The sequence below is a fragment of the Bidens hawaiensis genome, unplaced genomic scaffold, assembly GCF_021521415.1.
Source record: "Bidens hawaiensis isolate Kalapana, Puna unplaced genomic scaffold, B.hawaiensis_p1.1 tig00008996_1, whole genome shotgun sequence".
NCBI lineage: Eukaryota > Viridiplantae > Streptophyta > Magnoliopsida > Asterales > Asteraceae > Bidens > Bidens hawaiensis.
Genome location: NW_027504982.1, coordinates 600 through 144,778, shown reverse-complemented (window position 1 = coordinate 144,778; position 144,179 = coordinate 600). Strand labels below are relative to the sequence as shown.

The window sequence follows — 144,179 nt, the reverse complement described above, 5'->3', positions numbered from 1 at the left end:
GTTAGCGTGGCAGCTGTGAGACATTGAATTCAAGAATTACCGAGGGTAATATTCGCGGAAGATTGAAGGAGTGGTGGGTTAGCCGCTGGTACACCCTATATATAAACCCCTTCAATCCGAAATGAATATGTCTGATGTAAAGCTTGAGGATGATGCCTTGTAGTGGAAAATAGTGTGTCGTCCTGTGTGTCATTGATCTAATAGGAGTCGAAGGAAACACCCAAGTAAGGTTGAAGGAGTGGTGGGTTAGCCGCTGGTACACCCTATATATAAGCCCCTTCGGCTTGATTTGGGTGGTGCCTGAGACGAATATTAGAAGTGGTGGCGCATAGTGGTCATCATGGGATCATGTAATCTTAATCATCGATGCATCAAGTATACTAAAAAGCTAAATTTCGGGACGAAATTCCCCTAAGTTGGGGAGGATGTAACGCCCTGGAATTTGACTGGTAGACAAAAATCAAGGAATCATCGGAAACTATACACTTTGGGGTTCTGGACGATAAGTTCGGAACCCATATCATTGGAGAAATCTGCTTTTATCATTTGAAATGTTTATTTTATAAAACGACATTTACGCCTGGAAAATATTAATTTTTATGCTTTTGAAAAATAAAATGTTCTTATTTAAAAAAAAAAAAAAAAAAAAAAAAAAAAAAAAAAAAAAAGATTTTAAATAATTATTCGGAAAATGGTTTATAAAAGTTTTGCTGAAAAAGTTTTAGTTTGTTTAAAAACTTATGAACTCGACTAGTCTTGACCCGTCGGTAGCCTAAACCCGAACCCGAGTCACCCGAGTATTTAAGCGGAAAATCAAGTATTCTTACACCATCTCTTTCATTTCCACCAACACTTCCCACCCAAACACTCCCACTTCTAGAGAGAGAGTAGTGAGAGAAAGTCATCCAATCTAAGATTCGAGTCCACCAATCTGTTTATCGTTGTTGTCGGTAAGATCTTCTTGAAAATCATACGTTTTTACAACCAAAACCCGCCCCGAATCGAGCAAAAACTCCGACTTTTGTGTCAAGTGTGTTCTTGGTCAAAAACCGTCATTTTTGGTGTCAAAATGCAAGCTTTTGTGTTTAAAAGTACTAGGAATCGATACCCCTTTCAATCCCGAGCATTTCCATGTCAAAAACTTCGATTTTGGGTCAAAAATCTGGAAAATCTGGAAAACCCGTGGGTATCTCCGTCGCCCAGCTTGAAGGAGTCGAATCAGACTCATTCGATCGAACCAGTCGATCGAATCAGTCCAGTCGATCGAACCAGTCGATCGAATCAGTTCATTCGATCGAATGTGTCGATCGAACCAGTCCAGTCGACCGAATAGGAAAGCAACCGAATGGTCTCCAACTCATTCGACCGAATGAGCTTCGTATTCGATCGAACGTCTGTCTATTCGATCGAATGAGTGTCTATTCGATCGAATGTGTTTCTATTCGATCGAATGTGTGTCTATTCGATCGAATGTGTGTCTATTCGATCGAATGTGTTTCGATTCGATCGAATGTGTTCCTATTCGATCGAATCAGGTCAGAACCAAGCTGTTTCGTCTTTAAAACCTAGTTTTTGCTCGAGATCGTGTAAGGCTTACACTCTTAGACTTAAACTGCGTTGTTAACTTATTATGTCCTTGTCTAGACTTAGAGGATCGACGTTTGACAGCACCCGACCGCCCTAGCAACCACACCTAGTCAACAAGGTGAGTTCATAGCCCCCATTTTTCTTTTAAAGCCTTTCAAATCATTGGGGGTGAAAACATGGTAAATGTACACGTTTTGACAAAACACATTTATTCAAACATTACTTATCATAAACACTTGACAAATCTTTTGCAAACAATGAACATTGGGAAAACAAGTAATCATGGCAGGTTACGCGTACCTTAACTTTCTCGGAAGTTGTGTATGCATAATCAAATATTCAGGAGTAAATATGGGAATCACTCAGCGTTTAGGGAACATTGGACGTTTGGAAATCAAAGTCATGTACCCGTTATACTTTATCATGAAAACACATTATTCATTGGTCAGTCTTGTGATCGTGTGAACAGTGGCAATATAGGTCACAATAGTGCATAGGTTTGATCTCCAAGTGGTCGATTGGTAGACAGGCCGTCACTAGATGTGGGATTCTAAAGTGATCGATTTAGAATACACGTGACCTATGGGGTTCTTAAGTGTTCGATTAAGAATCCGAAGGATCTCTTAAGTGTTCGATTAAGGATCCGAAGGATCTCCTAAGTGATCGATTAGGAAATCCAAGAGATACTAAAGTACGCTTTAGAATTCTCTCATGGTACCCAAAGTGATCGATTTGGGTTACCATCAAGGAAATCAAGTAGCATAGCGTGGTCTTGTGTGGGGTCGATGTCAGGTCTTGTGTGATCATTATGCATCATTATCATTTTTCATCATGGCATGGTTACATATGATTCTTGGGTATCTTATACATATATCCTTGATACCGTTCCTCCTGCATGCATGGAAACAATAATTGGAATCTTTATACGAAACTCTTGCAGATTCAGTTGAGATGATAAGCATACCAAGCATAGTAGGATAAGTTGTAGGAGTGGTGGGTTAGCCGATGGTACACCCTATATATAAACCCCTACAACTTAGCCTAGTATGCTTGTGTAGGGCTTATCACTACAGTATTAGTTAACCTATGAATTCACTCATCTACTTTTTGTAGTTGACGTTTTATTACATGTTTTCAGGAAATGAAGCAGGAAGTAGCTAATAGCTGATAGAGGCCTTAGAGAGATGAAGGCTAGGCTAGGAGTTGTTTGGAAACTTGATATTTTGTATTAAAACAATTTGTTTCATGTTACCTGGATGATGTAATATTTGACAGTTTGGTTATGTTTATGCATTTAGACTTTTATACTATTGTGCTCAATCAATCACGACCTAGTCGCCACGCCTCGGTTTTCCGCCATTACGACCGGGGTGTGACACATGGGCAAACTTTTGCCACATCATCGATTCTTTATTTATTTTATTAGATTCACTAAATTTTCTATTATAAACTATATGAGTTCCGTTAATATTTTCATTGCATATGTGCAACAAGTGAAGATGCTATTTTGAATGTTTGGTAATTCACCTTTTGAGTTTCGTGCCGGTACTTATATATATAATTGTTATTTGTACTGTATTGGTTCTTTTTAACATATTAAGTTTTTTATTATAAGCTATGTGAGTGCCCATCACTGTTTTCTGTATTGACATATCAACATTTTTTAAAAATTTTTGTGTCAGTATCTTAACGAAGTTAACCGTAACTATGGGTGATCATCGGATCGGATAACGGGTTATTCGGTACGGACTGTTCGGATTTGAAAATTTACCTATTTTCAAAATATCAAATAGACGAATAAGAATCTTGAGAAAAATTTTCATTTGTCTATCATTATAGACAATCCCATCTATATTATCTATGGAATTAGAACCTTAACTCTATTTACGATTCAGTATTTCTATATCATCGGCTCTTCTTATTTCTATTGATTTACGTCTGTGCTAGAACTTTAGCTCGTAAGCATAAAAGTACTGTACGTGCTTTTTTGAAAAGATTCGGTTCGCAATTATTGGAAGAATTCTTTACAGAAGAAGAACAAGTTTTTTCCTTGACCTTTTCAAGAGTTTCTTATATTTCGCGAAGGTTATCTAGAAGGCGGATTTGGTATTTGGATATTGTTCGTATCAATGATCTGGCCAATCATGCGTTATGAAACATTGTAAATAAAAATTTGATCACTAAATATTCTAATACTAATAAATAATTCAACAATGAAATGAAAATATAAAAAAAGGGATTTATTCTATTCTTATAACCCTATCCGAAATTCGATCCGATCCGAATTAGGGACATTCCTATCCGATCCGAACTGAATTCGGATGGATTCAGATCGGATTCGAATAACCCGAAATAATTCGTATAACAAATATACAAACTTAAGTTTTACTAAATAAACATACAAAACTAGAAAATAAAATTAAAACACTACAAGAACAAGGAAGTTAAGTAGTGTTAGAGAGTATAACGACGACATTTTTGCCTATGGAATGCTAGGTTGATTGAACGAATAATGAAGTTATGGTTGTAACTTGTAAGGCTATTGTAAATGTTAATGGACGTGGCCATATACACTAATAACATGCTATATATTCGGATTATTCGGATATCCGAATAATCCGAACTAACCAGCATTTTTTGAAATCTATAGCCAAATCCGAATTAGTTATTCGGATTTTGATTTTAGTTTGGATTTCGTTTTTTAGATTTCGGATTTCTTGAACAGCCCTACCCAACCGAATTACTGAATACATGTTAATGCCCCGGCCGCAACCCGACCAAGAGGCGGGCACCCAAATACTTTAGCGCCAAACCCAAAATAATCAAACGCTGCTCATTTGAAACTTTGCATAATAATAATAATAATAATAATAACACCCCCAAATATCAACCGTACACGAGACGAAGAAGATTCACACACCGATCACATCGAATTCGATTCTCTTCCAATCGCATTCCACTTTTAGCTTTCAAATCACTCATCCTTCATCTCATCTCTTCAGGTAAATAAAATCAAATTCTCCTTCAATTTCAATTTTCATCATATAATTAAGCTTCAACTCCGTACGTTCATGTCAAAACCTAGAAAACTATCGTTCTCTGGCGATTTCCGTGTTATCAGTACGTTCCGTTCAATCCGATTGATTATGTAGTGTTTGTTACGTGCATATATGAACGATATTTGATCGAATTTTATATTATTCATGTTAAAACCTAGCTAATTATTAAGCTCTGTTCAATCCGATTGATAACGATTATTTATTGAATTTTATATTATTTATGTCAAAACCTAGCTAATTATTAAGCTCTGTTCAATCCGATTGATAATGATAATTAATTGAAATTATTCATGTAAAAACCTAGCTAATTATTAACGATAATTAATTGAATATTATATTATTCATGTCAAAACCTAGCTAATTATTAAGCTCTGTTCAATCCGATTGATAACGATTATTAATTGAATTTATATTATTTATGTCAAAACCTAGCTAATTATTAAGCTCTGTTCAATTCAATTGATAACGATAATTAATTGAATTTTTATTATTCATGTCAAAACCTAGGCTAATTATTAAGCTCTGTTCAATCCGATTGATTATGTAGTGTTTGTTACGTGCATATATGAACGATAATTAATTGATTTTTATTATATTCATGTTAAAACCTAGCTAATTATCGTTCGCTGTACGCTCTGTTCAATCCGATTGATTATGTATTGTTTGTTACGTGCATATATGAACGATATTTGATTGAATTTTATTATATTCATGTCAAAAGCTAGCTAATTATCGTTCCGATCTGTGCGAGAGATTACGTATTGTTTGTTACGTGATTTATATCTCTTAGATCAGCATATATGAACGATTTTGTTTGAATTTTATTATATCATGTTAAAACCTAGCTAATAATCGTTAGCTGTATGCTCTGTTCAATCCGATTGATTATGTATTGTTTGTTACGTGCATATATGAACGATATTTGATTGAATTTTATTATATTCATGCCAAAACCTAGCTAATTATCGTTAGCTGTACGCTCTGTTCAGTCTGATATAGCGAGTGATTACATATTGTTTGTTACGTGATTTATATCTCTTTGATCAGCTTATATGAGTGATTTTTGTTTGAAATTGTTTATATTCATGCCAAAACCTAGCTAATTATCGTTTGCTGTACGCTCTGCTCAGTCTGATACATGCGAGTGATTACGTATTGTTTGCTATGTGATTTATACTTGTTCGAGCAACATAGATAAACGATTTGTGTTTGAAATTGTTTTATAAACACGCATATGCATGTCAAAACCTAGAAAATTATTGTTAATTGGCAATTTCCGTGTGATTAGTATGTTCTGTTGTATCCGATCTGTGGGACTGATTATGTATTGCTTGTTATGTGGTTTATGCTTCTTCGAGTAGCATAGATGAACGATTTTTGTTTGAAATTGTTTTATGAATAGGCATAACTGGAGATGGAAGATGCTTGTTTCGATCTGTTGTACACGGTGCCTGTTTGAGAGCAGGAAGGCCAGTTCCAACGGAGAATGTTACTAAGGAACTTGCTGATGATCTTAGAACCAAGGTATTAAACAATCAAAACTGATTTTATGTTAGTTTGTTGTAATAAGTAACAAGATCGTATGGCATCGTGCTATATGTTTATGCGAATTGTAAATTGTAGCTGATTAGATTATATTTTGTGATTTTTTAAGGGAAAATCCAACCTAGACCTTTTTCAGATTTAACCTGGTGATCAGTTTGGAACTGTTGGCTTTAATTGTGTGATCAAGTTTGATAAAATGTTGCGGGGTAATTTTGTAATTAGTAAAAAGTAAGGTTTAGGGTGCTTTATGCAACATTTGTAGTTAGGGGGTCTTGATGTAAATATTAAGCGGTTATAAAGTTAGTTATATAACTACTAGGTAGTTATGTAACCGCCGTGGTAGTTAACCGCAAGAGGTGGTTAATTAACCGCCATGATGATGCCTATAAATAGATGTTCGATGTAAGTGTCTTATAACAACGCTCTTCATATATCGTGTCTTGTTCGATCAATAAAGTTTGTGTTTCGAGTTAATCACTTGTTATTCTTCTTTGTTATGTTCTTGATTGTTGGTTGAATCGTGATCTCCTGGGTCCTACAGGAACACTATTTAACATGTAGAGATTGAAGCGAGTCTAAATGATTCTCAGAGTTAAAACTGTAGCTCTTAATCTATGTTAAGTTGCTAACCTTTTTTTTCCCCCATAAACTGTAGCTCTTAATTTATGTTAACCTTGCTCTTTTTTTCCCATTTGATTGACTTCACTCTATATGTACTTTATATGTGCTTTTGTAGTTCATGTGATGATACATACAATCTTTTTGGATAGTGATCAGTGTTTTCATTTGATAGGTTGTGAAAGAGTTGATTAAGAGACGGTCCGAAACCGAATGGTAAGACAATTTTTTGGATAGTGATTAGTGTTTTAATCCAAACTTTATTACATATGTTTATAATCTCTTTTAGATTAAAACCTGATTCGTTTGACCCAAAACAACTGCAATTTGTGATAAGACACTTAGTTCAACATAAGTGTATGATTACTAATCATATATGTTTATATACAAAACTTCTGTTGTTAATGACGAATCTTGTGGACCAAATGCAGCGGCATGAACGTTTTTAAACGCGCATTAGTGGATACATCGGTAACTTTGTGATTGTTTTTTAGGTTTCTTGAAGGTGAATTTGAGACTTATGTGTCACATATGCAACGATCACATGTTTGGGGCGGTGAACCAGAGCTGCTGATGTCATCACATGTCCTTAAGTATGCATTCTGAATTATTTTCTCTGAAATACTTATAAATCACCATGTGTAATGTACTAATCTCTTAACATGCTTAAAGAATTTAATTTGATGCAACTCTACATGTTACTTGCCATGTTTAAATCACAACTAGAAAAGGTATTTAGTTATTTACAAAGCATGTATTCCCATAATGTCAAAACCTTAATGCACTTCAAAATTACTCTAATTTGACTTACGAGAGCTAGAGCTCGGCTCGTTTCGAGTTCTTCTTCTCAAGCTCGAGCTTGGTCCGTGAGTTGTTTTTTCAAGCTCAGGCTCGGCTTGTTGATTATGTATTATTTAGTTTGTATTTGTTTTTAATTATTTTTATATATTTTGAGAAAAACCTTTAAACGAGACATAACTCAGCTCAAGCTTGGCTGTGCAGTGCAAAACTTATACATAGAAGTCCAAAATATATTTGTATTTGTTTTTAGTTATTTTTATATATTTTGAGAAAAACTTAAACGACATAGCTCAGCTCAAGCTTGACTGTCCTGTGCAAAACTTATACATTGAAGTCCAAAATAGGCAAAACTTATAAATACACAAGGCTTGAGCTCGGACTCGATAACTAAACGACCTTTATTTGTGGCTCAGGCTCCCCTTGCACTCAAAAAAACTTGGCTCATTTCGAACTTTTTATTGATTCGAGCTCAGGCAGCTCGTTGGTGGGTCGGACAACTCGGCTCATTTGCACCCCTTATGTTAAAGCACAAGTAAAATGATTTTGATATGTTTGTTTTTTTAATGTGTGTACAGGGTGCCTATAACTGTTTATATGCGAGATAAAAGGACAAATTCGTTTAAAGTTATAGCGGAATATGGACAAGAATACGGGAAGGAGAATCCAGTCAGTGTTCTTTATCATGCTTATGGACACTATGACCTCTTAAAGAGTCCTCTAAGCTGAATGTTACAACTAAGGTGTGTTCTTGCAGTTTCAAGGGTATTTTCGTCATTCAACATGTTTTTTCGTTAATGTTCATATTAAATGAAACACGATCCATAGGGCGACCTAATGAAAATATATGAATATTTGGGTGGCCTCCGGTTCGTCATCCATTCTTTCGAAAATGTATATCAAAACCATAATATTACACCTAATAGGCTAATATGAATGACTATTAATAGAGGCCTTTTGGGATTAATAACTAGGAATTATTTCGTTAAAAGTGAACTGCGGTTTTAGTCAAATAGTTTCAAATTTGCGATTTTCGTCCTTGTGGTTTCATTTCACTTGTTAGTTAAACCTGAATTCACTAATCCCGTTAAGTTTGGTCGTTAAACCAATTAGCGTGTCCTTCACGTGAGGGGCAGTTTTGCCCTTTTTTTCCCAAAATACGCCCCGGCCCCTCACGTGAGAGGGCTTGTGAATTAGGACTGGGGTTTATTTGGGGAGAAAAATGACAAAACTGCCCCTCACATGAAGGACAAGTTAATGGGTTTAACAACCAGACTTAACGGCATTAGTGAATTGGGTTTAATTGCAAGTAAAATGAAACCACATGGAGGAAAATCACAAATTTGAAACTATTGGACTAAAACTGTAGATTTAGACAAACCACATAGACGAAAACCGCAGTTTACTCCTTCGTTAACTATTTTTGTTTCTTGAAAACTGTAAAACTTCTATTTTTAAAATGTTTTCTAAGTGATTATTTTCCATCGTTATTTAGAAGACTTGACTATTTTGATTCAAGACCATACGATTCAGTATTCACTTATCATTTCCATCCGTTTATCGAACGTGTTACATAAAAACACCTTATAAAACTATTTGAATGATCGAACACAACAAGTTTTACCCTTATGTTAATGTTTCAAGCTTTTTAGGTAAAAGATAACGCAAGCGTTGCTTGAAAATCCCGATGAGTGGTTGGAGTTCAGCAAAACATTTGACAAAAGGTATGTAACCATTTCTGGCTGGATCATTCCCATTGAAGTTGTTGGTATATTTGTAATATATATTTATTATATTTTCCAATTATTTTAAATATGTATTTTTCTAATTACACCTGCATTTTGTGTCCCACCAGCATAGTAAGGTACGGTAGGGTTTTACTGTATAACTAAGGGTGGCAAATCAAACCCAAATGGGTTGTTTTGGGTCAATTTGGATAACTTTTAAAATTGAGATGGGTCAGGATGGATCAAACGAATTTTGCAAGAGGGTCAAGATGGGTTGGGAAAATACTAGTGACTTTTGGTTATAGGTTAGAATGGGTTTGCGTATGGGTTAGAATGGACTAAAACAAGCTTTATCCAATTTTATTTCAAACAAAACCCACGGAACCGAATAGAAACCGAGAAATCGAACCGAACATATACCGAAACCGACCGAAATGAAAAAAAAGCAAAACAGAAGCGAAAAAAACTGAAAAAACCGAACCTGAACTGAGAAAAAACCGAGTTTTTTTTATTTTTTATTTTTTTTATGAACGAGGAAGACCGGGGAAATGTTTTAGTTATTTTACTTTTTGCGTTTTCGATTTATATTTTGAGTTATTATTTTTTTATTAATTTTTTTGAATATTGTTTGAGGGGTTTTTGAAACCCTTTATATTTTAACCTTTACTTGGTTCAAGATGGGTTAACTTTATCCATCTTGACCCATACCCATCCTAAACCGAATAAAACCGAGAAATCGAAACTGAACAAAAACTGAAAACATTGAAACCGAAACGAAAAAAAAGAAAAAATGAACAAAAAAAACCGAACCTGAACCGACACGAAACTGAGTTTTATTTTAATGAACGAGGACGACGTGAGAGACATTTTTGTTATTTTAGTTTTTGCGTTTTTTATTTATATTTTGAGTTATTATTTTTTTATTAAAATTTTTGAATATCTTTTTGAGGGGTTTTTAAAACTCTTTGCATTTTAACCTTTACTTGGGTCAAGATGGATTAACTTTACCCATCTTGACCCATACCCATCCTAACCATCTATTTTAAAAATCCATCTTGACCCATACCCATCCTGACCCAAACCTATCTTAACCCATCACCCAAATCCAACCCAACCCACTCATATTGCCACCTCTATGTATAACATAATATTGTACACTATGTTATACAGTATAACCCGAATCAACCGTGCTATGAAACCTTTAAAACGACCAAAAACTTTTGATGATATTCGAGTTTATGTAGCTTTTGATAGGCATTGAATCTCTAACCTGGAGATAGATATAAATTGTATCGACCAAATAAATTGTCGAAAACCGGTTTGGATTGAGATTGCATGATCCTACTAAAATATAGTCTAATTTCATAGGTATTATTAATGTACTACAGTTCATTTCTCTAAAACACTATAGTCTAATTTCCTAGGTGTTATAAACTATTTTAACTTATTTATAACTAATTATAAATGTTATTAACTATAAAAAATTGTGGATAAAAATGGTTATTAGAGCTAATCATAATATTCAATATGTCATAATAATACCATGCTAATAATATGCTATACTCGAATAAAATAGACACTTTACCATCAAGATGTCCCTTGAGAACCTGTTTATCCATGTGTAATGTATAACTATGCTTACAGCATAGCTTAAAAGTTAAAACCAAAAAACTATAAGCATGTAGCAAATACATAAGCTTGACTATATACTCATTTACCAAGAACTATCAAGAATGATGATACCTATACCCGGTTTTCTTTCTCATACCCGTCAACCGAACACCAATTAAAGCCTAGAATTGACAGCCATCTTGATCAACTCCTTCCTCAGTACCTTTCCGGGTTTGGAATTGAATCTACAAAAGAAACCCTTCTTAGTTTCTTGTATGGTGCTACCTAGTTCAATTGTTCAACTGATATTAGTTTAGCAGTTAAATTAGGGAATGTAATCAAGTTTCATAATTGCTACACTTAGGTTATTTATTTTAAACAATTATCAAGAGTTTCATTAACAGTGAACCAAAGTGCATGCGGCTTAGCAGTATCAAGGTGTGTTGGAAATACGTCTTTGACATGTGTTTGAAGGTTCAGTGGATCCAACGGACAAAAGTGCAGATTTCGTAGTAAGATTAGAGCATGTGTTAATCGTAAAAAATGTAAGGAAAAAAAAATACGAGTGATTTCACGTGAGGGGTAGTTTTGTCCTTTTTTACCCCAAATACACCCCAGCCTCTCACGTGAGGGGCTTGCGCATTAGAACTGGGGTTTATTTGGGGAGAAAAAGGACAAAACTGCCCCTCACGTGAGGGGCTTGCGCATTAGGACTAGGGTTTATTTGGGGAGAAAAAGGACAAAACTGCCCCTCACGTGAGGGGCACGCTGATGGGTTTAACAACCAGACTTAACGGGGTTAATGAATTCGGGTTTAATTGCAAGTGAAAGGAAACCACAAGAACGAAAATTGCAAATTTGAAATTATTGGACTAAAACCACATATTTGGACAAACCACATGGACGAAATCACGAAAACCACAGTTTACTCTTAGGAGAATAAAGAAATTTGATTGATATTTGGTGATTTTATCCCGTTAATTCAAAACAAAATTTAATAAACTATTAAAAATCCAACCTGTTTAGCCACAAAATCTTTCACTTGTGTTTCATTAATGTTGCTTCCTCTTCTTTTAACCACAAACCCCATGGGGACTTGCCCTGCTGCTTCATCTGGATACCTGCAAAATCACACATCATATTATCATATTATTATTTTTTTTAATTATATGTGGACATTAAGATTAAGTAGTGAAATGAAATGCTTACGGAATAACAGCCGCTTCAGTAATGTCAGGGCGTGAATGCAAAATTTGTTCCAATTCGGCTGGCGGTACTTGCATTCACATAACCCCGTCAATATCATGCCCATTGGCGGATCTTTGTGTGGGCTAGGCCGGGCCTTGGTCCACCCATTTTTTTTCTTAGTAGTGTAAGTTTTCCGAAAAAGTCAAAAAATGTTTATATGTGTTGCGTCTTGCCCATCCAAATTATTGTTCAAGATCCTCCGTCCCACCCATATAATGTGTACAAGATCCGCCACTGAATTCATGCTAAAGTGGGATAAGGTAAGAATCACTGGAAGCTAAATTCAAACCTGGTAATTTTTCATAGATTGTTTATTTGTACGTTTTATCATCTTTATGGGTGTGTTTTTACTACTTGTCGGGAAACCAAAATCCTAGGTGTGTATATATGGGAACTTTACATTTTGCCACCTCTACATGTCGTATAAAGATTATATACAGGCGGCAAAATGTACCTGATAACCTTTATACTTGATCAACTCTTTTAGCCGGTCCACAACAAATAAGAATCCTTCATTGTTGAAGAAACAAAGATCCCCGGTTCTCAACCATCCCTCCGAGTCCACCATTGTATTAACACCTTGTTTATCATCAACATACCCTGATCACTCAAATTAAAACTGACTTTTAGAGCATGTTTGGGATTGAGTTTGTAAAATACTTATTGGCTTATCGGTGTTTTCAAAAAGCCAATAAGTTAAAAAAGTGTTTGGCAATCACAATTTTTTTTTTATTTTAGTTTTTTAAAATGGTTAAAAAGCATTTTTCCAAAAGCCTCAAATCCTAGCTTTTTAAAAAGCCAATAAGCATTTTTCAAACTCAATCCCAAACATGCTCTTAGATAGAAGTTTACCAAAAAGTTGTAATTTTACTATTAAATGAGTTAACAAACAAGGGTAGTGTATTTCAAAGGCATTCAAATAGTATATGTGTGCGTTCATTTATAAAAAGATTTCGTAAGAGAAACGGGCCGGCCTTTGATCTAGTGGTATCAATATATATACCGATATTAAATAGTTGAACAATTTGATATCATTTATACACACTTTCCTATATCTTTTACATTTCATAATGGATGGACCTCTAACCCATAGTTCACCATGGTTCATTGGAGGCAAACTAACCCCGGTGTTGGGATCAACTATCTTTGCTTCACAATGAGCTATGAGACGGCCAACCGAGCCTACTATGGTGCTCTTGTATGGACTAGTAGCTCGTGAGATTGCAGCTGTGGTTTCGGTCAATCCGTATGTCTAATGAACATCAAGTAACCATAAAGCAATCACATTAGACATAAGTGCACTTGTGAATGCTGAGGATTACATTTTCACTTGTGATGATTTATTACTTAGTTTATAATTGAGGGTGTCATTTACTTGTTGTAGATAAACTAGTAAACGTTCTCGCACGTTAGGGCTGAGTTTACATCAACTGAAAACCATATAAATGAAAACTAATACTGGCCTTGATAATACCAACACTAGTACATATATTGTTAAGGACCATCAACACATGTTTTATATCAATAGAAAACAACAAAAATAAATACCGACACCGGCCCTAATAACACCAACAGTGATACCTATTTTGCTCAACTGGTATCGGTTTAGTTCATCACGTATAGCTGACCAAGAAAGTCATTTTGACCCAAATTTTGCCAAGTTAAGTAAACTCTATTTTTTAAAATTTCAAAAAGAAAACAAAAATGTGTTTTGTTAATATATTTTAACAATTTCTCTAAAGAAATATATATTCTAAGGAAATCATGTAATATACATTGAGGTTCCATGGTGAACAAATTTGGTAATTGAGATTCATTTAAGACCAAATGAGAAAGTATAATATACATTGATACAAGTCAGGAAGTGCGGAGTACACATTTGATTAAGTCCGTTCTATTTTTTAATGGTAATGCCCCTCGGTGTGGGCTAAGGACAATGAACAACGAGGGCCTGGAAGTATTGCCCCAAATAGTAGGGTTAAAGGGCAGCAACCTATATTTTGTTATGCATTGGAAGTTGTTTTAGAATCACAAAGTTGCTTGAAATTAGTGGTCATAATTAACTTAACCATTTATATCAAATTTGGTCTTTAGTATCAAAACTAAAACCAAAGTGTTTGATCGGAACCAACTTTGTCCTTCGATACTAAAAATGTTATATGTCCCAACTTTGTTCTTCGGCACCAAAACAGTTAGTCAATATCAACTGAAGCAGCCGTAGCAAAACTTATGTAACTATAGTGTTTATGGCAGTTATTAATACAAACTGTAATGATGCTCCGTGAAAAGTTGTGATGGCTTATTTCATCGGTTAAATGCCTACATTAATGAATCATTTGGTATGATTTCAAAGTTGTAAAATAAAAAATAGTTTATAAAAATAAAATGGTCTAACCACATATACGTTGGACTAACTCATTCTCAATTCATCCTTGTAATTTAACTAAAACAAACATTTAACACAAAAAAGTAGTTAATCAGTTAAAAGCTCATTGTATTTCATTATTCATTTCTATCTCTATCTAGTTAATTAATTTATGTTTATTAATTTTTATTACATTTTTTCTATTTCTTGCACTCACAAATTTCATCATGGAGTGTTAATTAAGATCAAAATCTTGAATTTTTTACTTATATTTTAAGGTTTTGATTGATAAAAAGAATGGGCATGAATGCTTTAACATGTCCGATTGGTCAACCGAGTCTAGGCCAATTCAACTCGAAGACCTTGAAGACATGAACTATAAATGACCGGCCCTATATCGGTTCAGCTAAACCTTCAGTCTTCACTATTTATTAAATCCTATTATTGTCTGTTAGATTCATTATACACTTGGTTCAGTCTTATCCGGTTGATAACTTTTAACTACCCCTAACTACTATTGCCAAAGTCCCATGTCTAAAAATATTCTAAAAGTAGCGTAGAGGGAGACTTCAATTCTTTTATCATTATACTAACCGACCATAAAACATTTCTACCTTTATTTTACCTCATTTTAAAAAAAAAATCAATATAGAGAGAGGTGCACTTATTTCACAGCCAATAAATAATATGTTGAGAACTTTGTAACCGTATAATATGCTTGTATGCATTGCTTTAAGTGTGATACACAACATACTTAGGTAACCATCTCACTTTTTCTCTCACGTAACTTTAATTATTTTCCATTTACTATATATTAGTGACATATGAGATTCTCACAATTTTCAACATATTACTTAGAGGTAAAATTTTAGACTAAATGAATGTGTCTTTACTCGAGGTAAAATTTTAGACTAAATAAACATCACTTGGTTAGTATTTATATAATCATCACTTGGTTATCAAGCAATTATAAAATTTTTTACACAATATTAACAAGAAAATGCTTTAAGCACAAAATAATTTTAACTAGAAAAATATAGGATTTACATAATCATTCATATGTATTGCAATCAATGATGGACACAAGGTTTTTCTTGACAGCGTCATTGTTTTTCGGTGTTTAGATTTCTAATAACCCGACGTCTAAACTTTTGGGTTAGATCGGTTGTGGTCATGTCAACCGACATCGGAATTGTCTAGGTTCTCTTCCGTTTTCCAACCTCTACATGTTATTCATTCCTTTAAGGTTATAAGAGTTGTCAATCCTTGATATTTACATACATGTTTAAGTAAATTTTATTACTAACTTGAGATGGAAACTCAAGGTTCAATACAGCACTAACATGGAAATTAAGCCACAAAGGTCTTATTTTTTAATTTTGATTTAAAAAAAAACTAAATACGCAAGTATGCTTTTTTTTTTCTCTACATTACGATATAAATTTGTGATGAACCTAGCTAATACCAACAAGGTACCAGTATTCATTTTTATAGTTTTCGACCAATATAAAACAAGTGTCAATATCCTTTTGGTGTATCATGACTTTATTCGTTTCCAAGGTTATCAATCGATGTAAAACGCGTACCGATATTCTTTAGGTTGCGATATTAAGAGCAAGTACCTTAACGAACCGGTAACGACCTAAGTTGAATTCCCACCACATCGTACGGGAAATTTTAGTAGTTAATATTAGTTATCAATTTATTGTTTCATTAAATAATAAGATATATATTTAAGAATTAAATAACTTTAAAAACATGATGACAGATGACTTTTTTACCAGATTTTTTGAGATATTTATTTCTTTCATTATTCTTTTTTTTTCACGGCCAACAAACAGAAAATTGCTTAGAATGCGGTGACTCAATGGCAAAAGGGCACCGCCAGCTAGCCCAACCTAGCCGTGCGGAGCCCTTAGTCACCTCCAAGTTGTCCCTAGTTCCGAGGAAAACCCACCCGCCCAAAAACCCACTGGTGGTAAAACTCGGACGCTCTCAAGATCGAACTGGAGATCACAAAAATTTCAGTCTTCCTTTATTGAGCACCCAGACATCCATGCCCCCTCTAAAGTGTTGTAAGTGGGGTTTGAATTTGGGTCTCCATTAAAAAAAACTCAAGCTTTCTACCACTACAATATATTAGAAAGGACCATTATTTTTTTTAATAACTAAATATATACAATCATTTAAAAAATTGATTATTTATTATTTTTGGCAATATAAACATTTGTAAAATATAATTATAGTAACAATATCTACCAAGTAACATCATTCTCAGCAGATCGGGCCTCTATATTATTTTGAATATGTTCTCTATATTATATAGAGTAGAGTGGTTGTAAGTTATTGTGACTGAAGGAGATAAAAAACTTTTGTTGATCAGCAAATTTGGAGAAACACTATTTGCTATTTACAGTTTCTTAATGTTTTTTTTTAAAGTGGTAAAAGTATAAAAAATATTATTTAATTGAAAATAGAGAGAAAATTTAGTGTTTTTAATGTAATTAAAGAGAAAGGAGATGCTGCTCTGAATGCTCTGAGATATCATTCGAAGTACCAACCTGCACCAACGCCACATCCGAAAACCTTTGTTTAAACTTCCGAATAATCGCCACCCTCAACGGCGCTCCACCGCTAAACACAGTCTCCAACGATCTCGACCAGCTTCCACTCACCACCTCCTCATTACTCCCATCCACCAATGCCACCACCACCGGCGGCGCCACTGCCAAATAGCAAACATTAAACGCCTCAACTGACGTCACCACCATCCGTAAATCAAACCTAGCAACCGACACCAAACTCTCACCACTTGCTACTGTCCTAATACACAACGTGAATCCGTAAACATGAAAATACGGCACAGTACATAAACACACTGCCGGATAAACTCTAGATTTCCGTCCGGTTATCGCTCCAGCGACTGATGACATCAGATTCCGATGCGTTAACCTCACTCCCTTCGTGCTCCCCGTCGTACCTGAGATTTTTTTTTTGTTGCTAAATTAGGTGGTTTTACAAAAATAAAAACGGTTTTAGGTAGCTGACTAAATTTTAAGTGATTTTAGGCAATTTGCTATCTCAGATAACGGATTATGAGAACGCATCAGCTAACTTTCCAAGTAGCAATCCATGACTTGGACTTCCCCTTGAAAAAGTTAGCTGATGTGTCATCATAATCCGTAATCTGAGGTAGCAAATTCCTAAAAGCACCTAAAATTTAGACAGTCGCATAAAACCACTTTTATTTTTGTAAAACCACCTAATCTAGTACCTGACGAGTACAAAACCGCTGCGGTTTCCGTTTGCGAAACGTTGACGCTAATGTCATCACGTACCGATCATGACGTCATCATCGATTCGAACTTGTCCGACTCGATTACAACTATCGGAATGTTAAATCCGGTTTCCAATACCTTCCGAACCTTCGATAAGGCGTCCGCGGCGGCGAACACAACCGCCGGTTTACAAACCTGGATCTGCCATGAGATCTCGTGAACCGAACCGGCAGGATTCGCCGAAGACACGACGACACCGATTGAAAACAATGATAGATACAAAATCGGAACGTATGAACAGTTATGAGAGAGAATGAAAGCGGATGTACCTACAATTCATGTATTTCATGCGTCATATTTATACATTTTTTTGAAGTCATTTAATCATTAAAAAAACAACCAAACGATTTACAATGAAGTGGCAAGTAAGCGGGCAACAAGTTGCGCCGCAACCATCTTTTGGATAACAAATCCAATTATACTAAAAACAAAGTTTTGGCTCTTATGGGCCGATAAATTACTATGCTCGACTTTCTGAACTCTGTTCAGAAGGTCCACAGCATCCGGAGCTAAGAAACCAAATGTGTCAAAGGCGATGGGGATAAACACGTGTTGATTCACCAAACAAGCTTTCTCGTGTTTAACAATCTTGCCCGATGCCGCCTTCAATGCTACCTGGCCTGCTACAAAACCATTTTCCCTAAGACCAACAAGAGGGGACACTCCTGTGAGATCCACACAAGCGTGTTTACCCCCTACCCACCCAAAAACAAAAATATCGGCCGGTCGTAAAGTAGATCTTCCTTCAAGAGGATCCGTAAGAAAGTTTACGGGGGCCTCCTTTTTAACCGAAATTTCGGCCCGTTTAAAAACATCGCACAGAACATCCCTCACCAAATCATGTCTGTACTTAAACCCAGGATGTTATTTTAACGGGGGCCTCCTTTTTATACCTTTGTATGTTCAAAATGGATGTTATATTAACCACCATCCCCGTGGTGTCTTTACAGTTGTATACAGCTCGTATACGGGCTATACGACTCGTATAGGCCTCATATGACTGAGAGGGAAGATGATGATGCAGTCAATACAGGTCGTATAACCCCTATACGAGTCGTATAGGCTTCTTGGCTCGTATAGGCAGATTTTTTTTACTTAAGAAAAATACAAAATATAAAAAATAACAGCTGTCATGGTTACAAAATAACAAAAATGTAATTTAAAAATACATTTTGCTCTATATTAATTAAACAACTTACATACAACAGGAGTATCTCGAGGTATCGGCGTTTCAAGAGACATGTATGGAGATAAAGTCGGTACCCCGAAATGGTCATGCTGTTCGTAGGCGTTTAATTAGTATGGAGCAAAATATGTAATTTTAAATTACATGCTTTTATTTTATAACCAACTTAAAAGCCTTTACGAGTCATATAGCGGCTTGTATAGGGCCTATACGATACGAGAAAATATAAACTGACACACTCCGACACAAAATGACAAAACTCTGTATCTTAGAGATAATCGTTATGTTCACAGGTTATGAAACGGGTCGGCCGCAACCCTTGGTATTTTACTACTGTTAAAGCTTTTAACCTAGGGTAATTTTGTAATAGGTAAGCTAAACAATTTGTGTGTCAAGTTGTTATATTAGATAAGTTAAAATAATGAAGGATAGCATATCTAGGAAGATAAGGTTGTAGCTAGCAACTAGTTGTGCAAGTTGTTTAAGATAATGCAGATTTTATGTTGTATGTTTTAGTATAAATAGGTGGTTTAAGTGTCTTTGTAAGATGTGGTGGTTTGATCCTTTCTTTAATACAAAACAATTTTGTGTCTTTTGATTACCAACAATTGGTATCAGAGCTGCAAGATCGAAGGGCTGTTCGAGAAGAAAAAAAAAGAGGGCGACTACCACCCAACCCAGAACTTGTGACTGGTTCAGGGGTTGTTGAAGAAGCGATCTGTGATTGATCGTTTGTAACCTAGAACCTGTGACTAGTTCAGGGGCTCTTGAAGAAGCGATCTGTGACAGATCGTTTGTGAAAAAGATTGTCATCAGAAAACCTTGTTGTGGTCGATTGAGGCTGCTGAAGTCGATCTGTGACAGATCGAACTGTGAAAGCTGCTGGAAAAATCGGAGGGGCTGTGAACAGCTTCCAGAAGGTGTGCGTGAGACAGTTTAGTCGTGTGAAACAACTGAGTCGGACTGGTTGTGTGGAACAACTGTCGAAGGAGAAGGCCTAAGTCAAGTTGTAGTTTCTGTTCAGCGAGTGATCAGAATCTGAGTGAGGTTGTAGTCGAGAGAAAGTAGACAACAACCAACAATCTGCATGGAGCAGGTTTGTGACCGGAGGTTTGTGAGGATAAAGCGGAGCAAGTAGGATCAGTGAAAGATCCAGTGGATTGGTCAAAGCAGTGAGAAAGAGGATGTTGGAGTGGAACATGGTTGAATAGAAGGATTAGGGACGCCAAGAAAAAAAATATATAAAGGTATCTTTGACCCGATTTCTTCTTCGCCAAGGACAAGAACAGCAGGTGACTGGTTCTTTTGGCAGAAGTGTTCCAACTAGATAGTGCAGGAAAAATGTATCAGCGGGGTTGCTTTCGTTTAGCGGCATGGAAGACAGAAAAGCGGGTGGCTTGTCTTCTGGTTGGTGGTTGATAGCGTGTGGCTTACAACTCAGGAAGAAGCTAGCGTACTGGGGTAGCGAAGGTCAAATCAAGAAGAGTCAAGTGAAGACTTTGGATGTGACCAGAGTAAAGGTTGGAGTCCGGGATAAAGTCTAGTTGGCTCGGGAAGACGATGATTCGACATTGTTGTGAAGGGCAGTGTGAACATTAAACGATTAGAGGGGTGATTGTTAGACATCATCGTTATGTTCACAGGTTATGAAACGGGTCAGCCTCAACCCTTGGTATTTTACTACTGTTAAAGCTTTTAACCTAGGGTAATTTTGTAATAGGTAAGGTAAACAATTTGTGTGTCAAGTTGTTATATTAGATAAGTTAAAATAATGAAGGTTAGCATATCTAGGAAGATAAGGTTGTAGCTTGCAACTAGTTGTACAAGTTAGTTTAAGATAATGCAGATTTTATGTTGTATGTTTTAGTATAAATAGGTGGTTTAAGTATCTTTGTAAGATGTGATGGTTTGATCCTTTCTTTAATACAAAAACAGTTTTGTGCCTTTGATGACCAACACTATACCTATACTGCTGGTATAACCCCTATACAAGCCGTATAATCGTCTCGTGGTATATACCGGACTGTAACGCGTCGATGCTGACGTCATCACCGATCCGAACTCATCCGATCCGATAATCAACACCGATTGAAACACAGCGATAGATACAAAATCGTCGTAAGCTATATACGAACAGTTACGGGAGATAATATAATTAAAGCAGATTACCTTTAACGAGAGACAACGGCGGTTGACGGAGTGACGTGGCGAGGTTCCGTACGAAGAGCTTCACGTCGGAGTAGCTGATTCTCCGGCCAGTTGTGGCGTCGATGAACGATGCGGTTGCGGTTGCGGTGGTGGTGAGTATGGAGAAGATGAAGTCAGTTACTGATGAGTGAGTTGAATGTGAAGGTAGAAGTAATGGTGGTTTGAGGCTGTGGAATGTAACGGTTTCTGTACAGTTATTATTATTATTATTATTATTATTATTATTATTATTATTATTATTATTATTATTATTATTATTGTTAGAGGTGTGTTGGCCACAAAAATATGTGTATGTTGAATACATCGATGGATAGTAGATGATGAGTAGGGCGGTAAGCGAACTGGACGTTTGTTTGGTTGTTTGTATGGTGGGAAATTTGTTTATGTTCGTTCGTTTATAAACGAACCGGACACAGGCAGAAAAACTTTGTTCGGTTAGCTTAACGGACGAACAGGGATGGAGGTCGCGCTCGTTCAATAGTGTTTGTGAACGTCTGGTAGCGTCCATTTAATAGTGTTGTCTGTGTTGAAATTTATTAAAGAATAAAGAATTTGAAGCTTGTTTCTCGTGAAACACTAGAAGTTTCGAAACATTATTATTATTATTATTAATGATGATGATAATAATTAGAGATGTGTTGGCTACAAAAATATGTGCATGTATAAGTATGGAAATATATTGATAATTGATATATGAAGAATTTGAACTCATGTTGAATATGGTGGATTGCAGATGACAAGGGATATGTTACACGTATTGGATGTATCTGTTTGTGATCCAATACGTCTCATTCGTGTTGTCAAAGATGGTGAACGACATCACATTAGCATATTTTTTGTGGATAAAGTATCGGAGCAAAATAACAAATTTAAAGTGGGAGGACTGGTGCAGATTCAGTTTCATCAATATTCCAATTTAAATGTCGAATGGTAGGATAATGTATCTTTTACTTTATTTGTTAGTTGGGCTCCTTGTGTCTTGTAAGTAGTCCCTTTTTTCGGTTTCATAGCATTTGGTCTTTCAAAAAAAAAATCCTGTTAACTTACGCGATTAATAAATGGGTGTTGCGGTAGGGACGTGATGAGAGCTCAGATAGTATCGGTTCGGGTCGTTATGGTATGAATGATATGAGTTTGCACCATATTAAAAACTTTTTGGGTTATTTGAGTAATTTAATGGAACATCAAGGAAGGTTGCCGTATTAAAAAGTTAGGGATTAATTGGTATATTTAATGGAAGTTGAAGGTTACCATGCTAATAAGTTTCGAGGTTAATGATTTAACTAAATAAAAGTTATGGGTTACAATATGTTAACATTTCTTTGGTTTAAGACCAGGGATGAGCAGAAAACCGAATTAACCGAACCGAGACATTAACTGACGGCTATTTTTTTTGTATTTTTGAAAAAATGAATTTTCGGTTTCAGTTCGGTTTTCCATTTTTAAAAAAACAAAAAAAAACCAAACCGAACGGATTAATGGTGATGAAGATTATGAAGACTGAGACTAAACATTAAAGATGAACAAAATGATGAATATAGATTATGACTAAACTTTTATTGATTTTTGTATTAAAAACTTTGTTGAATTTTAAATTTTACTACTCTAACAATTTTTTATTCGTATGATTCCATGTAACGTATGTCAATTTTTGTTTTTTGTATTTAATATATTTGTGGTACTCAAATACATTATTACAAGCTTAAACTCATCATCTTCATTTTTAAAATTTTTTGCAATGTCTACACATAATTGGAAAAGAAAAACCGACTATAACCGAACTAAAACCGAAAACCGAAAAACTAAAACCGAACGGTTTGCATATTAAAAAACCAAGGACTTCGGTTTCGGTTTTACCTAAAAACCGAACCGAACCGTGCTCAGCCCTATTTAACTATTTAAGACCGTTCTCATTCACAAACCAACTCAACCAATGTTTATTATAAATATACATAAACAATAATAAAATAAATATTACTTTCATTATATTAGTTAAATAGCAAAATAAATAAGAGTACATATTGTGAGTTTGTGGTCCTCGGTCTATTGGTAGCTTGCTAATACTCGGTACCCATGAGAACATAGCATTTGTTGCTAGTATGTTCTTTCAACGTCACATTGTACGCATCCTAATTCGATTGACCGCTTCACCGGCTCATAAAAATTGTTGTATATCCGTTAATTTCATGTTCATGTCCACCCATTTTGAGCTTACTTGATGGGCATTGCTTCCCGACCTGAGAGTCGATCATTTGAAATGTTTGAACAGCACCCAAAAATGATGAAGGTCGATGTTCCCCGAGTACCAGGACTTCCAATGTATTGACCTGAGCCTTGGCTAACACCACTTCTTCCTCGCACCATTTTCACTTTTCACTCGATATTTATAACATCACAACTAAAATATGTTTTGGTTCATATTTTCACCCAAGTTAAGAACATGTTTTGGTTTATATTTTCACCAAAATTAAGAACATGTTTTCGTTTATATTTTCACCTAAATCAAGATCAATATATAATGAACTTTCAGAAAGCTTCAAAACTAGTTTTAAAGTAATAATATTCATTCTCCATCATTGGCGCATACTAGACGCAAGTATAAAAAAGATGCAAGATACACCATCATTCACGCACGAGTTCATCCAAATATCCACAAGCCAGCTCGGCTCAACTCAATCTACTCCATTACAAATTTTGAGCTCAGCCTCGACTCGTATAATACTTGAGCATGCTCGTGGCTCAACAAGATAACTCGCCCTCAAAGATGGTTGCAGAGTGACGCAAGTAGTGGCACACCACCACATCAAAAGTCCGACACTGGTTTGGAGCGAGTGGTGGCGGAGGATAATCAACGCACACGTGGATACTGTCATAACTCATAACCCCCTAAGAATACAGACATACGAACTATATACAAGCCTATAGAGGACGATTACGTATATACATCAGCATTCATAGAGCAATATGACATAAAGAATGTAATTACACATCTATTTTTTGGAGCGGTGGCGGTGGATAAGTAATGCGCCACATATATATTGTCATAACACATACCCCCCTAAGAGTACATACGTATAGATACAACATACATGCCTATAGAGGACGATTACGTATATACATGAGCATTTAGAGAGCAGTAACGTACAGACTGTAATTACACATTTACACATCTATGTTTAGAGCAAGTGGTGGCAGTGGATAACTAATGTAGCACATATATACTATCATAAGACTCATAACTCATACCCTCTAAGAACACAGACGTATATATACAGCATACAAGCCTATAGAGGATGATACATATATGCATGAGCATAGAGAGCGGGATAACGTACAGAATGTGATTACACATCTATGGACACAGGTTACGTGCACGTATAGAGGTGAAGGGGGTATATTTAGTGAAACAAAGGTGGGCACGATCAAGTCTAGCTTTTATTATAAACCGTCTAAACAATCACGAAGACAACAGTTCCTGAAGAGACATTCTTAGTTATTGTTAACTATCACTAATATTAATTTTAATCCACTAGTCTTAAAGATGTCATTTTCAATATCTTCGCCTACATATAACCAAAAACTAAGCACGTTTATCGTCCTTCCTAAAACCAAAACAAAAATGCAAATTATACCCATATTTAACTCCAAAATGTTTTTGACAGCGGTTTTCAGTTTATATCCGCGTTGTAAAAATCACGATTAGGCGCTGATTAACCGGAAATTGGAGGCCTACCAATTCGACTTCACCTAAGGTCAGTACCAATAAAAAATGGTTTAAGTTAATCAAATTTTGATTGAAAAAAAGGGTCAAATTTGGTCAAAACCTTCAAAGTTTTTGAATAATTTGGTCAACTACGAGTTCTACAACACTAGTTCATATACAGAAGTCAAAACAGGCTGGTTTAAAAGTTGGTCAAACAGGTTCGGGCAGAATGAAAAGTTGATAAAGAGGCAAGGCATATCAAGCACCTGTTTTCTTACAAGTAGAGGTTTCAACTTCTAACATTTACTGTTACAACTTGGGTCGTACCATAACGAGTAAAACAGTTGGATTCATAAGATTGGTTATAACGGAAACAAGATGGGTCACGAGGGTTGGAAATAACCCAAAAAAAAAGTATCACCTGCTACCCATCCTGCATGTCTGGTTTTGACGCGCTCTATTAACCGCTTTAATATGGTAGAAACTTAACCTTTAGGTACAGAGATGTTAAGTTATAAAAAGTACCTGAATAACGGACAAAATACATGAAAACTATAAAACTTCCGGGCTGCACAGGTTGACCTCCACAACCTACTTGCTTTTCATACTGCAGTGACAGTTGATATATATGTCATAAAATTTCCAGATAATAAACCTTGCATTTTTGCAGACCATTATGTTATACAGATAAATTAGTTCTTTCATACATTGGCAATCAGGCGGAATAAACACTATCTACGACCAGATTTAACTATCAAGAATGGGTCATCTCAAATCAAATATATCCCTTGCTTCCACATCAGGTTGTTAAAAACTTATCAACTTATATTACAAATAATCACCAAAAGTCACAGCCTAAGTTTCTCACTATGACTAATACGAATTTCAATGGACATAATATCCCAACATCCCCCGAGCATAATATCCCACCATAACCTTAGAGGGATCCGTTGCTAATTACACGTCTGGTTGGTTTCGTTGCAGAAACAAGCTTAAAATAAGAAATACCCAGCTATACTTCTAGCAATTTTACAATTTATACAAGTAAACGAGTTCTTATCATCAAAATATAACTTATACTTTTTTTAATATTATACATAATGTAAAACATCCTGTTTAGATAAGGCCATAAGGGTAAACGAGTTTAGATAAGGGTAAACAATGTTGGGTTCGTAGGCCTTGTTGGCCCGGTTTATTATATGAAGTCAAAAGAGGAGACGGGTGTGGGCGGTCGGGCCCAAGCCCGGCCCGGTTTAGATTTCTTGCATAATAATTTACTAACCCTAGTTCAGTCTCTATATAAACAACATTATGTACTTGTAATATTTGGTCACTAAATAAAGATATACCTAGTTGCCACCCGTGGACGTAGGTCAGTTTAGACCGAACCACGTTAAATCCTCGTGTTCGTTTACTGCTTTCGTGTGTGTGTTCAGTTTCGTGTGCGCGTTTAATCCTAACAAGTGGTATCTAGAGCTTAGGTTCAGATCACGCGAAGAACACGTTGAACCAGCCGAGTCGCCGCCAAACCATCCAGCCGCCGCCGCTGCTACAGTACCGCTGCCGCCGCTACAGTACCGCGCCGCCGCTACAGTACCGCCGCCGCTGATTAGGGTTCCGCAGCTGCTGGTTCGTTTTTTCTGATCAGTTTCGGTTTAGCAAAGTACGAGCTAAGAACAGTTGAATCGATTCCTATTTTCATTGAAGAACAGTTTTAAGTCAGAAGAAGCGTTAAAGAAACGGAGAACCAGTGCCAACCGCGTTTGTCAGGTTTTATCGTTTCGGTTAAAGTTTCTGTTTTCTGATTTACAGTTCGTTATTCCGCTGCACGTTTAAAATAGGTTGATTGTTTAACAGAGTTCAGTTGAACAATCGTTAAGTTCAGGCTCGTGTTGCTGTGTCTGTCTCTGTTTTTTTATCCAGTTTTTCGTTTTAGTCATTGTTATGGCAGAAGACGGAAAGGTTTCGATACAGAAGTTTGACGGACAGAAGTTTGGTTGGTGGAAGATGCAGATTGAGGCACTACTTTGTCAGAAAGACTTGGATGTAGTGTTTGAGGATGAAAAACCAGAAAAGATGTCAGAAGCAGATTGGAAGAAGTTAGACAAGAAAGCTAGGGCTTGTATTACATTGTCGTTGTCGGAAGATGTGGCGTTTAACATCATGAAAGAAACCACAGCACGTGGTATGATGGAGGCGCTATCCAACATGTATGAAAAGCCTTCGGCAGCGAATAAAGTCTATCTTATCCGAGAGCTAGTGACAACACGAATGAAAGAGGGTGGGTCAGTTACAACTCATATCAATAATCTTAATTCGATCTTGTCCCGCTTAGTGTCAGTTGACATTAAGTTTGATGATGAAGTTCAAGGCCTCTTGTTATTATCCTCTTTGCCCGACAGTTGGTCGCAAACAGTGACTGCAGTTTGTAGTTCGTCTACAAATATTACTTTCGATGGGATTCGAGATCTGATTCTGGGAGAAGATTCAAGACGCAGAAGTTCAGGTGAATCATCAGGCAATATGCTAGTCACAGAAGGTAGAGGTAGGGGAAAACAGCGAGGCAGTGGGAGCAGGAAGAGGAGTCAGTCTAAGACTCGTAAGGATATTGAATGTTGGGGTTGTAAAGAGAAAGGACACTTCAGGAATCAGTGTCCGAATGGTAAGAAAGAGGTGAACGTTACAGAAGACGACACAGATGACGGGGTCAGTAGTGATGAGGCTTTGGTTTGTAGTGTTGAGAGTAGCGTTGATGCTTGGGTGATGGATTCTGGTGCATCGTTTCATGCCACTCACTGTAGTGAAACGATGAAGAATCTTAAATTTGAGAATTTTGGAAAGGTTCGACTAGCGAATGATGATATTTTAGAGGTTACGGGTATGGGAGACGTTGATTTGATAACTTCAGCCGGTACTTCTTGGACTTTGAAAGACGTGAGGGTTATTCCAAGTTTGAAGAAACGTTTGATTTCAGTTGGGCAGTTGGATGACCAGGGGCACGATGTTAAGTTCGGGAATGGGCAGTGGAAAGTAGTCAAAGGGAATCTCGTGGTTGCTCGTGGCAAGAAAATGGGTTCGTTGTATATGGTCGATATGTCACCGAAAGGAGTGGATCCAGTTTTGGTGAAAGACAAAGTCCGGTTCACAGAATCTCGTGGGCAGAAGAAGGTTCGTTTTGCAAGTAACAAACCCAGAGCCAAAGTGAAGATTCAGGATGAACGAGCTAGGAAGGTTAAATCAGTTGGGGGACATCGTGACAGTGGGAGCACAGGTCGTGTTTCAGTTACAGTTCCAGGTCGACAGTGGATTAAGAAAACCAGTATTCCAGCTGTAAAAGTCTCTCCAATGAATTACTTGCTGAATATGGAGAGTGTTTGTTCTCAGGTTATCTCAAAATCCGGTAGTTCGTTACAGTGGGAGCCGGTAGGGACAGAGAACGGGTCAGGGGCAGTTTCAGCCATGACTGACGTGTTGGAGCTCCGGGGAGCTTCAACGGGCCTTCAGGTTAATTGATGAGAAGGCGGTGGCAACTAGAAGAAGTTTAATGTTCAGATTACAGAAGTACAATCAGGAGTGCAGACGAGAGTACTCAAGGCCTCCGAGTGGGAGATTGTTGGGTTCGTAGGCCTTGTTGGCCCGGTTTATTATATGAAGTCAAAAGAGGAGACGGGTGTGGGCGGTCGGGCCCAAGCCCGGCCCGGTTTAGATTTCTTGCATAATAATTTACTAACCCTAGTTCAGTCTCTATATAAACAACATTATGTACTTGTAATATTTGGTCACTCAATAAAGATATACCTAGTTGCCACCCGTGGACGTAGGTCAGTTTAGACCGAACCACGTTAAATCCTCGTGTTCGTTTACTGCTTTCGTGTGTGTGTTCAGTTTCGTGTGTGCGTTTAATCCTAACAAACAAGTATGGGTCGAGCGCACCAGCCTACAAATTCGAAGTAGAACGGACCTGGTTACGCCATTAACTACCTCGACCGTTCTGAAGTTACGATTCTTTTTGGGTTTTTCTACCATCCCTGATGCCTAAATTGTTAGGGTTGGAGACTCGAACAAAGGGTATTAGGGCAGCCGGCCCTAATTAGGGTTAGCCGGCCCTAATGGGTCCCATCTTATTTGTTTGGGCCTAACTTGGAGAACAAGTTAGGAACCCTAGATTTAGTCTATATATACCCTAGTTGTAATTGTAATCTTGTGTGCCTTGAGCTTAATAAGAAAACCTAGTTGCAGCCCGTGGACGTAGGTCCCCTCGCGGGGACCGAACCACGTAAAATTCTTGTGTCGTTTATTTTTCTATACCGCGTGTTTATATCGTTTGTGTGTGTGTGTGTGTTGATTCCGCTGCGCCGCTTTGTTCCTAACAAGTGGTATCAGAGCATTGGCTCGTTGTTGCACACGGTATTGCACGGAAGAACGATTCGTAAAGGAGAAACCCTAGGTTGCGCAAAAAGGGAAAGAAAACAGGGCTGTTCGGGGCTGATTTGGAGTGAATTTGCAATTAGAGTTCCGGTTTTGGATCTCTTGAAGTTGCTGGTCTCACTCGGGTTTGCAGGTGAAGGTCGGGTCAGGTGTTTCGGGTTATGACATCGCGGGTATAAATGGTTTTGTTTATAGTACCAGGTTAATCTCTTTGAAGCCGCCGATTAGGGTTTGGTTATAAAACTCTTGGATTCGTCGAATAAAGGTTAGAGATTTAGTTAGTTTCTGTTGACTGTTTATTATCAACTGTTTGAGAACCGAGTTACGTGAAAATCAATATTTGGGTTTAGATTTGTCTGCGAAGTTTATTGTAGGAGCAAATCGGTCAGTTGACAATGTTCGGTAGAGAACATCCGTCAAGTTCTGGCTCGTACCATTGATGTGTTCACTGTTTCGATTTGTTTCCTGATTGCTATTGTTATAGCTGTAGACGGGATGGGTATGATCGAAGGTTTGACCGGTTTGGATTTCGGTTGGTTGGTTTTGTCAAAGGAACTTGGATGTGGTACTGTGGGATAAAACAGGTGAAAATGGAACTAGCAGGTTGGAATGCTTTGGGTTTTAAGTATTCTGATTCTGGTGTGCTGGTGACGACATAAGTGAAAAAAAGGGAAGTCAGGTTGAAAGGTTTATTCGGTTAGGATTAGCTGATCGGGTGTACAATCGCGGAATCCTTGGTACCGTTTTGCTTTCGGTAAAGCTCTACTGCTGTTAGTTATAACCGTTTGCCGGTTAGCTGGTCTGGAACTATGAAATTATTTCTTGTTCGGTGGTGATCAGCAGTTCGACATTTGAGGGGATCCGGGATCTTGTGCTGGGTGAACACGTTTACCGGGAAAAGTACGATCGGGGATAATCTCATGGAATGTTGGTTTTGGTAATGGGTTGGGATAACAGGGACAGTGGGAGCTGGGCATAGTTGACTTCGTGGAGCTGCATGGAGGTTCGTGACATTCTTTAGAGTCAATGTCAAAAGATAATGAATTCTGCTTCTGAGAATGTGTCTGGGTTGATGCATTGGGACTCAGTGAAGGCAGTGAGACTCTTGGGTTCGAGATTCTGGTATACTTCATTTCATGTTACCCACTGTAGTGAAGTATTGGTGAATCTTATTGAAGACTTTGGGAAGGTACAAGTTTATGTATCGCTGGAAGAAGGGAACCAACTTCCGAGTATTAAAGTCTTGGCTCGCTGCATCGGGTAGAGCTAAGTGGATTCATTTTGCAAGTGTGAATCCTGGAGCCACCGGGATGTAGCTGAGTGCATTCGGAGGTTTAAACTAGGTCAGGGGTTTTGGAACAGTGGGAGCACGAACCGTGTTCTAGGTACAGTTCAAAACACCGTTGGGTTTTGAATACCGGAATTCCGAATGGGAAAATCTCTCCTGGGTACTTGCAGGTTTTGGAGAGTGGTGTTTTCTCTGGGAGTCTCTGGAGCCGGTAGTTCGAATCAGTGGGAGCCGGTTGAGATTGAGGATGAGTCAATGGCGGGTTTTGCCATGGCTGGGTCATTGATGACTGTTGGGTTGGAGCTCAATGGAGCTTCAACTGGCTCTTCAGGTAATTGAGGAGCGGGCCGCTGCAACTAGGAGGATTAGATTGAAGTCTTAGCTTGTTTATGGGAACTGAGGCTTGGAGGACTTCTTTTATTTGAAATCATAGCTTGTTCTTGGGAGCTGGAGGCTTGGAGAACTTCTGACCGTGAAGTTTTAGCTTGTTCTTGGAACTGGAGGCTTGGAAGATTTCTGTTTTTAAGATTACTGGAGTTACAGGTATAGGGTTTGCTTGGATGGTGGATTGAGGATTGCTCGAGCCTCCAAGTGGGAGATTGTTAGGGTTGGAGACTCGAACAAAGGGTATTAGGGCAGCCGGCCCTAATTAGGGTTAGCCGGCCCTAATGGGTCCCATCTTATTTGTTTGGGCCTAACTTGGAGAACAAGTTAGGAACCCTAGATTTAGTCTATATATACCCTAGTTGTAATTGTAATCTTGTGTGCCTTGAGCTTAATGAAATAACCTGGTTGCAGCCCGTGGACGTAGGTCCCCCACTGGGACCGAACCACGTAAAATTCTTGTGTCGTTTATTTTTCTATACCGCGTGTTTATATCGTTTGTGTGTGTGTGTGTGTTGATTCCGCTGCGCCGCTTTGTTCCTAACATAAATCTCAACCCCCGACCTCTATTTTTAATAACCTATAATTAGTTCAGCAAGTAAAATGATAACCACAGAAACAGATTTAAAAAGCATTTAAGCAAGCTAACAATTCCTCATTACTAACAAAAAATACTCTCAAGTCTTAACCCCTTGCTAACTCTAATAATTACACCCACTTGTATCACCTTGCGTGATGATCAGCACCACTTTAGTTTTGCAACTTATGAGCTTACATTTATTTGATATGTGAACCAAACCAAAAATTATTTAACAAGAACAAAAAACCTAAGGATAGCAGAAAATAGTTCCTACAATTTAACATGTAGGTTCTCCAGAAGTAAACTCCACCTAAACCTCAATCCCTAATCTCCATTTATAATTATGATAACTACTCACTAACTTGTTAACAGAAAAAAAACTGAGAAACACGGATGCTAAGAAGAAGAAAACCAACTTATCACTTAATAAAAACATATAATGACTTTTAACACCTAACCAAATTTAGTAACTACATGTATCAAACCACATAGGTGTGTTAAGGTTAGAATAAGATCCCACTTGGCTTCTAGACATAAACAACAAAATGCCAACTAGTTCCAAAAGAAAAAGTGATAAAATTTGGTCATTAATCCTTAAGGAATTCATGTTATTATGACATTACCTTGAAATAGAACAATTTCTGATAACATACTCCGTCAGAGAAAGCTAAGAACGCCACTCCATGCTACACCGACAATTTCTTGCAAACACAATACGAAGATTAAAAACCCCGATAAAGCACAATACAGAAAGTAAAAACTTATATGGGAGAAACAAAAAATCCAACTCCATAAAATATTGTTATACAGTAACCAACTAAAATATGTTACATACACAAGTTCCAAAGAAACAAATGGTAAAAAGTTAACATCGTGCACAAAAAAGTCAACCTGCTATGTATCAAGTTGAGAGTAAAAGCAGAAGTCAACTCCAAGACGATGAAGAGTGCCTGCTGGAAGCAGCATTGATGGTAGTCACCCCTAACCAATGTTGCCAATGCCACCTCAGCACATGGACTCTCACCTCAACAATGTCAAGTTTTTAGTACATCATAAATTTGAAACCAGACACAAACTCTATATCCTATCCAAATAAGCCACCTGTCCCAAATTCAGCTTGTTGCAGCTCCTTCCTACGTTGCTCCTCTAAAGGATCAGGACTTTTCATTACCCGCCGTGTACGCCTGAAGTAGCCAAATAAATAAAAACTTACAACTCCAAAACATTAAGATTCATTTATGAGCTGATTGCATAAAAAAGTTAACCAATTTTCCTCAAAATTCTATCATGGGTAATAGTTTCACATTTTCCTGAAAACAAAACATAGATGTAAAAATAGCCTTTTCAGAAAACACCCACCAATCCAGAAAAAAAAATGAAATTCTGTTGGCTTGAAAATAACTATGAATTTGGCTACCCAAAGTAGAAATAATTTGAAGTCTCTTCCCTTATCTATTAAAAAAAGAACACTTTTTGACCCAGAGTCGAAATTTGTTATGCAATTCCATTAATTTGTACACCAACTTCTAAAATCTACAGTTAATACATACCTGTCTTGAGCATGCTGAGCTGGAAAAGTAGGCATAAAATCTTTGGACTTTGGTAGAGGAACTTCACGGAACCACTCATGGTTTAGAGCTTCCGCAGCTGTTATCCTCTGGGAGTATTACAGATAATTAAAAAATATACGTGATACATGTCAAATTGGTATAAAAACAAAACAAAACTACATAAGCATATAAAATTGTCCAAGAACAAAGCAATACCTTCTCAGGATCATATGTTAGAAGTTTATTCAGCAGATCAAATCCGGCATCGGAGAGTACGGGAGATCCAGTAAAAGATGTAGCCGGGAATTTTCTCCGCAACAAATTATACCTACAAAAGATGCAAAATAGTAAATAAAACAAAGAGAATTTAAAATGTACTTAATGTTGTCACCAACAGAAGCTAGAAAGCCAGACCAGAAAATCACCCAAAGCTGGAAGCCTGGGAAAACATTAGCAAAACATGAAAATGTGAACTTTTTATTTGCATTGAGGAATAAATTCAGGAAAGTTGGAACTTACTGGTGCTTGACAACGTTCACCTTGACTCCAGGAAGCTTGGAGTATCCAGGCCAAATAGTCTCATTTGGTGTGCCAAGTGTTTTGAATATCTGCCATTATGAGAGTCCAAAGTGAACAAGTGTTGATCATAGTACAGTAAAATACAACTCGCTGGTCAACTTACCTTGTCAAGCTGGTCAAACTCTGTTTTCCCATTAAATAATGGTTGCTTAGACAACAGTTCAGCCATGATACAACCCAATGACCACATGTCAATTGCAGTAGAATACAGTTTTGTTCCAAGCAGAAGCTCCGGTGCCCTAATAAAGGATTAAATCACCACATAAGACTAATGAAAAACATATCATTCACTATAATAGCAGAATATACATCGGTCATCTTGCCATAAAAGCATAATAATGAGATAAAGTACACAAATGGTACTAAAGTTTAATAAAAGAAATATTGCACAAATGCTGGATTCTCACCTGTACCAAAGAGTAACCACCAAATGAGTATATGGTTTTAGAGGACTTCCATACTGACGAGACAATCCAAAGTCGCAGATCTTCAGTTCACCTTGATTGTTCAAAAGTAAATTTGAGGTTTTTAAATCACGGTGAAGTACCCAATTGTCATGAAGGTATTTTGTTCCCTCGAATAGCTGGAGCATAAGGCATTTAACTTCACTCTGGCTAAACGGCTGTTTCATTGTCTCCATTAATGCTTTAAGATCATGTTCCATGTATTCCATTACCATAAAAATACTATCAAGATTGCTCCCAACTACCACTTCCTTCACATCGACAATAGATGGATGATGGAATGAAAGTAGAATATTTATTTCCCTTAAAGAGGTAAGAGGAAACCCCTCTCTTTCTTTCTCCATTTTTACCTTTTTCAGAGCAACAATTTCTCCTGTTTTCTTATCTTTGGCCCTATAAACAACCCCATAAGTACCTTCATCTATCTTGTTCAATCTCTCAAACTCATCAACACTTCTACAACCCTGCAGCATATTCACACTTCTTACAGAGGGGCCACCAGCATCTGGTGCACCTTGAGCTCCATCACCATTTTCTGAATCAGACTCTGATAAACTCAAATCAGTACCATCTTTCTTGTCTTCGTCGTCTATATCCATAAAATCCTTCCTTTCCAAATCATTGTCAGACAAATCATTCATTCCTGCTTCAACAGACTCAGAAGATCGCCCTCTAATTCGTTCAGAGCTTTCTCTATAACGCTCCCCAACCTCAGGACTTGATGACTGCTTTCTTAATCTAATTTCAGCAGATCCTTTCCTCTGTTGCATCTTGTTATCATCAGAAAGTTCACCTTCATCAGATGGAGAATTGGCATCACTGGCCCACCGAGAAGATCTTATAGTCCGTGTGGGCATGTAATCTTCTTCTAGTGGAACTACATCCTGATTGTACCCAAGATCCTCTTCCTGTGCAAGAGAAGATAAACCAACATGGGATTCAAATCCGGGAGAATCACCATGCTTCACAATATCAGGTTCAAATACAGGAGAATCACGCTTGCCAGTATCAACTGGAGTATTACCTGAAAACAAAATCTTATTACTTTCTACAGGGGAATTTTGAACTACAGCTGCAGGGACATTAGGCGATCGACGATAGGATTTAGGCAACGGAGGCGGAGGAGGCAGAACAACATTTGCTGGCGAAGATCTAACCATCGACGAATTACTAGCTTCCTTATCATCTCTGTCCCAAACAATCGGCGAAAACTTCCTCTTTTTACCACTATCAGACTGAGAACTATTTTCCATCTTTACACCCTCATTATTCTTCCCATTTATTTCCGATTCCACACCTTCATCCGACCCACTCTCACTAGACAACTCACCAGGCTCTCTATCCCCTACCCTGGCACGCTGATCACCACGCCTCAAACCACCACCATCACCACCCGAAAAACTCCTAGAACCCGAACGATAACCCCCACTGACACCATTAACCACCTCTCTATCTTTATTATCTCTCATCCTAACCCTACCCCGAACCTGATTCTTTCCCCTATCATACCCCTGGTTACCACCATTCTTCACACGATCATATTCCCCTTCCCGCTCCCTAAACTCACTATCACGGTATCCTCCATGTCTTCCCGCCGCCATATACTTGCTCATGTATATAACCAAACAACAATCCACCCCTCTAAAACCCTAACCCCAAAATTTTAGACGTTTTCGATCCTCTACGCGTAATTCTACAATTACCGACACGTAAATCAATCACGAGGTTACAAAATCACCGTACAATCAACGCAATCGCCTCAATTTCACCAAATCCGTAACAATTACAAAACCACAAAACCCTAGAAATCAAACCGTACGAGATATACCAATACGTATACGGTAATATCAACCACGAGGATACAAAATCACCGTGCAATTAACCCAGGCACTTCAATTTCACCCAATTCGGATCTTACAAAACCCTAGAAACCAAACCGAACGATAAAAAAGAGGAAAAACGAGATATCACAATACGTATACGGTAATATCAACCACGAGGATACATAATGAATGTGTAATTGAACCGGTGGACTCAATTGTATCAAATCCGGATGAATAACAAAACCCTAGGAATCGAATTGAATGATAAAAGATAAAGGAATCGAGAAATTGAACCTATAGAAGGCTATTATAGACGTCCGGTAGGTGACGTTTGCTTATGGTTATGGATCGCCGGAAGGTTGCCGGCAGTGGGACACGTGGCGGCAGAACTCGGTGGTTGGTTCTAGAGATTTGGGGATTGATTTGGAGAATTGGATTACTCGTGTTTGTATACGCGTGTGATGGTCTTTTAAGGTCACCCGGGCTGGCAATTCGTGTGTTAACGGTTTAACGGGTTAAAAATAACGCGCTTAAATGTTGGGATTTCTAGGGCTCTCACTTTTACCCGAAACCCAACCCGAAAAAACCTGCATCCGAATCCGGACTAACCCGAACCTGAGAAAAGACTAACCCAAACCGAAGAAATTCAGGTTGGTTCTCGGGCTTGATTTTTAAGTTTCGGGTCAACCTGAAAAACCCGAACAAGCTTTTAGTTTAGAAATTAAATATATGTTTAGGTATAATAGGCTCAGTCTTAGTCACTAAATTTATCAGAATCTGAGCCTAATTGATTGTTGTCATTTCAACTATTATGAATCGATTGTTTAATTTTAATTTATGTTATCCGTTTATTACTAATAGCAACCGTGATCGAACAACCAAATCACGTCTGAGTGAAGACGATTATGGTTCGAGTTAATTACTTAGTTGTACTATTCTTTTGAATTGTTTTATGACTTTATTAAGTTATGTTGATTTATTATTTGATTATTTGCGTAACAAGCAAAAAAGAATATATTGTTTTAATTTTAGCATTGAAGTTTTTTAATTTTTTTTGTTTTGTGTTTCGTTTTCTAGGATACTCGAAACTTGATAACCCAACCCGAAAAAACCGGAACCTGAAAAACCCGTGAGAGATTTGGGTTGGGTTTCAGGTTAAGATTTAAAACTTTGAAACCCAAAGAACCCGACTCGAAAAACCCGAAACCCGAAAAACAAACTCGAAGAACACCCCTAAGAATTCTTGGTAAAGTGAGTATTCTAGTATGGCGAGCAGAGTTGGATAGGATCCCGGTGATGCCCTTATTGGCAAAACATAATGTGTTTGTTGGGTCTTTGGGTTGTCCGGCTTATGGAGAGGCGGATGAGACAACCGAGCATGTCTTTGTCTCATGCGGTTTGGCTCAAGTGGTGTAGCAAGCGGTTTCAACTTGGTGTACGGTTCCGCATATTTTCGCGTTTACTATTCGGGATATCCTTGAGTTATATAAATTTATAAAGGGCTCAAAACGAAAGGCGAAGTTCTTCCACGCAGTCTGTCTGGTGTCGCTGTGGTGCTTATGGAAGGCGCGAAATGACATAGTGTTTAATGGCATGGCGGTTACGGTGGAAATCGTGGTGGGGAATATAAAAGCACTCGGATATCTTTGGGTTAAAAGTAGGTCGGGTGGGTCTAGCTTGTCTTGGGAGGATTGGTGTAGGTTAAAGGTATGTTTTGTAAATGTTCCGTGATGATTTTGTTGGGATTATCTTGGTCCTCGGGCTAGTGTCTTGCTAGGCCGGGGTCGGTTGCTTGGTGTGTTTTTAATAAAATTTTTCTTTCGTTGGCCGTTAAAAAAAAACAAGTATAAAAATGTATACGACTCGTTAACTACTTTATATGTCGTAAATATAAGTCCGTTTTAAATTTTGTGTGCCAATAAAAGAAAATGATAGAGTCTAGTCTAGTCTACTAATTTCAACTATTTAAGAATATAAAAAAAATCACATACCGCAATTTTTAAATTGACGGATCTTATGTAAGAAAACAAAAAAAATCACATGCCGCGATTTTTAAATGAACAGTTCTTATCGTGTCTTAAATAGGTACCCAGTCACGTATGCTAACTCTTTCAGCTTAAAATGAAAATTTTGAATGAATTAACTCCAAGTGTTATAAGTTTGGTTGGGGTTTAGCCGTTTTGGCTCGCATCTCCTGTTAAGATGATGAATTGATTTAGTTTAATGGGTCAAACACGCAAACGAATTTAACGATAGGGTGAAAAAAAAGCAAATGGTTATCGTATGTTTTACTTTTTTTCACTTTTCTTATTACTTTTAATAATTTACTTATGTCGTTTTTTTTTTCGTTTAGTTAACTCACATATATAACTAACTAGTTAACTAAACACGTTATACTTTTTTTATTTATTTTTCCATTTGGTACAGCGTGTGAGTTTGGTAGTGTGAATATAAAATCTCCAGGAAAGGGCCATGGGGTCTTTATTTATGCAAGTTTTAACAATTTGTTATAATATAAACTAGGGAGATCAAAACCGCATAAGTTTTTCGGGTTTCGATGTCTATTGTCTTAACGGAGATAATGGATACAGTTAGTCTAAAGGGCCAAACCCACAATCAAATATAAACATTAGGGGTTCATTCATCCAGCAGTTTTATTTTGGGCTTGAAGGACTATGAGATGTAAAACACATGGACTAAAAATTCAATTTACTTATTTTTTTTAATATTTTTTCATAATATTCCTCTTCAAGTTTTATTTATTTTACTTTTTGGCCTTTTTTTCTAATTATTGATTAAATGTTCTAAAACTTTATGATGCTCGTTTTGTTATGTGTTAAGTTATTGTTAGTTATAGTTAAGTTCTCTATAGCTAGTTTAAAACCAGCTTGTGAAATTAGCATATGTGTTAAGCAGTGTTTTGAAAACCAGACTGATTGAATTGAGAATGATAGATAATACGTGTGTGACTGAGAGCTAATGGACCAGACACAAATGAATTGCACGATTTTAATCAAACCAAACAAAATAGGTAATACTAGATAAAACTTCGCTTAAAATCAATGAAAACCACCAATGATTGTCTCATCTATTAGTTTGCTAACTGGTTTTAAGACGGGGTTGTTTGATTTAACCATTGAAACCGTCGATTTAATAGTCGGCCCGACTTTTAAACGGTATTATGGAGTGTCTTATTAGTCATGTACACTATTAGAATCAAACACCCTCGGAATATGAAAAACAATCATATCAATTAACTTTATTTTGTTTAAAAAGTGTATTGATCATTACGTTTTTTATTTGACGAACTTGTTTTAGCTCATCCACCAACAACAATTTTAGGAAACGACAAACCAAATAATCTGGTTCAATAGCTTAACGGTTTTGTTTTGATGGTTAGAATCTAATTTTCTTTAATTTTTCATAAAATCATTAGTTTATATATAATATTTTACAATAGCAAAAACGGTTCATGATTATAATGCACTAGCTTTTATTCCCTGTATTACGGGGGTTCTTTACATTTTTCGTTTATAATATTTATATAAATTTTTGAATTTTAAGTTCATTATTGTAAGTAAGTTAATAATATACTTAGGGTATAATGATGAAAATGTTTCGCAAATAAATGAGATGTTATATCACGTTTAAAAACTATCTGGGTTTGATGAGACCCATGACCCCATTTAGTTTATTTTACTATAAAATTATTTCTTAATTATAAATAATATCCCTTAAAAAACATATATTAATTTTTAGTATATCCCTATTTTATAGGATTTTCCTATCAAATATATGGTGAGATTAATTTTTAATACAATGAGATGTTATAACCCGTTTAAGGGCTATATGGTTTTGATGAGACCCATACCCGTGAATTCGGATCAAATACATAAGAAACCTCCATTTACAAATAAAACAATCTGATAGCTTAAGAGAATTTAGGAATCAACCAGAGAACTTTAAAAATTTTTGATTATATATATTTAAGATAAGATAAAATATTGCATGTCCATATTCCATAAATGAAAGGATATATATAAATAATAAAAGTCAAATGGCGGGTTCAGTTTACACAACACGTTCCAAGTTTCAAGCGGACTGAACTGTTAAACCATCTAAACCAAACTGCTTGGATCTCAAACCGTCCGACTTGTTTCAGTTGAGCAGCCGGGTCGGTTTTAACGGTTTTTATTAAAAGAAAACATTCTGATCTAAGCATACTTGATTAGAACACATATTATAAAGCAAAAATTAATAGTCCATAAAAAAATAAAATCTAGAATTCTAAAAGATACAACAAAGTGGTCTAAATAAATACACTTGCTATCTTAACTAACTACCAACAGCAAGAACTTAAAGGAAGTTTAATTGAGAAAGAAGATGGAAGGTGTCCTGTTCTTCTTATGTAATCCGCTTTTTCGGATGTTTTTACGGCTTGTTCATTCAATGTCACCTCGGCTTTTGCCCGTTTTTCTTCTGCGATTCTTCGTGTTGATGCAAGTTTGTTTGTATACTTTTCTTGTGCTCGAGATTTCAATCTTTCCGCCTTTGCCTGATCAAGATTTAACAAAATAAGCGTGTGAGACGGTAAAAAAAGGATGTCAAAACTTAATCATTATGCTTTTGCATAATTAAGATTTAACAAAATGGGCGGTTCAAAAAGGGTTCACGGAAAAACTTAATCTTTATGCTTTTGCTTAATCAAGATTTTAACAAAACGGACGGGTCAAAAAGGGTTCATCACGGAAAAACTTAATCTTTATGCTTTTGCATAATCAAGATTTTAACAAAGCGGACGGGTCAAAAAGGGTTCATGAAATAATCCAATCTTTCTGCCTCTATCAAACTAAGATTTAACAAAATGGGCGGGCCAGACGGGTCAAAAGGTTCATGAAAAAACCCAACTTTTTTGCCTTTTACTAATCAAGATTCTACAAACGGGCGGGTCAGACGGGTCAAAAAGGGTTCATGACAAAACTCAATCTTTCTGCCTTTTTTTTCCAATCAAGATTTAACAAAACGGGCGGGCCAAAGAGGCTTCATGGAAAAACTAAATGTTTCTGCCTGTCTAATCAAGATTTAACAAAACGGGAGGGTCAGATAGGTCAAAATGGGTTCATGGCAAAACCAGCTTATTGTTTTCTGAAGTTATCACTTTGCCATGAGCCCATGAGTAACTTATTAATTTGTTTATTTAGAACAGTTAATTTTACTTATAAATTATCAAATAAGCATTTTGAACCGCAATAAGCAGATAATCAGTTTTAATACGCAAAATCCCAAATACATCCTTAGTGCGCGTTACACGTGTTTTTATCCAAATTTGATAAATTAGGAAGTTATTAATGGAATAATATGATCATTAAAATCATATTATCACACAAGTAGCGTTTTTTTTTTCTAAAAAAGCGTATCGGGAGGTTTTTTTTATATGTATACACTTCAGATAACCTTCAACCCGTTTCCTTTTAAGTTAAACCTTCTACTTAACCCGTTTGATCTGGTATGTATATAACATAAGTCATTTATAAATAAGATGTCAAAGCTTACCTCCATTCGTTTCATTTCCATTTCGGCTTTCCTCTTTTCATGATTCTCCCAAGCTTGTATCTTCACTTCTTCGCGCTTGTACCTACCAACCGAAAACAATAATCAAGAATCTTAACACGCCATATACAAGTTTAACGTTTGGTGTTCGGATATATGTTTAGAGGGTGTTTGGATATATGCTTTTTCAAAGTGATTATGGTGATTTGAAGAATATTAGTCACATTTATCTCAATAATCAGTATTCATATTTCATACAGCATGTATAGCATGTTTGTTCAAATATGGTTACTTTGACCTTAAATAGTCAAAAAGTCAAGCCAATACAATTTTGGTCAAACACTTGTCATAATCAGCTTACACATGCATCCATTGGAGCTCGAGCTCGAGCTTGGCTCGCTTAATTTACACGGAGCTCGAGCTCAGCTCGTTTTGAGCTCTATATTCAAAGCTCGAGCTCGACTCGTGAGTAGATTTTCAAGCTCGAGCTCGGCTCGTTTACTCTTTATTAATTAATATTTATATAAATTTTTGTATACTTTTTTCAATTATAATTTTATGTATAAAATAATATATGTTATTTAGTTATTTTTAGTTATCTTTTATAACATTACATATATTAATTAATAATTATTGAATATATATATATTAAAAAATTATATAAATGACAGGCTTGTTTAGGCTCGCGAGCCGGCTCGAGCTCATTAAGTGAAGCTCGGGTTCGGGCTCATTTATTAAACAAGCTTACTTTTAGTCTTGTTTGCACCCCTAGCATCCAAACACTTATTAATTACTCACCAAACAATAAAGACACAAACTTTAAACAATCATTTGCTTTCTATAATTATTCAATCACAAATTTACTTTCTTTCTACTCTATATAAATCAAAACAAGATTTTAAATAAATAATCTAAACGAACACGAATCATGTATTTTTACACAAAACATACGAATTCAACAAAAGGGTCAGAAAAAAGTTATCACCTTGCCATGTATTTTGCGCGTTCGGCTTCATCCCAAGCCATCGCTCGGGTTTCAAGAGGACTCGCCTTCGAATCTTGATTTCCAGCCTTACTTTCAACCACATTTCCTCCACTCGGTTCCACCTTTTCCCGACCGAACCTCGTGGGCCCACCAACATCAGCCGTGGGCCCATGGTTCACACTTGGTCTAACGGGAGTCGAGGAACCGGACGCTATCGGGCTACGTGCAGCCGGGGTCGTGGCTGGCACCGGTGTAGTGGCTCGTGAAGGCTCCTGGCTAGCGATAGGCGTCATTTCGGTCCCCATATCCCTAACACATATCGATCTAACAACCGACCCCGTGTTATCACTACATCTCCACATTGACTCATCACAGTTGACTTTTATTGACTCAACATCACCATCTTCGTATTCGCAGCTCGGGTTCTCGTTTTTCGAACCCGAGTTTATTAACCTCCGATCATCGGCATTCGAGTCACGCGGCTCGCTCTTCTCACCGCCTCTAGACAACTTAACTAACCATTTTTGGGCATCGTCCCATTTCGATGGTGTCGGTTTGCCTAGAGCGGTGCGGTGGCCCCCGCGGGGCCCACCGCCACCCAAAGGGTCATGAGCTGACACGTGGCTCAAACAACCCTTATCTTGTATTGACCTCATCTTTTGGTCAAATCACTAAAACCACTAAATCACTAACCCTAAATCCAAGATTTTAACTAAAAAATATTAAATCTTGATATCTAACTAAAATAAAATACCAAAAGATTAATAGATCTTGAAATATAAAAAAAAAATTAAAATATTAAATCTTGAAATCCAAATCCAATTTGATTCCTAAAAAAAAAAAAAAAAAAACTACTGCTACTAAAGTAACAAAATGTTAATAGATCTAATACACTATAAAAATATGTACTTTCTATTACACTAAAGCTAGTGGAACATGAATAATAACAAAAATAGTTAAACAATGCAAGTATAAGACATGCAGAAGTGAAACTAATTCAAGATTATTAACTAACAAATATTAAATCTTGATATCTAACTAAAATAAAATCCAAAATATTAATAGATCTTGAAATTATTAAAAAAAAAAAACCTAAAACATTAAATCTTGAAATCCAATTTGATTTCTAAAAAAAAAAACACTACTACTAAAGTAACAAAATATTAATAGATCTAAGAATACACTGTAAAAATATGTACTTTCTATTACACTATAGCTAGTGGAACATGAATAACAATAAAAACAGTTAAACAATGCAAGTATAAGGCATGCAGAATGCAGAAGTGAAACTAATTCAAGATTATTAAGAAAACATATGCAGGCAAGGTGTTTGATAAAATGCCTGAGAGAAACAGAGGGTGAATGTGGGTACCAGTTGGGTATAGAATCTTGTAACTTTTTTGAAGTATGAAAGTAACAAATGTGCAGAGAATAAAACCTTGAAAGTAGCCATTGATTTTGAGAGTTGCAGGTTATAAATATAATAATAATAATAATAATAATAATATAATGGGATGGATATGGAGATCTGATCCACCAAACAGTGGGGTAAAACAAGAAGAAAATATTAAATGAATTTGTGATAAAACAGTGGATTTTAAATAATTTCAACTATGTAGTGTTAGACTGTTATAACTTTAGTTTTGGCGGGTAGCGGTACTAACTAAAGGTTCATTGTTTATAATAGTTCGAGACTAACGGAGGACTAACTCTGTTAGTTGCTGGTCGCTGTAAGACATTTTTTGACCGGTAAACTCATATTTTTTGTTGAAAAACTCAACATGAACATTGTCAGCTGACTCACCACCAACCAACCTCCACCACTTGAGCACACCAACCAATTTCGACGGTGGTTCTAGGGTTCCGGCGGTTGAGTTCCAACTAAAGGTGCATTGTTTATAACAATCTGTGACTAACGGGGGACTAACAATGTCAGTTGTTGGTCACCGGAAAACGTTTTTTGCTGGAAAACTCACACTTTTTGCCGGAAAACTTAACCTGTACACCACCAGCCAACACCACCAACAGATTCCGACGGTGGTTCTAGGGTTCCAACACCTCAATAACTAGGATTCTACTAAAAAAATGTTTAGGATGAAAATGTTGAGTTTTCTAGTAAAAAAGATGTGTGTGCAGACCAAAAATATTTTTCCAACAACCTGCAACTAACGGAGTTAGTCCTCCAAGTCGCGCACAGTCATAACAGCACCTTTAGTTAGGACTGTCACCAACAAAAAATACAGAGTTAGAATTATTTAAAATCAATATTTTTTTTGGGTTAAAAAAATAAAATAAAACCCTGACGAAAACAACAATAAAAATCAAATCTTGAACATAGAAAGTTGCAAACTTTAATAGTAGTAGTACTACCCATCCGTTGAATCTTGGGAAGTGGTTCATGACACATATTATTATGCATTGTGGTACTGGTCCTATTCCTTCAGTATGATGACGTTGAGTAGAGTAATATATATTCATATATGAAAACGAAAAAATCATTATTATTATGAAAACGAGCTGGAAAACTAGGTCTCAATCTCGACTAGTCTTGAGCTTGGCTCATTTTAAGTTTTTAATTTTAACTTACGAGAATTCAAACTAGGTTCATTCCGAGTACTTTTATAAATCTTGAGTTGGTCGGTGAGTCATTTCTTCAAACTCGAGTTGTTCGTTTATTATTTATTTATTAATTAATTAATATACATTTTTATATATTTTGAGAAAATTTTACTGAGCCTAAACTCGGGCTATGCACTATGTAGTATAAAATTAATACATAAAAGTTAAAAAAAAGTTACTATTTTAATTTTATATAATTTTATCCTTCTAACAACCACAACAAATTAAATATGACAAGCATGAAATATATATATATATATATATGGGAGGGTTAACGTACAAATGAAATTAACGTGCTAAATATGAGAATCAAATAGAGTAATTATGTAATTACATCATAGAGTAATTACGTAATTACTCTAATGTAATTACACTATAGAGTAATTACGTAATTACTCTATGATGTAATTACATAATTACTCTATTTGATTCTCACGTTTAGCACGTTAATTTCATTTATATTTGATCCAAACCCTATATATAGGCTAAGTATAAAATGAAAACTCACTTGAGTTGTGAAAATTCTAGAAACTCTATAGTTTAAATCTTGTGGTCCACAATTAAAGTGAATAAAAAATGTAAATATAAATATAACTTTTTCTCTTTCCTGAAAAGATATATAAAAATTAGTAAAAAATGTTAAAAAATAGCAAAACATTTTTTTTTATGTTTCGATGTTTTGTATTAAATGTTACAACATATATTATATGAAACAAACAAAAAAAGCGATGTTACATAGGGTTTTCGCGGGTTTTCACAACTCAAATGGGTTTTTATTTTAACCTTACCCTATATATATATACACACACATATATATATATAATATGACTGCGAGAACAAATCATTAGACTATGGTCAAGGAATATAAAACTAAAACTAAAACTAAAATAAAAAATTTTTAGGTATATGTTCAGGGTAAATGAATATGTAGTTTCACATAATCGGGTCAGCTCTCACCTAATACCTCACTTGTATCTAAATGCACGAAATTTTTATTTATGAAGTAATTAGTTCAAGTCGATTTTAAACTCATAACAACTACACTAAATGGTCGTTAGTTATACACCCCAAGAGACTACAACATCACATATTTGTTATAGTACATTGCTAATATTGCTTGATGAACATGACTATTCTTATAAGACCATTCGCTATGGGCAGGGTTGGGGACGCTTAAGGGGCGCCTTTGAGCTTTAACACGCCGAGGGCGGCTTTGAATGGGTGCTCGGGGGGGGGGGGGGGTCATGAAGACGGCCCTATGTGGGGAAAGGCGGGCCCTCCTTCTATCACACACACACACATATGTATAATAGGTGTTAAAGGGGCTTTAAATCAAAGTGGGACATTTTAGAGACGGGCTTCAATGACTCATTTCTTACGTGACGATGGCGTGAAAGAGCATTAAAGCCCCGCCGTAGTGAAGAGCCTAAAAGTTGTGTATGACATTATATATAGTTTATATTTAATATTGGGAGTGTTTTTCTTAGAATGGCCTTGGTAGGGAAGGATACCTTACCAACTTTTAGGAAGGTCTCATCAAGCATTTAGTTTCATGTAATAGTAAGTGGACCACTATGTTGGTTATTAAAATTCATGCATATATTCAAATGTTCATGATGGTCTTATGTTATATGTTAAATATTTGTAACTTCATAGTTTATGATGATTTTTTTATAAAGATGATTTATATATTATTAAAACTTTAAGTTTTCGTCGCATCATGTGTTACGTCAGAGAACCTGCTTTTGTGGTGGCACGATGACTGTCAAGTGGCAGCCGCCGGTATGGTTTTCAAGGGAACGCCCAAGCCAAAGTTTGAAGCCAATGTGGGCCCGGTTAAAACAATATAGTATGTCGGAGTGGTGCAACGAAACTCTCCAAATTAGACACTTGGACAGTACAATCGTCTAAAACACAAAAAATTCGTCGCTAACAAAAACTAATATGTTTCTTTCTTGAAAATTGGAATGTTGTTTCATTGAATTGATGATCATTAAAACATGTTGCCCAAAAAATCTCTAGTTAATGGTATTGTATATTTAATGATTGATGAAGAATGAAAACCAATATATATTCCCTACTCTTATATTTTGGTCCCACCTTTGTTGGAGAAATTAGGATATAAACAACACAACTATAGTTTTTAGATATATTAATGATTAGGGAGGAGTGGAGGACTCAAACATGTGTTATGGGACCTAAAACAAAGTTTACCTTTAGGCCTTTTTTTTGTATGTTAGAAGTAACAATGAGAGATGCATCAACATAACGAGAGAACAAATTAAACATTATACTATATATAATAGTAAACCTAACTGTTACAGTAAAAGTTTGGAGGTTCAATCAGTTTCATGTGACAGTCGCTTAGTTTTTTTGTATTCTTTAGAAATGTGAGTTTTGATGGGATAAAACAAACATTTACAAAATTAAAGCATGATAGTCATTTATTTTATGTTAACTTTTTTTTAACGGTCAATTTTACCGATAAAACAAAAACTAAACTAGCAAGAAGCTAGACCAAATACAACGAAAACACCTGATACAAAGAACAACTAACACACAAACATTAATAAAACGAAAAAGAACACCATCTATCCCAATTCACCTCTACGAGTTTTCCTATGTTTTTTACTCAAAGAAAACTATACCTCTTTATGTCTTCCTTAATTACTATTTATGAATACTCGTTTGTTATCAAATAGAACTTCATTCATTGTCTTTCATATCTCCCAAGAAGCCATACTAATCACCGATTGGAGTGCTTTTTCTATATCTTAACTATTTTTTTTCATGAAATAGTTATAAATATATAACAAAAATAACAGTTTTTTTTTTTGTTTCTTTTTTTTTCAGTAAGAAACATGGTAATGAGTGACCCTAAAAGAGTAAATAGTGGGTAGGAATTTGATGACTGAACAGTCTATAAGGATGATGACAACTTGACAAGGACCACTCCTGATTTTTGTGACCCATGTGCATTTGTCTAACTAAATTATCACAATTTATGCCATTCCGAGCATTCTCATCAGTTCCTCAAATTTTTACGAGTAGAGTTTGTAAATTATAGGATGTGGTTTTGAGTGGTTGTGAGTGTAAATTATAGGATGGAGAGAAAAAAAATAGTTTTTTTTGTAAATTTGGGGAAAAGCTGGTGATTTTTTTTAAATTTGGGGAAAATGTAGTGATTTTTTTGTAAATTATAAGGTGGAATGAGAAAACTGTAATGATTAAACTATAAAAAAATATTATTTAATTAAACAAAAGAGAAAAATGTAGTGTTTTTTAGTGTAATTATATAGATAGGGATAGGGAATCGGTTGAGAATGCTATTATTCATATTTTTTTTAGAGAATCTTGTAAATTTGACAATTTTTATGAGTCCATAGGATGTTGGGATTGCTTATTTTCATCTACTTATAACCTATTAATTTTGTGAAAAGTAATAAGGTGTTGGGATTGCTTACAGTGTGAGAGAAAAAGTTCCATAAGTTACACTTTCGTAACTTATTAACTTAATGAAAAGTTATAAAGAGATAAAATAAGGAATCCCAAACGCCCCCTATGTTTAATTTTATACCTTTTATTATAAAAGTTGGACATAAATTTAATAAAATTATTATAAAAATCACAAAACACTATCGTGAGAACGGCTCACCGATACTAATAAATTTCGTGTCGCTTCAATCATAAGCCGTAAAGTAACACATATATATCAACCGGTCCGGTTCAATAAAACACTAACCAAACCAAGTATTGAAAGTAACACAATTCATAATAATAACATGAAACACAAATTAAACTGTCATATACTTTCAATCATGTCAAAGTTACAAAATATTCATCACAATCAATCCAAACACCAATCACCAATTACTAAGTAGTAGTTCTTATTCTGTTCTATATATTATATATGACACCAATACAAATACAAACCACTAATAAATCAAAATATGGTATGAACCACTAATTAACTTTACAATACTTACACCATCAAACCCAAAAATAAAAAATTATAATCATAATCATAATCATACTTAATACTCAAACCATATATTTTATTATCTTTTTGCTACCCGTAAAGGCGTGTTAAAAACACGCAGGTGGCCGTAAAGAGGGTTAAAGGCGGAAGAGCCACAATCTTTCTATCACATTATTCTGCAATTGCATTTAGCTTCTAGTGTTGTCGGTTTCGTGTTCTCTTTATTATTAGAATAAAGAATACGGGTTTTCTGTAAGTCGGTTTCCTCATCGGTGTTTACGTTATTAGGAGATTTTATGTTGTCGGTTTCCATTGTTTTTCTCTTTGTTTTTTGGGATTTTGATGACCGTTTGCTTGTTTTTCGGCTTTGAAGATCTTTTCTATCGGGATAACTTTTAGTGGCAGCTGGCACAAGTGGCTGATAATCGTTGTTTACGGAAGGTTCTGACGGGGTTTCTTTCTCAATCGCTATATTTGCAGCCTCGTAGGCTAAGTTATGAACGATTGAGCTGCAAAAAAGTATCGTGTCGGTTGCTTCTTCGAGAGTCAAACTTCTTCCCTTTGTTCCTTTTTCGCCTTCAACCAAAACCGTTGATTCTTCTGACATATAAAAACTTAATGTCATTATACACAATACATATAAAGTTTGACTCGAAGTTTGACTCGCACACAGTTTAATGCTGCAAATAGCTTAAATGGGAATCGGGTTCGAAAAGCGTATTCTAAACGGCTATAGCATCGTAAATTGTTAGTAACAAAGTTTTGTAATCATGTTTAATGTATTAACTCAATACCCATAGGGTTCACAAGTATCGGGTATGCACGTTTGTGATTTTGCGTGTTTAAAAATTACCCGTTGGGATATCAGTTACCCGAAAATCAATCTTGAAGTCATCTCAAAAACCGATTTGAAATATTACACACTCAACTAAACTTCTATAACTTTTTAACAATTTTAAGTTTCTAGCCAACTCAACATACTATTTATTCTACTTTTAAAATTATATAATATATTAATATACTTGGGCAAACAGGTTATCATCTAATCCCGTATCCACCCCACAAAATTTTCTAAAACTAATCCCATACCCAATTACCAATCTCGAATGTTTCACGTTTTCTGTCAGGATCGGGTTTTTTTGCCATCCCTACAGAAAGAAAAAATAACCCGAAGAACACCCCTACCTAAAACCCGCAAAAATTTCTAAAGCTAATCCCATATCCAATTACCCATCCCAAATGTTTCACGTTTTATGTCAGGTTCGTTTTTTTTGCCATCCCTACAGAAAAAGGACCGGTTTCAAACCGAACCTGTTTTGACCTCTTACCCAGCCTGCCCAACCCGCCCATCTTGCCACCTCTATCTTCAATATACTAAACGACACCGGAGAATCCACAAAGAATAGAAAGGCTAATAACTTATACTATAGATATATGTACCATTTATGCTGCCGGAATGATTTGCGGTGTTGATATCCAGGTCAGAAACTGCCATATCTTTACTAACCGCATCTGAAACATTAGGGTCGTGAAATTCTTCTATGCAGCTCTCGGGACTTTGAGAAACGTGACATTGTGAAGCGGGAGAAGATGAACAAGTGTGGTCAACTTCAGCTTCTGTCACATCATTGTTATCAGCAGCTGCAGTTAGACTTGTACCTTCCTCAACAGTACAAGTCACTAAAGCATCAGTATCTTTTCCCAAATCTTCATCTTTTAGAACCGAAGCAGGCTCTTCACCATTTAAAAGTTCAGGTAACAAAGCTTCCTTCAAATCAGCATTTTCAGCGCACGTGTCGTTTTCACCCAGAGTTTCTTGAGGGCCCACAGAGGCTGAGTCAGCAACATCTCTCTCCACATGCACAACGGATGCATGATCATCATTTACAAGTTCAGGTAACAGAACTTCAACTGAATCGACATTTTCAGTGCATGTGGCATTTTCATTTGGATTTTCTTGCGGGCCCACGGATGCTGAGTCAGCAACATCTCTCTCCACACGAATAACAGATACGTCAAACGAATCGAGTGTGCTTGTTCCAACACTGGAAGGATGGAAAGCATGACTAGAAGTTGCAGAAAAAGATGACATACTGCGTCGATGTTTTACATTCGTGGCGTCATATTTGTAATTTTCTATGTCGGATCTCCTGCTACTCAGTTGACTTTGTAAACGAGGCCCGAAGTCAACAGAAGATGAAGCAGACATGTATGAAAGAGCATCATAAGAAATGCTACTGGCTGAAAAATTCCTGCTTCGTGTAACGGGCCCCTTTATACTACTAGACCTTTCAAGAATTGTCGAAATACCTTTTGCTTCTAAAGACTCATCCTTTGACTTTGGAAAGTCCACAGTTTGTTGAATTTGTTCTCCCCTCGTTTCACTATAACTTAAACTTGATTGACTTGTTTCATCATGGTTGGGTTGATCGTGGACTAATTCTTCATGTTGCTCCGATTGTGATTCACCCTCACAAGTCAACTCCGGAGATTCATCTTTCACTAAAGTCAACTGAGGCTTCACTGTGTTGTTGACAAATTCATGATCTTTGTCTGAAATACTCGTATCTGCTTCGGAACTAGCCACCAACACTATGCTTGTCACAGTATCATTGACGGTCAAAGCTGAAATTGACTTTTGGCAATTTAGACAAAGTTGAACATCATCATCTGTTCGTGTTGTAACAGGGTACACACAACCACATCTCGAACAAACTAACATGTCATCTTGGCCGTTGAAATCTTCTGAAACTACAGAAGTTGCAGTATCACATTGCAGTGTCCTTGTGTCTTCATTTAAAGGATCAGTTTTTTCAAACATGAAGATTTCTTCATCATTAACATTAGAATCTGGGACCTTTGTGATTCTACTGGTTGCATCGTCCTCAATATGTTCATGTTCTTCAATATCGTGGGGCCCGCTAGTGCCCAAATCTGAACTTGCGTTGCTACTGGTTGTCACTGAAGAGTTCCAAGCAGGACTTGATTTCCCAGCATAATAATTTGAAGTAGGGACACTCGAGAGAAGTGGTCTGAACATATTCTGTGGACCTTTTCTATGATCCTAAACAAAATAATAAAAAAAAAAGTTTAAACAGTGTCGTCTCATATATTGCATTGAACAACAAAAACAGTTGTAGGTGTTAAAAAGCAGTACTCACTACTTGGAGATTGCAAGAAAATAAACAAACTTCACACTTTTTCCAGATTTTAGAAAACTGTAAAGTAGGTGTAAAATAGAAACCAACTTACCTTTTATTACCAAGTTTAGCAACCAAGTTGCAATTTAATACCTAATTTACCAGATGTGCTGTTTAACAGATATTAAGGCATGCATATATTTTCTAAATTTTAGAACCGTTGATGAAGATGAAGCATCTTATTTGTCATTTTAGTAAAAATGTATAAGCCATTTGCCACTGATGTGACATTTAACAAATACTTTTAGAAATAAATATGAGAAGAGTTCATTTTTTAATCTTGCAAATAAATTTATTTTTACTGTTGTATCATAAGCATTTTGTAGCATGTGTGGCATCTGATGTGGTGGCTGGCATGGCATCAACCAGTGCCACAACAGCAAATAACATTTAAAACCAGTAAGAATAAGGTTAGTTGTTATTTGTTAAATAAGTAATAACTTGTAAGTTGGTATCTAACATATACCTAAGTCCTGCCTAAAAGTTTGTTAATTACGGTTTTGCCCAAAAAGAACACAAAAGATAGTTACTTACCATTTGGCGAAGTGCCATGTCAAAGGATCTTTTTGGAGCAGAGCTAGATGTAACCATTCTGTTTGGCTTTTGAGGAGAAGGAACTTTATTATAGTTATTATTCCTAAACCCGCTCATTCTTCTTGAATTTGACCGATCTGACCCATCAACAATAACGGACGGTAGAGATTCAACATCATCATCAGATACAATTGAACCTTTACCACAAGATGAGCCGATGCTTCTAGGCGCAGTAGGTGACATTGATTTCCTCCCATTTCTAGAAGCCGGTGAGGACCCGCGTACGTAAGACGCGGGACGGTCGGCTAAAGAAGTCCTGAGATTCGGTGGTGCTTCGGTGGAGAACCCGGGAATGTTTACCTGCCACGCTTTTACTTTTTGTGAAGGTGAATTCCCCAAACTACCCCTTGTGGTGCTAGTGGAACCAGTACTTAAGCGTCTTGAAGTTGGTGTGGAAGCCCGTGGAGGTGGTGAGGAATGTTTACTTGATGGGGAAGATGGTCTTCTTGATCCAGTGATGGGCCTACAGGTAGGTGGTGGGCTGGAACTAGGTGCGGATGTGGCACGTGCTCTAGGTTGAAATTGGGGTTCGTGAGAACGTGGGGATAGGCTCAAGCGATTTGGGCTTGGACTGCCTCTACTGCTTCTATGACTCTTTTCCATCTGTAATGAAGTATATATTACATGCATTAAAAAAATTTACAATTACATATGAATACATTAGTATACCAAATACTGCCTATTAATTATAAGTATGACCAGCATAAACGACTTACTGTTGATGATCTGGAGACTGTAATGGGTTGAGCTCGGGGTCTACCCCTTTGCGCAGGATTAACTCGAGGCGTTTCATCATCCAATGAGGGAAACAGAGGGGTATCAGGAGGAGTCATTAACCTTCATTCCCAATAATAAATATAGTATAAAGACTTAGAGTAATTAAGTTGATATAATAAAAGCATTGGAATTAAGATACGAAGCAAATGACTACAAACCATTCATAATCATTCTTTTCCTCTTCTGCATTGAGGAGATCACTGCTTTCTCCTCTAGCAGCAACATTGATTCCAAGCTTGTGATCTGAAAAATGCCTTAACTTGGTCACTGCAATGCAATTAGACAACAAAACAAGCATGTGTCAGCCATAATAAGTAACAAAATCTCAATTTAATTTTCTTTCCAAAATGTGCACAAAGCATATAACAGCTGCTTGATCACATATAAGCAGGTAAACATATTGGTTTAAGAGGCGTGCGGTACTCGGTGCTCCGATATGTTATGATCCCAAAAGCCAATGCGTGAAGCGCGCGCATCACGCATGTGAGGCATTCGTTATTAAGATAAATACTAAAAACTATTTATAGATAATGTTTTAACTTGTTAACATTTACATACTAAAATATAAGATATTGTCAATCGCTGGTCAGATTTGTTTAAACACTCAAACTCATTGCTCAATCAGTGGTCAGATTTGTTCAATCAGATTTGAAAACTCAAGACGCGTTGCAATCAATAGTCTAATTTGTTCAAATACTGGTTAACTGCTTAAGTGCCACATCCCACATCATGTGATGTGGCACATAATGTGCTCATGATGCGCGCATTCTAAAAGCAAGGTGAACTCAAATCACTTAAATTTAATTAACTTACATTTAAAAGTAAATTATTATGCATATTACATCACAAAAAAAGTAAAGAACTTACCAAAAATGTCTTCAAAATCATCATTAGACTGCAACAAGAAACTGTCTCTCTCTTTGTTTTGCACCTCATTAAATAAAGCAAGGTCATCATCTCTCTCCTTGAAAACTATCCCACTCTCAAGACTACACCCTCTTTTATGATTACCACCTCTTGGTTCTCTCCCCGGAGAGCATCTCATTGCCGGCGAAATAGGCATTGTTGTTACTTAACTCATCCAACAAATATGTAATAACACCATCAAATCAAAACCTAATTTAGTAACTTACACCCCCTGTAACCCTATATCACAACAACACCTCTTGACAAGCTAATTAACTTAAAACATTCAACATTACTCCACTGCAGCCACCGATTTTAAATCATCTGAATTCCAAGTTCAAATGTGATGCTATATATCCTCGTAACGTAGCGTAAATAAATCGAAATTGCATAACGAGATCCAGGCGAATATAAACTTATCTCCAATTTCAACCGCACGCTGCTAGTAAGAAGAATCTGTTGACCTACCTGCACGGAAATCAAAATCAGAACCTTATTCAGTAACTTACAAATTAAGCATTACTTAATATAATCAAAATCGCATGAAATAGGCGTTGTTGCTACTTAATTCATTCATAAAACACCGTCAAATTAAAACCTAATTCAGTAACTACAGCTCCAACAACCGTAGATCACATCACCTGTCAACAAGCTATTAACAAACAAATTCAACATCACTCCATTTGTGGTCACCGGATTTACTTCATATAAATTCAAATTTCAAATGCAATGCCATAAATCCTCATAACGTAGCGCAACGTAAATCCATCTAGTAGACTAGTACACAACAAATATGTAGAACATCGTCAAATCAAAACCTAATTCAGTACCTAGATCACAACAATGCCTGTTTACAGGCTAATTAACTTACAAATTTAACATTATTAACTTCACATACATTTGAATTTCAAATGTGATGCTATAAATCCTCGTAGCATAGCGTAAATCAATCGAAATCGCATAAAACTTATCTCCAATTTCAATCGCACACTACTAGTAAGCAGGATCTGTTTACGGAACTCAAAATCGAAACCTAAATCAGTAACTTATAGCTCCTATATCACAATAACACCTCTTAACAAGCTAATTAACTCACAAATTCAACATTAATCCACATGTATCCACTTAGTTCACTTCATATACATTCAATTCCAAATGTGAAACTGTAAATCCTCATAACTGAACCTAAATCAATCAAAATCGCATAAATCTGTTGACCTACCTATACGGAAGTCACAACTAAAACCTAATTCAGTAACTTACAGCTCCTATATCACAATAACACCTGTTAACACACAAATTACTTCATCTGAGTTCCAGTCTCAAATGCGATGACGTAAGGTGACGTAAAGTAACATAAATCAATCAAAATCGCATAAAACTTATCTCCAATTTCAACCTCGCACTACTAATAAGCAGGATCTGCTGACCTACCAGTACGAAACTCAAAATCAAAACCTAAATCACAAGCTACACCTGTTAACAAGCTAATTACCTTACAAATTCAACATTACTTCATTCATACACATTCAATTTCAAATGTACGCTGTAAATGAATTGAATATATTAACCTACCTGCACGGAGTCAAAATCCGTTGTACAGAATAACTGAAACTGCGAAAACAGGGAGAAAATGAACCTACCTGTACGGAAGTAAAATTCGATTCAATTAGCTTCAATTAAAACCTAATAATTCAGTAACTTACAGCTCCTACATCACAATAACACATGTTAACAAGCTAATTAACTCACAAATTCAACATTAATCCACCTGTATCCACTTAGTTCACTTCACACACATTCATTTCCAAATGCGAAGCTACAAATCCTCATAACGTAACGTAAATCAATCGAATATATTAACCTAGATCACAATAACACCTAATTAACACACAAATTCAACATTAATCCACCTGTATCCACTTAATTCACTTCACACACATTCAATTTCAAATGCGAAGCTACAAATCCTCAAGACGTAACGTAAATCAATCGAATACACTAACCTACCAGTACGGAAGTCAAAATCGGTTGCAACAGAATAACAGAAGCTGCGAAAACAGAGAGAGAATGAAGCGGAATAAGCAGTTGGAGTGATAGATCTGGTTTGGTTTAATTGTCGGTGAAGTAGGAAATAAGAAATGAAATGAAGAAGAATAAAGGTGTGTTCTGAAACCCTAGAAATCACGTGAATGGAGGTGGAGTGTTGAAGAGGAAATTAAAAGGAAAGAGAAAATGGTTAATGGTAGTAAGGAGAAGGAGAAGAGGAGCTGTTGCTTTACTTCTTTCTTTTGTGTGCTTGTTGTGTGTCCTATTTTCAACTAGCTTTACGTTGCTGTTATTATTATTATTATTATATTCGTTTTATCTTTTGTTTTCAATTTATTTTAACGGATATCAAACTGACAATTTTCTAGATACTTTGTATGAGAGGAGCGCAAATCGGGTTTTTTTAAATATCCAATTTCGGGTATAGAATCAGGTTCGGGAATTGGTCATACCCGGGCCAGGTTCGGAACGTGTATAGAACTGGGTATTCTAAAACCGGGTATTTGAATACCCTGTTTTCGAGTATTGAAAAAAAGCCGATATAGATTGAGTTTTTCCGGGGTATAGATTGAGTTTTTTAAGGGGCTTGAACTCTTTTTAAGTATTTTTCGAGTATTTTCGGGTACAGATCGGGCATTTGTAAAACCTGGTTTCGGGTATTGGAAAAACCCGGTCCTGGTTTTTGGTATACCGGGTACAAATCCGGTCGTTTTGGGTACGGGTTTTGGTACTTAAATACATACGCTATCCGTATCCTACGGGTAGGATCGGGTTCGGAGTAAAAACCCAGTTATAAAAAAATCTGGTCTCGGTTTTTATCGGGTCCGGTTTCAGGTTTTTTGTGACCCTTTATGTCTAGGTACTCCATACAAGATGACCCTCTGGCAAAAGGCCACCGCTAGCTGTCCCCCCCCCCCCCCCTTCAGCCGTACAAAACCCTTAAACATCTTGAAATTATCTCTGGTTTCGGGAAAGCCCACCCACCTGAAGACCCACTGATGATAAAACTCAAACGCCATTAAAATCAAACTCTCCCTAAAATATTGTCTCATAAAGATTAAACCTCGGTCTCCATTAAAAAAATGCATGCTTCGTATCAATGCACCATATTGAAAAGTACTTTTATTTTTAGTAAAGTGACATTGAATGTATGTATGGATCGCATTATAAAAGATCTATATTCTAACAATAGAAAGATGTATTCATGTGGTGAAAATGATGTACTCACTATATTTGATAATGATTTCACAAAGTTTTAATTAATTAATTAATACATATATTTACTCATGAATAGTATAGTTAATAAGCGTATCTTGTAAATTGAGGTTGCATCAATATAGTTTGATTTTTGACGCAGTGAATATCTTGGTTAGTAAAGATAACTGACAATGGTTGGGAGATAGCTCGGTTGCTTCTTGATTAGTTCGGTTAAAAGGCTTCTTGTCTCGGCAGTTAATTCGTGTAATATTTTTGTCATAAAGTAAAGCAGCTGCATCCCCTATAAACATGATAGAGGGTGAAGATGGATCCTATACCAACTCTTGTTGCATCGAGTTAAATAAACATTCAGGTGAGTATAAGAAGTTGCTAATTTTGTGGAGACGCTTTGAAAACTACGGATCACTTACTTCTTGCTATATCGCAATCGTGATTTGCCATAGATTAGTAGATGGTGTAAAATTCCCAAAACAAGTCTTTGCTTTATTGGTTAGAGATCTTCTCAAGATACACAAAACACCTGTAAAATATAGCGTGATAAAAAATAATTCAAGGGATCATCTATATTGCTTGTTGATGCATATGGCGAATTATAAACGAAGCACATTTCTCAAATAAAGAGGCTAAGATGGAGAAAGTTTTTGAAGATATCAAGCCTCTCAGGTCTGTAGATAAGGTATAGATATATTTCCTTAAACTGAAAAAAAAATAGTGTAATTTCAACCTATTGTAGTAATCTTATGTGTGCCTCTTCGTGTCTAACCTTTCTAGTTTTTTTTATTAGAGGTGTGTTTTTGTTTATAAAATTTTGTGTTTTGAAAAATTTATTAATCTTTATTTAGCCTCAACTCTTTATGTATGTATGTATGTATGTATGTATGTATGTGATTTAGATCTTAAGAAGTTATATTGATGTATGTTAAATATGTGATATAAATATATAATCATAGAAGGTTGATAAAAGCCTAATAATATCTCAAAAGTTTGAAATTATGTCACTATTATTACTAGATATAAAATAACAAGATAGCTCATAAGTCATAAGTGTAATTAAGATATTTCCAGATAATCTGTTGGAGTTTAATGTTTTAAATAGACTAGGACCATTTGCTATTTTACAACCATAGACATGATATTAAAAACTTTAAAGTCAAAGAATTCATCTATACTTTATTAGTTTGTAGACTAGGGTCCATTTTATACAATTTGCAGCCATGTGTGTGGCGAAAACCTAAGGCAATGACAGTTCATCATTCTTTTTTTTTTTTCTATATGTAACGCGTTAGCGATAAAGATATAGTTAAAACATTACGTTATGTCACATAAATCATGACTAGTCCAACCTTTAACAAATGTGTTATGGGTTAAGCTGGTTGCTTGTGGGAGTGAACCCTACCTTTTAAGCATTTTGGGCGCTAACAAGTTAACTGAAAGAGGGGATGGCAATGTTTAACACCAATTTTTTGTTAACCAGGGGGCAAAGTACCTTATGTTGAAGATATACATTAAATTAATACCAAACTTATTTTTAGTAATTCGTCCAATACTTTTATGTTTGATACTGACCAAATTTGCGCCGCGTTGCCGTCGCAATGTTTTTTTTTTTTTTTGGTTTTAAATATATAATTTGTTGTATTTGGGTGTTAACAAACTTATTTTTTCTTTAGTTATGGTAGAATAACTTGACACTGAACGAATTCCTGTTATGCCGCTCCGTAGGGTTTCATTTACGTTATTACAAGTCAAACATAAATATAGCCCCACATGTTACACAGGGCACGCTACCTAGTTTGCATTGAATCATGCGACTCAATAACTAGTTAATTTATTATAAGTGAGATCTATGCATTTCTTATGCTACTTATCATATATCATAACGTTTTATCAACACCTATAGAGAATAAAACAATTTGATATAATCACTTAATAAAAATATTAGATAAAATCATGAATTTAAACACTCACAATTTATAGAAACATTTTTTTAACATATAGGCTATAACCACTTTAATATATATTGTGTATAACTAACTATACTGCTTACAAATCACCTTTTGTTAGACAACAAGGAGTTGATTTGTGTATAAAACAAAATTAGTCATACCTATCAAACACAAACTTGTTAAAAGTATTATTGTAATCTATATTTTTTTAAGACTAAAAAACATAAAATGTTGGCAAGTGTCTCACACTCATTAAATGTTTGTCCCTATATAATACATTTTTTTAAACGGTCTAACGAATCCTTCAAATGGATTACTGGATAAATCCAACACATCAGGACACAATCGCGTTCCAATCCTTTAAATGGATTACTGGATAAATCCAACACATCAGGATACAATCGCGTTCCAATCCAGGGAAAACCCTCACTTGATGCCAACGGCCATGAACACTCATCCGAAGGTTCGGCATTGCGATGAGATAAAACTCGTTCAATTCTAGGGTCCAATAACGAGTGCCATCTACTCGCCTAGTCTTCCAACATCACCTGGGGCCACCGAAAATAAATAATAAGGGCAGAAATCGAACTTGGATCACATGGTACAGCAAGTCTCTTCCTTAGCGTCTCGTATATTCTACAATAATAAGTAACTTTGAGAGCATGAAAAGATTAGACAAAACAATTAAACCATACATAATACAGACTACTAAAATTATTATGTATGAGTGAAGAAAACATAAAGGAGAAGAGAATGAAAAAGAGTGTTTTGCTTTCTATAGTTTTCATATGAGATGTTAACTCTTAGTTATATATTGCGAGTTGTTAGTTTAGTTAAAAAGTTAAATCTCACATTTAGTTGGCTGATGATGACTTCTACTAGTTGAACTGGTAAATCAGATGGGTGGTTGGACCATATTTAAAAAATATATCTAGAAATCTAGTATCTTTTGGTTTTCAAAATCTCATATAGTGACGATAGGCACCACCACTACATACAAATAATAGTGTAAATATGTAATTATTAACCTACTAAACATACAAATAACTCTTTTTTAAACGGCTGATATTATTTAACGAAAAAAAGTATAGACAAGCAAGAGGCTAGACTAGACACAACAAAACACCAAACAGAAAACACCACAAACAAGAAAATCAAAACGAAAAAGAGCCAACTTTCTCAATTCATTTCTACAAATTTTCGTCTATTTTACACCCAAAGAAAGCTAATTCGCTTGATGTCTTCCTTGATGATTACGCTAATGTAATTACAGTTTTCAACTAGAGTGATTATGTTATAAAAATTAAAATAGTGTAATAATAAATACTCTAGTTAAAAAATTATAGAGTGGGCTTCAGGCCGTAGGCTTCACTTAGAATTGGCGGCGGCCCATGTCACCAGACCGTCTGTGATCGCCAACGTGAGTGACCTTTTGACAATGGATGTACCAAGTAGAGGTGCACAAACCAGTATTTTCAGGAACAGAATTGGATAGGAACTGGTTATGGGTATGACCAGGGTCGGGTAGGAACCCGTTTCGGGTATGGTCCGGTATTTGACTTGGTTTTCAAGTTTTTTTATCAGGTTTTGGAACAGGTCGGGTTTTAATCAGGTATTGATAGAACTGGTTCCGAGGGTCCGGATCGGTTCCGATTTCGGGTGTCGTTCTGAGGCGAAACCCAAAACCAAGTTCATACCCACGAGTGGGGTCCGGTTCCGGGTAGAAACCGCTGTTTCTGGTCTGGGTTGTGGGTTTTTATCGGGTTTTGGGTCAGGTATTGGTGGAACCGATTCCAGGTACTGTTCCGAGGTGAAACTTGGTCCGTACCTGTGAGTCAGCTTCAGTTCCAGAGTCAGGTCGAGTCCATAAACCGATTTTTCTTACCCATATTTAGTATCGAGTAGCCAGACTTTGTTGGTCGTTAAATATACAGTGAGCTTTAAAGAGGCCCAATTTTTATTTGGGCTTCTAAACTTTTTTCATATTTCACACTTCATATTTCATAATACTATATTATTAAATTAAATATTAATACACCCAACACGTCATCTTTTAGTTGGTCAACATTAAGCGGTGGAACCCAACATGGTTGCCATTCAAGACTCTTACCATCCACATATACATATATTATTATCATCTCTGTATGTATCTACACACATACCAAATTCACAATCTAAATCTTCTAATATCTTCAATTTACATTTACACAACAAATCATCAACTTCTGTTACAAACAGTTAATTAATTTTGTAACAGTTGTTACATGCAACAAGTTAATTAATTTTGTAACAGATTTTAATCATTTTGTTATAAATTTGATCAAACATTTGATTGATCAGAGATATGGAGAGTATGGATACAGATTTTAATTCATCGGCTTCTTCGACCCGAAAAATTGATCTTCCGGGAGATTTGTTGATTGATGTTCTTGCTCGGGTTGCATCATCTTCGTTCACCGATCTTTTTAATGCTAAATTAAGGTAACCCTTTTTTTTTGTATATTGGTAGTTTTAATTTTAAATACCGGTGTGCATGGGTCTGTTTGATTCGGTTTTGGGCCTAAAACATTTTGTAAATTAGTAGTTTTTTAATTTTAAATGCCGGTGTGCAAGGGTATGTTTGGTTCGGTTTTGGGCAACATAATTGGGCTTTGGGTTTTTCCTTTTTTTAGTTGGGTTGGGTTTTGGTTTTGTTATTTGGGCTTGAATATCTCTGGCGGAAAAAAAGTTGGGGAAAAATAATTAGTTTAGGCCTTAACTTTTTTTTGATAGTTACTAATTAATTTATTTGATTGATATACATTTGGGCTAATGTATTTAATTAATTACATGCAAAACCGAAAGGAAATCAAAACCGAATAAATTTAGGCCTTAACTTTTATTGTTAGTTAAGTAATTTATTTGATTGATATACATTTGGGCCAATGTATTTAATTAATTGCATGCGAAGCCGAAAGGAAACCGTCTGTTTTTGTTTTTGAATCAGTTTGGTTTTTTTGGTTTGTGATCAGTTTTCTCGGTTTCATGCATAGCGTAGCGCTGGTTTTAACAAGTTGAAAGATATGATGATTCGTTTATGAACATGCAATAAATCATGTAAGTATTAATGTCAATTTTGGATTTTTTTTGGAAAAGTGGTGATTTTTGGAGAAACATAAAGAGAACTAGTAGTAATTTAAAAAAAAAAAAATCGGATTTCTAGTATGATCGGACTTAAATCTCGAAAATTGTTAGTTCGGTTGCAAATTTTCCAAATGCTTTCAGTTTTATAGGTTTGATCTAGTTTCCGTTTGGATTTGGATTTGAGATACAATAATGTATTCCCATAACATTTTTGAAAAAGTTTGGGCAAAGCCCTTTTTATGAGAAATTTCTTGAATTAAATTGAATGTTCTTATCAAATAAGGTTTAAACCTCATTGTAAGGTTTTTTGCGGTTAAGGAAATCATATATCCATATATGGTACATATCGGTTAAAGAAAAAGAAATCATATATCCATATACGGTTCATATGGATGATGTCAGTAAAAAAAAATCAAAATCACGTAGTTTATGCTTTCCTAATTATTCTATATTTGAATGACGGTTTTAATGCATGTTGACACGTTAAAACAACTCCAAAAACTTTTATCTATTAGCATAAATGGATTATAAAGAATTTATACTCTATATATGGTAATCGTGAGCGTAACTAGAGGAATCCAGTTGTAAATCAACCGAATTTTCGATTAGGTATTTCTTGTGATTTGACGCTAGATATTTGGCGGGACAGTAGTTGAAGTGAATGTAAACACGTTTCTATTGCTGACCCTTGAGCTACTAATGATAAAGACATAAAAAGTATATATTTTATAAAAAGATATTACTATATTGTAAGTGCTAATGATAAAGAAATTTGAGATTGCTAGATTTAGATTGGGGGTCTGAAAAAGCTAAAAACTTTGTGATGCATGATTATTTTGGTGTGGGTGTGCTATCCATCCAACTAATTGATTGCTGTGGGACAATTAATAATGTTATCCTAATATACAGCTTCCTTTCTCCTTTTATTTTTATTTTATTATTACTTTTTTTATATTTTAGTGTTCTTGTGGGGCCATCAATAGAAACATGACATGAATGACAGAACATGTGTTTTGAGGTTCAACATGTTAGGAAGTGTCCTAGACACTTTTGGGTTGTGACATTGGTTTCATTAGACAATGAGTCAACTTGTTCAACTTGTTTGTTTTTTTATTCTCTTTAATAATAGTGTTGGGATTGAAAAGTTAACGCGCTGTTGTTGTTGTCGTCCATTGTTTAGTTGTAGGGATTTTCTTGGTGCAGCGGAAGACGAATTCATCTTTCAACATGTTTCAATCGACAAATTTCCGGTTATTCATTGGTTTCCTCCAAGTGAGGAATTGCTTTTGTTCTTGAATCGATGTGTTGACAAAGGGAACCCGGAGGCAATGTTCAGACAAGGAATGGTACGAAATGATTTTTAATTTTGTACTATTAACGTTTGTGGCATTAAATTTTGTAGAGATGTATATGAGTCTAGTCAAGTTCGAGCTTGACTTATTTGGACCTTTGTATCCAAAGCTCAAAGCTTGGCTCATAAATAACTTTTCAAGTTCTGGCTCAGCTTGTTTATTATTTATTAGTTATTTTGTTCTTATTTATAGACATACAATTATATATATATATATTTATAATATAACTTTTTACACTTAAGATTATATATATTATTTAGTTAAATTTTATCATAATTATACGCAGAAAAATATCTATTATATTTACTAAAAGCAATTATATAGGTATAAATATAAAAGGCTTATGTATGAAGTGCGGGTTAGTTTATTAGTCGAGCTACAATTTAGGCCCCGGTTCATTTAAGCTGAGCTAGATTTAAGCTTTTAACGAGCCGTTATTGAGTACTCATGGGTGGCTCGACCCGTTTACCATTTAAGAAAATGTTAATCATCCATAAATTTTATTTTTACATTCAAATTTTATAGATTGAGTTCTTTAGCCGGGCGAGGATAGAAACAGGACTCGAGTACCTGAAACGGGCAACCGAGAAAGGGCATGTGGAGGCGACTTATGTCTATGGCATGATCTTACTCTCTCGAGGCAGTCAATCAGGTCAACAAGGTTTGAACATTCTAAACTCAATGAAGGTGACAAGATCTAATTACTTGAAGTTACGCGAATGTAGAGCTAAAATCAAAACTATTATACGCGAAATGTGGATTAATAATTCGATTTCGCTAAACGAGGTTACGTGTAAGTGTCAAGAAAGAAACATGTTTGGTATGAGAAAAAGAAAGTTTGAGGAGGAGGAAGAAGTCATATGTTGTGATGCTTGTGGTTGGTATCTAGAGGTTATTTCATTTTGTAAAATAGTAGATGGTGTTGTTTAGGAAGTTATCAAGTTGCATATTGCTTTTGGGTCATTTAAAAATTACGATTGCTTGAATAATATTATTTGGTTATTTTAAGCATTGTTATATAACTTGTAAAATATGTAGGTGTTTAGAATTGTGATTGTTTAAATTATACAACTTGGTTTATTTTTTTTTATTGTAGTAATATGTGATTAAATGTATACATTTTTTGTTAGAAATTATTAGGAGACATGTTACAAATTTATATAGCATTTTACAACTATTAAAAGAAATATTGAATTTTTGTGACTTTTTGTAATGTGTTGGCTATACATAGTTCTGTCCGGTCTTACCGACAAAACAAACTAAACCTGAGAAAATTTATGAAATTATGAGTGGTAGTAGGACATGCATTTCGAGACGTTAATTATGAGACAGATATGACATCAAGTGATACCTGGTCAAATGTGAGATGAATTTAATTTTTAATAATTTTACGGGTATGAGACGAATATGATATCAAGTGAAATTGATTCGATTACTCAGGTTATACCTTTCTTTATTTCCTATTCTCGTGTAATATTATAATCTATTAAACTAAGGAAACAATGGACAACCACGACAAAGGCAGTTTTCCTGGGTGACGGATCCTGCCATAGTGTACACTTTGTTATGAGATGAATTTTAATAATTTTAACATGTTTGAGTCGGATTTGATATTAGGTGGTACCGATTCAATCATCCGAGTTCTACCTTTTTCTTCATTTCTATTTTCCTTTATTCTTGTGTAACATATTAATCTACTTATACACTTTCTTATGTTTCTAACTCTCTTAGTAATCTAGAATAACAATAAATTTATTTCGGAACTCCAATAACTAATTTTAACATCATCATCATCATCATCATCATCGTACTCAGTATATCCCACCAATAGCAAAGCTATGGTAGGGTCTCAGTAATTTTAACAAACTAACAAATATACTTAATACCTCTTATGGTATACATGATGCCCAACAGGTAATTAGCGATAAGGTACTTATTGGATAACGACTTAGATATAAGATACAATTTTATAATCAGATATAGAATTGGGATTATTAATATACCCGTCTCAATATTATCGTTTTATAATCAGATATAAAACTGAGATTATTGATATCGTCTCACTATTATCATGTACATTGTACTATATCTACTCTCCTTTTCTTTCACATGGACTCATGGGGTGCAAATGCCACCCATCACGTGTGTGGACCAACAATAAATGCCCAAATAACTAAAAAGATATCTAGGATATTCCACTAGAATATTTAACTTAAGTACTCTTACTTATCATTAAGAAAATGTTTTTATGAATATTTAGCAAACATCCCAATATCAGTTGGCTTACTGATTCGTTGCTGGTTTGTGGAGATTGGGCTATGACTTTTGGTGGCGGCGGTATCAGATCTGGTTATTTGTTCGGTTTTTTAACAAGGCTCTGATACCAATTCAAGTCCCGGATCGATAATCAAACACAAACTAAACGAATAACTCTTGTTTTTATTAATCAGAAAATATAACTCAAAAAACTGATTACAATATCTCAAACTCTAACTCGGTTTGACTCTTGATGAACACTAACTCCGTCACATCATGTTCACAATTTTTAATGTCTAACCATAACTCGGTTTATACAGACTAACGTAACTTGTCATCCAAGACATTACCAAATATAATAAAATCCATTACATTATTAACGAATCCAACGGGCCCAATAGGTCTAACCCACTCTCATACACGTGACGGGCCTATTAATTTAGAAATTACTTCCAACATTAAGTATATTTATACATTCATGAAATAATTTATAGAATAATTTTATCTTTATTTAAATTAAATGCGTAAAGTTATCTGGTATATTTATTTAAATTTACTTTTCATAATAAACTAGTGGCTAGCCCACTCGCTGTGGTGGGGACGTGAGAATTTGGTCGAAATCATTACACAGATGAAAAAACTTTGAATAATAAACTTAAAAAAATATGAAAAAATAACGAAACGAACTAAAAAGAAAAACGAAAACAGAGGATGGGGTTTGAATCCGGATGCAAATTCGTATGATAACTTTATAAAATTCAATGGTTGATACATTAATTGGTTAAAATAAAAGTTTCAACTTAAACTTTGACCAATTGGACGACGCTAAACCCAACTTGAGAAACATAGCAATGTCGTCCCAACTTTCAACCTCTTTTCCTTACCAAATTTTTTTTTAAAACAAAGTCTAACCCAGTTAGTTTTTTTTTTTGATGTAACTTTGGGGTATATGTAACGCTTGTTCGACGTATTTTGTTTCTATACGTAACATTTGTTCGACGTATTTTATTTCTATAAAGTCCAAAATAATATTATGTCTTATGATAAAGAGTTGATTAAATTTTAAGACAAAGAATATTCCACGAGCACATGGTATAACTTGTTATATTTGCTATACACAATCTTTTATAACATCCACAAACCCATTTTTTTTCCTTATCATATAGTTTTAGTTCTCCTTCACCCATTAGTTTTAAAAATTTATCAAACCAAACCGAACCGAACTAAACCAAACTCGTTTAGCCGCTTTCTGGCTAAAGGTTCAAGATCGAACTCTCGCCCTCCACTTTCAGCTCAAATCGATCAAAAAGTCAAATTCTACGAGCCATCTTCACCTTTTGAACCAAACAAGACTCGAACCACCGTAAACACCTCTACCCACACTTTTCAGCCTGGTCCACTAGGCTTCGGCCTGTGCCAGACAAGCCAAGGGTTCTGGCTTTATAAAGGCTTTGTAAAGACAAGATACAACTTAACAGTATCGTTCAAACTGCTTCACACTGGTGTTTTTTTCCTACTGACGCCCAAAATCAACTACGTAGCTTTTTGTTAAGAAAACACCACAACCATGGAAATTCCAAATCTTTGGGGCTCATCAATACCAATTTTCACTCTCATGTATACTTTTATATATTGTTTGGGATATTTTATACTTTTTAAATATTGGGATTTCAAAAAAAGACTAGATGCATCAAGTTGTTTAACATCTATAGCTCATGGCACACCATCAATCATTCTATCAATCTATGCAAATTTCCTACACACACAACACCATTTTGCATCCCACAACACACCACTCCAAATCCTAGCTTTTGATTATAGCATTGCATATTTCATCATAGACACATCACATTACTTAATATTCACCCCAAATGACCATCTATTCATCGCCCACCATATAGCGGTCCTCTACGTGTTCATAACATGCCGATATGTGATTGGTTGTGGCGGTTTTGCCATCCTTATACTACTCATGCTAGCAGAGGTCACTAGCCCGCTTCAAAACGCGTGGAGTCTGGCTAGATACCGGAAAGATGAGGTGGCCGTGGCAGCGCGGTTGTATCGGGTGGTGTCACCTTATTTTTATGGGGCGTACACTATGGTTAGAGGGGTGTTGGGGCCATTGTTTGTGTATAAATTGATGGTGTTTTACTTGAATGGTGGTGGTGTTGGGTTAGTTCCTATGTGGGCTTGGGCCTCTTGGATGGTTGTGATTGTGAGTGCTATTTTGGTTAGTATGTTGTGGGTCTCTTGTCTTTGGATAAATTATTTTAAAGAAAGAAGTAAGATAAGGAAATTAAGCTAGGTATAGAAAATAATATAAAAAGTTAACTCTTTAGAAATTTATATAGTTTTATGTATAAAGATATTTATTTGTATGATATATTGGTGTACATAGGTATAAAAAATTGTTGTCTAATAGGGGTTGTTAAAGAGAAATGTTGTGATGTTAATTATTTAAATTTACTTTTATGAAATACAAGTTGAATTCGAGTTTAGTTTTTGAATTTACTTGAACATTATAAGATACGAACTGAGTTCGAATCCAGTGTATAAATTTTGAGACGGATCAGCATCTGAACCACCGAATTATAGTTATGGGTTGGAAAAAATTCAAATTGTGATTTTTGAACCGAATATTGGAATATATATAGTTACTAATAATTCTTTTAAATAAAAAGTACACACATATTTTTTATTTATCACATATATTATTTTTTATTAGTTTTTTTAACCATAATAACTCAGTGTATTTGAATCAACGCAATTTCAAACTAACTTTGAATTTGAATCAATTTTTCGAATTCTAAATCAAAGTTAGTTAAAATTTTCAAACTCGAATAACTTGAACAGTTAAACAAATATCTCAGAAAAGGTGATTTTGCAACGCGCTGAGAAAAAGCGTAACGAACTTATATTTGTTATTTACTGCAATTGACCCAGGAGAAAGTGATTTTATATCTATATGTGAGTTATCATAATACTTAAAAAGTGATGAACATAAAAGAATGTTACTTGTAAAATACAAATAAACAATATTCCTTTGTTGCTTACTGCCATGTTTTTGTTCCTTAGATAAAATATTTCCAATTTTTGTTGTCATATATTTGTTTGTTTTCCCTAAAGTCATATATAAGATATCAGTCAAGTCACATGGACTCCTTTACTAAAAAAAAGTTATATAATTATTCATAGGCAAAATTGATTTTAATAATCATATTTTTTCATAGTTGACCGATAATAATCCCCCATCTTAGAAAATAGTTGTCACTTGTCACTGGTCCCAACTTTTACACCGATTGTTTTCATTTGGCCTTCGTTAAAGAAAACCTAACGCCGTTAAGTTTTTTCTAAATTTCAAATTGATGTTTTTGGGCTTTTGATCGGAATACACGAGTCGATTGATGTAAAACTTAATAAACAGTGCTTCAAAACAAATTGTTTTCTAAGGTGAGATTATTATCGGCGATCTGCAAAAATATGAGATTATTAAAACCCAATTTTGCCTTATTCATCATATAAAGGGGATATAATCTCATATAAAACTCATCTCTGTATAAACTTACCCTCACGTGTAAAGCTAGTCGAGGGGAGACACCCTTGTCTCTTTGATGATACTAACAGTGCATTATCTATAAATATCGTTTTCGGTTGTTTTGGCTAGGGGATTATTACGATATCGACTTACGCCTAAAGCCGATAGATTTAGCAATTTCTCCTCTATAGATTGAACTTTGAACTAAATACATCAATTCACAAGTCATCAAAGCATGCTCAAATGCTTTAATTTATTACTAAACTTATATATCATAGTGCAAATGGTATAATATTTGTGACCAATATCTATTACATTAATTCTATATAAATAAAAGCTATATTGCTTTTCATTAATCTCAACTATCGTCTTTTGGTCACTACCGGTCCCAACTAACGAATTGGCTGCTGACGGTCCCAACTTTTAACATATTTGTTCGTAACGGTCCGCAACTAACAGAATCCTAACGTCGTTAGTTTCAAGTCGCCGGAAAAACGTTTTTGGCCGGAAAACTCAAATTTTTTCCCCGAAAACTCAACATTTTCGTCCCAAACATCTTGGTAACTTTGTATCAGACCTGTAGGAACCTTTTTCTAGTAAAAGGCCCAATTATTGAGGTCATCGGAAACCCTAGAACCATCATCGCAATCAGTTGATGGTGCTCAAGTTGGAATCAGCCAAAAATGTTTTTCCGACGATCTAAAATAACGACATTTGGATTCTATTAGTCGGGACCATTAGAAACAAATACGTTAAAAATTGAGACCGTCATTGACCAAAAGACAATAATTGGGATTAATAAAAATCAATATAGCTAAATAAAATAGTAAGGACAATAAAATGATGGTTCCCAATCTAACCACTTCTTCACAACTTCTTCACAAGTTGATACATTTAATAAATGCAAATTCACCATTAAATAATATCTTATTTATATCTTCAAAATAATTATTTTTGAATGACTTATTCTTGTCTAACTTATTTTACTATACTCGGGTTTTTTTAAGGCGTGTGAATTTCTAATATGACAAGAATCTAGCATGAAATTCACGGGTTTGGCTCTGGTATAAATTATAAATGGGTTAGGGACAGTTTCCGATTGAGCCCTCGAACCCGTTAGCTAAACAGGTCGGATTCAGGTCAATTAAGTGGGTTCTCTATGACCCGTTCAACCCTTTTACTTTTTATAAAATATGTTTTATATAATAAATTAATAATTAAAAAAGAAATTAACATAAGATTTTTTTTTTAATAATTTATAATTAAAATGCTATTGTTCTATATAAATTTGTATTTTTATCTTAAACAAAATGAAATTTAAAGTATTAATATGTGATAAAAGTATAAAAATAAAAACTTTCGGGTCAAACAGGTCATGTTCTGATACCCCCACAAATATACGCATTACGCGTCGTGTTAAGGTTTACATGTTTTTGGTAAATTTAGTGGTCATTTATCAAGGAGATAAGAAATATATCGCGGTCGAGATTTATATAAAATATACTCATTTTTATATCAGAAAAACGGATCGGGCTGGGTTAGGCCCAAAGGGCCGGACCGCAACGAACTTAAGTCCAAACACCGAGCCCGATCCGAATACACATATATAAGTAGTTTGTATATATATATAAATAAAAACAGTTCAAACAGCTGAACTAGCGCAACTTCGACGGGTTGTATCGCTTAACTGATTCTTCAACGGCTATACCATGCGCACCAAAGCAGAACACCTGGTTCATCATAACCTTGCTCAACGAAGACTGTCGTCTATGGAACTTTGGTTTCCCATTGCTAAACAGCGGGCCCGAGCTAGACCGAGCATAGTCCTTGGTTACAACGTTCGCGGGCCTAAGCTCGTCATCATCGTCTCCTGAGCCCGAAGACCAAGACGACCCTGAAAACTGGCTCGAGGGGGACCCGACTTGTAACATTCCTTGGGTTAGCCCGGCTGAAAACTTCTTCTTTGTTGACGGGCTGGGCCCGAAAACCCGTTTACTATTTGTCTTCATATACCTTTCTCGAATCGAAACGGGCCGGTTTTCGGGCTTACCTTTTCTTAAATGGAAAGAATCTAGAGATTCCCGATCGGATTCCCGATCGAGGTCTTTTTTCCTGTGGGCCCACCCGAAAAGAAGCTTTAATCGTCGAGACGCTGCAGACGCACTCGTTCCATGCTCTCGGTTAAGTGGGCCTGAGTTTGACCGGGCGGGTGAGCTGAACCGAGTCAACTCACCCGAGTACGTCGACTCTCGGTCATTATCGGCGCATATGTAAAATATGATCTCGGCGTCTGGAACTCTGAAACAAGTTCCGGGACTGCCCCCGATCCCATGTGTTCTTAAATGGGACGCGAGGGCAGTCCTCGTCATATAATCGTTATAATTTGACATCCCGCCAGCCGATATCAGCCTCTTGATGAGAATCTCAGAAGAGGCTGATACCGGCTGCTGTTTCAAAATATCAAGTGGGGTCATCCGGTCAACGTCTCGGATATTCAAGTCAATGTATCTAACCGTCATGAGAAGCTCGACCAAGTCCGAATGGATGTTCTCGATTATCGCAATGTGAAGAGCCGTCCGACCGTCATTGTTTTTAATATTAACAATATCCTCGATGTTTACTATCTTTCTGCTCACGAGGTGTTTCATGAGGTCAACCTGCTGGTCAACGCGTCGGAAGCCCGGTGTTAGGAACCCTGCGACTACGGTGTGAAAAAAAGTGTCACCGTAGTCGTTTGTTGATGTGATTAACGATGGTGATGATGAGATTAGAAGCTTGACGACGTGCAAGTGACCGTTATATGCAGCAACGTGTAACGCTGTGTTGCCTTGACCATCGGTTGAGTTGATTATATTGTATGACTCGAGTAAATACTTCACAACCTGCATAAAGTAATGTTACTGTCAGGATCAATAGTCATATTCGCATAACTCATAACTAGCGTGCTAAACGGGCCAAACCCGACAGGAACCCGAAAATCTTTCACATGCGTGGAACGAACATGACATGCATATTCACAGATTGACACTAACATGTCGGTTAAGGAACATTTCCTATCGTTTTAATATTAATAATACTCCAAAATTACAAATATATATATGTGTGTGTGTGTATACAAAAATTTATATAAAACAATTAGATTTAAATTATAAAAATTGAGGTCAATATCCTTTTAGTTTTTAAATTTTAGCATAAAATACCAATTTTTTATTAAGAACAGTATACTTCATGAAAAAAATGTGACCAGTTATCCAACCAACAAAACTACTTGTTACAAATAGCAACAACATATAATATAAAACGCATTCTTATAAAATCATTTAGTCACGAATATTCACGAGTTGACATAAACACGGCCCATTTAATCCAAAAAAGGTTATTTCTTCTTTTTCTTCTTCTTCTTCTTCTTCTTCTTTTTTTAATTTTAGTACTCAAAAATTACAAATTTAGAGTAAAAAAAGTTATAAATGTGTAGTTGAGGTCAATATCTCCTTTTTACTTATAACTTAATTAAAGTTATGATATATATTGACATAAAACAGTTTTTAATGAAATACTAGAAATAAAAAGATTAAAAAAGTCAACCCGAAGCCAACCCGTTTAGCTAAATATGTTCCCAAAACCGACCCAAACCGATTCAGACTAAACCTAAATCCACAAACTTAACAATCAAAACACAAAATTAATAAAATAAAAACTGATTGATGAACCAAAATACCTCGGTTTGACCTCTCCCGGAAGCCGAATGCAACAAAGTATTCCCCTGCAAATCCCTAAACATCAAAACATCATCACAATCTTCAACAAACTGCTTCAAGATTTCGAGGCTTCCGCCTCTAGCAGCCGCATGAACCGCCCTATTCATCATCTCCAACTTAAAAACAGACCCAACATTTTCGACCTTTGACCACAGCGAAAAGTCAATCAAAACCCGAAAAACCTCACTGTTCTTGCTTCTTGCAGCTGCATACAATATATCAGTCACACCATACTCCCCCTCACCGAAAACCAAAAGCGGGTCCCTCTTTAACAATTCCTTAACAAACCCTAAATCACCAGCTGATGCAGCTGTGTAAAGCAGCCATCCGCCATAACCGGCCCGGATCAACGAATTATGACCCTGACCATTTTTGGGCTCACCTTCAAGAAGCAACTTTTTAGCCACTTTTGATCGGTTTTTCGCCACATCGGCGAACTGTTCTTCGTCGTCCCACACGGTTTCGAGCCGATGGATGCGGCGGAGGGAGGTTAGTTTGATCAGCAAATTGGTGTCATAATGGAGAAGCTCTCGGACCAGATCGTAGTGGCCATTTGCAGCCGCTAGATCGATCGGAGATGCGTACCACCATTGATCACCTGTGCTTTCCCACCTTAATGGGAATAATGAAGGAGGCATTGGAAAACAAGAGCCTTAAGTTTTCAACACAAGAAGATTAAAAAAACAATACAAAAGAGTGATTTTGGAAAGATTTACAAGAAAGATGATAAATTTAATAAACTTTATTATAATTCAATAAAATCCCAAAAACAGAAATTGATTTTGCACAAAACCCTAATGAGGATTTGGGATTTTTTTGGGAATTTATAATAAAAATTGAGTCTTTAACTCTTTATGCTTCAAGATTATGATCAAACACCACCACACCCACAAGTTATTAAAACAAGATGACTAAAAGAGTAAAAAGAGTTGTTTTGGAAAGGTTTACAAGAGAGATGACAACTTTTGTAAAATTTAATAAATACCCAAAACAGAATTTGATTATGAACAAACCCAAATGAGGATTTAGGATTATTTTTTATTTTTATTTTTTTGAAAATTAATAAAATTGAGCAAAAAAAGATTAATTTTTGAAAGGTTTACAAGAAAGATGAAAACTTTATTAAAATTCAAGAAAAACCCAAAACCAGAAACTGATTTTGAACAAACCCTAATAAGGATTTAGGATTTTTATTAAATTAATAAAATTGAGCTAAAAAAGATTAATTTTTGAAAGATTTACAAGAAAGATAATAACTTTATTAAAATTCAAGAAAACCCCAAATACAGAAACTGATTTTGAACAAAACCCTAATGAGGATTTAGGATTTCTTTGAGAATTAAACTAAAAAAAAATGAGTCTAAAAACTTTTATGGATCAAGAAAACTCATCAAAGATTCAAACTTTATCAAGTTTCTGAAAAAGCCAAGATTTTGAGTTTCTTGAAATAAAAAAACTAAAATTGAGCAAATTTAGAGGGGATCAAAGTATGATAATAATCACATAAATTTTTGACTAAATATTTTATTTTTATTTTAAAGGGTTGAAGATGAAGGTATGATCAGAATCACAGAAATGGAGGGAAAAGAGACAAAATTAGACAGATGGAAACAAAAGGTATAAAGCCACATATAATTTTATTGTTTTGTTTCTTGATGAACATATTATTATTATTTATTGTTATTATGTTATTATTATTCATGGTGAATAAAAAAAGATGACTTTTGTAGAGTTGGAAAGGAGATTCTTTGTGCCCGTGATCACATATGTCACATATTGCTGGTGATAATATTCTTGTATCTATGTGTAAAAAGAAAGTCTTTAAATAAAAATTCGAGATGCGGTATACATAAAACCGAAAAAAACCGACCTGAAGTTAAAATAACTAAAATTTCAAACAGAAATAAAAAGCAACGGTTTGGATTTTATATTTTGTTAGAATCGAACTTATGACTTGGTTTTGGTTTTAATAAAAACCAAGCAATCCGAATTTATATAATGTTATTTTTAATTTTTGTTTTAAGTAAATATATGATAATTTAGTAAGTATGTAACACAAATGTTTTATCTCAGGTGTGTAATAATCATTTAGTTATTAATATATTTCGGTTCAAGTATTTTTTTTTCAAAATTTTCAAGCTCAAATGACGAAAACAAAACTTAATGGTTTTAAAAAATTTAAAAACCGAACTTTCGGTTTTAACCCAAAACCGACCCCAAGACTAAATTTTTAAAAGAATTGCGTTAAAACTTAAAATGGATATTTCACTTGTTAAATTTAACAAAATAAATATTGGTATGTTGATTTTTTATTATAGACGTTAATTTCAGACATCTTGACACCTAACACAGATTAGGTATGAGTGACTGGTACGACATCAGCCAATAACACAACATTGTAAAAGAACCAGTAAACGAGTTTGAGCCGGGTATACCCGGAACCCATAGGTTCACCCGATACCCGATGGGTAATTACCCGAAAAATACCAGAGAGATTTGTTATGAGTTTTTATAATTGGGTTTGGGTTTGAGATTACCTAAAACCGTCCCAAACCCGACCCATTGCCACGTTAATCTAATCGAGTGATGAAAAGTTGCAGCAATCGTTGATATTTTATTCACTTATCATGTTTCTATACAAAAAAAAACAAAAAAGAAAAAAGAAAACAACACTGGTATACCCGCAACCCACGGGTTCACCCGACACCCGATGGGTAATTACCCGAAAAATACCCGAGAGGTTTGTTACGAGTTTTTATAATTGGGTTTGGGTTTGGGTTTGAGATTACCTAAAACCGTCCCAAACCCGACCCATTGCCACGTTAATCTCATCGAGTGATGAAAAGTTGCAGCAATCGTTGCTATTTTATTCACTTATCTACTGTGTTGCGTAAAGAATTATGTCGATGGATTTAGATCTTAGCTGTAGTCCGCTGAATTTTAATGCTTGGGGAAATTCGTCGATGCCTTTTGATTTTTGGGCGTTTTACTCATAAAGATGCATGGGTGTTTTTACTGCAGTCTGCACATAATGTTTAAGATATCAAGTGTGAACTTCTGATACGTTAAATTAGATGAAAAGTGAATAAAATTTGTAAAACAAATGCTTATTTTGATTAGTTTCCTATTTATAAATGCATATTGTATTTTTTTTCCTATCAAAATCCAAAATAATCACCCAATCTTTTTATTTTTGGAAAAAAAAATATTCACAATGATTTAATGTTTTATTATCTCTGAAATTCAACATCATGTATTGTATGGTGAATAGCACAATCAATTCACCATAGCATTAACTCCATCTATTTGATGCATTTTATGGTTCGGTTACGATTATAGTTTAATAAATAACTAATTCAATGTTGACTTAATTGAAATAAGATTTTGTGGTCTTTTTAAGACAATTATAACAAAAAATAAATAAATAAATTGCTTAGAACCAGACTCAAATTCTTGACCTACAACTAGAAGCACACAAGTTTACCACCAAACCATTACATAATGTTGAATTTACTTCGGCCATTATAATATTATCCATATTTAGTGGTAAAGGTGCACAAACCGAGTAATTTTAGGTACCGGTTCTAGGTATAGTTGGGTATTTGATCGGATTTTGACCAGGTCCGGTTCTGGTTCCGGTTATGGTAGATCCGGGTCAGTTTCAGTTCCGAGTACGACTCTGGGGAGATATCCTATACCTGGTCATACCCGCGGGTCAAGTACTGGTAGGAACCGGTTTCGGGTAGTGTCCGAAACCGGGTAATCTGTGCACCTCTATTTAATGGTCTTTTTTTTATTTGGAGACCTTAATCAAATGTGGGCTTAAAACCCTTGTTTGGTTTCGCTAGCCCACAGGCTTGTCCTGGTTATAAACTTATATGTCTTTGTTATACCGATTAAATATTACACTTCATAGGGATTAAACCTTCTAGTATACAAATTTAACCGAGAGCAACCAAATTCACATTTGGATCATTATACGTCCTTGAGACTAGAGGTGCCCAAACCGATTTAAAACTCAAAACCGGTTTGGGGTTAAAATCGATTCGGTTTGGTCAACAAAAGTCAAAACCGGTTTATAATCGGTTTCGGTTCGGGTTGAAACCGGTTTCTTACCATGTTACGATCGGTTTCTGTTCGGGTTTTGATCGGTTTTGGTTCAGGTTTTGACCGGTTTTTGCCCGGTTTCGGTTCGGTTAACCGGTTTGGACCCGGTTTTGGTGGAGAAAATTACAAACCGGTTTCGAACCTACGGTTTCAATCAGTTCCAAATCGGTTTCTACATAATCCATTTCAAACCTGTTCGATTTTAATTCAGTTTTCGGATCGGTTCGATTAACCGGTTTATTTGCCCACCTCTACTTGAGACCGCCAAAAATATAAAACATTTGAGAACACAATTAAAATCAAGGTGAGGAGGCGGTGCACTTATTTGGAAAAAGTTGAATATTTTATTATAAGGAAACACTAAATATTAAATTATTTGTACCCCATATTCACACGGTTTCTAGCTACTTGTGTATTTTAATATGTTATTATTGCCACCATTTAATTAATTTTGTATCAGTAATGAAGAAACATTGACTTCTGTATGGTTACTTAATTAGACAGATAATTTGATGAAACTATATTTTAATTACAAACACTTCTAATCCTGCAAAAATTACTAACAAATTCTCTTTTTTAGAACGTTTACGAAAAATTTCTCAGACCATTCTACCAAAATAGTGATAGCAATGAAATTAAATAAATGCCTAAACAAAGCACATTCATAAATTATAATTTATTTAATAAATAAATGAATTTGAAGTATAGATTTTGTATAAAAAGCTTAACTAAATATATAGGACATAACAAATTTCATTTTACATATATTATATCACACGAATATATAATCACATTGAAATCTTATATTATTTCAAACCATTTAATTTAAGGAAAAGTATATGGTTTTATCAAATTTTGCATTGCATCCGATTCTATAAAATATGTCATTGATATACGAATTGAATAGTGATTATATATATATACACATTAGCTTTTATAGCCCTATTACGGGGTTGTTTTACATTATTCGTTAATAATATTTACATATATATTAAGATGTTAATTTTATTTATTGTTAAGAAGTTAATAATATACTTAGGATTTGATGATAAAAGGGTTTCACAAATAAATACGATGTTATAACCCGGTTTAAAGTAATATGGATTTAGCGAGACCCATAATCCGTTTTTTTACTATAAAATTGTTTCTTAATTATAAACAAGATATTTTTTAAAAAAGGACCCGGATATTATTAATTTTTAGTATATCTATATTGTATAGGATTTTCATATCAAATATTCGATGAGATTAATTTTTAATATAATGAGATGTTATAACCCATTTAAGAGCTATCTGGGTTTCGTGAGACACATATTCGTGAATTCGGGTCAAATGCAAGAGAAACTTTTATTTACAAATAAAGCAATATGATGGCTTGAGAGAATTTAGAGAGACTTCGTTTATATATATTTAAGATAAAGACTCCATATATTTTTTTTGGAGTAGAAGAAAGATAAAATATGATAAAAGATAATTCATACATATTATTTAGTTGAATAGATATAAATTTGAGGAACTGAATGTAGAGGGTTCTTTTAATGAATAAATTTTAGGAATAAAAATTAGGATTAATGCCAAACAAAAAACCTATGAAAATAGGGAACAAACAAGTAACAATTTGATAATACATTGCTCCACCTTTTGTTGGCCAACTATTTATGGAACCAGATCTTCAAGTTGAACCTTTGAAATTGTTGGCAAAACATTGTATAACAAAATTAGTAAACCAAAATACGTGAGAGGAAAGAAGTACTTTTGTTTTATGTTGGCAATATGAATGATAACATTTGACCAAGAAAGGTAGAAATGTGTGGATCTATTTTTGAAGGGTCATCTTTTTCTAATAGTTTGGTTGTTGGCCACTAGGCCTTTTCAATAATTAAGTCACATAAATTACTAAACACAATTAGGTAGTAAGACAAGACATCTTATTCTCAACTTTACATTTCATTTTTAAATTTGGATTTTCATCATCAATAGCATTTAACCTAAGTTTTCTTATATGATTTTTCATAAATATTGTGAATTATAATTGCCTATGACCAAAATTTATGACACTATTGTTAACACAATATGACAGACTGGATATGAAGTTAAAATGGTTAGTATGTACGGTAAACGTGCACCGATTATAAACAAGTCAATACGTTAATAACACTATGACTGGATATGAAGTTAAAATGGTTAGTATGTACGGTAAACGTGCACCGATTATAAACAAGTCAATACGTTAATAACACTATTACACAGGTCATGCCGTGTCATTCATGTTATTTGACAAATTATATCCATGTTCAATGTGACGTGTTGTGTAACTCACTTATTAAACATGTACATGTTAGACTGTTAGGCTGTTCACTATGGAGGGGCTTAAAGCCCATCCACGTCATATATGTGTGTGTGTGTATGTGTGTATGAGAAAGTGAGAGAGTGAAACGTAGAGGGCCCACAAAAACACCCGCATACCAAAAGTAGAAATATCCACAACATTTATGTACCAAACAACATTTATAGATGCAGCCTCGTGACAGCTGCAACCGTTTAGATTACTAAATAAAGAGACATTAATTCTATTGATTCTATGAAAATACACATGGTAGTTGTCTCCATGACTCTTCTTTAATGATCAGTTGAAAAAATTAATAATAATAATAATAATAACATACGGATAAGATCTGCACTTCACCCAAAACAAACCTTCTGAATATTGGTTCCTGCAACATCAAAATATGTTCATGATCAGTACAGTGTTCATAAATCGTTGAAGCCAACCGAACCATCCAAACGAAAACCAAGACTGCCGGTTTGAGATCCAAACAGTTCAGTTTAACGGTCCGCTTTGGGACTCGGAACTAGGCCTGTAAACGAATAGAGCGAACACGAACAAGGGCATGTTCGCGTTCGTTAATTTAACTTTAAACGAACACGAACACTTAATCGAATACATATTTTGTGTTTGTGTTTGTTTATTTAATAAATGAACATGTTCGTGTTCGTATGTTTAAATTCTAAACGCACAGTTCATGGAACATAAACGAACAAAGATAACCAAACATAAATGAACAAACTTAAATGAACACAAATGAACAAATATAAGCCATTAAGTAGATGACTCTTCAAGATAATATTTAATTTAATTATTTTCTATTAATATGTAAACGATCATAACTAAACGTATATAAATGAATATATATACGAACATAAACGTATAAATGAACGAAACATGTGTTCATGCTCGTTCGTTTATTAAATAAACGAACTTCCCGCCGAACGGTTCACGAACAGTTCACTGAACGTTCGGTTCGTTTACAGGTCTACTTGGAACCATCTGTGTAAACCAAACCGGGCATTTAACTTATGGGTGTTAAGCGTGCTGGGTTGGCAGGTTGAATTTATCAACCCGAACATGGGCCCATCATTTTATTCGTGTCAAAAGCATCAATCCTAACAGCTAACCTGCACACACTTAAATTCATGTAACTCGAACATGACCCATTTATCTAAACGTGCCACACGAGTTGACGGGTAATAATAAAGTTGTAAATGTATAAATCGGGTTGGTGAATTGTCAAAAATGGTTTAAACGAGCCATAAACACTAACAATGGATCGAACTGGCGGGCCAACCTGTTTTACTAAGCAGACTAAACAAGTTGACCTGAACACGACCCGTTTTTCAAAAAGGGTTAGATATGCAACCCAAAATATGTTCTTTTTTTCTTTTCATTTTTGGAATATGTAATGTATATGTCTTATTGTCTTAACAAAGAACCATCTTTATAAGAAAATTGATTCAAACCACCAAACCGGTAAAATCAGACGTTCGCCAAAACTATAGTTCGTGGTTCGACCCATAATTTCCACCAAAACCGACTGGCCAACCAGACAGTAAACACCCCTAAAACAACAAAAATAATATTTACAGTAATGCCATTGCAGACTTACCATTTTGTCACTACAAATGTATAAAATGTTTAATGATCAAGATGACTTCATCTGCTTCATATAACCTTCAACATGACCAGCAGCAGCATAATTATACTTCTGCTTGAGTTCATCAGCAAGCAAACCACATGTACGATATCTTGGTACAATATCTTTATCCACCATCTCCTTAAAGAACCCATACGCCCACTCGGATTTATTAGCTCGACACAACCCGTGAATCAAAAGAGTGTATGCAGCCAAATCAAAGCTAATATGATACTTATTAATCATTTCATCCAACAAACTGCCCAACAAAACATCTGTTTTCCCCTTTCTAAAACACATCTTGAGTAACGGATTAAACGTCTGGATATCGGGCCTACAAAGTTCGCAGATTTCCATACTTTCTAAAACATTTAAGGCTTCTTGATCCAACTTATTATGACAAAACATTGCAATCATTGAATTATATGTAGATGTGGTTGGAATAACACCGGAATTTGGCATTTCAACTTCAAATACATCAACGGCTTCTTGAACCCGACCCGCTTTCGCCAGTGCATGAATCAACGCGTTGTAGAATAACGCATCGGGCTTAATTCCAAATAACTTCATTTTCTCGGGTATCTGTAATGCTTCATCATATTTACTATTTTTAGTCAAATAACACATGATGGTGGTGAAGGTTATAATATTAGGAGGGCAGTTTTGAGCTTGCATCTCATCGAGGAGTTCGTATGCTTTATCGAAGCTCAAATTGCGACAATATGATTCGATAATAATAGAATATGTTATAACAGATGGGTTAAACCCGTATCCTTTCATTTCTTGTATAGTCCAATGTGCTTCATTGACTCGGTTGACTTTACACCAACCGTGCACAAATATGTTAAACGTGTAAGCAGAAGGCGGGATGTGTGATTTCAACTCCAAGAAAATCTTGCGGGCCTGCTCGGTTTTACTTTCTTTGCAGAGCGTGTCGAGTAAAAGATTCATGGATTCTGTGTTCTTTTCCAGCCCGAATCGATCCAAATCATCGAATATTTTTACAGCTTCTTCCCATTTTCCCGCCCCGCAAAACCGTCTCATGGCCTTAGCTATACTACCAAGTGTAACTAGACGATGACGACTCATCTGCTCGATTAATGACACCATCTTATCCATTTGTTTCATTTTTCCTAATATGTCCAGCATTGTTTCGTACGAGTGTGATGATGGTGTGTACGTGTTATGCGATTCTGCCCATTTGAATATGCCGAATGCGGATTTCCAATCTTCTTTGAATCTATGTAGTAACTGAGAAACAAGATTGTGAGATAACGGTATGGTGTTACAAGCTTGATCTTGCATGAGAGAGTTAAAAACTTCATTGTGGCTTCTTCCGGATTTAACTTTTGAAACAATAATGTTGCTATGCTCAGATGAATCTGTACTGTAGGTTTCTTGATTGGCAAGTGCACTGCTGGTGAATTTGAACGATTTCAAACGGCGATGAGCGGAATTTGCAGAAGGATAAACTGCATAAGATTTAAGAATATTGATTTTTCTCACTGTGATTCTTGGCATAGCAGAATATGAAGAAAGTCAGACGAGAAGATCGGTAAAGTAGTAATCCTGCAATTCCAACAAAAAATTAGTTATTTAAACAATTTAGTCTGAACACAATCCTGCAAATCATACTATTAAACAAAGTGCTTTTGCTTAAATAAGAATTTTGGTATTCATAAAAGCATCATTAACACGTCTTTCCTGGGGATTCGTGAGATACAACGTCTGGATAATCTAAGAGTCATGAAACACTTTCAGACTGAAATAATTCGGAGGTTCTCCGAATTCTCAATCGGATAAAACTCAAAATGAGACAAAAACAAGTATGTACGGGATTAGCTCCAAGAAAATCTTGCGGGAATGACCAAAACTGTTGAAAAAATCGTATGCACGAACTATAAAATGCCTTATGCAGTCATCTTTTTGAAATCCAAATTCAACTAAAAGTTTCGCAACCATTGCCAAAGGCTCTGCCCCTTGGACCACGCTAAGGTTCTAATATCGAGTATCATAATAAACTCAAACAGGCGTGCACCCCGCACATCCTGACTTGCTTGATGAATTACACTAAAATATCTAACGAATTGTTATTTTTACCAGTAGTGATTACCTACTGTTCTACTTAAATGAAATGACATTAAACAATAAAACGGATCAAACATGCGTTCCAGATTTAATACCCAACGTGGTATACTACACTACACTAGGGGTGCAAACGAGCCGAGCTACTCGAGATCGGCTCGTTAAAAAGCTCGATCGAGCCAAGCTTCATCGAACCCGAGCTCGAGCCTAAAAGTAAGCTCGTTTAATAAATTAAAATAACTAAATAATATATATTGTTTTATACATAAAATTATAACTGAAAAAAATATATAAAAATAAGGAATATTGGTTTTTGTTAATCCCAACTATTGCCTTTTGGTCACTGCCAGTCCAAACCAATTCCGACAATGGTTCTAGGGTTTCTAGTGCCTCAATAATTGGGGCTTTTACTAGAAAAAGGTTCCTCAAGGTCCGATACAAAGTTACCAAGATGTTTGGGGAGAAAATGTTGAGTTTTTGGGAAAAAGAGCTCGGTTCAGGATCGGCTCGGCTCGGCTCGTTTGCACCCCAACATTACACCAATTAAAGTTTAGGCTACCAAACATTTCATCAAACACCTTATGTGCAACAAAAATGCAGACGCAAACGAGCCGAGCAACTCGCGAGCTACTCGAGATCAGCTTGTTAAAAAGCTCGATCGAGCCCAAGCCCGAGCCTAAAAGTAAGCTCGCTTAATAAATTATTAAATAACTAAATAATATATATTATTTTATACATAAAATTATAACTGATAAAAATATATAAAAATAATTATAACTAAATAAAAAATAATTAATAAATAGTAAACGAGCCAAGCCCGAACCAATCTCGAGCTTGAAATCCATAGTCTCTACATACAAACATTATAAAACCGCTACATAGCATTTCATCGAACGCCTTATGTCCACCGTATCACACTTATTCTACCGACTACCGACTATTCGAAAATTACATATAAATTTCAATCCAATCCAATGAATCCCTACCCTACTGCCCGACTAGCGCCTAGCGAGTTCTACAACACCCGCACACTACACCAATTAAAGTTTAGGCTACCAAGCATTTCATCGAACACCTTATGTGCAACATAAATGCGGACACGACGAGATGAATTAGCGTGTAATTTAACTATACATGATTAATTAGCTGAACAATGAGCATAATAATATTATTAACTATTTTCAACTAGTGTTAATGTACATGATTATTAGTTTACTGAGACTTACTCAATGGATTTAACTCTTGAGTATTGAGCAATAAAGCTAACAAGTAGTCAAGCTTTTGGTATATATACTATTGGGTTATAAACTTGACCCGGTTTGTGAATATACCCGAAACCGGTTTCTGACGCGGCCCACGTCACTAAAAACAAACGGTTAGGGTAGAACCGGATTAGACCCGACCCGTTAATTTGTAGGCTCTTTCGCTAAAACTGGTTATGAATCCGACCCGGTTTGAAGAACATGAAAAAATACGGGCCGGACCGAATTGGCTTGATAGGTTAGAACATTTTTCCTCCGAAACTGTTTTATAACTGGAACTAGGTTAGAACATTTTTCCTCCGAAACTGTTTTATAACTGGAACTAGTTTTTTACAAATCGGGTTTGATTTACCTGTCGGACAACGTGGTTTGGTTTATAAATCACCCACAACTCTATGGTTTGTGGGTGTAGTTCGATGAGGTGGCAGGAAGGAGATTCACTTGAGCTGAGAAAACTTTGAAAACTCATTCTCAATCACATATTTTTAATTAAAGTTTGAATGTTATGGTCCACAATTAAAGTTAATAAAAATATAAAAGTAAAGTTACTTTTTCTCTCTCGTAAAAAATATGTTTAAAAGTTAAAAAAAATGTAAAAAAATAGCGAAACAAATTTTTTTCTTCGATGTTTTGTATTAAATGTAACTGCAACAACAGATGTTTTACATTAAAAAACGATATTATTATATACAGGCAATTATAATTTATTTAATGGGGATTTGTAAAGGTTTGATATTATGGAAAAAAGTGGGGTCTTGAAAAAAAGTTTGGAACCTAATGTGTGCTGCTGATGTGTCGTTTCGCAAAGATCGGAGAATGCTAAAATGAACCTGGTGAAGCGGTCGTGGGAATGCTCATGGTTACTGTGCCAGGGGAAGTGAAGTCCACTGAAATATTCGGCCAAGTCTACGAACTATTTATGAGTGTGCGATCCAGTTTTAAGTCTTGTCCGCCTATTGTATTAGGTGCTCGATGAACTGCTTAGCATAATGGTGTAGTTTTTGAAACTTGGATGATGACTAAAATATTGCTTAGCATAATGGTGTATTGGTGTAGGTTTTGTAACTTGGATGATGATTAATAAAACGCTTAATGTTGATGTTGAAGTTGAAGTTCATAGAGGCTGCCAAGCCAAGCTTAGCTTTGGTTTCACCATTTCTTGAAACTCAGTGGCTTTTGGCTAAACCTTATAGCAAGAACTCAATCATTGACTTTGGAGGTGGTGTGGTTGTAGAGGTATACACCAAGACGAAGAAGAGGAAAAGTTCATCTTCTGAATTGACAACAATTCGTAAAGAAACTCGCTTTCACCTTGACTCTCCTATAAAGTGACCGGTTTTGACTTAAAGCCGTTTTGACCTTAATTTGCACCCGTTTTGCCATGCATATAAGCATATTAAGCGAGATAAGTTTAAAGATAATGCTTTTTGACCTTAATATGTTTCTTTTCAACAGATCACTTGTTTGCGCCCGTTTTGTCATGCATATTAAGCAACATAAGTTTAAAGATAATACAATCAATCATTAACCAGGCTATATCATATCATATATGTTGTGCAATCGAATACAATTGGGAAAGGTTTTTAACTAAGAAAGCAAAGTGCTCGTAAAAAGAAACCAGAAACAACCAAAAACGAGCCTACATGTACCAAAATATGTAGCACTGAAAACATCTCATCTCATAATAAGATTCTTTTTATTCAAACTCAAAAGAAAAGCCAACACATAGCCGGGTCAAATAGCACGAAACAATTCACCAGCCGGGTCAAATAGCACGAAACAATTCACCTATCCAGCGCTTAGGCTTGCACAGATGCAATGTGGCGAATCAAATCAATAACACGGGAGCTGAAAAAAACAAGATTAATATACTGACCCGTAACGAACAATGTATGTTAATTGTTAAAAAAGTAAACGATACATAATCAGAATGAGTAAAAAGAAAGTACCTGTATCCCCACTCGTTGTCATACCCTGAGACGAGTTTCAAGAAGTTCTCATTCAAAGCAATTCCGGCCTTGGCATCAAAGATGCTTGACCTGCTGTCACCAACAAAGTCGGTTGATACAAGATCTTCATCGGTGTATCCCAAAATGCCCTTGAGTTTGCCTTCTGATTCCTCCCTGTATCACAAGTTATTTCACAACATTAGCAAAATTCAATGTATCAAACTTAATAGGAATAATAATATTAATATTAATATGAAGTTGCTCAAAATTTACTTGATGGCAGCCTTGACCTGCTCATAAGTAGCAGCCTTCTCAATTCTCACAGTCAAATCAACAACAGAGACATCAACAGTTGGTACACGGAAAGCCATACCGGTTAACTTGCCATTAAGAGCGGGCAAAACTTTGCCAACAGCCTATTAACAGTAATAAAAGGTTAGAAAAGCCAATAAAATAATAAACACAATAAATTATCAAAGCTATATTAATAATTACCTTGGCAGCTCCAGTGCTGCTGGGAATAATGTTGAAGGAAGCAGCTCTTCCACCTCTCCAGTCCTTCATTGATGGACCATCAACAGTCTTTTGGGTGGCTAAAATGATTTAACAATAATACCCAACCGTTTACGTTTAACTCATAATATATTATTAAACTGAGTAGTTTAATTAACTAACTTAAAAGCTACATTACCGGTCATGGCATGAACAGTTGTCATAAGACCCTCAACAATGCCAAACCTATCGTTAATCACCTGAAATCGTTACAAAAAACGTATGTATAAACACAACTCATACAACAGCAAACAGTGAAAGTTGTACGCATAATATCGAATAAGGGTAATTATAATAGTATAATACCTTAGCTAAAGGAGCAAGGCAGTTGGTTGTGCAGCTAGCATTTGAAACAATGTCAAGATCGGGTGTGTATTCGTGCTCGTTGACACCAACAACAAACATGGGAGCATTGGCACTAGGAGCAGAGATAACAACCTTTTTGGCACCACCCTGAACATATAAAACCGATTGCAAAATAAGCAAACATAATAGAACTTTCAACTAAAAATCAATAGTAATTAGTATAAATCCAATCAGACCTTCAAGTGAGCAGCAGCCTTGTCCTTGTCTGTGAAGACACCAGTGGACTCGACCACGAAGTCAGCTCCGGCTGCGCCCCATGGGATCTCTTCTGGATTCCTATTAATACAAAAGAAACAAAAAGTCTGATTAATTGAAGGGGAAAAAGATATATTAACAGTGATTCTTAGTGTGCTGAAACGGATTTTACCTGAAGCCAAAGACGCTAACAGGCTTCTCACCGAAGAGAAGAGTCTTCTCGTCCTTAACCTTAAGTTCATGATGTTTCCATTGGCCGTGAACAGTGTCATACTTGAACATGTATGTCTGCAAGAAAATAAACTCATAAATCACTGCACACGGATAAAACCAGACACTAACAATGGATCATTTGCACTGGACAAATGGATCATTTGAACTGAACAAATAGATCTCATAATAATATACTATTTGATTTAATGTTATCACATTCTAAATGAATCCAAGTACATGTTAAGCAAACAAACAGAGATTAAAAGATCGATTAGAACAATAGAACAAGGATCTATAATCACCAGCCAGATTATAACAGCAATCAGTATAGAAATCATTTAAATATAAAAATATAGATCCAAAACTATATAAACCCTGGTATCATAACAATATCAAATCAGACGGAGAGATGTAGTCAGTAGAGACAAAACGAATCATAAACGGTAATCATTTACAATTTACCAATAGCATTGTATAATTCACCGATCAAATTAAAACAGTAAATCAGTAATCATTGCAACTATCATTTGCATATTAATTACAGATCTGAAACTATATAAACACTAGCATCATAACAATGAACAATACAAAATCACACAAACTTAAATGTAATCTGTAAATCACACTATCGGTTTACAAATCACACTTGAATTACAAATCACATTGTGTAGTTCACCGATCAGACTCTACCAATAACCACTTAAACAGCATAACAATCATTCATAATTTCACACTTAAACAGCATAACAATCATTCATAATTTCACACAGTAACTACAGATCTACAACTATACAAACCCTGGCATCAAAATATCACACACAGCAATAACTATACCAACCAATTAAACAGTAACAATAGATCTAACACAATACAATCCTAGCATCATGAAATCACAGACAGTACCATGTAATCAGTAGAGATAAACGGATCGTTAACAGCAACAAGCTCGATATCATCTCTCTGAAGTGCAACTCTAGCAACGAGACGTCCGATTCTTCCAAATCCTGCAGCATTTTAATCAGTTCTAACGAGTCAGTAAACACGAACCGAAAAACAGAACAAACTATTGCAATTTAACCGCTAAATCAGTAAACAGCACGCAACACGAACTCACAAACTCAAAAAACAGATGAAATAACAGAATATTCCTTATCCTACAACGTATCAGTCAGATCTAACAATTAAGTAAACAAAAACGAAACACAAGCTCAAAATCAGATTAAACTGTTACAATTTGCCGCCAAATCAGTCAACAAAACACAACACAAACTCATTAACATTTAAAATTTATAACAAATTAACAGTAACCTGCAACTTATCATTCAGATCTAACAAATCAGTAAGCAAAATCGGAGCATCACCAAAACTACTACAAATCAACTAGTGAACATATAAAACGAACTCAAAACAGATCAAACTGTTACAATTAAACCGCTAAATCAGTAACAAATCGCAACACAAGCTCACAAACTCAAAAACAGTTCAAAACTAACCGATTCTTACTAATAGTAAAACAGATCACTAAGATCTAACGAATAAGTAAACTAAAACGAAAGCAAGTAACACGAAAACAGTAACAGATCAAACTAATTACAATTTAACCGGTAAAGCAACAAACAGATGAAAATTAACGGAAGATTCCTAATCCTAACACGCATCAGTCAGATCTAACGCATCAGTAAACTAAAACGCGAACACAACACGAACTCACAAACTCAAAAACAGTTCAAAATTAACGGAATTTTCCTAATTCTTCAACATATCAGTCAGATCTAACGAATTCAGTAACATATAACTTAAACACAGCTGAAAATTAACGGAATATTGCTAATCCTACAACATATCAGTCAGATCTAACGAATTCAGTTACAATAACGCAGCACAAACTCACGTACTCAAAAACAGTTCCAAATTAACGGAATATTCCTCATCGTAAAACATATCAGTTCAAAATTAACGGAATATTCCTTATCTTAAAACATATCAGTCAGATCTAACGAGCTCAGTAACAGATTAACGGAAACCGTACCGTTGATTCCGATCTTAATCTTCTTATCAGTTGCTGCAAAATGAAATTAAGCATACATAAAATCAATACATCAATTGAATAATATAATAATAAACTATAATAATAAATATTATATTATATTAAAGTTGTTTACCCATGGCGAATGGTAGAGAGTAAAAAGAGAATGACTATTTGGTTTAGTTGGAGAAAATGAGTGTGAGAATTAGGTGGGTAGGTGTTGGTGGTATTTATAGGTACGGCTGGCGGAGTAAACGAAGACGTTGGCTGACGTAAGCGGTTTATTATTATTATTAATTATTATTGTTATTATTATTATTTTATTATTGTCTTGGAGAGAAAGAAATGGAGGTTTATTTTTGGAGATAAATATTATAGTGAGTTTTCAAATGAAGCCGTTGTAATACTTTTCATTATAATATTATTTTTATATTTTTATATTATTGAGATTTTTTTTAATGGCAAAGATTTTATAAAAAAAACCTGAATGGTAAGAAACTAGACAGCATGAGGAGGAGATACAAACCGGTTTATAATCGGTTTCGGTTCGAGTTAAAACAAGTTTTTTTTACCAGGTTATGATAGGTTTCGGTTCGGGTTGTAATACTTTTTCATTATATAATGTTTTTATATTTGTATATTGGGATGTTATATACAAGAGGTGCACAAACCAGTTCAGGTTGAAACTAGTTTGGTTTGGTTAGCAAAAGTTAAAATCGGTTTATGATCGGTTTCGGTTCGGGTTGAAACCGGTTTCTTGACCAGGTTATAATCGGTTTCGGTTCGGGTTTTGTGGAGAAATTTACAAACCTGTTGCAAACCTACGGTTTCACTCGGTTCCAAATTGGTTTCTACATAATCGGTTTTGGTTTAATTTTCTGGTATGTTCGGTTAATCGGGTTAATATACCATCCTTATGTTGTTTGTACAGATGTATACTATAGGCTTATACAACTCGTGTAGAGATTGTGTGCTTGACATATGTACAACTCATGAGAAATTATTATGTTCACAATGTACATAAATTATTATGTTCACGTTTTGAAATCCACTTTAGACTCTAAAAAGATTTAGGGGTGTTAGGGGTGTTTTGACTGAGCTTTTTAAAACTGCTTATTTAATTTTTGTAAAGTAAAAGATATTTGGTAAACTTTAATTCAAAGCTTGAGCTTCAAATTGGATATTTTCAAATTTGTTTTTGATTTCAAAAAACAAATAAACAATTTTAAAAAGCTCAGTCAAACACCCCATAGACAAACCTTTCAAATAGTAACCTTAATATAATTATCAAACGTCTAAAGACACTAAAAATAAAATTACAAAATATATGTAATCGTTGGAACTAAATTCGATTTTACAGGTCCATATAAATTCGGTATTTTCAATAGGTCCCAAAAACTTGTAATCATACAAGAATAATAGTATAAAGTATACACTATGATTTTATAAAGTTGGACATAATTGATATTTTTCTTTTTTGCCGGTCATCCACCATAAAGCTTACCTTTGTTCACAACAAAGGCATGAGGAAATTCTCAAAATATTCTTTTTGCAAAAAGAAATTTCGTTTTTGTCACAACAAATCAAAAGTCTCATAAATGTTTTCTTCAAACACGTTGCCCTCCAACTAAATGACGTCTGCTGCCCCAAACAGGTTGTCTCATACAAGTTTAGTGAACAAGCAAGTCTACCAATCAAGTTTGTAAAAATGTCATCCCGATAAATTGCCGAACAAAACAAGTCGTCCCGACGATCTTGTTAAAGAAATAGGTCGCCCTGGCGAATTTTTATTGAACAAATAGGTCATCCCTTAAGTTATTAATAGCACATGTGTCTACTCATTGGTCCTACAAACACATTGTCTTGCCTTATAAACATGTCCCTGACAACTGAACTTTATGGGAACATAAACGAAATCTTTATATAAAGAGATATTTTAGGAATTTTTTCAAAGTAAATTATAGAAAAAATATTAGATATTATTGTCAAATTTGTGGAAAAGAAAAGAGGGACCATGACATTTGACTTCATTTTACTCAATAATGCATTTATAATAAAATTAGCCAATAAAAGAAGTTTACTTTTATTTATATTTATTTATTTATTTTAAAGAATATTATAATGAATAAATAACTCAAATAATTTGTGGCGCATGCTCTTCACAACTTTATGTTGTGATTAGGATTATGAAAGTGGTGATCTAATTTAGTTAGATTAGTGGCTAATACGTTAAGCTTTCATAGTCATTGTAAAGTTTAATAAAGTTAAAAAAGTGACATAACCATCATATATATTGCGTACATATACTAAATGTTTGTATGTGGTTACCAGTTACTCTTAAGTTTTGGCTCTAATATTTTGCTAATTTTCAGTTTAACGAAAGTTGTCGTTCTAGAAACAGGAAAAGAAACTAAAACCAAAGTTCTCAACTGTGGGAATTATCAACAAGGGTTGAATAATTTTTTAGAAAATTGGTTTTAAATAATTTCAATTATGTTTTGTTGGCAAATAACAGTCTCAACTTAACACTTGGCTAGCGACGGTCCCAACTAAAAGTTTTTACAGCGACTAACAGATGGTTAACTCCATTAGTCTATTGATTGCATGGCACCTCTAGCGGACTGTTGGGAAAAAAATACACTTTTAATTGGGACTTTTACTTGCCAATAGAATATAGTTGATGTTATTTAAAACCTATTTTCTTAAAAAGAAACAGACGATTATTGCCACGTAATGCTTTCACATAAATGTTTATTGATAACTAGGCGTGCCACGCAAACATAGACTAACGGATGATTAACCCCGTTAGTCGCTGACACATTTAATTGAGACCGTCACCAGCCAACAGTAAAGTTGAAATTGCGATTTGCCAATAAAACATAGCTATGATTTTTTTAAAGTCAATATTCTTAATTTGGATATGAAAGTCAAATAAAAAGAAAAATGAGAAGTCAAATGCTCACATATCAAAAGGCAAGACTGGAGTTGTGGACGAGAATAGTAGTAGTTGGACATATTCCTATAAACCGGCGTGAAATTTGACATCATCGAAAAGCTAATAATTTCATTTTTTAAATATTTCTATATCAAACTTTTAAAATTATTTTGCCTTATAAAAATTACGAAAAAAATATGTGGTTGTGATTTTATAATTTAAACGAGATTTGTAACGATGTAGTTAAAATAACCCTGTAGTCGTGTTACTTATAGCGTACAATTGTTTTCTTATTGTAAGGTTTTAAAAAAGTATGTTTAGTGCTCATTATGCAGAATATCTTTAAATAAAATCATATTAAAAACACGATAACGTGTGAATAAATACAAATGAAGATGGATTAATAGACAAGTTACTTGAAATTTATTTCGCAACATGTACGTAACATGTTATGCGTAAATTCATTGACATTTCAAAATAATCGTAATAAGTATTGTTAAGAGGTTTGAATTATTAATCCGTTAAAGACTCCATCTCACAATGTTTACATATATATATATATATAATGTATTTATTTTATGTTGTAGTTTATAAAATAAAAAACAACATAACTAGCAATCAGGTGTATATTGTTTTCATCAATTTTTCTCTAGACATGTCTAGAGGTTTTCCATTAGTTTCAAAGGGAGAAAATACAATTCGTATATGAATTGAATTCCATGAATCTAGATTGATGTACATTTATGACTACCGAAACAATTCAACTTTTGTGCACTTTTAGTGATGGCTAAAGATTATAAATACAAGGAAACAATCATAATTTTTTTTGGAAAAAAAAGAAGTTTTAGAAGTTTAATCTTTTATTTTGTCACTACAAAATGTCTTGGCGGAGATGGGTAAAACCCGAGGTAACTTTTTCGTTATTATTATTATTATTATTGTTTTTGTTTTTGTTTTTCGTTTAATGTTTAGACGGTCCTAACATAGGAATCACTTGCTTTTTTCATTTGTTGACCGACCTATTTAACCGTATGAATCGTCGCCTTGTCGGTTTGGCTTTTGTTCTGGTTTCAAAAGATCGTGCAATATTTTATGATTTTATTTTCTTTTAATTTTCAATAGTTTCATCATTTATATGCATAAAATTTATGATAAAAAGTGTATTTCTTGTATAGGTCTACCCCTTAATGGTACCAATTGTTGGAGTTATTGGACTGATGGCTACACAACTTGTACGTAACATATCCACCAATCCTGACGTGAGGTGAAGAGGTAGGTCCCAGCAGAGCCCAGTTGGACCCGCAAGACTCACCTTGAAGAGGGACGTCTGCGCAACGACCAACTGCTTCCGCAGGACCCACCATGCTCAGAGATGAAGACCTTACGCGCAGTACGCCAGCTGTTCCCGCAGGGAAAGCCTCCCAATGGTAAAGTACCCCGCTTGTTCCCACAGCTGCGGATACAAGCCATCAGGGAAGGCTACCCGCACTGATAGCAAGGCTACACGCACAAGGCACTAACTCTTGATACTTCAGTAATGTCACCTGAAGGAATGAGCAAGGCATGAATACTCCCGCCCAAATGAGCCAGTCCATATGCTTCTGGAAGATCTTTTGTACTATACCTGCCAAGGTATGGGCAAAACAGACGATCTGACCAAAACAGCCCATGAACCAATCACAGGGTGACAGCTCACCGACAACAGTACGAGGAGGAGCACCCTCTAGTACTGTTTGTCACTATTAGCCGCTGCCTACTCACCAACCCTTACTATGGGACGTGCGTAGCCTACAGTTGGTGGAACAGTGCATAGCCGGCAGTAAAGGAACAGTATACAGCCGGCCTTGTCACTATCGGCCGCAGCCTATCCACCAACCAGCATGGCTTGTGCGTAGCCCACTATTGGTAGAACAGGAATACTATTCAGCCGGCTGTACCTTCTTGGAAACCTACCTTCGGCTATAAATACTCCAACACCTTGGAATGGTAAGGACATCATCATCTGATATCTCATTATCTTCTCTAGCAATCTCTTAATATACACTTATATTCAGAGCAATCTAGTCTGATTCTCACGCCGGAGGGTGGTCACAAGGAGGAACCCCCCCTTCTCAGTGACGAGCTTACGGTGTCTGTTTTGCAGGTCACCTGAAGAACAACTTTCTTTGCTGGACCTCATCCTCGTGGGAAACATCTATATAACCCCCAGATTATCCGTAATCTGCCCGGGGTCACTTAGTATTTCTTCATTGGAGCCATCCGTGCATAAAAGCTAGAACTAATTCTTAGTTTTTTCAAAGTTTCTGAAGAAATGGTTAACGTTACTCCGGTCCCAAAGCCAGTAAGGGACCAAGAAACCTCGGTAACCACAACCGGTTACCCATCTCTGAGCATGGTGGGTAAGGGTGACAGCTCACCGACAACAGTACGAGGAGGAGCACCCTCTAGTACTGTTTGTCACTATTATCTTCTCTAGCAATCTCTTAATATAGATGTTTCCCACGAGGATGAGGTCCAGCAAAGAAAGTTGTTCTTCAGGTGACCTAAGTGCAAGTGACGGTCTGAGCGGTTATACAAATTTTATGAACACTACCCCGGTTACCCAAGCCGGGACAAGTGCAGTAAACATTATTTCACTGGGGTTCACTGATGCCCTGTTGGAGAAACGGACGAGGGTCCCTCGCCAAACACTCGATCAAGTTAAGGCGTGGGCCGAAGCACGTCAGAAAGAGTTCCAAGCTGAGTTGGATGAACGCTTGCGTTCACTTCAACAGGCTGACGAATTCGGCAGTACTCGCCAACATCTCAACATGAACAGTGAGTGCGAGTACTCGGACGATGAGCGGGAAGAATCCGATACCGACGCAAACCCTCGCCATAAGGCAAAAGGGAAGCGTAAGGAAACGGACTTCCAACCGACAAGGAATTTTGGAGAAACCTTTAAACCAACGAACGCGGGGAGAAACCCACGTGACTTCTCCAAAACCTTTAGACCAACTGCTGCAAATGCAGGAAAGTCCAAGTTTGCAAGGGACATTGCGGAAGCAATCGCCCCGAAAAGTGCCAAACAAATATCCAACATCGGCACTTATGATGGTCTATCCGACCCAGACGACCACTTGAACAGATTTATTACGGGGGCAACCGTCAGTAACTGGACGGAACCCACGTGGTGTTATATGTTCCAGATGACTCTGGTTGGAGCGGCCAGGGCATGGTTCGATCGTTTACCGGTCCACCACATCTATGATTGGGCGGACTTTCAGAACAAGTTCAGCCAACACTTCAGCCAACAGAGGAAATATACTGAAGAACAGTGGACGATCCTCAACTGCGTTAGAGAGGAGGATGAATCTTTACTAGACTTCATCACTCGCTTCAACTCCAAAAAGCTGAGTCTGGGCAACATAAGTGAAGATCTTGTTCGTGCCGCTTTCATCCAGGGCGCCGAATACCCAGAGCTTATCCGCACATTGACGGGTAAGGACGGCATGCCATCCACATGGGATGCCATCATGACGGCGGCCAAGCGCTTTGCCGAGACGGAGAAGCAACTGGGAAGGGATCTTCCCCAGAGTACATGTAACACCCCGACCGATGGCGGATTATACATCGGGGCGCCACGTATTGTTTCATTACTCGCGACACTATTTGGGTGTCAATATTTAATAAATACATTTCCTTGCGCACGCGCAGAACATGACATAAAGTAACATAAATCATATCATAACTTAAAATATTCAAATAACATAATATGTCTTGTTACATTTTAATCTAGGTCCAAACAAAAAGAAAACATCCTACGCGTCCAAGAGATTCCCAAAAGCTGCTACAGCAAACCTGAACATGTGTTAAAATAAAACGTCAACACTTGCGTGTCGGTGAGAAATCAAGTTTAATAGATATAAATAGATAACAATGTCTGTGCGCATCATGTGTATAACTGGTGTTCAACAAGGGTGTAATCAGATTGTGATCAAGCCTTAGATCATAGCTCATAGTTCAATCCGTGCTCCCAATTGAGCACAAAAACAAGAAAACTGTGCAAGTGTAAACAAAAGAGAAATCATAAACGATAGTTCTCCCGTGTTCATCTAATGGATCCATGAAAACTGCGGAATAGGCCGACAAGACGGTTGATGATCCACACATACAAATAAACAACCAAGTCTACGTCCATAACACATGGGGTTTTGCGCGACAAAAGTTCATAAACAAGTTTAAGACTCAAGTTTGTACGAACACATGAACATCCCAAAACATTAAAAATAAAAAGGGATTAGGTACGAGATTACTCACATGTAAACGGTGCGTTGAAAGATAATGCAAGAACCAACTTTTAAATAAGCACAAGTTAACCTATAAATAAGAGGTTATTGGTTTAACGATTGGTTTTTATGTCTTGAATATATGTAAGTTACTTAAACAAAATATATATATTTACCGAGATCTGGGCAGAACAGAAGAGAAGACGGAGGCAAGAGAGTGGAGGCGGCTGAGGAATTAGGGCAGAGAGCAAAGGGAGAGAGATATGGGGAGTGTTTAAGTGTAGTGTGTGTAGTGTTAAGAAAATAGCTATATATTTATAGGCAAACCCTAGGGAACACAATCCCTAGAAAAGAGGAAAAGATCTTATTAAATCAAGCAAAAGATATTAAAAAGCATAAGAATCCAAAAGCAAAAGATATGGAAAGATATGCCGGCAGCTGCAGGGGAACAGGAAAAAGGGCTGACAGGTTACAGAATAAAGCATGGGAGGAGTCAGAGAAAACACTGTTCAATACATGCAAAAGAAGATTTCAAAAGATTATGTCAGTCACTTTTTCTGTCAACCAATAGGATTGGTGCGCATGCTGCGCCGAAAGTGGCTTTTCGGACAGATGTCGGAACTGACCTAAAGCGCTCAAACAAAAGATAAGATATAATCACAAAAGAATACTGGCAGACCTAAACAGAAGAAAAGACTTAAGGTCTAGCGCGAGAAGATACTAGCGCGCGCGCGAGGGCGAAGGCAGACAGAACAACCTTAGCGCGTCGCGGGAAGAACTAAAATCCTTAGCGCGCCTCGGGAAGAACTACCATTCTTAGCGCGTCGCGGGAAGAACTACCATTCTTAGCGCGCTGCGAGAAGAACTACAATTCTTAGCGCGTCGCGGGAAGAACTACCGTTCTTAGCGCGCTGCGAGAAGAGTTCGTCTCGCGTATCGCAGGAACAGCCGGTCATCACGCAGGCTTCCTTGTAAGGAGTCTGGCGCGTGGAGCTGCGCAGACATCCTTAGGCGGGAAGAACCAAAGGACAAGCAAAGAGTTAAGAGAAAGGGGTTCAAGGCTTTAAGGTTAAGCAAAGGGGCGGGACGGCGACAAGAGAGACAAGGGGGCGGGATGGTGACAAGAAAGACAAAAGAGCGGGACGGCGACAAGAGAGAGAAAAGGGCGGGAAGGAATTACTATTAATATTAGTAAGTAATATAAAAGTATTTATATATATAATTTATTAAATGTTAAATTTACAAAGATTAATAATCAAATTTTAAATCATAAAAAGAATCGGATTAGAAAACGGGTACCTGGGTCGGGTCGGATCGGGCAGTTGTCACAGTACACACCTCTACACGCAAAGGACTAGAGAAAACAATGTTCGGATCGCCCGGCAGAACAAAAAGAGGAAGCTAGGTATTTGGCAGTCAAGGGTAAACTTTGACACATCCAGCTCTCACCCTCTTGTTGGCGGAAAAGATAACACACACCCTTCAAGCCGAAAACACCGGTGGACGCCACTCACCAAAAGCGTCACGGAGATATTTGCCACCGAAAAACTACCATGGCCAAAAGCTCCAATGATCCGGCAGTGACCTAATGCGGATCAAAGCAAATCCTGTGACTTCCACGGGACAAAAGGTCATAGTACGGAGGAGTGTACATCCTTGAAGGATATTGTTGAAACATTCGTCAAGGATGGAAGACTTGCACACCTTGTGGCATCAATCAAGAAGGGATGAAGGAATGATAACCGGTACAGAGGCAACGGACGAAAGCCCGTTGACATCAGCATCAACATGGTTCATGGCAACATCAGAGGAAGAAAAAGGCGAGCGACAGAACCATGCGCATGGAAGAAAGCTGAGGTGCGCTTCCCGCGAGTGCCAGGAGGACCCAGCAAAGAAGGCCCTATCGTCATCAAAAGCCAGCTGGGCACTACATCACTTCTCGCACTCTTGCTGACAACGGCGCCTCGTCAACGGTGATGTACAGGCAGTTCTTCGACAAGCTAGATGACGAAGACAAGGAACGCCTGGAAACGATCTACGCCTCGATGGAAGGGTTCGACGGCAGCACAAACACCCCCTGGGTATCCTATCTTTCCCCGTCACTCTTACGGACGGGAATCACTCACGCACAGAAGACGTGGATTTTGTCTTGATGAGGAAGCCACACCACACATACGACATTCTCTTCGGAAGAGACGGGATGGCAAGATTCAACGCCGTGGTATCTTCAGTCCACGGCATGATAGGATGGCCAACAGCTGAGGGTGTAGCGATGATCACCGGCATTCCCCAGGTATGCATCGCATCTGTCTCATCTAAACCCAAACCAAAGATGGCTAAACCAACCATCACCGAACCGGAAACATGGGCCTTCAACGGCAAATACCCTGACCAGGCCGTTACCATTGGCCCAACAGTTGTTGATCCCACACGCACCTTACTCAAACGCTTACTACAGAAAAACGCTGACATCTTCGCGTGGACACCAGCTGACATGACTGGTGTACCCCGAAGTAAGGCAGAGCATAAGCTCAAGTGCGATCCGGCTGTTACGCCAGTCGTACAAAAGCGCAGAGTAATGGGGCCAGAACAAACTAACGCGTGTAGAACCCAAGTCAAGGAACTCCTTGACGCAGGCATCGTACGCGTTAGCAGATATCAAACATGGGTTGCAAATCCCGTTATGGTACCGAAGAATAACAAACAATGGCGCATGTGCATAGATTTCAAGGACTTAAACAAAGCATGCCCAAAGATTGTTATCCGTTACCGGAAATTGATCTTAAGGTGGATTCGTTAGCACCGTTTCGCCTTAAATGCTTCCTGGATGCGTATAAGGGGTACCATCAAATCCACATGGCCGTTGATGATCAGGACAAAACCGCTTTTCGGACGCCCGATGGCACATTTTGTTACCAAATGATGCCATTTGGACTTAAGAATGCCGGGTCCACATACCAACGCCTGATGGACAACCAGTTTCATGCCCAAATTGGGAGGAACTTGGAAGTCTACATGGATGACTTGGTCATCAAAAGCCCTGACGCAGAAGCGATGTTGAAAGACATCGAAGAAACTTTCAACACGCTCAGGAAGATAAACATGAAGCTCAACCCGAGCAAGTGTGCCTTTGGAATGGAAGAAGGGAAGTTCTTGGGGGTCATCATCACTAAAGATGGCTTCAGAGCGAACCCTGAAAAGGTCGAAGCCATTATCAAAATGGAATCACCTACTACCATCAAACAGGCTCAGACACTGAATGGACGACTAGTCGCACTTAATCGCTTTTTGGCAAACCATGCGGATAAGTCGTTTCCTTTCGTGTCAACGTTGAGAAACTGTTTAAAGAAAACGCACTTCCGCTGGACACCAGAAGCGGAAGCAGCTTTTCAGGAGATTCAGTCACGCTTGATCGAACTCCCAATGCTCACAGCACCAAAAGCGGGGGAGGAGTTAATCCTATACCTTTCCGCAACAGATAGAGCAACCGGGGCGGTCCTGCTAGTTGAACGTAAAAGCATCCAGATGCCAATCTATTATGTCGGCCGTATCCTAACAGACGTAGAAACCCGGTACTCTACCCTCGAAAAATTAGTCTTAGCACTTATACATGCTTCACGCAGGTTAAGACGATATTTCCAGGGTCACCCAATCACCATTCTCTCCAACTTCAAACTTGCAAACGTTCTACGCAAACCCGAGTTATCGGGACGCCTAGCCAAATGGGCAATTGAGTTGGGGGAATACGCGATAAAGTATAAGCCAAGACCAGCCATAAAAGGCCAGGTTTTGGCCGACTTTATTGCGGAAGTGCCTGCATCGCGGGAAAAGAGTGCCAGGAAGAGGCTCAACTCTCTTCAGCACAGGACATCAATGATGTCTGGCGACTCTACACTGATGGAGCAGCCAGTAACGAGGGTTCAGGCGCAGGGCTGAAACTAACAAACCCAGCAGGCCAAGAATACACTTACGCTATTCGACTGGATTTTCCAAGTACGAATAACGAAGCCGAGTATGAAGCATTCTTGGCCGGGCTGAGAATTGCGCGTAAGATGGGAGTGAAACACTTGGAAGCCCACGTGGATTCCATGTTAGTAGCCAACCAAATCAACGGGACGTACACGGCCGTGAACGACACAATGGCCCTGTACCTCGCACAAGCAAAAACCCTTATGCGCGATTTTAATGTTTGCAAAGTCATACATGTCAAGCGTAGTGAAAACAAATCTGCGGATGCGTTAAGCAAGCTGGCAACAGCTGTTGAAAGGACGCGTGCCATTAATTTCGCGGCCACGCGCCCGAAAATTTGCGCCCACGCGCCTGAAAAAGCGTCTGGAATGACCATATACTGTCACGTCGCCATAACTTCCTGCACGTCCTGACACTGTCAGAAGAAACCGTCGGACGACGTTTCAATAGTTTGGACTGTTCTTATCCTTTCACCAACTCTTCGAATTTCAAAATTTCAAAAAGATTCAAAAGTAAGCGGGAAAATACCCCTTACCTTGGCAACCAAGTAACTATAAGACAGGTGCGGGTACAGTGTTAAGGCAAAACCCTTCACATACTTAGCACCCGCAGGGAATTGACGCCAGGAATACCTTGGAAGTAACCGTAAGACGAGTGCGGGTACAGTATCAAGGCAAAACCCTTCACATACTTAGCGCTCCGCAGGGAATTCAAACCAAGAAGGATCTTCTGGGCCATGCTTGCGGAAACGGGAATAACATCCCCGCATAGCGGGAACGTCGAGAACTATATTGTTTGAAACTCCAAGATGGAATTGGTGGTTTTAACATAATTGATCACTATGTTCAAAACTACCAAAACCCCATGGAGAATCCACACAAGTGGGACTCAACGTTCCTGACTTGCGAGGAGGTTACAGACCTACCCGCTTCATACCCAAAGATCAAGCAGAAAAGTCGGGAATTTCTGCGTGACATTAGGAAAACCGCGGGAAGAATCCCCACGGAAAACCTTAAAACTAAAAACCCTTTTCAAAACCCCTTGCTAAAGTCCAAAAGTTCACCTCACTTATTAATAATTCATGAGAAGAACATTGGACTGGGGGGACTTGAAGAGGTAGGTCCCAGCAGAGCCCAGTTGGACCCGCAAGACTCACCTTGAAGAGGGACGTCTGCGCAACGACCAACTGCTTCCGCAGGACCCACCATGCTCAGAGATGAAGACCTTACGCGCAGTACGCCAGCTGTTCCCGCAGGGAAAGCCTCCCAATGGTAAACTACCCCGCTTGTTCCCGCAGCTGCGGATACAAGCCATCAGGGAAGGCTACCCGCACTGATAGCAAGGCTACACGCACAAGGCACTAACTCTTGATACTTCAGTAATGTCACCTGAAGGAATGAGCAAGGCATGAATACTCCCGCCCAAATGAGCCAGTCCATATGCTTCTGGAAGATCTTTTGTACTATACCTGCCAAGGTATGGGCAAAACAGACGATCTGACCAAAACAGCCCATGAACCAATCACAGGGTGACAGCTCACCGACAACAGTACGAGGAGGAGCACCCTCTAGTACTGTTTGTCACTATTAGCCGCTGCCTACTCACCAACCCTTACTATGGGACGTGCGTAGCCTACAGTTGGTGGAACAGTGCATAGCCGGCAGTAAAGGAACAGTATACAGCCGGCCTTGTCACTATCGGCCGCAGCCTATCCACCAACCAGCATAGCTTGTGCGTAGCCCACTGTTGGTAGAACAGGAATACTATTCAGCCGGCTGTACCTTCTTGGAAACCTACCTTCGGCTATAAATACTCCAACACCTTGGAATGGTAAGGATATCATCATCTGATATCTCATTATCTTCTCTAGCAATCTCTTAATATACACTTATATTCAGAGCAATCTAGTCTGATTCTCACGCCGGAGGGTGGTCACAAGGAGGAACCCCCCCTTCTCAGTGACGAGCTTACGGTGTCTGTTTTGCAGGTCACCTGAAGAACAACTTTCTTTGCTGGACCTCATCCTCGTGGGAAACATCTATATAACCCCCAGATTATCCGTAATCTGCCCGGGGTCACTTAGTGTTTCTTCATGAGGTAAAACTTTTAACTACAGATTTAAGATACTGGTCAAACAAAAAGCATCTAATAACAATTTATTACTAAATTATGTTCCGGGTTTTAGGGTTACAAAAGAAAATAGAGCCGCAGGGATTTTGGAGAACCATGCCGAGGGTGAAAACTACGCAGAACATAGATTAAGAAAGTTTGTTCGAGGTCGTACCTCTCAGATCATGCCATCAATCAATGATTATTTTACTCGAGAATAATGTTTTGAAAATCGAAGAAACAGATTGAATCGGTTCATATTGGTTTAATGTAATTTTTCTATTTGATCCTTAGTAGTTAGGAAAGATGTTTTATGTTTTGTATGAATGGATAATTGTTTTAAAAGTGTTTTAAGTTTGATAACATTTAAAGGAGCATATTTATCACATTTTTATTCCTTAGATTAAGTCTCCTAATCTAGTTTTATCTCTATATAAACCCCAATGTAATTATAATCTTTTGTCAGAACTTAATAAGTAAACCTTAGACCTTTGCCGCAGTCGTGGGCGTGGGTCATCTTAAACGAACAATATTATAGCGATGATTTCTTCTTCTTCTTCTTCTTATTTTTTTTTGTTTCTACATGTAATTCATTTGTGCTATTTGTGTGTTGGTTTCCACAGTGTCACTTGATACCTTACATATACATGGTCATTTTAAGTTCTAATACATAAAATAGCACTTAGGTGATGCAAATGTAGATGGAGATCGTGTTGATGATGGTAATGCTGACGAAGATTGTGTTTGATTATGCTAGTGTTGATGTAGATCGTTTTGATGTAGATGAAGGTGATGTTAATCATGTTGATATCTAATTCAGGGGCGAATTTTAGTGAGGGCTCGGTCCACACCCCCCCCCCCACAGTTTTTTTGCGTAATGGTGTAAATTTACCTGTTTTCGCTCGAAAAATTTTTTATGTGGTGTAAATTAACGGTTTTCAACTTAAAATTCGAGTCTGGCCCCCACGTTTATGAATTTTTTAATACATTTTGAGCCCCCCGGACGAACTCGTCCAAGCTTTGCCACTGAGATATATGATACAAGGAATTGGGATTGACTTACTCTTGACATGATTAAATTCTTGGTAGAGAAAGGCATAAAACGAGATATTCGATAAGAGTCTTCACGATAAATATTCTATACATTTTATTACAACTATGTATAGTAGTACTCTATCAAACAGGGAGAAGTGTGATAGAGAATGACTAGTATATTCAAAAGAGGTTGAAAAAGAATGGCTAGTATATCATTATCATAATCATCCTCGTACTTAGTATATCCCACCAATAGCAAAGTTATGGTAGGGTCTGAGGAAGGTAAGATGTAGACAGTCTTACTTCTACCCTATAGAAATAGAGAGACTGCTTCTGGTGAGACCCCCGACTCGATAGTAATTTTGCATCAAGCCTTGAGCATAAGACACATAACACTCAAATCATCAGGAAATCAGCCAATTGGTGCATGTACCCTTGTCTTTCAGCTATCAACGCCACTACATGATGCCTGATTAACCTTCCACCACTTTTAACGTTATTTTCACGAGATTAGTAAAATAATGTCAAAATTAGTGCAATTCACTTTTGTCCCAAAGGTTCACACATATATGCATTATATGCGCGTACTGTAAGCAAGACGATAATAGCTCGTATATATAAAGGTCTATTTCTCCTGGTCACACAAGGCATATAAAAATCTCTGTAACAATGTTACATGTATTTCATGAAATAACAAAATACTTGAAAAGCATTATGTCTAGTAAGTGACAAGTTACATGGACCATAATGCACATGGAGTTGGGACACACAGGTTCCAATAAACCACTTCTCATGACCTTTCCAATACTCTTAAAGACAAATAAATCTATGGCTAGGTTTATTCTTAAAAGGCCAAAACAACATTCCCTTTACATGAGCAAATCTTAAGAAAGGCATGTTTTGAATTCTAGGTGGTGTTATATTTATGGAGGCAACTTTTTTGACATGAACATAAAAGATAAATGTGAAAGAAATAAGGAAGCAAATATATACGATAGGTATGCTTGTAGAACTCATTAGACGCTATCAAATCCGTCGGTTGAAGAGTTACGCGTGCTTGGCCTTAGTTGGGGAATACTCGGCCTAGGCAAGGATGCTTCGAGATTACTCGTTGAGTAATTGGCTAGGCATGTAAACAAACCGGGGATAACTCTTTGGATGCAGTATTAATATTATATTGTGGTACCATTGACTTGGATTGAGAGTTATGCATGCAAATGAATTTAACGAATAGGAATACGAATAGGTTCGTGTTCGTTCCTTTAACTTTAATTGAACACGAACACGGATACATAGTCGAACATGTTTATTTTGTCCATGTTCGTTCATTAAAAAAGGTGCATGTTCGTGCCCGTTCATGTTCGTTCGTTTATAATCTAAATGAAAAGGTTCACGAACGTAAACAAACACAATCAAATAAACTTAAATGAGCATCATTAAACTAACATAAACGAAGACAAACGGAATAAGTTAGCATTCACGTATACAGATTGTATTGGACATGGTTGCGAAAGTCGCCACGTCTAGGCGGGGAGTACTTTGGGATTACTTGTCAAGTACTTGCCAGACCAATTTTTACAACGTTGGTAATGGATGATCACACTGATATATATAATTTAAATGCCTCGGTTTATGTTTATATTTATCCAAATATAACTACTTATCTATTTATTAAAATTTAAGCAAACATAAGTGAACAAACGTTCATGAACACAAACAAACAAGCAAGCAAACAAACAAACATAAACCAACGTTCATTAACATAAATGCACGAATAAAACGCGTGATCATGTTCGTTCTTTAATTAAATAAAAAAAATTATCCATGTCCGTTCGTTTATTAAATAAACGAAAATGAATGAACTTACCGTTAAAAAACTCACGAACATTCAATTTACTAGCCTCACTAATTCTAACCACAAAAACATAAATGTTGAAATCGCATAGGCAACTTTAGTAATACCTTACTTGTATAGTTGTGTGTATATTTTTTTATAACATATTAAAAAGAAGTTATAGCAATAATATTATTTGAAAAATGAGTAAAAATTTTATGGATCGTTTAAGGGATTTGAACCCGACGTGAATCGAACACGCAACCTTCTGATCTGGAGTCAGACGCGCTACCATTGCGCCACGGATCCTTGATGCCTAATGCTTATGATTGTTTATTAATATTATGAAGGCTAACGCTTAAATCTGCTTTGGAAGCTTGTACATCTTGCATTAATTTCTGTACATATGCGACCACTATATATTTATTTTAGTTATATTCTATGCTTTGTTCATCATTGGGATTTAGTTTTTACCTGTTTACTTCATAGTAAAATATGTTGCTTGAGATTGGTTATTTTTATAATAGTTAAGTTATTCTTGGCCGGTTTGAAATTACCCGATTCGGAGCCAGCCAAGATGCATGTTCGGGCTTGGCGGCCGTTTAGAACATGGTTTCGGTCATGGCACAAAATTTATAAATAAAAATTTTGTATACACGCTACTTTTTTAAAGCATTAACAAATTAATTTTGAGCAAAAAAAAAGTAAAAAAGAGCTTTGTTTAGTCATTTTATGTTTAATTGAGCCAAGAAAAATGAAAAGAAAAAATGGTATAGTAACAAGTGAAATTGAGCCAAATAAAATTTATGTAAGATCCATTTTAGATACTCGTCCTGAACATTTGAAATCTTGAAGACAACCCTGTTACTTTGGTGTGAAGTGGCATGCTGTAATAAGCTGAGTATTTAACTTTCTTTTCAATAAGCTTATGTTGCTTAAATTGCCATACATTGCTTATCAATACTTAGTAGAGTCTAACGAGTCTAGATTACCTAAATAAACCAAGTTATGGTTTAACACTCTCATCAAGTTTTTTTGAGTTATATTTTCTTGGTTTATAATTGTCTAGGAGCGGGACTGGACCAGACACAAGTCTGGGCCCAATGACTGTTCAGGGCATGGTTTTGGTTCGAATCACAAAAGTAAAACATAAAAATCACACACTAGTTTTTTTTTTTCTTTGTTTAAAAAAAAAAACATTTGCAAATAAATTTAGTAAAAAAAAATGGAAAAAAGGGCCTATTTAGTTGGGCCAAATTAATTGAAAAAAAAATATTAAAAAGCTTGGGTCAAAAAAATTTATATAAGATCCATTTTCTATACTCGTCTTGAGCACTCAAAATCTCAGAGACGACCTTGTAAAGAAGTTATTCAATTCTCGTGTTCTTGTTTTACCACATCTTAAAGAAACTCAATCGAATGTCACATAACTGGGTCAAAATTTAACACGGTTAGAACAAGAAACCCTGAAGAATATTAGTTGGCTTGCACATTTTGCCATTCTAAGAACAAAATAGCATTGTACATGTCACGTGAAATGATGCACTTGCCACATAATGTACTCAAGTGATCACATGAAAGCCACCATGGTCAACTAAGCCGTGATTATGTCTCAAACTTGTACTCGTGTGTCATAATACAGAATATAAGTTGTCTTACCTTATTTGCATGTCCTCGTTTTTTGTCAACCAAATAAATTTTGAAGTAGATATGTACAAATCGGTTTAGACACCCAAATCGGTTCGGGTTATGAACCTATGAAGGTTGGTTAATATTTGGTCAAAACCGGTATGGACCGAAATGATTTGGGTTGAGAACCGGTTTAGATCAGGGGTCCAAATGAGTCAAGCCGAGCCCAAGCTCGATCAGGCTTGAGCTCGCCTTGTTTAACTTACACAGAGCTCGAGCGTTAATCTTTACTTCTAAAGCTCGAGCTCGGTTCGTTTACTATTAATTGATTAATTAATTTTTTAATATTTACAATTATTTTTATATTATTATAAAAGTTATATAAACAACAGGCTCGTTTAAGCTCGTGAGCTGACTCGAGCTCGATATGTGAAGCTCGGGTTCGAACTCGTTTATTAAGCAGGCTTATTTTTTAAGCACGAGCTCGGGCTCGTTTAAGCTCGGCTTGATTGAGCTTTTTTACGAGCCGATTTCAAGTAGCTCGCGAGCGGCTCGGCTTGTTTTGCACCCATATTTTGTCCCCGCCTATTAAAGGCCAAGCAAACAATAGGCATTGAGATACGAAGAGCTTTACTTTGCGTTGAAACCGTTTTGGGGAAAAAATGGTTTTAAAGCATGCTTTTCAAATCATGTCGGGTCCAAACCAATTTTGGTAACCAAAGGAAAAACAGTTTTAAAGCATGTTTTTCAAATCATGTCGGGTCCAAACCAGTTTGAGAGGAGACTACGAACTTATATATGAACTCGCAGGCCGGTTTTTTACACCTCTGCTGTGATGTAAGAAACCTTCACCCAATGCATTAACTATTGTACACTACATGGCCTTGCTCTTCTATAGTATCAAATCACCAATTAAAAGTACCAACAATAAGCAGAATGCATATAACAAAATACAAGTCTTTACAGTCACATAACAAAACAAACATTTTGGTAAAATAAAAATAAAAAACAGACTCACAAAAGTAACATCAACACGAAACATAGCGAACCGGGCCACCCGCAAAGTAAGCCCGGTCATTAACCGGGTCAGTCTCGTACCAGACCCGGACCTGCATAAACCTAATGAGCCCTAAACAAGCTCATCATTCATCGCTTTAGTCGTCAACAAAGCTTTGAACCATCATGAACCCGAACCACTTCCACATTCACCATCTCATCATGTAAACAAGTACTTAGTACTAATCCGACCCCGAACAGTCGAACACCAACGTTAACCACATCATCACCGACCCCAAAACCGAACAGTCGAACACCAACGTTAACCATGTCATCACCAACCCTGCAAACCTAACGACGCACATGCAAGTGTGCAATCCTGACCCGAACAAGAACGTTGCCCCACAATGGTTAACACCGACCCCGCAAACCGAACAGTCGAACACCAACGTTAACCATGTCATCACCGACCCCGCAAACCTAATGACGCACATGCATGCGTGCAATCCTGACCCGAACAAGAACGTTACCCCACAAATCTAACGACGTGCACGCGAGCGTGCAATCCCGACCCCTCTCTTTTAAACATATTTTCGTTACTTTTCTTTTTCATCTTTTTTTCATATTGTACCGACCAACAAACCGATAGGGGACTCGTTAACATAACAAACCGACCGACGCAGCCTTTTTCATCTTTCAACCAAATGCGGTCCCACCAACCTACCCAAGTGGCTCTTCACACCTCGGCAGCTGTTTCAAACACTCCGAACAAAGATACTCCAACGAAAACGTCTCCTCATACTCACTATTATGTACACACCGCCCACACTCCGCACACCTAGGAATGCAGATTATGCAAGCCCTACACTGCTCTTTCGGTGGACAACCGCCAGCTGGACAGTCATAAATGAGCCTCAAATTCTCACATCTCGGGCAGATTTCAACGTCTAAAGCGCGATCATCGTCACACGGATGACACGAGTTCGCCCGGTGATAATAATTTGGAACATAACTGGTTTTCTGTATTCCCAACAAGTTACTCAACACTTGATAATGATCTAATGTTATCCCATAAAATCCACCTGTTTTTATTTGCTTTATACCGACAGTTTCGGTATTTGCGTTAAACGCCTTTAGACTATTCAAGATACCCTCGATACTGAGTCGCGTGCATCCGGGAATGAATAGCTACATTAACAAACAAAAGATATTATTGCCATATATGATAACAATATACAATATAAAGCCTACTTTAATAATCAAAATATTTGTAACAAGTATTTATTTACCTTGGTCATTTTCGGATTCGTTTCCAAAACGCGTCGCAGACCATCATCCGTAATCTTCGGGCATTTGATCAAGCTCAAACATTGAAGATGACCCTCAGCACGGTTCGTTAACTCGACAAGAACATCATCAGTAATCCTCTCATTCAATGGCTGATCAATGTAAAGATTCCGCCATAACAGCGAATCGTTATGGACTGTAACACACAAAGATTTACAAACACGCTCCACCGCAAGAAGATCTTTCGCTCCCAAATAACCAAGAGCGAGAACAAACGCCTCGTGCGGTTCTCCTCCAACATCATGAGCGACAACATCATTTACAGAATCTTCACTTTCACTTGCACGGTTACAATCATATTCATGGAACATGAAATCAGTCGGAATCGACTGGAACTTCATCGCACTATTCAGAAACAAACTAAAGCCCGCAAACAACCCGTAATCTTCTTTATGATTCACATATGTGTTTCTCATGTAATCCCTATACTCGAGCTCTAAATCACCTAACCATCCGGTAATGGCGGTGAACGTCGTGCTGATATCAATATCCATCCCAAACGGATCCGATGGCAACAGATCAATGATATCTTTCGAAACGGACTCCGGTGAACCGCTTTTATCAAACTCGTGACCCGCTTTCTCCCCGTTCACGATTCTCAGCAGCGAAACGATGTTATCTTCCGACGTATGCGCCGGAAATATCGGACGCTGAGAGAAATTCAATGCCATTTTCTTTAACCCTAGAAAAATATCTTTCCCGATACGAGACTATAAAGGCGTGCAGCTTTTCACACGTTTACCAAATCAGCTCTATTCCGAAGTAAACACCACTCTTTATTAACACAACCGAAACCTAATTCAACGAAACCCTTGACCAAGAAAATTACCAAACGAACCCGAGAAAAATATCTTTCCCCATATGAAACGATAAAAGCACACAGCATGTCACCCGTTCACCTTCTATTCCGACGTCAACACTACTCGTTTTTAACACAACACCAAACAACACCGAAGCCGTAACCAAACTCAACAAAACCGAACCCAAACTCAACGAAACCGATACCAAACTCAACGAAACCGAACCCAGACTCAACGAAACCGAAGCCGAATTCAACGAAACCGAATTCAATTCAACGAAAACCTAGACCAAGAAAATAACAAAACAAACCCTAATTTTTTTATTATTTTTTTTACACATTTTTTTTTTGCTTTTCTTGAAGATTACGTCTTCTGCAAACCCTAATATAAAATACCAAAAAGAAAGAAAAAAACAAAAAAAAACCCTAATTTTTGTTGGCAAAATAATAATAAAAAACCAGCCAAAAATTTCACAATTTCTTATACTACGATTTACAATACACAGATTAAAATCAAACCCTACCCAAATCAAACAAATCAACGAATCAACAAATCAACGAATAACAACGCCATAATAATAACAATTAAAAAAAACCCTAATCCCCAAATTCCAAACGAAACCCTAATTTCACCAATCGAATCAAACAACCCCCAAATCAATCAATTCAATCAACCCAAACCCATATCAATCGAACAATAACCTGACTGAATCGCAAAAACACCTCGAAATTGACGGGAATTGACGGAATTGAACGGAATTAAACGGAATTGACGAAGCTGATGATCAATTTGAGGCTAATGCAGGTGCCATAGAGCGAATCGGAGGCTAATTAGACTCGAATTGGGGTTAAATTCTAGAGAGAGAAAGTGGGTTTGTAGAGAGAGAAAGAGAGAGTGTGTTGTTATGGAGAAGAAGATGAAGGGTTAAAACGAGTATTAAGTATGAGAGTATGAGGTGGAAACTGACACGTGGCTGGTTATGTTTGTGGTTATCTGGTTTTACGCTTGACCGTTTGTTGGAATGGTTTACCGGTTGGTGCCGGTAAATAGGTTGTGGTAATGGTAAAGTCTGGTGAGTGGTGACTATTTTTGGGTCTCACCGTTGGTTTGACAACAATTTCGGGTATGATAAAGTTTCTAAATTTAATATGTTGAGCCGAGTCGGGCTGAGCCCGAGCTTATACAGATGGAGAAATAAATTGGTTAACCGAACAGATCGAAATCTGGTTAAAATCGGTTTTAAACCGGTCAAAATCCGAACGGAAACCGATTATAAACCGGTTTTAGCTTTTGTTGACCAACCCAAACCCGTTTTGAGTTTTAACTTGGCTCGAGCTCGGCTTGTTTAACTTACACACAGCTCGAGCTCAAGATCGGCTCGTTTCGATCTTTATTCGGCTCGTTTAGCTTACCAGAGCTCAAAATCAAGACCGGCTCGTTTCGACTTTATTTCGAAAGCTCGAGTTCGACTCGTTAGTAGTTTTCTAAACTCAAGCTCGGCTCGGGATCGGTTCATTTACTATTTATTAATTAACTTTTATATTTTATACATGTTTTTTAGCATATTCTTTTTAATTATAATTTTATATATAACATGATATGTATTATCTAATTATTTTTTCATAATGTTATATATATTCATTCCTTCATTCATTCACTATTATTATTACTATTATTATTTGTTTTTTACTATATATATGTTATAAAAATTATTATATATATTATTTTTTAACATTGGTGACACACACATAAATATTATTCATTTGAAAATGCGCATAAACAAGTGTACTATTAGCTTCAGAAGTCATACATTTGTTTTCCTGCTTATATGATTACACGTGTTGTGGCAATCAACAGGTGTTCTTCCTCCTCCTTCAAAGTATATGGTGTCTCTCTCAGATAAACCACCGTCACCATCTACACTCATTCTACCTGCCGTTCTCTCTCTCCGGGTTTTTATTGGAAACCCTAGGTAGTGGTGGTTGTCCGGTGGTGTTTTCCGACTAAACTACTGCTACAAGGTTCTATTACTTTCGAAACCTAGGTGGCGATGATTGTCCGATGGTGTTTTACGGCGGCTGTACATGACTAAGGTACTGCAGTCGGCTTCTATTTGCCAAAGTCGAGCGTTAATCGGCATGTCGTTGTTCCTTACTTTTGGGCAGTTATATTTGTTTGCTTAATCATATTTGTTGAAGGATTAGAGGCGAATTGAAGAAGAAACCCAACGTATGGCTACAATTTTGTGAGAAGTTGTTTGTGTTCTTAATCTTTCAAAGATTTGTTGGGCTGTGATGGTATTGTTGTCATATGTGTGAGTTCTGAACCGACATTGCATTATAAAAATTTATGTTTCTCTATCCTTACCGTTCATGTATATTTTCTAAATTTTTAAAAAATTTTCTCATAAATCCTAATAATATTAATAAAGCCTAATTGGAGATTTGGAGACCGAGTAGGAATTAGAGTGGGAGGCAGGTTCACACTACAGGTTCGGGTCAAACAAGTAATCTTTTAGATTTGGATGGGCTGTGCCAGGACTCTATATTTCCATTTTATTGAATTAGGTTACTAGACAGATTGGATAACCAGTGGATGCAATGTGGTTTGTTAGGATCTTACATATCCATTTATCTGTCTTTTTGATGGGTTAAATAGACAGGTCAGATAGCAAAAAAAGAAAATGAGTTTGGGTAAAACTTTAAACTGTGGTTTGCTAATAAGCTATATTTGAATTGGATTTATTGCCACTTTTTTATGAACTTATCTTTTTGCCCCTTATATAACTTTACTATTTAAAACTGCAATTATTAAAATTTACTATGTTTTTAGACACTAAAGTGATTGTTTTAATCTATGCAGTTGAAACAAAAAGCTAAAAAAGATGCAAAAATATCTAGGAGTTGAGTTTGACTTTAGATTGCAACACTGCATATGTAAACTACTAAAGCTTCTTGCATATAAAGAACTATAAATGCAAAGTCATATAATTGATGGCAAGTGATTACTATCTGCATATGGTATATACAGATCTCCAATTTAGATAAAATATGCACACATACAAGCTTCTCTACTTTATTTCTTATTGGTTATTTAGTACTATTATGTTATTGATTGCAAGTTGACATTAGTATGAATGAATTTGGTTGGTATATTGATGACTAGAACTATGTGGTTGTAGCATCTTGTTTTCGAAGTAGCTTTAAATCAAACTAAAACTGAACGGATTAGTTACGTTGTAAATAAGTAGTTTTCCAGATTTTTTTTGTCACTACCTGCGCGGGTTCTAAATACTAGTTATTATATAAATGACAAGCACGTTTAGGCTCGCGAGCTGGCTCATTTAAACTTAGCTCGATCGAGCTTTTTCATGAGCCGATCTCAAGTAGCTCCGCTGGTTTACACCTATAATCTGAAAGAAAGATAAGCGTTGTAGGTTAACTTCTGCAGTCAGGTAAGCTTTTAACAACCTTAAACATAAAACATTGTGTTGTGAGTCGCTAAAAAGGGACATTAGAGAGAAGAGGGAGTGGGCCATGTGACATCAACCAAATATAGAATTATATAAATGATTAATAACTTAATAATATGAAACGTTAATATAGTAAATAATAATGAGAGGAATATACAAGGAGAGTAATAGTAAATGATTTGTGTTAAATAACATTCTTTATAAGACATGTTACTATGTTAATGGGATGGATTGTTGTGATGCTTGAAAGAACCTTAATTACTCGGGGAAACGTCTCTTTAAAATATATTATGACCCGCTTATAAAATCGAACTTCTAATTAACGGTAGCACTTTTCGGTTGAGTTTGAAGGAAAGCATTTTAGCTTAAACCGAGGCTAGTGACACAAAAAGTTGGCAAGTTCATCGATCCGTGTTTCTAAAAGTAGATGAAGAAAATAGTTATCTTTATTGTAATCGTTTTATAGTAAATTATATAAAACTTCGATAAAAAAAAAAAAAAATAGTTATCTTTAATGACAATGAAGAAACCGCAAAATCCACCGAAGCAAATCCTGATAGTTTATTCCTCATTTAACGGAAAACAAATAACAAAACGGGCAACAACAATTGTGAGTATCAGCATACACATCTGTGAGTCTATGACGCATAATCATAAACACACTAATGACAAACAAGTGCAACGATTATCATCATTTATATACTACTCTTGATACCATGGCATCGTAATTTCGTAAACAATAACTGCATGCACAAGCAACCCTTTTTATTCCGAAACAACAATGAATTTGTCATCTAAATAGCCCTGTTACACAAATGTAACACATTAATGTTCTTTGGGGTAGATGAATATAAAAGTAGAATAAAGTATTACTTTATGTTTTCACTTTATATAACCAAAAGACTGGAAATCATAAAAAAAAGTACTTAAAAAGTACTTAATATCATTTTCTTTTTTCATTCTCCTTATTTACCTAAATGTACTTCTTCTCTTCATGTTTCAAGATCACCACAAAAACCAACACCACCACCCTCCTTTTGATCACCAGCTTCATCCACGGCGATGAGCCGATGATCGTATGTATAATGTCTTAGAATTTGACATTGAGGAAGTTGTTAAGTTCATCAACCGTGTTTATGAAGAAGATAGTAATCTTTTATGACAATAAAGAAACTCGTAACACCCCAACGACCAATATGGTGTCTTGAAGCAAAACTAGATAATTCACTCCCCATTTAATGGAAAACAAATGTCAAAACCGCAACTACAACTATTATCAACATATACATTTGCTACATTTTTTTATAATGTGGAATCGTAAACAGTAATAACATGCACGAGTAACTCTCGTTTGTTGTCTCAACAACAGTAAAGCTGAGAGTTTGGGTTCATACAGATAATCGTGTTACACAAATTTAACACGTTATTAATCACTGAAATACCATTCAAGTTTCTCGCGAGTGAATGTTGGTAAGGTTGTTCATGAGTCGTCACTCAAACTTGAAAAAATACCAATCAACTATTCAACTTAAACCAAGTCGAAGCCACTCACGCCTTGTGCAAGCAAACCTAACATTGAAGAAGAATGTGGGATCTTGTGCTCAAACAAAAACGACAAACTCGACAAGGAATAAGTTGAACATAAAACGAAGCAAATTTTTGGGCAAATCTTCTTAAGATAACCGAGAAAAAAATATATGAAGAAGCGGAATATGTAAGTTCATAGTCATCATAATGTCACTTTTCACTGCCTCTCTAAACCACCTTACAACATTATACGCCATTTTATATAGAAACTAAAGGTGTGTTTGGTTCTCAAAATTTTTTATTTGCCAAAAGAACTTGGAATTTTAAACAAGTGAAATATATAAAGGGAATTTAAAGTTGTAATGAGCATTGCACAAGATGTCTGTCACATCACAACCTCTATTCTTGCATTTTAAGCACATATTATAGTACTTTTAACATTCAATTTTCGTCATACATAATGCATTTATCATGCCTATATCTCTTTATTTTGTGCAACTTTTGTTTTGGTGCAATGCAGCATACTTTGGATTTTTTTAATTAATTTTTGTAGGTGCGGAGCGACTGAGAATCACAACAATAGACTTTGGAAAGAATTGAAAGGATTCAGAATACTAATGATTATGTAGAAAACGGGCGAAAGCGTTGTAACCAACCCAAGTACGAGACGAGTAGATGCCAACGTTATAAATTTTCAAATAATATTTAGATATTATTAACAGTTTTTTTTTAAATTGATAATAAATAATATTATTCATTTATTAATGCTAGCCAGTTGCAATAAAAATAACAACTGTTGATGGTTTAAGTAGAGATGTTCAAAACGGTTTGGGACTAGGAACCGGAACCGGTTCCTATATTCAAAACCACCTTTTAAACCGGTTCCAGGCTCGAACCGGTTAGGGAACCGAACCGGTTCTCCCACCCTCGGACCCCTAACCTATCTAACCGGTTCTTACCGGTTCCTAACCCGGTTCCTGTACCGTAACCGGTCAAAAAACGGCTATTTTTGACCCCAACGGTCAAAAAACGGCCAAAAAAACAGTTAGGAACCGGTTCCGGTTCCAGAACCGGTTCCGGTTCGGTTCCGGTTCCTACCCGCCCCCACTCAGAAATGCAAGAACCGGTCACGGATCATCGGGTTGAATCAGATAGGGTCCGGTTCCTACAAAAAACGGGTAGGAACCGGTTCGGGTCCACCGGTTCGGTTCCAGGAACCGGTTTTGTTAATCATCTCTAGGTTTAAGCATTAAAATCTGTAGCTTTGTATTTGTAAGAATCAAACCACATGTATTGGGCTATGTTGCATTTAAGTGGGTTTTTATCTAAATCTTGGGCTAAAGTAAATGTATATAGAGAAGAAGAAAATGAGTAGCCCACAAGAGATATACAAGGCCCGTGAGAAAATAGGGATTTTTGGGCTTGAATATAAAAATAGACAGAGAAGCAAGTGAGGGATTTGTTGGTTTTATTTAGGGGTGTGTACGGTTCGGTTTGGCTTGATTTTAGGTTTTGAAAACCACGGTTTTAGTTTTCGGTTTTTACGGTTTTGTCATTTGAGCTTGAAAATTTTGTACCGGATTACATTTTTCTAGATGACCCTAAGATCTATGGATGCAATTTTTTAGCTGGCTTAGTTTTACTTAAAAAGAGTTAGTTGTGCAACTTGTTACCCATTTGTCTTCTATTTAGACGTAAATACTACCATTAGTGAATATAAGAATATAAGTATACTTTATGCTCTATAAAGTCTCTTTGGTGACATGAAAAATCATTTTTGGGATGATATGCAATGTGAAGTGACCTATGTGAAATTTTCCTTTTTACCTGGTTAATATTGTAATAAAATTATAAAATACACCTGTGATAGTTAATTGAATGCATGGACTTCAGCCTTTAGGAATTTTAGTTGCAACTTTAATTACACTGAAAAATACAAAAGTCATATTAGTTAATTGAATGCATGGGCTTCAGCCTTTAGGAATTTTAGTTGCAACTTTAATTACACTGAAAAATACAAAAGTCATATTAAAAAGGTTATACTTTTGCATAGAAATATCATAATAACATCTTCAACCAGTATACAGAATATATTCCCTTATGATAGAATATATTCTTTGCAAGTTGATGTAAATATTCTGTTGACTTTAAAGTTCAATTGGCATTAGCCACTTGCGCAGTTGCGCGCTAACAAAACGCTTTAAACGAGCTGGGGGCAACGAGTTGCGAGCTATTCGAGATCATATTAATAAAAAGCTCTAAATGATCCGCGTCAGACCCTCAAATAATTCTTACTTAGTTATTGAGCCTGAGATTGAGCCTTGCATGGGAGTCTCATTTAGGCTCGTCAAGCGTTAACGAACCTTGTGTATTTTTAAGTTTTGCCTCTTTATGGACTTCTATGTATTAATTTCAAACTGCACAACCGAGATCGAGATTGAGCTTGAGTCGAACTTTGGCTTCTTTAAGTACTAAACGAGCTCGAGCCCAGCTTAGGCTAATAATTAAAAACATCTAAAAATAATTAATTAACTAAAAATAGAACTTGAGCTCTCGTAAGCCAAATTAAGCCAAGCTTGAGCCTAGTCGAACATGAGCTCGTCGCCTTGTTTACACCCTACTAGTGTGGGTTGGTTTGTTGTACAAGATTATGATCTACATAGATGTTTGTTTGTACATTTGTTGTTGGTCATGATGGTGTTTTCCACTTGTATTTCCTGGTTTTTGCTTGAAGATTTGCCAAATAATTGTGTTGTGGGCCATCTTAATTGTATAAGTATTAAAACATTTTTGTTTTGATTAGAACTTTTTATAATTGATCATATCATACAATTGCATCTTCTATATCTAATCACACAGCATTCTAAAATGATTTGCATAATAGCACACTGATAAAACTTTATGTAATAACATTAAAAGATGAAATTATTATTACTGTTATAACAATTGAAAACTTTAGGGCCGCAAAGCTGCCATTGGGTCACTTTGTGGTACCGAAACCAACCAAATTCGTATCAACTTACCGCCTCAACGCCCGAGACTGAAAATGCTTGGGTTTTACCATCCATAAGTTTTACCGACTAGCTAGTTTATTTATTAAAACTCAAGAGGATTGAAACCGATAATAAAAATAAAGAAAAATATAAAAAGATAAAATAAGCTAATATACATGTTACAACTTTTAATGGATTAAGCTAGAGTTTAATTTAATACTTATTATTATTATTATTATTATTACGTCACGTTCAAAGGATCTTTGTATAACTAATCACTTCAGCCTCTTAAGTTTGACTTTGAATTTGGAATTAGTCCACACGGCCAAAATAACTTTATTAATAAGTTATTATTTGGTCCCTGGAGTATATAAAGTCCTCATAGCCAAGCCAAGCCAAGCCAAGACAAGAAAGAAACTTCCAATACTAATAATAGCCACCCATTTGTTTTTTACTTTATACTTTTTTTTTCTATTATTATTTTATGTTTTTAAAACTAATAAAAACATGTGAAAGTTAACGTACAAACTAAAAAACTGTACTAAACATGCGAATCACTGTCAGTTCGAATACTGAGTCACATGGGTTTTAGTCCCACCGTGTGTTACGCCAAACAGTTCTGCTCTTGTGGTGGCACAACGACGGTCAAGTTGCAATCGGCGGTATGGTTTCCCGGGAAACGCCCAAGCCAGACTCTGAAGCCAGCGTGAGCCCGATTAAGACAGCATAGTCTGGTCAAAGTGGGGTAACGGGGTTCTTCAAATTAGAGAGTGCAGTGAAAAGTCGTCGTTCTAAAAAAAACAGTGTAATTATATATACAAGTAGTGTAATTATGTAAAGTAGTTGTGTTGTACGTAGTGTAATTACACTATATATATATATATATATATATATATTATTACACTAATTGATTCACATGTTTAGCACGTTAATCTAATTTGTATTTGATACAGACCCTAAGAACATAACCACATGCAAATAAACTAAAAGAAGATTCAAAGAATCTTGCAGATTTTTTTTGTCACTACCTGCGCGGGTTCTAAATACTAGTTATTATATAAATGACAAGCACGTTTAGGCTCGCGAGTTGGCTCATTTAAACTTAGCTCGATCGAGCTTTTTCATGAGCCGATCTCGAGTAGCTCCGCTAGTTTACACCTATAATCTGAAAGAAAGATAAGCGTTGTAGGTTAACTTCTGCAGTCAGGTAAGCTTTTAACAACCTTAAACATAAAACATTGTGTTGTGAGTCGCTAAAAAGGGACATTAGAGAGAAGAGGGAGTGGGCCATGTGACATCAACCAAATATAGAATTATATAAATGATTAATAACTTAATAATATGAAACGTTAATATAGTAAATAATAATGAGAGGAATATACAAGGAGAGTAATAGTAAATGATTTGTGTTAAATAACATTCTTTATAAGACATGTTACTATGTTAATGGGATGGATTGTTGTGATGCTTGAAAGAACCTAAATTACTCGGGGAAACGTCTCTTTAAAATATATTATGACCCGCTTATAAAATCGAACTTCTAATTAACGGTAGCACTTTTCGGTTGAGTTTGAAGGAAAGCATTTTAGCTTAAACCGAGGCTAGTGACACAAAAAGTTGGCAAGTTCATCGATCCATGTTTCTAAAAGTAGATGAAGAAAATTGTTATCTTTAATGACAATGAAGAAACCGCAAAATCCACTGAAGCAAATCCTGATAGTTTATTCCTCATTTAACGGAAAACAAATAACAAAACGGGCAACAACAATTGTGAGTATCAGCATACACATCTGTGAGTCTATGACGCATAATCATAAACACACTAATGACAAACAAGTGCAACGATTATCATCATTTATATTCACTACTCTTGATACCATGGCATCGTAATTTCGTAAACAATAACTGCATACACAAGCAACCCTTTTTATTCCGAAACAACAATGAATTTGTCATCTAAATAGCCCTGTTACACAAATGTAACACATTAATGTTCTTTGGGGTAGATGAATATAAAAGTAGAATAAAGTATTACTTTATGTTTTCACTTTATATAACCAAAAGACTGGAAATCATAAAAAAAAGTACTTAAAAAGTACTTAATATCATTTTCTTTTTTCATTCTCCTTATTTAACTAAATGTACTTCTTCTCTTCATGTTTCAAGATCACCACAAAAACCAACACCACCACCCTCCTTTTGATCACCAGCTTCATCCACGGCGATGAGCCGATGATCGTATGTATAATGTCTTAGAATTTGACATTGAGGAAGTTGTTAAGTTCATCAACCGTGTTTATGAAGAAGATAGTAATCTTTTATGACAATAAAGAAACTCGTAACACCCCAACGACCAATATGGTGTCTTGAAGCAAAACTAGATAATTCACTCCCCATTTAATGGAAAACAAATGTCAAAACCGCAACTACAACTATTATCAACATATACATTTGCTACATTTTTTTATAATGTGGAATCGTAAACAGTAATAACATGCACGAGTAACTCTCGTTTGTTGTCTCAACAACAGTAAAGCTGAGAGTTTGGGTTCATACAGATAATCGTGTTACACAAATTTAACACGTTATTAATCACTGAAATACCATTCAAGTTTCTCGCGAGTGAATGTTGGTAAGGTTGTTCATGAGTCGTCACTCAAACTTGAAAAAATACCAATCAACTATTCAACTTAAACCAAGTCGAAGCCACTCACGCCTTGTGCAAGCAAACCTAACATTGAAGAAGAATGTGGGATCTTGTGCTCAAACAAAAACGACAAACTCGACAAGGAATAAGTTGAACATAAAACGAAGCAAATTTTTGGGCAAATCTTCTTAAGATAACCGAGAAAAAAATATATGAAGAAGCGGAATATGTAAGTTCATAGTCATCATAATGTCACTTTTCACTGCCTCTCTAAACCACCTTACAACATTATACGCCATTTTATATAGAAACTAAAGGTGTGTTTGGTTCTCAAAATTTTTTATTTGCCAAAAGAACTTGGAATTTTAAACAAGTGAAATATATAAAGGGAATTTAAAGTTGTAATGAGCATTGCACAAGATGTCTGTCACATCACAACCTCTATTCTTGCATTTTAAGCACATATTATAGTACTTTTAACATTCAATTTTCGTCATACATAATGCATTTATCATGCCTATATCTCTTTATTTTGTGCAACTTTTGTTTTGGTGCAATGCAGCATACTTTGGATTTTTTTAATTAATTTTTGTAGGTGCGGAGCGACTGAGAATCACAACAATAGACTTTGGAAAGAATTGAAAGGATTCAGAATACTAATGATTATGTAGAAAACGGGCGAAAGCGTTGTAACCAACCCAAGTACGAGACGAGTAGATGCCAACGTTATAAATTTTCAAATAATATTTAGATATTATTAACAGTTTTTTTTTAAATTGATAATAAATAATATTATTCATTTATTAATGCTAGCCAGTTGCAATAAAAATAACAACTGTTGATGGTTTAAGTAGAGATGTTCAAAACGGTTTGGGACTAGGAACCGGAACCGGTTCCTATATTCAAAACCACCTTTTAAACCGGTTCCAGGCTCGAACCGGTTAGGGAACCGAACCGGTTCTCCCACCCTCGGACCCCTAACCTATCTAACCGGTTCTTACCGGTTCCTAACCCGGTTCCTGTACCGTAACCGGTCAAAAAACGGCTATTTTTGACCCCAACGGTCAAAAAACGGCCAAAAAAACAGTTAGGAACCGGTTCCGGTTCCAGAACCGGTTCCGGTTCGGTTCCGGTTCCTACCCGCCCCCACTCAGAAATGCAAGAACCGGTCACGGATCATCGGGTTGAATCAGATAGGGTCCGGTTCCTACAAAAAACGGGTAAGAACCGGTTCGGGTCCGGTTCGGGTCCACCGGTTCGGTTCCAGGAACCGGTTTTGTTGATCATCTCTAGGTTTAAGCATTAAAATCTGAGCTTTGTATTTGTAAGAATCAAACCACATGTATTGGGCTATGTTGCATTTAAGTGGGTTTTTATCTAAATCTTGGGCTAAAGTAAATGTATATAGAGAAGAAGAAAATGAGTAGCCCACAAGAGATATACAAGGCCCGTGAGAAAATAGGGATTTTTGGGCTTGAATAAAAGAATAGAAAGAGAAGCAAGTGAGGGATTTGTTGGTTTTATTTAGGGGTGTGTACGGTTCGGTTTGGCTTGATTTTAGGTTTTGAAAACCACGGTTTTAGTTTTCGGTTTTTACGGTTTTGTCATTTGAGCTTGAAAATTTTGTACCGGATTACATTTTTCTAGATGACCCTAAGATCTATGGATGCAATTTTTTAGCTGGCTTAGTTTTACTTAAAAAGAGTTAGTTGTGCAACTTGTTACCCATTTGTCTTCTATTTAGACGTAAATACTACCATTAGTGAATATAAGAATATAAGTATACTTTATGCTCTATAAAGTCTCTTTGGTGACATGAAAAATCATTTTTGGGATGATATGCAATGTGAAGTGACCTATGTGAAATTTTCCTTTTTACCTGGTTAATATTGTAATAAAATTATAAAATACACCTGTGATAGTTAATTGAATGCATGGACTTCAGCCTTTAGGAATTTTAGTTGCAACTTTAATTACACTGAAAAATACAAAAGTCATATTAGTTAATTGAATGCATGGGCTTCAGCCTTTAGGAATTTTAGTTGCAACTTTAATTACACTGAAAAATACAAAAGTCATATTAAAAAGGTTATACTTTTGCATAGAAATATCATAATAACATCTTCAACCAGTATACAGAATATATTCCCTTATGATAGAATATATTCTTTGCAAGTTGATGTAAATATTCTCTTGACTTTAAAGTTCAATTGGCATTAGCCACTTGCGCAGTTGCGCGCTAACAAAACGCTTTAAACGAGCTGGGGGCAACGAGTTGCGAGCTATTCGAGATCATATTAATAAAAAGCTCTAAATGATCCGCGTCAGACCCTCAAATAATTCTTACTTAGTTATTGAGCCTGAGATTGAGCCTTGCATGGGAGTCTCATTTAGGCTCGTCAAGCGTTAACGAACCTTGTGTATTTTTAAGTTTTGCCTCTTTATGGACTTCTATGTATTAATTTCAAACTGCACAACCGAGATCGAGATTGAGCTTGAGTCGAACTTTGGCTTCTTTAAGTACTAAACGAGCTCGAGCCCAGCTTAGGCTAATAATTAAAAACATCTAAAAATAATTAATTAACTAAAAATAGAACTTGAGCTCTCGTAAGCCAAATTAAGCCAAGCTTGAGCCTAGTCGAACATGAGCTCGTCGCCTTGTTTACACCCTACTAGTGTGGGTTGGTTTGTTGTACAAGATTATGATCTACATAGATGTTTGTTTGTACATTTGTTGTTGGTCATGATGGTGTTTTCCACTTGTATTTCCTGGTTTTTGCTTGAAGATTTGCCAAATAATTGTGTTGTGGGCCATCTTAATTGTATAAGTATTAAAACATTTTTGTTTTGATTAGAACTTTTTATAATTGATCATATCATACAATTGCATCTTCTATATCTAATCACACAGCATTCTAAAATGATTTGCATAATAGCACACTGATAAAACTTTATGTAATAACATTAAAAGATGAAATTATTATTACTGTTATAACAATTGAAAACTTTAGGGCCGCAAAGCTGCCATTGGGTCACTTTGTGGTACCGAAACCAACCAAATTCGTATCAACTTACCGCCTCAACGCCCGAGACTGAAAATGCTTGGGTTTTACCATCCATAAGTTTTACCGACTAGCTAGTTTATTTATTAAAACTCAAGAGGATTGAAACCGATAATAAAAATAAAGAAAAATATAAAAAGATAAAATAAGCTAATATACATGTTACAACTTTTAATGGATTAAGCTAGAGTTTAATTTAATACTTATTATTATTATTATTATTATTATTATTATTATTACGTCACGTTCAAAGGATCTTTGTATAACTAATAACTTCAGCCTCTTAAGTTTGACTTTGAATTTGGAATTAGTCCACACGGCCAAAATAACTTTATTAATAAGTTATTATTTGGTCCCTGGAGTATATAAAGTCCTCATAGCCAAGCCAAGCCAAGCCAAGCCAAGAAAGAAACTTCCAATACTAATAATAGCCACCCATTTGTTTTTTACTTTATACTTTTTTTTTCTATTATTATTTTATGTTTTTAAAACTAATAAAAACATGTGAAAGTTAACGTACAAACTAAAAAACTGTACTAAACATGCGAATCACTGTCAGTTCGAATACTGAGTCACATGGGTTTTAGTCCCACCGTGTGTTACGCCAAACAGTTCTGCTCTTGTGGTGGCACAGCGACGGTCAAGTTGCAATCGGCGGTATGGTTTCCCGGGAAACGCCCAAGCCAGACTCTGAAGCCAGCGTGAGCCCGATTAAGACAGCATAGTCTGGTCAAAGTGGGGCAACGGGGTTCTTCAAATTAGAGAGTGCAGTGAAAAGTCGTCGTTCTAAAAAAAACAGTGTAATTATATATACAAGTAGTGTAATTATGTAAAGTAGTTGTGTTGTACGTAGTGTAATTACACTATATATATATATATATATATATATTATTACACTAATTGATTCACATGTTTAGCACGTTAATCTAATTTGTATTTGATACAGACCCTAAGAACATAACCACATGCAAATAAACTAAAAGAAGATTCAAAGAATCTTGTGTTTGTACAATTTGTATCAAACGATTTATATTTATGGTTGTATTTAGTTATAGCGACATTAGCATCTTAAGAAAAAACTTTAGACAAGAATGTTAAAGAGAAGATGAAACAAAGTGAACAATGACATTCAAACATTAATCACCCTATTCAACCAACGTGGTAACGTTAAACGACTTTAGTTCCGAATAAACTCTCAAAACCGACTATTATGATACGGCTTTATCGACTCGGCTATGGTGGAATCCTTAGTATGTAATTTGAAGAAAACACAAAAAACTATCATTTACTTTAATACAAAATAGTTGGTGTTACGAGTTCCGTCTCCTTAGACTGGGTGTAGTCCACCTCACGAGTTTAACGCCTATGAAACCACTTCACCATAGGCACCAACTCACCAAGGGCTTGTGCCCCTTTGGGCATCAAGCGTGTAACGGGCGCGAGGGCCCTGTACATGGGTTCACAACATTTTTATAGAAAAATAAATAATAATTGTGTTTTTAGTTAAATCATTACGAGTTTTTTTAGTGAAAAGTTAGCAAGAAACCTAAGCCCACGTGATAATGATGTGGCAGTCTCGTTTTCACGTTTTAGCTAAACAACAATGCCAAAAGTGATTAATTTTGTTTTTCGAATTGAAATTGTAATCCATCTTTAATAAATTATATACAAAAATCAATAGCAACTTTTACAACCTACTATTTATTAAATTTAACATCAAGGAATATTATACATTACTATAAAAACTATAAACTATAATAACACACATCAATACATCATTAACCTTTGACAAGGCACTTAAAAAAACCATTATCACCAGATTCCAAAAATTACCAAAAAGAGAGTCAAGAAACAACCACCAAGGAAGAGGCCAAGCAGACATAGAAAAACACATACATTAGTACATTGCATAAAATAAGGGTGGCCTGATCTTTCTTGTTAGGTAGGTTTCAAGATATTTTCATCCAGCAACCACCCCCCCCCCCCCCCCCCCCTCAAAAAAAAAAAACCCAACCACCCACACACACAAAAAAAAAGATTTTTTTAAATAAAATAGTTATGTTTATTTTTATTAATCTCAACTATTATCTTTTTGGTTGTTGTAGATCCCAACTAATGAATTGACTGCTGACGGTCTCATTTTTTAACGTATTTGTTTCTAGCAGTATGTGACTAACAGAATCATAACGCCGTTCCTTGCAGATTGTCGGAAAACACTTTTGACCAGAAAAGTCACATTTTTTGCTGGAAAACTCAACCTGAACACTGCTACCACCACCAACCAACCACCACCACTAGAGCACCACCGATCAATTCTGATGATGGTTCTAGGGTTCCATTGATCTCAATAATAAGGTCTTTTACTAGAAAAAAGTTCCTAAAGGTCTTATCCAATATTACAAAGATGTTTGGAAAGAACATGTTGAGTTTTCCAATTACAATAGAGAGACAGGTAAAATGATCCAATTACAATAGAGAGACAGGTAAACGGACAACAAGCTAGCCGCCACCCCATTTTAAAATGGCAAAACCCATCATACCTAAAACAAAATTTTCTTTATTCGGCGTCTTTGAGAGACCCAAAATAAAATAAAATAAAATAAATATCAAACTCTCTATATTTTCTTCAACCTATGTTCTTCACAACCTAGTTTCCAATTTTTCCAACACAAACTTGATTCCTTTTTATCTTTTCAGTTATTCCTAAAATAAAGTGTGAACAAAAGTAAAGCAGGATTCTTGTGGTGTGGTGAGTTTACTTTTTATCCATCTGTCCACCTCACACAAGATTAAAAAAAAAAAAAAAAAAAACTTTTTAACAGGTTATTTTGGTAGATTTTTGCCCTTTATCTCTGCTTTCAAGTCCCAAGATTGTTAATTTCCAAGTGGGTTTTTGGTGTCAAAATCAAAAGCCTAAAGCTTTCAAAAAATCAAGAACTAATAATAATAATAATAATAATAAGCTGATGTGAGAGATTTTGAAAAAAGGTACTTTGATGGTTTTGGGGGGTGTTTGTTTGGGTTTGATTCAGATTAGTGGGTGTTTGATGTACAGTTCAGATTTGTTTTTGTGTGTTTGGTGTGTGTTGTAATATGATTTGACAAGGGTTTTGCTTTATTTATAATATTATTAATAATCTTGGAATATTTTTATGATTTTGGGTTAGAATTTGAATTGGGATTTTAGGGTTTTGACTGTTTCTTGTGTCAAGTTTCAATCTTTACTGGGATTTTAGTGTTTTGAGTGTTTCTTGTAAAAGTTTCAATCTTTAAGACTGGAATTTTAGGGTTTTGAGTGTTTCTTGATTTTTTTTTTTTTGAGTCATAAAATTCTATAAAAGGATCCAATTTCTTGATTAGTTTCTTGTAAAGTTTCAATCTTTAAGACATGATCAAGCAAATTCTCAGTAAGGTTTCAAGGAAACAGTCAAAATCTTCCAAGAATCAAGAATCTTTAGGTACCCAAAACCCTAATTTTATTTCATCAAGTTCAAAAGGAAGTGATTTAGCAAGTGGGAATTCAAGAAAGCTTGTGAATTCGGATATTTCGGCGCCGTTGAACACCAGATTCAATCCGAATGAAACATATTTTCGCAATGGCGGACCTGTAAGTGTTTCTTATGAATCTTTACCGAGTTTTCGAGACGTGCCCAGTGCTGAAAAACAGAATTTGTTCATCAAGAAAGTGGTTATGTGCTCTGTGATCTTTGATTTTAACGACCCTACGAAACACCTCAAAGAAAAAGAGATAAAGCGGCAAACTTTATTAGAATTAGTCGATTTTGTGGCGTCTAGCAATGTTAAGTTCACGGAATCTGTTATGCAAGAGTTTGTGAAAATGGTGTCTGCAAATTTGTTTCGAGAGCTCACGCCGCAACCGCGTGACTGCAAAGTCTTGGAATCTTACGACGTTGAAGACGAAGAACCGTCAATGGATCCATCGTGGCCGCATTTGCAAATAGTTTACGAGCTTCTACTTCGGTTTATCGCATCGCCCGAAGCCGACGCAAAAGTCGCAAAAAAGTTCATTGATCATTACTTTGTTCTCAAGTTATTAGACTTGTTTGATTCCGAAGACCCTCGTGAACGCGAGTATCTAAAGACGATTCTTCATAGAGTTTACGGTAAATTTATGGTTCATCGTCCGTTTATCAGAAAATCTATGAACAATATCTTTTACCGATTCGTTTTAGAGACCGAGAAACATAACGGGATTGCCGAGCTTTTGGAGATTTTAGGAAGTATCGTTAACGGGTTCGCTTTGCCTTTGAAGGAAGAACACAAGTTGTTTCTTGCCAGGGCGTTGATCCCGTTGCATAAACCGAAATGTTTGGCGATGTATCATCAGCAGTTATCGTATTGTATTACGCAGTTTGTTGAAAAAGATTGCAAATTGGCTGATATGGTGATTAGGGGGTTGTTAAAGTATTGGCCGGTGACGAACAGTTCAAAAGAAATTATGTTTTTAGGTGAGTTAGAAGAGGTTCTTGAAACAACGCAACAACCGGAGTTTCATCGGTGTATGGTGCCTTTGTTTAAGCAAATCGCCCGTTGCTTGAACAGTTTACATTTTCAGGTGATTTTATTAATCTTTTGTGCATATTATTGTTCTTTTATAGGGAGTGTTTGGATTCAGGTTTTCAAAGTCATTTTTGCTACATGAGGTTTTAGATAGTTAGTTGTTTAGAGGAAGGGATATTTTGGTAATTTTACACTTAGCTCAATAATTGGTTTTTGTTTTCTTGTTAAAACTGATATACCGTTTAGACAATAACCGGGCTCCCTGTCTTTCCTACATTTGTTGATTCTGGTGTTGAAATTAGTAGCCCTGTAAACGAACCGAATGAACACGAACAAGGGCATGTTCGTGTTCGTTCATTTAGCTTTAAACGAACACGAACACTTAATCGAACACATATTTTGTGTTAGTGTTCGTTTATTTAAAAAATGAAACATGTTCGTGTTCGTTTATGTTCTTTGTTTAAAATCTAAACGAACACGAACATAAAATGAACATAACTAAACAAAGATAAACAAACATAAATGAACATATATGAACAAATATAAATGAACATAGACAAACATGAACGAACATATATGAACACAAATGAACAAATCTAAAACCATTAAGTAGATAACTCTTCCGGATAATGTTTAATTACTTGCTATTAATATGTAAGCGAACATAAATAAACGAACATTCACAAACATAAATGAATGAATGAAACATGTGTTCATGTTTGTTCGTTTAATTAAACGGACACCAATTTTTTGTTCATGTCCATTCATTTATTAGGTAAACGAAAATAAACGAACTTCCCATCGAACATGAACAGCTCACCGAACGTTCGGTTCATTTACAGGCCTATAGATTAGTGATTGGTGGTGAGATCCTCATTTACCATGATAAAAAGTTGAAGCTTTATTAGCGTTGTTGTGTTGAAGGGTACATTTGGTATTGTTTTAACTTCTGCAAATCCTTTTGTTTAAGTGACTTTTAAGATTTCTTGAATGATGGTAATAAACCGTTGACAACTTGAGGATAGTTCTTGAAAAATGATAGAAGCTTACTTGTTGACGTTGTCCGATTGAAGGGTAAATTTGGTATTTCTTATAATCACAATAATTCACATATAGATTCCTTGTTCTTAAGCAAATGCCTGCTCCAATTTCTCAATTCAAGATTTCTTAAATCAGGATTTCGTGTTGTTTCTGGTGTTAAAGATTATAGATTTATAATGATAAGAATATGCTCATTTTCCAAAATTAACCATTGAGGGTAATTCTTGAAAAAAAAATCAAAACTTTGTTATATTGAAGGGTAGATTTGATATTTCCTCGTGACACATAAGTATTCTTGGTCAAATGCAGCGTTTTAAAAACCGTTGCCTACCGGCCGATTGAACCGGTAATACCAGGTTTCGCATATCAAGCCAGTAAATTGAGTTCGGTATTTTTGGGCAGTTTGCTAGAACATCAAACCGGCAGTTTTTTTTTTTTTTTTTTTTTCTAAAATACCAGTTTAAACCGGAATTAAGCCCAAGAGATTTTTGATATTTTGCGGCCCGCATTTTTTAAAAATTGCTTTTAACTTAACGAGTAACAATGACACGTTAAACTTTTGGATTATTTTTTGAAAATTGAGTGTTTTTGTATTATTTTTTTATTATAGATTAACTTTTGGATTATATTTTATTATGGAAGCATATACTTTTGGGTTGTTTTGAATTAAAGTTGCGTTAATTTGAAGCTGCAAGGTAAACTATTCACCCCGATTGAATCCAGTTCAACTGGTTGTACCATTTTTTAGTCCAATCTGGTACGAGTTAAAAACCGGTTTTTAAAGCATTGGCCAAATGCGTGTTCGAATGACTCATTTCAAGATTTCTTGATTTTGCCCCTACCCAAAATATAAAACCGATTTTCAAGTTAAATAAGTGAATACTTTTTTTTTTTAAAATTTTCCAGGTGGCAGAAAGAGCTCTTTTCTTTTGGAACAACGATCACATCGGGAGTTTGATCAGGCAAAACCGCAAAGTAATATTACCATTAATCTTTCCTGCACTCGAAAGAAACGGGAGGCACCATTGGAATCCAGCAGTGCATAGTTTGACTTTAAACGTTCGGAAAATCTTCTTTGACCTTGACCCCGATTTGTTCAACGAGTGTTTGCTCAACTTTCAAGAAGAGGAAGCGAAGGAAGAAAAAGTCAACGCGAGACGTGAATCCACCTGGAAACGATTAGAAGAAATCACTGCGGATAAAGCTTCAAGTAATGAAGCGGTTCTTGTGAATTAGGAGTCGGGTTCGTGCAGAAATTGGTTAAAGATTTAAGCTTTTGTAATTTTATTTAGAAAAGCTAAACATAGATTTTGTAAATTTCTGTTGGTCTTTGTGTTTAGGGTGACAATGTGTTAAATTTAGTATGATGATAAACTAGCTAAACAAATGTATTCTGAGCAAGTTTTTGGCTTTTTTGCTATGTTCAATCAGTCTTTTGATTTGATCATCTTTTTTTTTCTTTTTTTTTTTGGGTGGGGGGGGGGGGGGGTGGTTGTAATGTAAACGAGTCGTGCCGATTTTTAAACTTGATTATGTTTGGCTCGTTTAACTTCAAATAATTCAAGTTTAAGCTTAACCCATTTTCAGTCTTGTATGTAAACTTGGCTTGTGAATTATTTTATGAGCTCGAGCTTGACTTGTTTACGATTAATTTTAAAGGTTATTTTATGATACATGTTATGTATAATAAGATATATACTATTTATCAATATTATATACGTTATTATTTTTCGTATTGTATCATATACATGTTATTACGTTTACATATGTAGCTGGTTCGTTTAGATTCTTGAGTCTAATCAAGTTTATGTTCGTGCTTAAATAAATTTCAATTTAGACGTGGATTTTAAGTTGGGCCTGAATTACGTTTTTTAACGGGTAAAACTTAAGTTTATTTGCTTTTATTATATTTTTTTTAAAGAGTGACAGTCTAACAAACTCCTAACTAGCCTCATATATTACATATGATGGTTTAGGGGAAAAAAACATTAACAATGCTTGTAGGAAGTTTAATTGATGATGGCTCCTTGATATATAAATAATAAATATAAGGTTAATATACATGTTGGTTTAATATATATTTAAGATGTATTTAATATGAAGTCAAACAAATATTTGTTACCATTATAATTATAAAATATATGTTACACAGGATAACAATTTTTCTATAAAATAAGTGCAAATCTTGACTTTTTAATGGAATAGGGATTATCGAGCCATTCAAATTGACATTTTGATATTCATGTTCCCGTGGATTATTAAAGGGATTTTACATATTTTCCTTTTTTAAACTATGTAAATTATATCTTTTTTCAAATTACAAGTTTTTAATGCAAAATGTATAATGCTCTTTAAGTATGGTTTGAGAAAATATGTAATTTCAAAGCTTAGGAAAGAGAAATATGTAAATGTCATATTATTAAAATGCATGGTGGTGTTCTAATTTGAGTTTTCTAATTACTATAAGAATGCCTAATATCATGATGTAATAATAATAATAATAATAATAATAATAATAATAATAATATAGGTTCATCCTTTATTTTCTTTATTTTATACCTTTTAATATTGTCATCTATACTATACATGTTTTTATAGGGTGTTGCTCGTACCAATATGATGTGGTGTATTATTTTGGGTTCACTAGTTGAACAAGTGAATTCGAACACGAGTCATGTATTGAATCGTGTAAAAAATATTAACTATAATATAGACATACTTCATATCATGACTTGAATTGATTATTTAAAATTCATTTTCAAGTATGAGCAATACATGGCTTGGTCTGGAATCTGAATTGAACAATTTTGTTTCTTGTACGTAGACTGGTAGTACATGAGAGAAAAAAATTCGATATAGCTACATGAAGTTAGTATACGGGTCATAAAAAATGCAAATCAAATTTTAATTATTCGAATGATAGATAATAATTTATACTAACAAAGTAACCAATTAAACTCCAAACTTTCATATTGTTATCAAAGTGTCATCTCTAACATATAAGTAGTACAGGCGTATACCAACAAAAAAAAGTCCAGATAAGCATATTCGACACTCCTAGACACCAATTGAACTCAACATGTCTTCCTTTCGGTATTAGTTGACACAACCCGAAAATGACACGCGTCCCAGTTAATCTATCTTGTTGCCAAAATATGAATAGTCAGGCTACACACTTACCTTGACTAACAGAAACAATGCTCGACATGTCTGCCAAGGCACCTACCTAGCCTAAACAAGCTAAAAATCGATTAAACTACTCACAACCGTCTCTAAATACAACAGCTAAGCTACGACAGTGCCTGGCAAAGATGGTGTGGCTAAAACATTATCTGACCCCTATGGAGATGCCTAATAGTAGATGCATAGGCTCTACGAGTGCCCGGTTAGTTAGGCTGTAACGATGCCTGACTACTACATAACTTAAATATAATAGTAAACTATACATAATTTCAATCCTAAATTATCCGAAATTATAATTATTAGTTATTACATAAGATAATTTCAAACTTTGGTGCTGCAAAGTTCCTATTGGTCGATTTAGTTATTTTTTTTTGGCAAAATACGTGCATTATGTTTTTATTTTTATTAAATGTTGTTAACACTGTAATGAACGTCACTTATACTGACTGGATATGCATTGTCACACCGTCGTAAAACTTCGGTTCTTGAACCGAACCGGTTTACTATAATAGGTTCCAATTCCGGTTCTATATTTCAGTCATTTTCGGTTCCGGTTCCGATTCAGTTCTCGCAGTTGTGAATCGTTGCACAGCCCTAGTTTTACCAACAACGCCCGTTTATTGATGCAATGAACGTAATAGACACTGACCAAATTTACCGTCACAAAATTATTATTATTATTATTAAAATAATATTATTTCGGGGTTAACACCACAAAGTGAGCTCTTGATCTTGCCACGTGTACAATATTCATTCATCAAAAAACATAAGTGGATAAGAATCCATCAACATAGTATTCAGTTCAGATAGCTTTAACTCAAAACACAAACAACAATGGATGTTTGTATGTCTTTGAACTCACACACACTCCTTCCAACACCCATCTCCTCCGCAAATCTAAAACCAACCGATGACTCCAATTCAATCAGACACTCTTTTTTCTCGTCGCAAATTCGTCGCAAACAGCCAACCAAGAGACTATTAGTGGCGGTTGAAGCAAAAGGCAAACGCGGCATGCAAAACCGCCAGTTTCAACGGCCCATGCCGGCTTTGCCCAAGATTGAAGATGATGGGAATCCTAGATTCGTTATTTTTATCCGTATGGCTAATGTTAGTATTTATTTATTTATTTATTTATTATACTCTCTTGTTAACTTGCTTTAATTGTTTCCAATTGATTCGTTATTTACCGGTGAGTCGTTTTTTCAAACACGAGCTCGACCCGTTTATTGTTTATTAATTAACTATGTAACCGAAGGCGGACTTAGGGACGTAGTCAGCTTTTGGGGAACGGTTTACAAATTTCTTTTTAGTGTTATATATTCATATATAACAGTCTCTATATCCCTGTGGGACAGAGGTAAGGCTGTCTACATCTTACTCTCCCTACCATAGCATTGCTATTGGTGGGATATACTGAGTACGATGATGATGATGATGATGTTATATATTCATATAATTTGACATCGAACCCATAGAAAGCCCGAAACCCATTAAAATTTTCCGAACCCATAGAAAATAATTCATGGCTACGCTATGTTTAGTGGAGGGGTTACAAGGGGTGGCAGCGCAGCTTGCTTGTTGCCCGCTTACCTGCCTCTCTATTGTAATTGGATCCTTTTATTATAATATAAATATACCATATATTTCAATTCAAAAATAATAACAATAGAAAAATTGGGGGGCGATTTTTGACCGGGGGGTTCATTTTAGGGTGTAGTGGTTTGTAGTCCAATATTGCCCCCATCACATCATATAAAAAGTACACACGCATAATATTAAAAAAGATAATAAAAAGGTTGGGCGACATGTATTTGTCGCCTCCCCCCAAAAATCTCGGGGGGGGGGGGCTACATTGGGCGATTTTTGCCCAAAATCGCCCCACTACACATTGCCTTATGGCTACTGTTAACGTGTCTTCGTTAACCGATTTTGACCGAAGTTTTATATCTCCATTGCATTCTTTATACCTCACTTTCCAGCTTCGAACATTTAAATTTATGCTCCAACGGTCAATAATATAGCCTGGAATACTATAACCAAAGTAGATACGGCATATTTCAGCCCCGAAACTTCATAATTCTGCTTGGAACACTATAACGGAACCAGATTCAACTAGAACAAAGTTTTTTTTTTTTAAATACATTGGACAGTTAACCAAAATTAACCAAAGTGACCATAACCAACTGAACCGATCATTCGGTTATGGTTAAGTAATCTCCATAACCCAAGCTCGGTTATGGTTGGTTATGCTTAAGCCTCCATTACCAAACCGAACCAACTTTTCACACCGCATTTTTACATTATAATGTTAAAAAATTTGAGTTTGTTATGCAGGTTTATCTGTGGTACCCTGTAAGTATTGTAGCAGGTGGCACAACAGCAAAGATACTGATTTCAGCTAAAGATAACTTTCTTGGAAAATATATATACAAAGACACTTTAGCCAGAAATCTTGCAGGAGTGATTTATAAAGTAAGTTTTATATCTCCCTAAGTATTTTTGCAACACAATTATATCAAACAAGGTTAATGACTTGCTATGCTATATATCATAATTAAGATTGTGTAACTTTGTTGAAGGGTTAGGGACAGGATCACGAGAGAACTCATTCTTCGTGAGAGAATTAGAAAACTCCGTACCACGTATATGTAGTATGATATACTGCATATATATTGTATATATACTTCATATACTACATATATGTAGTACTAGACGGGTACCCGCACGATGCAGCGGGCATTTGAGCACAGACTCTGGTAAACACGTAACAGTTATGGGTGTTCACGGTTCGGTTTAAAACATTGAAGCGTATTAGACTAAACTGAAACCAGACTGTCAATAATGGTTCGATTTCAATTTTCAACGGTTTAGTTTTGGTTTTGATGACAAGAAAATGCTACTAACGGTTGGGCTCACCTGTTTAACATAAAACCGTTCAAACCAACCGTGAATACCCATACGCAACATATTAATTTTTTTTAATTTATAAAACTATAGCAATACCATACTCAAATTAAAGAGAATAAAATATTTTCTTTTACGGTGCAATTTTTTTGCAAAAATGTTAGTGTATGAAAAAATTATGTCCGTTTAAACATCGTGTTTTTTTTTGGGGGGGGGGGGGTTAAATTGAATTAAAAAATAATTTATGGTTAAAAATGAGGGGGTAAACATGTAAATATTTTTACTTTAATAAAAGATGGCTAAAGTTGAGGGTGAAAAATTGTAAATACTTTGTTTAAAAGACTAGTTTACCCTCTTTTCTACATGTACCTTATATACTAGATTTTGTGAAACTCTTAAATTTGCTCGTCTCATATATTATATATAGTATAGATGTGCATATGTGTAGTATGAATACACTGAAGTTCTCTAGTTCTCTTACGAAGAAGATTTCTCTCATGATTTTTCCCTATAAGTTTTATTATATCAAATTGTAACTAACTTACATGTGTTTGTCAGGTATGATGAACTGCATTTTTTATAAGCAATGATAACATCAATAATTTTAACACATTTTTTTCTTGTGTGTAATTCAAATAGGATGAGAAGGAAGTTCAAAAGACAGCAATTCGACAGCATCGTGTGCTGCGATCAGCTACAGAATTTCGATACGGCTACAAAATCGTTGTATGTTATCGTTAAGCGTATATAAAGATACCAACATAATGTCATGTTAATTCTCATGTGCATTATGCAGGAAGGTACCAACATAAGAGCTGCACTTGCAAGCAATGATGTAATTGAGGTATTTATTATTATTATTATTATTATTATTATGAGTCATGAATTTTTTTTAACAAACATTTGTATTTAGCTAAGTTTCCGTTTGTTTAATCGATCTGAGATGTCGAATTCTGATCTTTTTTAAGCTCCCACAAAAAGACGAGCTGAAAACAGTTCTTGATAAAGTCGTGGATTTCTTCGGTGACGCCAAAGAGTCATTCGGGAAGTTGACTGATATAAAGTCAACGTCCGACACCGAGTCTGAAGAAAATGCCAGTGAAAAACCCAAGTGAGTTTCTGGTTAAACATTTATATCTTCTTTAAACACTTAATGTTTTCATAACCGGATCGAACAGGCGACCGGTTCACCAGTTCAACCAGTTGGACCGGGCCGAACAACTTTGGTAAAAAAAATGACGGGTAGGGTTGGAAAAAAGATTTTTCAAATTTTTGTTTTTCATAGTAAGCTTGGTCAACCGGTCCGGTTTTCCGGACGGACCGGTTGAACCAATTGGGACCGGCCGGTTCTTTGGGAGCCGAGCGAACTACACAGAACCAAGTAAACTGGTTCTACCGGTCCGGTTTTCCGGTAGGACCGGTTTAACCAGCTGGGACCAGCCGGTTCTCTTGGGGCCAAGCGAACTACACAGAACCGGCCCGGTGAGTGGACTAACGGGTGAGTGGACTCTTGGGCCCAAGCGAACTTTCACTTTTCGTCCTTAAACTTTTTTAACGAAATTACAAGAAACATCCGATATGTTTGCGTTTTGTAACGGATTTTGTACTATAGACTAACGGGCTTTAAATTCGTTCGTTAAGTCTTTGCACATGACTGGACTTAGCGGAAAATTTTAACGCTTGCCAGTCGAAAATGCAAACGAACCAAGCCGCTTGTGAGCTACTCGGGTTCGGATCGATAAAAATCTCGAGATGAGCCTAGCTTTTTTGAGCCAGAGCCTCAAATAAAGCTCGCTTAGTTATCGTGCCTGAGCTCGAGCATTGTATGGGAAGCTTGTTTAGGCTGGTTGGGCCTTAACAAGCGTTGTGTAGTTTTAAGTTTTACCTCTTTTGGACTTCTATATATTAAGTTTACACTGCATGATCGAGCTTGAGCTGAGATTTGGCTCGTTTGAGCGAACTTAGGCTTGCTTAAGGTTTTTCTCAAAATAATAATAATAATAATAATAATAATAATAATAATAATAATAATAATTATTATTATTATTATTATTATTATTATTATTATTATTATTATAAACGATAAATTGATTAATAAATAATAACTAAGCCGAACCCGAGCTAGAAAAGACAGCTCACGCCTGAGCTCGAGCTAGCAAGTCAAAACCAGCCAAGCTCGAGCTCGGGCTCGGTTTGAGGTACTACACAAGCTCAAACCGATCTTAGGCTTGTTTAAGGTTTTTTCTCAAAATATATAAAAATAATTATAAACGTATATATTTTGATTAATAATTAATAAATGATCCGAGCCCGAGCTAGAAAAGACAACTCGTGCTCGAGCCCAAGCTCTCGTAAGTCAAAACCAGACAAGCTCAAGCCTGGACGAGCTCGGGCTCGGCTCGTTACACCTCTAGTTGAAAAGGACGAAATCTGTTACAAAACGCAAACATAAAGGAAGTTACTTGTAATTTCTTTAGTTCAAGGACGAAAAGTAAAACTTTCAGTACACATAAAGAACGAAAAGTGTAATTTACTCTTCACAACTCACAAGCAAACGCTTAAACTCGTTTTTTTAACCGTCACTTGATACTTGACAGGGTCAAAAGCTAAATGTGAAGGAGGAAGAAATTTTCTGAACATTTTTGCTTTAAATATGTGTTCATTAGACCAATGCTTGCAATTTATGTTCAATAGTACATAATCTTTGTTATGTCCGCGTTAAACGTCATATCATTATTTCTTTCGTACAAGCGAATGTATACGAGACTAGTAATCTGTTATTTATTTCTTTATTCTGGTAAAAGCGGTAAACTTTTAGGCCCCAAAACTTTTTATTCAGATTCTTATGTTTATATTTGAAAAGGATCCGGAGCTTACCGGGGAGTATTTTATTCAGTGGTGAAACTTGAATTTTTAAACAGGAGGGGCGAAAATGTTAGAAATTAATATTAAGTTCTTACACATAAAAATCTAAATATTTTTCGTCAAATAATGATCATAAATCCTAAATATAACCAGTTATTTTAGTTGATTTGATTGGAGCTATCAAAAATCGTATATTACCATTTCCATGTTCAAAAATATTATTGGAGATATATGGGCTATATATATCGGAAATATAGGGCTATGTTTATGTAACATCCGTATTTCTAAAAGTAATGTATAGCAGAAGTTCTTACTATTAATTGTGTGTCGTTAGTTTAATTGTGTGCGTGTTTATATTTGGAAAATGATTGGGGTTGGTATGGGAAATGGGTGATGGGGCCCATAGCCCTCTATATAAGGCCATTCCCCCATCCTTTCACCATTTTTTCCCCACCACACACACTTTCTCTCTAAACCCGAATCCAAATTCGAGCTGAAAAGAAGGAAGAATCTCGTGTATAAACATCATACAACAACAAGAACCACCACCAAGATCCTCGAGTGGTCCAGATCTGAACCCGAACCCAAGAACAAAAGGGTGAGTTCGGCAAAAAGGTTATGTTTGTGGTTAAGTTCGACATGCAAACTGATAGAACGATAGATCGGGTTGTAGAGCGTAAGAAAAACATAAACTTGGTAAGTTATAACCTCACGGGGATGTTATAGGACAAAAGACGATGTTCGGACCAAGAAAAACACGGGTATACAAAGTTGGTACGACTCAAAACCCATAAAAAGAGTAGAATCGGGTCCTAAGGAAGAGTCTCGAAGGAAAATGGCCTCAAAATGGTAAAAATAAAGTAAAAAGGGTTTTTTCGCATGAAAAAGGGCTTCGCATCGCATGCCATGCGAAATCCAAGAATTTCGCATCGCACGCCATGCGAAGCGAAATAAGCATGCGAAGCGAAATGGCTATGCAAAGCGAAATCCCATGCGAAGCGAAACTTCCCATGCGAAGCGAGACATCCCATGCGAAGCGAACCTTCCCATGCGAAGCGAAATTCTCATGCGAAATTCCATGCGAAATTTCATGCGATTCATTTTCTGATGCGTTTTTGATAAAGGACCTATTAATGAAAATAAAATTTTTCCCCCAGTCAGGGGCTCTACCCCTTGGACCCTGCTATGGGCTGCCGCCCCTAGACCCTGCTACCAGGGGAGCTGCCCCCGGACCCCCATTAGTTGAGGGTTTCATTAATGTAGATGTATGAAGTAGTAGTAATAGATAATTGACACGCGTAATGTATTGTGCAGTTAGCCGTGCACAACTAAGGAAGGGCATTACCATTAACGGAGAGAAACCGACTCCAGGTGAGTTCTAGCCCCCTTTATCTGTTATGTTTTCGGGGCTGTGTGCATACTCCTATGTGATAGATAATACACTTACTTGATTGCCAAGTGTATGATACGTGTGTGGTTGTGTATTGAATGTATTATTACATAATGATGGTATGAATGTGTATCTATGTATTTATAACTAGAAGATATGTAAAGTATGCGCGTATGATAAATGTATGGATATTCGAGACAGAAGGGACCAGACCCTTATAATATCTGAGATGTTAGGGACCAGACCCTTATAATATCTAAGATGATAGGGACCAGACCCTTATAACATCTGAGATGTTAGGGACCAGACCCTCATAATATCTGAGATGATAGGGACCAGACCCTCATAATATCTGAGATGTTAGGGATTAGACCCTTACAATATCTGAGATGTTAGGGACCAGACCCTTATAATATCTGTGATGTTTAGGATAGAATAGCTTATGGTATACCATAGGGTTTATGAAAGGAAGTATGTAAGTACGTATGCATGTATATAAAGTATGCACGAAAGAGGTAATAACAGGTAAGGTATGAATACGTATCTTCGGACACGTACGAGTAAGGATTTGAATGTAATATATGTTAATTGATTAACTAGAACTCACTCAGCGTAGCTGACTTTTAGTATGCGCGCAGGAAAATAGATTGAGGCAGCTGGCTTGAAGAGGGATACATGGCATGAGCGAAAGAGACTGGCATATATGAAGAAGTGTCATGACTATTTTATGTTAATGTTTATTAAAAGACAACTTGTATGTTAATACATGATTTGATGTTTTGTAATGAAATGTATGAAGTTTTAATTATTCCGCAAAAGTTTTAATTAACTCTGATTTTAGAACTGTGTTTATGAGTAAATCCAACGCCAAAGTAGGGTTACCGGGAACCGGGCCTTACAGTTTAGAAGTTAAAAACACGAGGGGCCGGAACCCCTCCTCACCCCTTTAAAGTTCCGCCCATGATTTTATTTAGTGTTATGTGGATCATGTCCATGGATTATCACCCTAAATGAACATGATCTTCAAGGCGCATTAGTGGCGAATCTAGGTGGGGCGACGGGTTGCCCATGTCTCATGTTTCTTTTCGCTTTAATCTCGAATCAATTCCCACTATAGGTTTTATAAATGGATTAATAGACAATGAAAACAGAAAATGATATGTCACACCCCGACCATGACGGAAACGTCGGGGCGCAACCGATTGTCCATCGCACACGACACTATTAAGTGACAATATTTAATCAACTCATTTAAATTCATAAAAACACAAAGAGTCACATAACTTGTTCATACAATAACCGAATTCAAATCATAGTAATAATATATTGTTCGTTTTGCTAATATCCTAATAGTCTCGATAACGTTTTTTTTTCCTTCAAGTCCTCGAGTCAACCTAAAGTCAAACCTGTAACATTGCATAAATAGATTTTGTCAACACAAAGGTTGGTGAGCAATTTCATAGTTTTTGAACAATAGATATATAATATGAAATTCCACAACTTGTATACAAAACAATAAATAATAGCAACAATTTTAGATAAAATGAAATCGTTAATAAGAATACATTAACGACACCTTTCTATAAGGGGATGCCAAATATACTCGGATTTTGTATGAAATTGTTAATAAGAATACATTAATGACACATTTCTATAAGGGGATGCCAGATATACTCGGATTTATGAATCAACCATCCAAAAGCGGTAAACACATTAGCACTTAAGCATATAAGCATATAATCACCAAATCGAGCATTTATTTAAGTGAAGCATACAATAAAGTTTGTGGTTTAAGACTCAAGTATAAATCATTTGGATTTGAATAAGTTTGCAATGTCACCCCCAAAATATAAAAGAGTGAAAACGGAGGATGAAAGTACTCACATTCAAGTAATAAACTTGAAAGATTTGATGATTTGGAGATTAACCGGAACGATGAGTTTAACGAACAAAGCCTAAAGGAGAAGAAGTCTTGTATTAGAAAAGTTGTCTTGGAAGTCTTTAAATGAAAATAAATGATAAGAAATATAAACAATTTAAAGTTTAAGGTTTAAAATGTAAATATTTAAGAAATTATAATAATAGTCCTTTAAAAATGTAAGTTTGCTAGAAACCGGGTTAAAGTATCTAGCCCTTAATTTTACTCAACCTATGTTAAGTAATAAGGTGGGTAAAAATGCAAGAAAACAAGTCCCTTTATAATATAGATACTAAAACGGGTTTTAACGAGTGTTCGGGGTGGTCGGTTCGGGTCTTGGTGACTTGACCAAACCCAAAGTCAACTTTCCCAAAATAATAAATGTATGAGATAACTCAATAAATCTTAAAGAGACTTAACCAAGTATGTAGTTCTATTGTTTTAGAACTAACAACGTCCGTTAATCGAGTGTTCGGTTTAGTCGGGTCCAAACTTTGTTATAGGATCAAGTTGGATTCAACATTCCGAGTACTTTGTGAAAATAATTAAAATCAGTTTATAAAGTATTTTTAAAGAAATATATAAGCTTTAATGGTTAAAAACACACTTGTGTGTCTTAAGCGAGTAAACTTGGTTTAGTTCGGTTTGGTTTGGTTTTTATCTTGGAATAAGGCCAAGAATGGTTACCACATGTCCAAACATCATAGAACTTGTAAAATAATTTATAAATAATAATACCAAAGTTTTACATACAAAAAGTCAACAACAAAGTCTTTAAACGAAAGTTCGGTTTCCGGTTCGGATCTTGTTTCGGGATAAGACCGAGGTTAGATTCTACAAACCCATAACCATGGAACTAATTAAAATGATTTTAGAAACTCAAATCTTACATAAAACATGTTTATACAACTATTTAAACAAACTAGTAAACAAGAGTTCGGCTTCCGATTTGGAGCTATTTACGGAATAACCGAGGCTGGTCTCTACAAACCCATAACCATGGAACTCAAAATGTAAAATAAAACTAAGATGAGTAGAAGTTAAACAAGTATAACTAGTTTGATAGTTAGAT

General features: G+C 35.9%; 10 protein-coding genes, 1 long non-coding RNA gene, 1 other non-coding gene and 3 pseudogenes across 16 annotated transcripts; 6 read left to right on the top strand and 9 right to left on the bottom strand.

Annotated features, from left to right (window-relative positions):
• Positions 1-4,643: 4,643 nt before the first annotated feature.
• LOC143609687 (OVARIAN TUMOR DOMAIN-containing deubiquitinating enzyme 4-like) lies at positions 4,644-9,350 on the top strand. 2 transcript variants are annotated; one of them, XM_077084374.1, is made up of 5 exons: positions 4,644-4,707; positions 6,049-6,170; positions 7,304-7,402; positions 8,186-8,350; positions 9,260-9,350. In XM_077084374.1, the coding sequence occupies exons 2-4, from the start codon at positions 6,133-6,135 to the stop codon at positions 8,334-8,336; spliced, it is 288 nt and encodes a 95-aa protein (XP_076940489.1). In that variant the 5' UTR covers positions 4,644-4,707; positions 6,049-6,132; the 3' UTR covers positions 8,337-8,350; positions 9,260-9,350. The 2 variants fall into 2 exon arrangements, with proteins under 2 accessions (XP_076940489.1, XP_076940490.1); XM_077084375.1 differs by lacking the exon at positions 9,260-9,350 and having other exon boundaries at positions 8,186-8,352.
• Positions 9,351-11,120: 1,770 nt separating this feature from the next.
• Positions 11,121-21,594, bottom strand: LOC143609690 (4-coumarate--CoA ligase-like 9; annotated as a pseudogene).
• Positions 21,595-32,386: 10,792 nt separating this feature from the next.
• On the bottom strand, positions 32,387-36,386 carry LOC143609688 (cyclin-dependent kinase G-2-like). Of its 3 annotated transcripts, XM_077084376.1 has the most exons (6): positions 34,210-36,386; positions 33,906-34,041; positions 33,743-33,831; positions 33,440-33,551; positions 33,224-33,330; positions 32,387-32,857 (listed from the first exon to the last, which is right to left on the bottom strand). In XM_077084376.1, exons 1-6 carry the CDS (start codon positions 35,877-35,879, stop codon positions 32,758-32,760), a joined length of 2,214 nt encoding a protein of 737 aa, XP_076940491.1. In that variant the 5' UTR covers positions 35,880-36,386; the 3' UTR covers positions 32,387-32,757. The 3 variants fall into 3 exon arrangements, with proteins under 3 accessions (XP_076940491.1, XP_076940493.1, XP_076940492.1); XM_077084378.1 differs by lacking the exons at positions 32,387-32,857; positions 33,224-33,330 and adding an exon at positions 33,638-33,662 and having other exon boundaries at positions 33,508-33,551; XM_077084377.1 differs by lacking the exons at positions 32,387-32,857; positions 33,224-33,330; positions 33,440-33,551 and adding an exon at positions 33,601-33,662.
• Positions 36,387-40,355: 3,969 nt separating this feature from the next.
• Positions 40,356-43,357, bottom strand: LOC143609680 (uncharacterized). The gene is made up of 3 exons (XM_077084367.1): positions 42,625-43,357; positions 41,643-41,724; positions 40,356-40,644 (listed from the first exon to the last, which is right to left on the bottom strand). The coding sequence occupies exons 1-3, from the start codon at positions 43,278-43,280 to the stop codon at positions 40,429-40,431; spliced, it is 954 nt and encodes a 317-aa protein (XP_076940482.1). The 5' UTR covers positions 43,281-43,357; the 3' UTR covers positions 40,356-40,428.
• Positions 43,358-49,348: 5,991 nt separating this feature from the next.
• Positions 49,349-55,833, bottom strand: LOC143609684 (uncharacterized). Its single transcript, XM_077084371.1, has 7 exons — positions 55,772-55,833; positions 54,661-54,956; positions 53,952-54,060; positions 53,733-53,853; positions 52,957-53,619; positions 50,663-52,286; positions 49,349-49,822 (listed from the first exon to the last, which is right to left on the bottom strand). The coding sequence occupies exons 2-7, from the start codon at positions 54,854-54,856 to the stop codon at positions 49,389-49,391; spliced, it is 3,147 nt and encodes a 1,048-aa protein (XP_076940486.1). The 5' UTR covers positions 54,857-54,956; positions 55,772-55,833; the 3' UTR covers positions 49,349-49,388.
• Positions 55,834-62,254: 6,421 nt separating this feature from the next.
• LOC143609683 (putative F-box protein At1g67623) lies at positions 62,255-65,339 on the top strand. Of its 2 annotated transcripts, XM_077084370.1 has the most exons (4): positions 62,255-62,390; positions 64,213-64,378; positions 64,910-65,045; positions 65,110-65,218. In XM_077084370.1, exons 1-4 carry the CDS (start codon positions 62,263-62,265, stop codon positions 65,163-65,165), a joined length of 486 nt encoding a protein of 161 aa, XP_076940485.1. In that variant the 5' UTR covers positions 62,255-62,262; the 3' UTR covers positions 65,166-65,218. The 2 variants fall into 2 exon arrangements, with proteins under 2 accessions (XP_076940485.1, XP_076940484.1); XM_077084369.1 differs by having other exon boundaries at positions 64,910-65,339.
• Positions 65,340-68,159: 2,820 nt separating this feature from the next.
• LOC143609679 (TLC domain-containing protein At5g14285 pseudogene) lies at positions 68,160-68,945 on the top strand (annotated as a pseudogene).
• A 2,831-nt stretch (positions 68,946-71,776) lies between these two features.
• Positions 71,777-74,658, bottom strand: LOC143609682 (uncharacterized). The gene is made up of 2 exons (XM_077084368.1): positions 73,894-74,658; positions 71,777-73,057 (listed from the first exon to the last, which is right to left on the bottom strand). Exons 1-2 carry the CDS (start codon positions 74,569-74,571, stop codon positions 71,831-71,833), a joined length of 1,905 nt encoding a protein of 634 aa, XP_076940483.1. The 5' UTR covers positions 74,572-74,658; the 3' UTR covers positions 71,777-71,830.
• Positions 74,659-81,917: 7,259 nt separating this feature from the next.
• On the bottom strand, positions 81,918-83,574 carry LOC143609681 (pentatricopeptide repeat-containing protein At3g04130, mitochondrial pseudogene; annotated as a pseudogene).
• A 3,542-nt stretch (positions 83,575-87,116) lies between these two features.
• LOC143609691 (glyceraldehyde-3-phosphate dehydrogenase, cytosolic-like) lies at positions 87,117-90,728 on the bottom strand. The gene is made up of 10 exons (XM_077084380.1): positions 90,663-90,728; positions 89,537-89,637; positions 88,593-88,708; positions 88,402-88,501; positions 88,166-88,312; positions 87,999-88,059; positions 87,803-87,900; positions 87,581-87,723; positions 87,308-87,481; positions 87,117-87,206 (listed from the first exon to the last, which is right to left on the bottom strand). The coding sequence occupies exons 2-10, from the start codon at positions 89,537-89,539 to the stop codon at positions 87,158-87,160; spliced, it is 891 nt and encodes a 296-aa protein (XP_076940495.1). The 5' UTR covers positions 89,540-89,637; positions 90,663-90,728; the 3' UTR covers positions 87,117-87,157.
• A 3,707-nt stretch (positions 90,729-94,435) lies between these two features.
• Positions 94,436-104,196, top strand: LOC143609678 (uncharacterized). The gene is made up of 3 exons (XR_013149458.1): positions 94,436-94,502; positions 94,770-94,858; positions 104,017-104,196. It is a non-coding gene; the product is annotated as an uncharacterized LOC143609678 (long non-coding RNA).
• Positions 104,197-107,046: 2,850 nt separating this feature from the next.
• On the bottom strand, positions 107,047-107,118 carry TRNAW-CCA (transfer RNA tryptophan (anticodon CCA)). Its single transcript has one exon. It is a non-coding gene; the product is annotated as a tRNA-Trp (tRNA).
• A 2,916-nt stretch (positions 107,119-110,034) lies between these two features.
• Positions 110,035-111,452, bottom strand: LOC143609686 (F-box protein SKIP14-like). The gene is made up of 2 exons (XM_077084373.1): positions 110,724-111,452; positions 110,035-110,622 (listed from the first exon to the last, which is right to left on the bottom strand). The coding sequence occupies exons 1-2, from the start codon at positions 111,450-111,452 to the stop codon at positions 110,155-110,157; spliced, it is 1,197 nt and encodes a 398-aa protein (XP_076940488.1). The 3' UTR covers positions 110,035-110,154.
• Positions 111,453-128,647: 17,195 nt separating this feature from the next.
• On the top strand, positions 128,648-132,292 carry LOC143609689 (serine/threonine protein phosphatase 2A 57 kDa regulatory subunit B' theta isoform-like). Its single transcript, XM_077084379.1, has 2 exons — positions 128,648-129,858; positions 131,751-132,292. Exons 1-2 carry the CDS (start codon positions 128,671-128,673, stop codon positions 132,078-132,080), a joined length of 1,518 nt encoding a protein of 505 aa, XP_076940494.1. The 5' UTR covers positions 128,648-128,670; the 3' UTR covers positions 132,081-132,292.
• A 2,569-nt stretch (positions 132,293-134,861) lies between these two features.
• Positions 134,862-138,049, top strand: LOC143609685 (protein HHL1, chloroplastic-like). The gene is made up of 5 exons (XM_077084372.1): positions 134,862-135,137; positions 136,365-136,502; positions 137,574-137,660; positions 137,731-137,778; positions 137,903-138,049. The coding sequence occupies exons 1-5, from the start codon at positions 134,862-134,864 to the stop codon at positions 138,047-138,049; spliced, it is 696 nt and encodes a 231-aa protein (XP_076940487.1).
• The last annotated feature ends 6,130 nt before the right edge of the window (positions 138,050-144,179 follow it).

Bases quoted from the DNA above. Each gene is read 5' to 3' on its own strand.
- LOC143609682 (XM_077084368.1), bottom strand. From the start codon at position 74,571: ATGCCTCCTTCATTATTCCCATTAAGGTGGGAAAGCACAGGTGATCAA. The intron at 73,058-73,893 runs GTATTTTGGTTC...TACTTTATGCAG, and splicing joins CCGGGAGAGGTCAAACCGAG to GTTGTGAAGTATTTACTCGA.
- LOC143609680 (XM_077084367.1), bottom strand. From the start codon at position 43,280: ATGAGGTCAATACAAGATAAGGGTTGTTTGAGCCACGTGTCAGCTCAT. The intron at 41,725-42,624 runs GTGATAACTTTT...TTCGGTTGGTAG, and splicing joins CGCGCAAAATACATGGCAAG to GTACAAGCGCGAAGAAGTGA. The intron at 40,645-41,642 runs GTAAGCTTTGAC...AATCTTGATCAG, and splicing joins TGGAAATGAAACGAATGGAG to GCAAAGGCGGAAAGATTGAA.
- LOC143609685 (XM_077084372.1), top strand. From the start codon at position 134,862: ATGGATGTTTGTATGTCTTTGAACTCACACACACTCCTTCCAACACCC. The intron at 135,138-136,364 runs GTTAGTATTTAT...TTTGTTATGCAG, and splicing joins TTTTTATCCGTATGGCTAAT to GTTTATCTGTGGTACCCTGT. The intron at 137,661-137,730 runs GTATGTTATCGT...TGCATTATGCAG, and splicing joins GATACGGCTACAAAATCGTT to GAAGGTACCAACATAAGAGC.
- LOC143609691 (XM_077084380.1), bottom strand. The intron at 88,502-88,592 runs GTAAAATCCGTT...TTGTATTAATAG, and splicing joins GTTAGCGTCTTTGGCTTCAG to GAATCCAGAAGAGATCCCAT. The intron at 88,060-88,165 runs GTATTATACTAT...TAACGATTTCAG, and splicing joins GCCTTGCTCCTTTAGCTAAG to GTGATTAACGATAGGTTTGG.
- LOC143609684 (XM_077084371.1), bottom strand. From the start codon at position 54,856: ATGCCTATTTCGCCGGCAATGAGATGCTCTCCGGGGAGAGAACCAAGA. The intron at 53,854-53,951 runs GTTTGTAGTCAT...TTGGGAATGAAG, and splicing joins GAAAAGAATGATTATGAATG to GTTAATGACTCCTCCTGATA. The intron at 52,287-52,956 runs GTAAGTAACTAT...TATTTTGTTTAG, and splicing joins ACATGGCACTTCGCCAAATG to GATCATAGAAAAGGTCCACA.
- LOC143609688 (XM_077084376.1), bottom strand. From the start codon at position 35,879: ATGAGCAAGTATATGGCGGCGGGAAGACATGGAGGATACCGTGATAGT. The intron at 33,832-33,905 runs GTAAGTTGACCA...TCATAATGGCAG, and splicing joins AGTTTGACCAGCTTGACAAG to ATATTCAAAACACTTGGCAC. The intron at 33,331-33,439 runs GTATTGCTTTGT...TAATACTCCCAG, and splicing joins TAACATATGATCCTGAGAAG to AGGATAACAGCTGCGGAAGC.
- LOC143609686 (XM_077084373.1), bottom strand. From the start codon at position 111,452: ATGGCATTGAATTTCTCTCAGCGTCCGATATTTCCGGCGCATACGTCG. The intron at 110,623-110,723 runs GTAAATAAATAC...TTGTTAATGTAG, and splicing joins CGAATCCGAAAATGACCAAG to CTATTCATTCCCGGATGCAC.
- LOC143609683 (XM_077084369.1), top strand. From the start codon at position 62,263: ATGGATACAGATTTTAATTCATCGGCTTCTTCGACCCGAAAAATTGAT. The intron at 62,391-64,212 runs GTAACCCTTTTT...TCCATTGTTTAG, and splicing joins CTTTTTAATGCTAAATTAAG to TTGTAGGGATTTTCTTGGTG. The intron at 64,379-64,909 runs GTACGAAATGAT...CAAATTTTATAG, and splicing joins CAATGTTCAGACAAGGAATG to ATTGAGTTCTTTAGCCGGGC.
- LOC143609689 (XM_077084379.1), top strand. From the start codon at position 128,671: ATGATCAAGCAAATTCTCAGTAAGGTTTCAAGGAAACAGTCAAAATCT. The intron at 129,859-131,750 runs GTGATTTTATTA...AAAATTTTCCAG, and splicing joins TGAACAGTTTACATTTTCAG to GTGGCAGAAAGAGCTCTTTT.
- LOC143609687 (XM_077084374.1), top strand. From the start codon at position 6,133: ATGTTACTAAGGAACTTGCTGATGATCTTAGAACCAAG. The intron at 6,171-7,303 runs GTATTAAACAAT...ATTGTTTTTTAG, and splicing joins CTGATGATCTTAGAACCAAG to GTTTCTTGAAGGTGAATTTG. The intron at 7,403-8,185 runs GTATGCATTCTG...ATGTGTGTACAG, and splicing joins ATGTCATCACATGTCCTTAA to GGTGCCTATAACTGTTTATA.